This window comes from Pteropus medius, unplaced genomic scaffold, assembly GCF_902729225.1.
Source record: "Pteropus medius unplaced genomic scaffold, Ma_sr-lr_union100, whole genome shotgun sequence".
In the NCBI taxonomy this organism is placed as follows: Eukaryota; Metazoa; Chordata; class Mammalia; order Chiroptera; family Pteropodidae; genus Pteropus; species Pteropus medius.
The window spans coordinates 169960-277674 of record NW_024353789.1 but is presented as its reverse complement, the minus strand read 5'-3'; the positions used below and the strand labels follow the sequence as shown (position 1 = coordinate 277674).

Below are 107715 nucleotides of genomic sequence, written 5' to 3'. Positions count from 1 at the left end.
AAAAAAAAGGAAGAAAAAGAAAAAAGAAAGAAAGAAGCTGTTATACAAAGTGGCTGTACCATTTTGCATTCCCACCAATTGCTCTGCATCCTCTGCATCACTTGGTGTGGTCAGTTTTTTTGGTTTTGTTTTTCTTAATTTTTAGCTATTCTAATAGGTGCGTAGTAGTATCTCATTGTAGCTTTAATTTTCGTTTCCCTAATCACTCATGATGTTAAGCATCTTTTCATGTGCTTATTTGCCACTCAAATATCTTCACTGGTGATGTGTCTATTTAAATCTTGGGCTATTTTTATTAATGAGTTTTGAGAATTTTTACATATTCTGGCAACGAGTCTTTGTCACATAAGTATTTGCAAAAATTTTCTCTCAGTCTATTTTTTGTGTTTTATGTCTTAACAGTGTCTTTTGAGGAGCAAATGTTTTTAATTTTAATGAAGTCCAATTATCAGGAGTTTTTTTTATTGGTTTGTGTCTCTGTGTCCTACATAAGAAATCTTTGCCTTACCTGATGTCAAAAGGTTTTCTTTTATGTTTTCTTCTAGAAGATTTATGGTTTAAGCTTTTACATTTAGATCTCCAACTCATTTTGAATTTATTAAGTTTATGTATGGTATGAGGCAGGGATTAATTCATTTTTTTTCTATATAGATATCTAGTTGTTTCAGCACCATTTGTTGCAAGCACATGTAGAACATGATTCTCACAAGCCCCCAGTGAGACAGGCAAGTACTTCTAAATTCATCAAGAATTTTTTGGTCTCCCCAAAAAGACACTGATTCTCAGTTGAAAATAGTGGCCGTTGGATCAGCTTGGACATACATGAATGGATGTATCGCTCATTGATTGTTCTATGAAACTAAGTAAAGTTACGTTTCTCATTCAGAGGCTGTAACTGAAATATCCTGTGGGAGAACAAAAGGCAAATTTTGATAAATATGCTGGCCCTTTACAGTGTAGAGCTGATTCTGCCACATTCTACCAATGATCACACTCTTTACAGTATGCCAAGCACTGAGCCAAATCATGACAATAAAAAATGTTCACCTGTCTCTTAAGTACTTTGACTTAAAAAATGGAGTTTCAAAAAAAATAATAAAATATTTAAAAATTTTTTTAAAATGGAGTTTCAAATTGTCTTTTTGATTTCTGTGAAGATTTTAATGAGACTTCAGAGAAAATAAACAAAGGAATGTTGATGCCATCCTGTCCACATACAAAGGAGACTTTGCTTATCTGCTGCATATTTAGCAGACAGTGCAATGGGAAAGTTTTGCAGATTCCGTTCAGTCTATGAACTTTTACTGAAGAAAATGAAAAGATCTTGCCTACTAAATGTCCTGCACACCTTGTACACAGCATGGCTAACAGAGGGTGGTTTGCTTTCTGTAATACTGAGGCTTTCATAGCGAAATGTTTGGTTACTTCTCAGTTTCCTCTAAACATGCACTTAATGCCTTTAGAGTTATTTGACATTCTAGAAATGAAAGGAGATGGTCTCCTTTAGACATGTGCCTAGAAATGGCTGTCACTGTTGTCAGTCATAGAAGAGATGTTAAAAAGTTTGCCTGCTGTAAAGTCATATCTTCAAAGTGTGGGACAAGGAGAATGTCTTTCTCTAATTTGGAAATATACTGAGAATGAGAATGGAGAAAAGGATTGCAGTCAAACAAAAATTTTAAAAACTATTCCTTTAAAAGTGTTTGATGATTATAGAAGAGGCCATAAGGGGCCTAAAATAAGATGAACTGACTGCACTTGAGTTGTTCAATGTTATGTGTAGACAGTGACAAAAACTCATGTAATGAAAAATGACTCAGTTTGGAAACAAAATGGCACCAGAAAAGGACAAAGATTTTAAACAGGACTTTCTCATTTCTTTACTAAATCAGGAACTTATTTGTAATCCAAGTTCAATTTCACAAGTTCAAATAATTCTGTGCCTTAAAACCATTGAGAGAAAGAGAGAGAGGTTTAACTTACGACATCTGGTGTACTTCAAAATATTTAAGTAAGAAGAATGGACATTTTAGACACGGATATCCTGTATGATTAATTTATAGACACAAAGGAGCAGACTGACAAAGAGCTGGTCTACCAAAACCAGCCCATAGCTACAAAGTGGATGGACGTTTTTGGAGAGCTGGAAACTAATCCATACAAGTCTAAAAACCTGCTGTTGTTAGTAGGATCCTAAATATTCCATGCTCAAATGATTTTGTTAAGAGGACCTTCAGCTTGATGCCATCACATTGGACTGAAAACAAGAATCAGTGTAATGTGGGCTTAATAATAGCAAGGCTGCAATCGAAGAATTTTACTTTTGGCCACATTCAGTTAATCACTACATTAAAAAAAGGGTTTCTTAAAAGTTGTAGGCAGGGAAACTGAAAGGTAAAAATATCCTCTATATCATAGAATAGAAATGTCATTGTTACTTTTTATTAAATATTGTTTATATCTGTTTAATTAGTCTTATTGTATTTACAGTCTCCTTTTAAAAAGTCTTACATATACTGTATGTGTATTTAAAAAAAAAAGACTTTATTTTTGTAGAGCAGTTTTAGGTTCACAGCAAAATGAGAGGAAGATACTGAGATTGCACATATACCCCTTGCCCTCACACATGCATAGCTTCCCCCATCATCAGCATCCTCCAACAGAATGATACATTTGTTACAACTTATGAATCTATATTGACACATGAAAATCACCCAAAGTCCATAGTTTACATTATGTTCACTCTTGATGTTTTACATTCAATAGGTTTGGGAAAATGTATAATGACATGTATCCATCATTATAGTATCATATAGAGTATTTTTACTGTCCTAAGAATCCTCTGTGCTTCACTTACTCAAGCCCCCTGCCTCTAAGCTAACCCCTGGCAACTGCTGATCTTTTACTGTCTTCATAGTTCCATCTTTTCCAGAATGTCATACAGTTGGAATCATATAGCATGTAGCCTTTTTCATGTATGTATCTTAATACAAAATTTAAGTATCCAATAGAGTTGAAATAAATTGCTGTATTGGAGGACAGAAACATTATAAAACTATTTTTATATTTTTCTCATACATATTGTTTAGAGCTATTATTAATGCCCATCTTACTAATCCTATTGTTGTTTTGTTTAAATAATAACATTTATGTAACAAAAAAGTAAATAACAGACTATATAATTTAAAATAAACACCTGTTTTCATATATGTGTAATTCTAATATATGTCAATGTAAGAAATATCCAAATCTGTAGAGAATTTTAATGAGTTTATTGGAGCCAAACTGATGACAATTGCCAAGAAGCAAAATCTCAAAGGACTGAGAAAATGCTCCAGAGAATGACAGTTTTGCAGTTTATTATATACATGAGAATCAAAGGAGGAGGTGTAAGGAAGGTTATATGAAATTCATTGGTAGTAGATTAATTTAGCAGGAGAAAGCAAAGAGGGAAAATCCCTGGGACTGGATAAAAAGTAAAACGGAGGGACACACACTTCTTTTACATTGGTGGGTGCAGGAGAGTTAATAATTAACATTTACAGCACATAGAGATGGTATGCAGAGGACAAGATAACAATGAGGGGGTCGGTGGTCTCCTGCTCTGGTGCAGTGGGTTGAGCCTTGAAGGGATCTGGAAAAGAAGGGATTACTCTGACATTCCAAGGGTCTGTTACCTTAGATGCAAAAAGACAATAGACAGACTTACTTAAGGTAAAGATTGACCTTTGTCAAGAAAGCTACAGGCCCAGGGTATGACTACCCACCATTGCCTGCTTTCAGTTAGGAATTTTTATGTTCAGACCATACTACGTGGTTATTTTTGGTCTCTGAGTTTGTAGGGCCCCTGAGCTTGTCAGGTTTAGTAAGTGGCTCCTTTTTCATCCATGTTTCAAACTATTTTCTTTTTCATATTTCTGTGTTAAAGTAACATATATGCACCCGTATGTGTACAACTATTTTTTTATATATTATATAAAAAAATATTATGAGTTTTATATATTATATATTATGAGTTTTATATATTATATTACCGTACGCTTGTTTCCCAGATCGGATCTCTAAAGCTGGTCTCCCGAATACACTTCTCACCTGCCCCAGGGATGCAGAGTCCCTAAGACCCAGTCTGCCCTGGCTCAGTGCTGAGGACCGCAGACACTAAACAGGCCCACAGAGAGAAACAGAGCAGGGAGCCTGGGCAGAGCTTCCCCCAGACCCCCAACACTGAGGAAGCCCTCTGGGAAGGCTTCTCCCAGGAAGCAAGCCTCGGCCGGACCAACGGGGCAAAGGAGGAAGGGTGAAGAGCGGCAGAGGAATTGGAGCTCGGACAAGGGGGCGCATGGAGTAAGGCTGAGCCCGGCGCCCGGGCCCTCCTGGCAGGTGACTGGCCCAAATGCAGCTGTGCAGCCCAAGTCTCCCTCCCGAGCCCCGCGTCTTCTAGGCGCAGCCTCTAGCGAGGCGGCCCGGCCCGCAGCGCCGGCTTAACAGCTCTGCGGAAGTCGGCACCGCGCAGGTCTGCTCTGGTGGCCGGGTGGGGCCCGCTCCGCTCCGCCGCGAGCACGGCGGTGGCCACGGCCCTCCCTCCACGACCAGCCCTGGACTCCAGCCCGTCCGCCTCCGCCCCCTGGCAGCGCGCCCCTAGCTGAGTCAGCGGTGAGTCAGCGCTCAGACCAGGCGCCCCGCCCCGTCGTGGCTGGAGTTAGGGACCTGGGACGCGGCGTGGGAGGCGAAGAGGGAGGGAGGAGAGCAGCACTGAGAGGAAGGCTGAGGAAGAAGCGGAGGGAGGGCGACTGCAAAAGCTATGGCCTGCAGGCCAGATCTGGCAGTTTTAAAGTTTTTGTTCAGAGCTAAGGAGGGTTTTTCCATTTTTTAATTGTTGAAAAATACCAAGATGTGAGTATTTTGTAACAAATGAAAATTATATAAAATTCAAATTCCAGTATCCACGGAAAGTTTTATTGGAACGGCAACACTCATTTGTTACCTGTTTCAATGTCTGCTTCCCAGGACAACGGCAGAGACTGCATGGCCCCCAAAGCCTAAAATGTTTCCTATCTGTACCTTCACGGAAGCTTTACTGCCAGCATTCCAGAGGATGCTCAGGCCCCAGCTGTTCAGGAGACTCCACATCCTGGGAGTGGGGGACTGAAGCCTGAGGGGGCTCTTATCCTGGGGAGCCACATTCCAGCCCTGCTAAGCTCCTCAAGGTTTGTCAGCTGGAAACCGGTGTCCCTGGGACTGCTCACTTGGGGGGATGAACTTGCTGGTCTCTGTGGCGGCAGCATCCCGCTGCAGCCTGGGGACCCAGGTTTGCCCCACACCATCTCTGGGATCCCTAAACCGTGTGGTATGGCAGGGTACCCGTGGAGCCACATGCTCCCAGCTGAGTGGTGGTGTTCCTGGTTACCCATTAACTAACTCATCCTTTGACAAAGTTCAAGGGAAGTCAGGCCTGCACATTTATTGCCTGGTGGCTCCTAGGGACAGTGATGTGCCCCATCACCTGCAGCCTGGGGCAAACTCTCTTGGCATCCGTGTCCTGGCTTCATGCTAGTTGTGCCCTAACTCAGTGTTTTTCAAACTTAAAAAACAAAATAAAAACCAACCTCAACCCTCAGTAAGAAATACACTTTACATTGCAAGAAAGCACACAATGTACTCTTGCCATCATCTATTACGTTTCTTTAAAAAAAAAAATAATAATGATCACGAAACACTTTATTTTGTGGCCTACTAATAGGTTGCAACCTGCAGTATGAAAAATGTGTTTGATGGTATCCTGTCTTCTCTTTCAATACAAAGCACAGCAGCAGTAAAGGGCCTCCTTTACCTGTTGGCAGAGGCTTCCTTCCTGCCTCTCAGTGTCCATGATACCCCTTGACTTCCTTTCCCATAAGACAGAGTCCCCAGCTTCCATGAGCAAAAATACACGTATGTGTTTGGTTATACTTGATGTGCATTGAATCTCGGTAACTGAGATTGGTGGTAGTGGTGGTGTGGTGCGGAGCAGGGAGGTAGTTAGGACTTCCTTTTCACTATACTTTGGTGCTGTTTGAATTTTGTGGCATATATATTACATTAAAACTTTTATTTAAAAACATTTTGTCTATGGCCATGCCACCCTGAACCAGCCTGATCCCATCTGATCTTGGAAGCTAAGCAGGGTCAGGCCTGGTTAGTACTTGGATGGGAGACCACCTAGGAAGACCAGGTGCTGTAGGCGTAAATAAAATAAAAAATAAGGGATTGTAAGCTGACAAGGTCCTTGCAATCTGTGAGGTCAACCAAGGGTTGCCTCACCTAAAAAAAAAAAAAATTTCAAGCTCACAAAAAGGTGTCAGAAGCAAATATAACAGTCTCGTAGCCACCACCAAGTTCATGCACACTCTGCCTTCCTTCCATCCACCCTCCCCTCCCACTCCCCATAGACATTTCCAACCAGCCTCAGCACTTCCCCCTGGAAGTGGATGAAGCCTCTGAATTCTTAACATTCTGGGCAGCCCTGACAATTGATTATGTCAAAACATGAGTTGAAAGTTCTTTGCCCTTTGGTAGACTCCCCTTCTCACACTGTCTACCAGCACCCAGTCTTATTTTGAAAATTTAGACTTAAAAAAAAGTTGCCAGTCTAACACTCAACTCAAATTCCCCTAACGTTAACATTCATAACCACATGTGGATAAAAAAGGGATTCTATGGAAAGTAACCTCATAGGGTGATCTGATCATAAATTCCTAACTGGGCAAGTCATGGCAGGTAGTCATGTCTCAGACCTAAAACTTTAGTAAAAGGCTTATTTATGCCTTAAGCAAGCCCTGTCCATTGTTTCTGTGCATCTAGGTCAACACACTTTTGAAATACCCCCATTCAGCCTCCTCCTAATACCTGACCACCCTTTCAGACTCCTGCTTCTAAAGTGTGCAAGAGGTAAGCCGATTCCTGCCTTGCTTTCTCCTTCACGTAATCTTCCTTACTTTCCTTCTTTAATCTGAAATGCATAAAAGAAATGCAAACTGTTATTCTCAGAAGCATTTATCTCAGTCTGTTGAGATCTTGCTTCTAGCTGTACTCTCTTTTTGGCTCAAATTTTTCTGAAAATTCTCTACAGGTTTGGATATTCTTACATCAACACACAGTGTAAGGATCAAAGTCAGGGAATTAACAATGGTATAATACTATTAACTCAACTACTGATCTTATTTGAATTTTGCCAAATGTCTCATTAACGACCTGTTTCTGGTCCAGAATCCCTTTCAGTATCATATATGGCATTTAGTTGTTATGTCACCTTTAACTCCTTCAATCTGAGATGGCTCCTTAGTCTTTCCTTGTCACTGAGACACTGCCAGTTATTTTGTAGGACAAATCTCACTTTGGGTTGTTTTGATGTTTTCTCATTGTTAGATTGAGGCTATGAATTTTTGGCAAGAATCCCACAGAAGTGATGTGCCCGTCTCAAGACACCATATCAGATGTTGTTGATGTGTCTGTCTAATACTGGTCATGGTCACTTTTATCATTTGGTTAAAGCAGTGTCTCTCTGAGGTTTCTCCACTGTAAAGTTACTTTTTTACTTTTAAATTAATAAACAGCCTGTGAGGAGATGCTTTATGACTATGTCAATACCATTTCTCATATAATTTTCCCCACTAATTTTAGTATCTGTCGATGATTCTTGCTTGTAACAATTATTACTGTGGTTTTTACCAAATGGTGATTTTTCTATTTCCATTGTTCTTTCTATATTTATTAACTTAGGGCTTCTATTGTAAAAGAGAACTATCTCCTTCCCCATTTATTTATTCTATTAAATTCCATTTATATCTGTATGGACTCTTAGATATTTATTTCATTCTATGAGTTAAAATCCACCATTATTTATTTTTGCTCAAATTATACCAGATTTGGCTATTGAGAGCTCCTTTCACATGTGCCCTTTCACATGCCCCTATCATTCTTTGAGCACTTCCTCTCTGGCACAAGATGTTCCAGGCTCACTGGTACTTTCCCTGCCCCAGCCCTGGAATCAACCGTCCCTCTAGGAGCTTTGGTTTGTGTTATTGGAGAATGGTTTTTAGAAAGTAAGATCTAGGCACGAGTCAGATTTAACTTGGTTAAATGAAAATGCAGAACTTGCCTGGCCTTGGGGCAGCTTGGAAAGGAGAGGGGCAAACTGCAAGGTTGAGAGGAGGGGCAAGACAGATTCTGAGACTGAGAGAGAACCCCGAGCAAACCACAATAGGGAGGGCAGCTGGACCACTTATCCTTGGCTGAGACTACCTGTGGGAAGCATGTTCTTCATGCAAATTAAAGGATGGGTTCAGAGCAGCAGCACCCGTGGTCCATTGGGTGCCACACAGAACTTGCCTCTGGTGTGTGCACCTGGGGCCTGGAGTTGGGAGAGAGAGGACTATTATTTTCTCCCTCATGTCAGTACAGTATGATTTAAAAACAAAATAATAAAAAAAACATACTATTTATTAGTTTAAAAATACTGATAAGGTCTACTTTTCTATTTTTTCTTTAACAATGTCTATATTTATTGTTCCCTTTTCTCAAAGTGAAGAACAATAGAGATGTAGATGGATTGTTGTGGTGGGGCTCAACCACAGTCTTTGTACAGGGATCCAGCTGCACTCCAGATCCAAATGATGACATCCTTGGGGCTCAGAGGGAGAGGGGCTTTCAAACTCTCCTGATTGTCACCCACAGTATAAAATATATTTTACAACATGATCTACCATACACACATTCGATTTAAAATTTCACAACACAATTTTCACTCTTATGTGTGACATATTCTATTTTCTATTCAGTGGAGGTTTTTACCCACTAGTTTGACTTCACAACATACTAATAAATGGATCAGGACCTGCAGTTTGAAAAATATCCCTCTGGGCCAACCTCTTATTGTGTAAACAGGGAAACTGAGACCCTAAGAAGGGGAGTGAGTGCTCAAAATGTTGTGGCTTTTCAGGACACATCCATTGATGACCTTTGAAGCAGTGCTACATTTTTATAGCTATTGGGAAGAAATAGTTCTGAATAATAAACAGTAGATATTTTAAAAGTTTCAAGAGCTGGATGAAATTAGGCTAAGGGTCTTGAACCAGAGATATTCTGCCCTTATTCAGTAGTTCCAAATTCCTAATGTTAAAAGCCTACATAAAGTAAATGTTTTATCTTTTACCTGTCCATTCATCCACTTAGCAAATACTCTACATGGTACCAGGCAGAAACAGGCATGCTAGATGAAGGTGGAGGGCCTTGGCCTCATGTGCTTTCAGTCTCCTTTGGAGGCAGATATACAAGCATCTACAGAGGACCTTGCAGTAGCAGGCATATAGGGTGGGGGTGAGGGTACTGAGGAAAGCATGAGAGCTGTTGGTCTGGCAGGGTGGGAGTGTGACCCTACGAAAGCCATCTTCCTGACCCACAGTTTCTTCTCCTGTAAAATGGGGAAGATTAAGACCTGCCTCCTTGAGTCACAGCACTGGGTAGCACCCAGCGCAGCCAGGCAGAATGAGTAGATGGAGAGGAAAAGGCATTCTTCAGTGGACCTGTTGGCCTGAGAGGACCCAATGAGCTCCCCAGATGGGGCTGGATGAGGATTTGGGGCCTAGAGAGCAGCGGGTGATGAGAATGACAAAGAAGGGCTGGGGATGCAGAGGCCCCATGATGGAGGTCTTGTCGCCCTGCCACACACAGTTTTAACTTCACCTTAAGGGGACTGGGGGCCACTGAAGAGCTCTGACAAGGGGAGTGACATGGCCAGATTTGTATCCTTTAAACTGATTCAAACGAAGAATCCTGCAGTCATAAGGAAACTGGTAGCCCAAATCAGCGTTTGGAAGACACCCTGTGAGGTGACTCAGGTATAGAAAAGGGAAGCTAGAGTCTCCACTGAACAGATGACAGCATGAGCAGACAGGCTGTCCCCCAACTTCCGTGCAGGAATCATCAATCTTTTCTAACTGGAAGACACAGCCCTGACATCAGAGAGAATTATCCAACCCTCTGTCTTCTGCGGAACAGGCCCTGGAGAATCGCACCAGGCTGAGCTGAAGCCTCTGAACCTCTCAGGTGGGCAAGGCATTTGAGCACATGAGGTGGGGTATAAGATGAAAAGTCATACAGGACTCTGTACCACACAGGCCTGAGTTTGAATCCTGCCTCTTCTACTTATAAATTAGGTGACTTTAGGAAAGTTAACTCTGCCCTGGACTACAGTTTCATTGTCATGTGGGGAAGCATGTGTGTGAACGACTTATGCGTTTAAGGTCTATTGTAAGCCCCAGTAAGGAGTCACTCTTAATGTGATCTCATATTCTCCTTTTACAGACAAGGAGGCCAGGTCAGGGAGGTTGAGTTGCCCAAGGCTACATAGCTGGCAGACCAGGGAACCCAGTGGCGGTCTGACTGGGAAGCTAGTGCTGATCCATACTATGATTACACAGCAAGGAGAGCCCAGCTTCCTGCACCCAGCCTGAAACCACTGTGCCTGTTAGCCTAGTTCCAGGGGCTGGAGTGTGCAGCAATGAGTCACCCAATTCAATCCAACAAGGAGACCCCCTCCTCCCCAACTGAAGACAGGGTGAGACCTGGTTGCCAAGCAATAAGGCATAATATATATAAATACAATACAGTCTCTTGCTGTGACAGTGAGGCCTACTTCTTGCACTGCTGTCTCTTTCCTGCTTCTCCCCTCAGCCCTCAGCTTTCCATCTAGCTTCTGGGGCAGCAGGTTTACTCCTTCTTGGCTAAGAGCTTCTAGACCAGAATGAATGCAAACTGAGGAGCATAAACTCCTAGGGCTTCACGTGGAGCTCTGCCTGGACAATGTTTGGAATGAGGCTGCAGGGCAAAGTGGGAGGTGTGGAAGGAAGTGTGGATGTGGCAGACACGATGGACTTTTACTCTGCTGTCTGGGGAAGGGTGGTAGTGCCAGGGCAGGCCTTCCAGAGACAGAATCAGGAGGAGGCCCCTATGGATGGGAGTGCATATTCACTTCCCAAGGGCAGGAGGAACTTCTGCTACTCTGGCTGCTGAGTCTCCATGGCACCACTCCTCAGACCTGCACTTTTCTTACTATACCTCACATTACCCAGTTACTCAGTTTACCTGCAGAACATCTTGAGGTAGCTCCCGTGGGGGGACCTCTTGCTTGCATGAGCCCTGACCAAGTCATAGACTGTGTGCATTATAACAACTGTTATTTTAGTACTCTTCTGTGGTCAGGCACTGAACTTGAAGCTGCATTTATATCATCCCATTAATCCTCAAAATAACACTGTAATGTATTATTTTTTTATCTGCTTCATTAGATTTAATTTATATACAATAAAATTCACTAATTTTAGGTGTACAATTTGATGAGTTTTGACAAAAGTACAGTCTTACAATCACCACCACAATGTTCATGACAGAACATTCCCTTCCCCCAAGAAGTTCCCACCTGCTGCTCTGCAGACAATCCTCTGCTCTTGGCCCCTGGCAAGCACTGACCACTATAGCCTTACCTTTTTTAGAATTTCATATAAATAGAATCATATAATATGTAATCTTTTATCTGGCTTCTTTCACTTAGCATACTGCTTTTCAAATTCATTCCTGTTATCACTGGTTTGTTCTTTTCTTTGCTAACCAGTTGATGAATATTTGGGTTGTTTCTAGTTTGGGGCTGTTATAAACATGTATGTTTTTGTGTGGACATATGTTTTCATTTCTCTTGAGGAAATACCTACAAGTGGAATTGCTAGTTCATTAAATACATGTTTTCTCTATCTTATAGATGAAAAGACTGAAGTTTGAAGAAGCAGCTTGTCTGAGCTCCCATAGCTTGGCAGAAATTCAAAGCCAGATGTGACCTCTATGCCAGGTGGCCACTTATAGGAGATGGGTATAGTTTGAGTTGAAAGTACTTCTTTGGTGGGTAATTACTGCAATAATGTATACATGGGATGAATTCAGCCATATCCCAGTTGTAGCTTTTATAAGTAGACTGACACTGAGCACAAGGTGCTAAGCACAGCATGTATACAGGGGCATAGGTCACTCTGAGGGTAGTTCAGCAGGTGACTTCTGGAAGCCTAAGCAGCAGGGCAGTAGGGTTTTTGTTTCATTTTGTTAAGGTGGTGTTTGCCAGGTTTCTTCACTGTAAAGTTTCCATTTTCCCTTTGTAATTAGTAATTTGAGAGGAGAGACTTTAAAAGTAAGTATTCTGCTCCCTGCATCTAGCTTTTACCCACTGGTTTGACTATCCATTGTGAATTTCCTAACTCCACCATTCTTTTTACGTTTAATTGCTACTGTTTCCATTAGGGAGAGCTCTCTCCTCTTCCTCACTTATATCAGTATGCCTCATGGATTATTTTGAGATATCCATCACTATCGTTGTTTTAATATGTACTGTGTGTCATTTGGCTAGAAGCAGTCTCCTTAAGCTGACTCCTGTGTCCTTTTAACATGCTCCCATGATTTGGAGAGCACTTCAAACTCTGTAGTGTAAGATATTCTGGGCTCTTGTACTTCTGCAGCAGCCCTGGTCCCTTTTAGTGGAGAATCGCATTCAGAAATCAAGATTGGGGTACTAGATGTACTCCTCATTACTGAGATGTGTCCTGGCTTCTAGGCCCCATCAAGCTACAGGGTGTTAAGGCAGCATGTTAGGGGAAAGGCAGGGCCATGAGACAGGACTTGGGAGGGCTCACAAAATCCGGCTGACAACTATAGAGAACCTATAATAAGTGCTAGGTTCACTGGGTGGGGAGACTCAGGCCAGGCCAACTGAACAGTGCAGTTTCTCTGCTCAGAAACATCTCTACAAATTTCACAAATTCATATACCTTCTAGGAAAGTGATATCTTTCAGCTCTTCTTGCTTTGGTGTGAATTACTTCCAGGGCAGAGGACCTGAGAGGCTATTTCTCAAGGATGGTGATGGAGGGTCAAAGAGAGTAGGGGCAGGTGTGGCAGGGGAGTGTTGGTTTTAGGGGCTCCAGAGGGTAGATTATGTTTCCCATAGCAACAGAAAACTGCACGGATTTCTCCTGGCACAGATCCTGTGCTGTGTTCAAGGCTGATGGGTTGGCTGGCTCATGAGAGCCTGATCATCGAAGGGAACTCCAGGAATTAGAGATGGTGACTCATAATGTGGGGCCACAATCTCAGAGTTAGTCTCCCTGAAAATAACTGTGCCTTCCGGTTTTTATCTGCTTCATTAGATTTAATTTATATACAATAAATTAAATAAATGGGTGCCCTCCATTGTGAAGGGCCTGCTAGCTCTGCTGGGGCGGGGGCAGTGCTGAGTTTCCTGTGGGCAGCAGATGGGGACAAGTGTTATCTGCTTCCAATGGTTTCACATGGCTTGCCCTGCTGGTGTCCACAATAATCCTGGGGCAGCATGCCTTTTTCTGTCTTCCATACAAGGATGTTGAGGCGAGCTAGGCTGAGAAGAGCACGTACCAATCTCTGCCAACTCTAGTATTCTTGGTCCAGCCTGGCTAGAGCCACCTGTTTGAAGGCATGGGGAGTCCCATTCTCTGAGACTGGCCTGAGCAGTATGGAGGGGCTGAGGGGTCAGTAGCATTGCTCCTTCACAAGAGACTGAAGCATGTCCCACTCAGCTTCAACCAGGCTGGCCTATGATGAAAAAAAGACACCAACCCTTGAGACTTAACTTGTAAGAACCAGCTGTGGAAGGCACTACATCACACCAGGTTGAGTGATAGGATGAGCCATAAGGATGAAAATGATTTAACTCTTCACTCCTCCTTGCTGGTATCAGCCCCTTGATGGTGTACTGAGAGGGTTTTGGGTCCTGCAAACCAGTTCTAGAGGGGCCTGGGAGGGCTAGGAGTGAAGGAAGCCAGTGATGTCGAGAAAGGCAAGGGTGAACCTGGAGTGGAGAGCCCCAGGTCCTAGGAGGGGCAGCTGAAGGGGCAAGACAGGGAGTGGATCCCTGGGGCCTTAAGCAATAGAGGAGGGACCCTGAGACTTCAGGCACTACAGAGGGCCAGACAGATGGACTCCTTTCAGAGTTGCTCCACTAGGTGTCTCAGGGGCCTTTTGACAGACACCCAACCTTTCTCTGCCACTTCACTCATATGCAAATGAGAGTAATAATTCTGCTGACCTACTTCTCAGGATGTTTGTGAAAAATCATAAAACATGGTAAATTAAAGAGAGTGGAGAAGAGCAGAAAGAGAAGGAAAAAGAGAACAGGAAGAGATTAAGAAGATAATATAAACAGGAGAAAAAGAAGAAACAGATAATCCTCCTTTTGCTGTCAAGATACAGAAGTCAGAGGTGAGGAGCAGACCATCAAGGGAATGTTTCCATCAAGGGAGTGGTGAAAACAACCATGAGGCCTCAAGCAAACAGCCAATTTCTAAAAAAACAGGTTATTATTGTTAACAATTTGATGTTTTAAAAGCATATCTTTTACAAAAAGCCTTAGAATGCACTAACTTAGATAACTCATATGATTTAAGCACATTTCAATCCCTTTCCAAAATAGGAAGTTCTTCCCCAGTGGTGACCCATAATATTCCTTTTGCATTGTATAATGAAAGTGAGCAAAATTAGCTGAAGCTGGGACAAACGCTAAGGGAAGGGAAAAGGGACAGTCGTGCCCTGTATGAGTTTCACTTCTCAGATTTAAGTTAGCATTGCTATCTCACGTGGTCATTCTCATTTTCCCTCAAACACAAAGGGCAAAAAGAAATCTGTCTCTATTGCATTCCCCAGCAGCCAAGAAGCTGTCATTATATCTGTTTTATGAACATCTTTCATTAAAAAATTAGAACGAAATTAAAATTTTAAGTATACATACCAAATATTAAAATTTGTAAGTGAAAGGGAAAATAAAGTAAAACTACTTAATGCTGTGTAAGTGAAAAAGGTAGGACACAGAATTGTGTGTATAGCATGATCACAACTACCTAAAAATTCCCTGAAAATGTATCCAAAATAAAAACACCAGCACAACAGAGATTTATGCACACAGAAAAGACTGGGTGGAAAAAGAGAAGGGGTGGGAGGTTTTTTCCTTGTGTTTCCCACATTTTCTATTATTAAGATGTTTAATATAATGTAAAATATGTAACAAACATAAATATATTAGCTACTGATAAGAGAATTAGAGATGATCAAGATCATAGAAAATTCAAGATAATTCAAGAAATCTTGTCATTGGCCTCTTTCCACACTCAGAACACTTCTCAGACAATTCTAAACAGCAGAAATCCCAGAAATGACTTTTCTTTGGTTATGGAAACACTGTGGACTTTTTATCAGAAGATTTACCTTAGTATGTTTTGGTTTTTGAAACAGCAAAATAAGTTTCCACCCAACTGCCCTGGGGATGATGATAATGATGATGATGACGATGATAATAATAGACTTGCCAAAGATCATTTATATGGCACACTGTCTGCCTAAGTGTCTTGCTCTGGTTCTCTACTTCCTGACTCTCCATGTGCTTCTCAGGGTAGACACCATTGGCCACTATGCAACCATCCATCCCTTAGATCCCTTGTTACCTAACTTGTTTATGTCCAGACATGGTCTGACAATGTGCCCAGGGACGAATCTCATGTAGGCTCTACCCATTATGGGAATGCTGACTCCTTTGCAGGTACAGGCACATGCGCCAGCTCCAGCCAATGAGATGCTTTTAGGAGTAGGTTTAGCTACTGGTGACAGACATTTACTTCTCTCCCATGTGAAGTATGGAGCCCTGTGGTCCATACTGGGAAGGGGTTTCCGCTTCCAGCTCCACTATTCCTGTGTGTAGCCCATTGTCCTCACTCTCCAAAATAGCCTGTAGGTATTTCAGGATAGAGAAAGGGATGAAGACAGAGGGGTAAAAGAGTAGTCGCTTGAGGAAGGGTCTCTCAGGAAGATTCCTGAATGGATACTTCCATAGATTTCTCTTTTGCCAGGACTTAGTCACATGGCCATATTTAGTTGTAAGGGATGCTGGGAAATGAACTATATGGTATAAAAGGAGCTATGTGCTCAGCTAAAATTTGATTACTATAGAAAACATGAACTTGGGAGCACCATTAACAGACTTTGCTGCAAAAACAAAAGGGGCAGTCTGCTGGGGGGATGACATCAGATTGTTCTTTTAAAAAGAGAATCCGGAGCATATCTAACCTCAGATCTTGGTTTCTAATGTCATTCTCCAATAAAAGGGCTCTTTGGAGAAATGGCTGATTCTAGGACTGGGGCAGGAAATATTCGAGATGAGTCTAGCACATCTAGTAGTGCAAGAATGTCAGGAAGTGCTCAACAAAACAAAACAAAACACCCCACTATGATGGGGTATGCCAAAGGGTTTCAGGTACCAATAGAAAAATGTACCTATGGCCAAACCTGGAACAATTTGAGCAAAAGTATAAATAATGTAGTATTCGATTATAACCCAAAGTATAAAATAAATATCTGTGATTCCATATTAATTTAAATCAATGATTGCCTAATTTATGTGGACACTTTTCATTCTAGGAAGTGGCACATAATTCTCCACTCTTTAGGTGTGAACAAAGGGACTTTTTTGTAAAGAGAACAGTATGGGAAGCGGGGAAGAAGTGGAGAAACCTGAGAAATGATATCTCAAACAGGCAATCAGGGTCAATCTCTACAGTCCTAAATCATGTCGATGGACTGTACTGCTGAATGGTACTTAACCTCTATTATCTGCATCCCCTAAACCCATAACCCTAGTCTAATCATGTGAAAAACAGCACACAAACCACAACTGAAGCATATTCTACCACATACTTGACTGTACTCCTCAGAACTGTCAAGGTCATCCAAAACAAGGGATGTTATAGCCAGAGAAGCCTAAGGAGAAATGATGACTCAATGTAATATGGTATCATGGATGAGATTTTGAAACAGAAAATGGACGTTAGGTGAAAACTAAGGGAATCTGAATAAACGATGGACTTTAGTTAATGATAGTGTATCAGTATTGGTTCCCTGTGACAAATGTACCATACTAATATGTTAATAATAGGTGTGAGGTATATGGGAACTCTGTACTACTGTCTCAATTTTTCTGTAAATCTAGAATTATTCTAAAATTAAGTTTGAGAGTGAGTGAAACACACACACACAGAATATGAATGAGAATGAATGAACCCTTCCCCTCTTTTCTGTGTGGGATGCCATAGTGTTTGGAGCTGAGGCAGCCATCTTCTGCCTGCAGATATGATAATTCACAACCCTAATCAACTCTGGACCTATGTATGTGAGAAAATAAACATCACTGTTTAACTTGTTTGGGGCCAGGTATCTTGTTCCTTGGAGCTGAATGCATCCCAAACGACACTCCTTATTTCAGTTTCATGGCCACTACGGTGGTTTAGGCCTTCATCTCTTAACCAAGCTCTTTAGCCTGCTCCAATACCCTTCCTTCCTAATCTGGTTGCTTCTCTGGCTTTACTCCCTGTCTGTATCTCTCCTAACACTGAGGCCAGCAAGTCTTGCTATTCCCAGGACAGGGAATGTTCTCTCGCACTTCCAAGCTTGTGCACACTTAATTCCTCTGCCTGGAATGCCCACTCCTCCATCCTTATTATTCCAGCAAATAATTACCTCTGATTCAAGTTTCAGCTCACCACACGTGGTAGGCAGGATTCTCCTATGTCCCTGGATATCCTTGCCCACTAGTGGACACAGCCTGTGTAAATATAATGACTTGTACTCCTGTAATTACATTGTACAACACAGTTGACTTTTAAGACCAGATTATCTGGGTCTGAAATCACGAAAACTCTTTAAAAGCAGAGTTTTCTATGCTGGTAGCAAAAGAAAACTCTTTAAAAGCAGAGTTTTCTATGCTGGTAGGCCCGGCCAGTAGCTCCGTCGGTGGATATCGCTTCTCTGTCTGGGCCGAGGTCTCATCTGTTATCATGCAGAGTGGTGATGAAAACTAAGCAGAGAACCCCTGTACAACTTAGCAATATGTGAGGGGGATCTGATGTGCAAGAAATTCTGTTGCTGGTTTGAGGATGGTGGGCTGTAGAGGTCGACAGCAAGCCCTGGGGACAATGGAGACCTCAACCCTACAACCACAAGGGATGGAATTAGGCAACAAGAATAAGGCTGGAAGCAGATCCGTCCCAGGGCCTCCACCCGAGAACTTAGCCCAGCTGACATCCTGATTTCAGCCTTGTGGTACCGAATAGAGAACCCGGTCATGATGCCATGCAAACTTCTGATCTATAGAATGGCGAGCTAACAAATAAGTGTTTTTTTAAGCCACTAAGTCTGTGGTAGTTTGTTATGCAGCAACAGAAAACACAGCATGCCTCTCTGAAGTCTTCCCTTTTCCCAGATATACCTGTGACATCTTCCTCTCTGCTGCTGTGGTACTTCATACACATCCCTACAGGACAAGTCACTAGGTATTATAATAATTCATTTACCAGTCTGCTCTCTTCACAAGATTCTGAGTTCCTGGGACATAATGGGGACTACTACTTTATCACTGCAATCCCAGGCACAGAGCAGGAAGGCAAAAAATATTTGTTGAATGAAAGTTCCATCAAGAAAAAAAAAAAATCCCAAGATCATTAACTTGTAATCATGCATAAGAAACTAACCAATGATGCTGGAGTCTTAACGTCTAAACAAGAGGAAAGTCACCAATGTGAAAAGGGAATGAAGAGAAAAAAAAGAGAATAGTAATATACATGTAGGGTGTTTCTAAGGAACCAGTAGTAAATGAAGTCCCCAGGTGTGGTAGGTGAGGGAAGGAGTGAGAAGAGGCATGAGGAAAAATCCATCTTTAGATTACTTAGTAAACAAGTAATTATTGAATTCCTGCTATGTGAGTCAGGCCAGGAACTGTGGATAATGGAGTTAGAAGTCTGACATAAATCCTACCCTGAAAGTGGTTTTTAAAAATTTATTTAGTTTCAAGTATAGAGTACATTGGTTAGACATTTATATAGTTCATAAAACAATCCCAATTGCTCCCTCCCTCCCCTGGCCCTCCACCTAGCCATCATATTAATGCTAACTGCATTCCTTGTGCCGTGCTCCACATCCTTGGCAAAGTGATTTATTTAGCTCTGTTTCTGAGATCCTTCAATCTGCCCTTCTATGTGTTGGCTGCCTAATTCTCTGTAGAGCAGCTGAACCATTATTCATCAGCTCAGATAGTCATTTAGGCTTTCATTATGACACTTGTCAATGAATATCTGTTTCTGCGTCTTTCACACTTCTGCTAATGGGTCTGTAATAAAAATTACAGGATGGACGATCCAGTCTGACCTCGGCAGCTAAGCAGGGTTGGGCTTGGTTAGTACTTGATGGGAGACCACGGAGGAAGACCAGGTGCTGTAGGTGTAAAAAATAAAAAATAAGGGATTGCAAGCTGACAAGGTCCTTGCAATCTGTGAGGTCAGCCAAGGGTTGCCTTGCCTATAATTAATAATAATAAAAAAAAAAAAAAAACAGCTATTTTGACATTACATAGCACCCTCTCCCTCAGTCCCTGCCTTATAGACGCCAGCTCCAGCTCTTTGGACCCGCTCTGCCTGAGTTGTTGTAGCTGCTTACCACCCGGCACAGTGAGTGCCACTCCCATCGCTCTCATTTCAGCTGCTGGAGGGGAAATGTTGTCTGGAATAGGCAGGAAGGGGGTGGGATCCACAATGTATTGAGAAACCAAGTAGACGCTTAAGGAGAGAAAGAAGGCTACTGCAAGCTGTAAAGGGTATTTTAGGAAAGCAGATCTGGAGGAGGAAACGGTGCTTTTTGGATCAGAGAAGCATGCGGTGAAAATATGGAATGCAGCAGGTTAGTCGCATCACAGAGGGCTTACAACGCCAGGGCAATATTGGGGTTTTAGGCCTGGCCAGCAGCTCCGTCGGTGGATATCGCTTCTCTGTCTGGGCCGAGGTCTCATCTGTTATCATGCAGAGTGGTGATGAAAACTAAGCAGAGAACCCCTGTACAACTTAGAAAGTCGCTCTCCTGCGGGGTGGTTTACGGTTAGGTGACAAGCGGACAATAACTTTTAAAAGACTTTGAGATAAAATTCTGAAACGAGATGCCCAAAGTAAGGGGCAGATGGCTTTCGCCTGCGAACGACTTGCCCTGGACTAGAGTAGGTCGCAGCCTCTCGTTGCTCCACGGCTCCCCTCCAGACCCGCAGCCTACGCGCAGACGCTCTCGGGATTTGCTCCAAAGCCCGGGCACAGACAAATCCCGGGCACAGGCAAATCCCGCGGACGCTGTGAGACCAACGTGCGCAAACGTGCACGCCGCGCTCTGCAGCAGGAGAGGCTGCTGGGAGCTGGGGGCGAAGCCAGCCCGGGAATCCCGGCCCCGCCCCGCGGGCTGGGGAAAGGGGAGGGAGGGCTTAGCTGGGCACTGCGCAGGCGCAAGTACGCTACTGTTGGCCTCCGCTCGAGGTTCCGGGCAGAGCGCGCGCCCGCGGCGGGTTGCTTCGTCTGGAGGGCTGAACGGGTACGAGCGAACCGGCCGTGACGTACGCCGCGCTACGCCCGACGTCACGGGTCCCTGTGTAGTGGCGGCCGGACTGCCTCAGCGGCAGTGCCTGGTGAGGGTGGTGTGGTCGCTGGGTGCGGCATTCGGGGGTCGCGCGGCTCGCGCGGTGCCGGCGGCGGCGACGAGGACGACGACTCGGAGGCCCGGCATCCTCAGCCGAAGGATCGCCACTCCCACCTCTTCTCTGGCCTCTGGCGGCGCCTGGCCCGCGGCTTCCTACTTTCCTGCCCAGCTTCCCGCGGGCCTCGGGGCCGCGGCAGAGAGAAGCACCGACGGGCGGCGAGCTGCTCCAGCCTCCCGAGACGGCCCGCGCGCCCACCACCCGGCCTGGGCTCCATGTGAAGGAGGGACGGGCCTGGCATCCCGGCCTGTACCCAACTCTTTGCGCGCCCCTTCGGCCCCCGGGGGCCCTCGGCCTCCCCCAACTGGGGGGCGCGGTGACAGGCTGAGCGGGGCGGAGGGGCGGGCTAGGAGGCCGGCGGTGACCCCTCCTCAGGCCTGCGGCTCCCCACGTCCACGCGGAGAGGCCGGTAGGTGCGTGTGCGCGTGCGTGTGTGTGTGTGTGTGTGTGTGTGTGTGCGCGCGCGGGGCCGGAAGCGGGGAGGGGGCTGCAGCCGGCCTGTGCGCAGCTCCTGGAACAGGGATTTCGCTAGGTGGTCGCCCTGTTCCCGGTGACCGGATCTCGAACCTCTTTGCATTCTGTCTTGAATCCTACGTATGAGCGAAGTAGACTGCTGGGTTATGTAGCTGTCAGACACGTACTCTGCAGGGATTTTAAAAGGAAGATTGCAGCTGGTCCCTGGGAGAAGCAGGAATGTTACATGCAGTAAGCGAATAAATGCTTGTCTTTGCACTCTACATTATGGTAATCTATTAATCAGGGTTGATTCTCCTTTCTCTCTTTATAGAACCTTTAGCTGGCACTTAACCACTTAACTGTGTGCCAGGTAGTTGTCAGGCATTGTCTCACATAATCTCAGCCCAATGAGATGGGTCTGTGGTTCCCATTTTACAGATGAACAGATTGAGGTTCAGGTCAAGGGACTTGCCCAAGGTCATGCAGCTGATAATCTGAGAAGCCTTCATTCGAATATGATGTCTTTTCTTTAGTTCTGCGTCTTGCAAAAATAAATATATGAGGAAAATGAGAATAGCTACAGAGTTTCTTCCTGAGAGTACATTCTAAATATATAGGTAGGTATAGTTTAGTTGTCCCTAGCATAGGTTGTTTGATGTGTTTTGCTGTGGTCTAGCCAGATCATTTTCTTGGCTTAAAAAAAAAAATTATTACTTTTAAAAGATGGCTCTGGCACCTTTACCCTTTTTATAGTAGGACCGAACAGAAAACATTTCCCCTCTTACCAAAAAGAAGAAATATATTTGGTAAAACTGCATATTTTTGAAAAGTTACAAGTTTACTTGTGCAGTTTATTCTTGATGCATACAGGGAACTCGCAGTTGAGTTATTTGCTTGAGATTTCCTTATTGCAAAATTTGTTGCTAGATTATGTGGCAATGGCAACACAGTAATTTGTGCATTGTCTTATGCAATATTTCTGAGTTGAGTGTCAAAATCTAATGCGTAGAATATTGTAGAAAGTTATAGTTTAATGGTAATTTTTTTTCTTTCACTTGTGTGTTGCCACTAATCAGGGTTTATAAACTAACAGAAAATTATTTTAACATTGGCCTGTACTATATCTTTGATTATGGTTAGTGAAAAAGAGCCTTTACATTTCTCTTTACAGAAGACAATGTTGATAAATTTCTTTGAGTAATTGAAGCTTCATGCATATTTGCAAATGTTTAAGAAATCTATTAATGCACAATTATAGTATTCTAATTTTTTCTAGTATATTATCAGGTTTAAAAAAATTTGTAGTAGAATGTAATGTCTGTAGAGAAAATATCAAATTATAGTGTTAACAAGTGGATGGTTCACAGATTGATTTGTTGTTTGGTTAAAATATAAACACATTGAGCCTTGTTGAATTATGTTGAATATGATACCATTAAAGATTGGTTATCTAGTCATGCTCTCCATGTGTCTGTTTTGTGAGAACTAGCTATTAAAGGCTTATCTCAAATAATTGGCTTATATTATAGACTCAATGTTTTAAGCCTTTGTTTTCAGGTAGAGCTTTCATTCTTGGTTAACCTTATTTCTACCAAAGGGGTGACCTATATTTAATAGATGCTGTATTAAAATGAAGTCATGTTTGGTTCTTGATAGTTCCCACAGCTTTGGTTTCAGGTTGTATTTTTTCCTTGTGAAAATTGGAGATCGCTAGGCTCCCCTCCCCCCTTTTTATTATGAAACAATTTTAAACATACAGAAAATTGGTAATAGTGAACATCCATATGAGGACCCTCTAGATTCAACATTTGTTGATATCTTGCCATAGTTGCTTTATTTATAAATATGTGTATATGATTTTTGGTGGAACCATTTGAAATTAAGCTGTAGACATCATGGCGCTTTACACCTAAATATGTCAGTATGCATCTCCAAAAATAAGGACATTTTCTTACACAGCCAAAATACCGGTATTGTTAATTTTTTAGTTTATATTTTCTTATTGATAATTAGTTAATATTTTCTTATTGCTAATTCCTTAATATAACCTAATTTCCATCCATATTTAAATCTCCCCATTTGTACTGAAAGGTCTTTTATGGCTTTTTACACCCAACTCCACCAAACCAGGATCCCGTCAAATTTTATTCACTGCATTTGGTTGTTAAATTTATTTGAACTCTTCTAGAATAGCCTTACCTCCCCTTTTTAAAAAGACAATTTTTTCAAGTCGTTTTATAAAATGAGTCACACTCTTGATTTTTCTGATTTTTTTTTCATAGTATCATTTAGAGTGTTCTCCTGTTTCCTCTATATTAGCAAACTGTAAGCTAGGTTTAAAAGGTTGATTAGTTTCAAATTAAATATTTTTGGGCAAGAATAACTACTAAGTGATGCTGGTACTTCATATTGCTTCCCATCAGGAGACATATAGCGTCAAGTCCCATTATTTGTGATGCTGAGTTTGATTACTTGATTACAGAGGTTAAGGTAAGGTATAGTTTCCCCACTGCAGTTAGGATGTAATTTGTAGTCTGATAAATTAGCACTGTAGTGCTCGCCTGTTCTCCACTAACCTTTTACCTAATAGTTGTAGCATCAATTGCTGATCTTAGGCTGACTTTTGAATTTCAGTGTTAACAATCTTTTGTTGGTCTACAGATAGAAACAAAACCACAGGAGTTGTAAAATAACCTGTGCAGCTGTATGTATTAATCAGATTCTGATTTTGTGGATTCTTAAGATTTTTAATTATGAATTCAAGGTGTCTTCTGTTATGCATAAAAAGTAACCTGGTTTAACAAAAATGGAAAAAAGTCGATGCCTATTTTTTCTTGTACTCTAACTCAAGGATTGTGTTTCTTTTAAGTTTTTCTTTTTTTTTTAAGCCAATATTTGTTGCACAGGAATAGCCAGATACATAATAAAGGAAGGGTGGATTTACTAAAAAATATTTGGAGAAAACTATATTTTCCGGTGAAATAGCACTGGATTGAGAGTCAGAAGATCTAAATTGTTGTCCTAATTCTACCACTATGTGAAGTTCAAGAATTATGATTTTTTTAACTTCACTCTCTGTTCTCATCTCATAATAAGTTATTAAATATTATGAATTTCCGAGTTGTGTTGATTATATTAGAAGTGAACTTCATTTTAATCAAGCCAGATAGAAATATATTAAATATATGTGATATAAAGTTGAATTTATTTTCTAACTAACTGACATTTGGTAGGTGATTGTTTTAAAGAAGCGTTCATAATAGGATTTATTTATTTAGTTATTTATTTTATTATAGGCAAGGCAACCCTTGGTTGACCTCATAGATTGCAAGGACCTTGTCAGCCTACAATCTCTTATTTTTTTAATTTTTTATTTTTCACGCCTACAGCACTTGGTCTTTCTAGTTGGTCTCCCATTCAAGTACTAACCAGGCCCGACCCTGCTTAGCTTCCGAGATCAGATGAGGATTTATTTCATTCTTTCATTAATAATATGATTTAATTTATGAAACAGTTTATGTGAAGTTTTTCTACACATCTCTTTTGTAAATCAGGGTGAACTGTATATGTAGAAATAAAAAACCTTTTTCTTCATCCTCAAATGCTGTGTGTTATATGTCTATATCTGTAAAACACACAGTTTTAAGAAAACATGTCTATATAACTTTGTCTTTTGTTTTGGATATCCCTGGGGTTTGTTGGGAGCAATGGTTGACTTTGTTTCTTATGCTGGTTAATCAAATAATTGCTTTGTAACATCTCTTGTATTGTTGCCTTTATCGTTACTTAACTCTTGGATTGTTTCTTAATTTCTTTTCATACTGTACTTTGTCTTCCCAGTTAACAGGAGGATAGAAATAGAATCTTCTTTGGAGTCCTTCTTGTAATTAGCACACTGCTTTTCTTATAATAAGTACTCCATTGTTTTGTTTGAGATTTATGGTACCATAAATTTAAAAAATGCTGTGTGATTTATGAACTTTGAAAGTTTTTTTCTAAAGATATTTTTTTCTCCCTCTTGTGCAATTAGTCATTTAGTGTGGATTTTAATAATTAATCATGACAAATTAAAAGAATAGTTTAAGGTGTGATTTTTATCAGTATTCTTTTGATAATTCCCAAATTAGCACCCCTGTTCACCACTACCTCAGGCAGAATGCTCCTAGAGCACTTTAAATCTGGCTCTGCCATTGTACTTACACATTGCATTGTAATCAGCTCTGTGTCCTCCACTAGTAAGTTAGCTCTTCAAGGGCAGAGGCAGTGTTTTGTTGATTTTGCTGCCTCAGCACTTAGCACAGTGCTTGGAACCAAGTGTGTGTACAGAAGGGACCTCTCTTTACAGCATTCTAAGATTCTTAGAAGGCGATGCCTATCAAATCACTGATGACTTGCAAAAGTTTTGGATTTACCAGTTTTCTTTTGTTCTCTGTTGTGGTATTTATTTTATTTTATTAGCAAACTTAAAACTTTCTACTTTCTAGACACTGATTTAAATACTGCTTTAAAGATATTCATTTAATCCCTGTTAATCTTATGAATTAGTTACTATTTTTATTCTCATATTACAGATGAGGGAACTAAAGTATACAGACAGTAATTAACTTGCCCATGTTCACACTTGTTGTGTGTGATGGAGCTGGGACTTGATGCAGGCAGTCTGCTCCAGAATCTGTGCTCTGAACAATTGCACAATAATGTCTCTGCTTTATCAGAGCAACCAAAGGATTGGATTTACTTTACCAAAGTAATTTTATCATTCATGGAGTACCTACTCTGTACCAGGGTGGGGAGCATACTTCCAGAAAGCCTTGAAGATGAAGCAACAGTTGAACTAAATTAGGAAACCATATACATGAACTGATTGTGATTATAATGTTTATTGAAAAAATTTAAGTACAGAACAGATAAGGAAGAAAATAAAGGTAGTAAGTAGTTAAGAGTATGAACTTGGGAGACCATCTGGAATGTGACTTCCAGCTCTGTTGTTTAACCTCTTTTAGTCTCTCTTTCCTTATCTGTAGATTAGAGATAATAGTACCTAAGTCACAGGTTTGTTATGTGATTTAAATGTGATAGTGTGTTTAGTATGTGCCTAGCATATAATAAATGTTCAAAAACATTATCAGTTATTGTAGAAACCTATAGTTCACACAGGTGTTAACCAAAATTAATTTTAGACTGTAATAAAGAATAAAACATTTATTCGAACAAAGGGAGCTGCAGTGCAGGAGACACAGATTCAGGTAGCAACTTAAATTGTGTTCTACCAAGACAAAGGGGAGGCCCCTTTTATAATGAAAGTTCCTGCTCAGATTCCCAGTTAGGTCTGACTTATGTAAATGAGGTACCAAATTGTACAGTTCTGATTAGATGGGACAGGTCTCAGTCTGTTGGTAGAAAGGTAAAACCAGGGTTTCCCTGTAGTGGTTGATTCAAACAGGCTTATAAACAAGTGGGGGAAGCTGTGAGTTCAGTCTGAGCTTCTTCCTGGTATAGAGTATGTGAGATGCCACTGTCAGCAAATGATCACTAGGCTCTTACTATTCATAAAATGTGGGCCTCCGGTTGAAGATGGAGAGTCCAATCTCAGCAGATAAATCCCTTCTTGGGGCTCGCATCAAATGAATCTTCTCAGGGTCCACATTTCTTTCTATAGAAACCTTTCGGCAAACAGTGTTGATGATCAATCAGGTTTGTTTGTCTTAGGTGCATATTGTCCCATGTCGATGTCGGAGTGGTTTGGCTTCCTGTTCCAGGTCCACCTAGTCCTTCGGTTGTACTCCTATAGCCAGCTGAGCACCTAGAGCCATCTACCTTTAAAAGGTTCATGAGGTATCTGTTAAACCTGGAAGGTTTCTGAGGTAGATTTTGCCGTGAGGTGTTGAATTATTGAGGCTTTAGCAAGACCTTCCAGCATTGTCCTGTAAATCACTGGAATAAACAATATAAAAGGAGCTGAAAAGTAGATACAGGCATTAATTCTGCAAACATTGGGTAAATCAAGAGCAATTGGCAAAAGACAATCAGACTTATGAGTCTAGTTAGCCTATATCTTCTTGATCCAGATGTATGTTCAAGCAATTCATGTATAGTAGAAAAAGAGTTCAAATCATTCTAAATTAAAAGAGACAGTAAGTTGGTGTGTCATTTCTATTCATGCAATCATCACTTGAATCTTTATTTATAGGTTTTAGCCAGCTTATGTTACCGGAGAGCGGGAATCCTCTTCCGGTGCATTGTCCAGGTTCTTGAACAAAGAATTGAGCAAGATGCTGAAATACAGTAGAAAAGAAAAGTTTTATTAGAAGGGAAAGTACACTTCCAGACGTGGATGCGGGCCTGAGCAAGAGAAGCGTGGCTCAGAAGGCCTGGGTAACAAAGCCTTTGGGGTTTTTATTCCTTTTTGCTGTGGGTGGTTACTTTTCTTAGAGGAGTGGACATCCTTAATTGACAACTAAAATTGACAGGACTCAGTGATTTATCATTTTACTTTCTGTGCATGTTTGTTCCCAGAATTCAGTCTGTTATAATGATATTAATGAATTTCTAGGCATATGCATCATATTATAATAATGGTATAATGAGGCTCGGGTGAGTTGAAGGTCTTCGGCTTCTTCATTGCGCAGGTGCGAGTGACTGGCTTAAACTGGTACCTAATTCTCTGCCTCCTGGTTTCTTTGTGTGAGTTAAAACAGTGCCTTCTGGTTTGCTTAATTGTGGGCGGATTAGGGCGGACCCCTTTTAGGATAGGATGACCTCAGTGTCTTTGCAGGCAGACCCGAAATCCCCTAACTTTCCTGCCTACTTCTTTTCTAAGAGTCATGAACCCCCTTATTATTACTATGGATGTTGAGGGATGGGAGGTCTCTTCTTCTGTATCTGCTTCCTGTTGAGAATGGCCGTAGTCCTTGCCTATAGGGGGTTTCATGGAGCTCTTTCCCTTTCTTCCTTAGTCAGGATGGGGTCTTGGGTTTCCTGCTGAAGTGCCACCTCAGTCCCTAGACAAGGAAAAGAAGATAAAAACTTATTATTTTAAACCATATATCTATTAATTTCTATTATTGATTTGCCTATTAAGTGAGTAAAGGGAAGCAGGCTTGGTTAATATATTTCTTAAAGAGTGAAAAAAGACTTTTGGTCTAAAGTTCCCTCCCCTCTCAGACTCTTAGAGGCCTGCTGGCTTAATACTATTTCTGCTAACAATGGGCTGATGACCCTTATCAATAGCTAGAGGATATGAGTCACCAGTTTGGGGCAATTGTCAGGATTTGAGGGAGAGGGCCTTTTTTCCAAAGAAAGGAGGGAAGAAAACAACTAGGTTTACTAAAAAGATTAACTCTGAAAGAGATGTCCCATTTCATTTCCTGCTAAAAGATTAAGAATTTTACAAATGATGTCCTGTCTCAGTTATATATAACATCAGCAGCTTGATAATGAGGTATTAAACAAATTAGAACGATGATGAGTAGAACAATTTGCAGTCTAGACCTTAAAATGGCCCCTAGCCCAGTTGGGCGCCAGCTGAAAATATCAGAAAATTTAAGCTCTAACCAACTAGTGGTACTCGTGGCATAAGTGGGATGCCCCTTAAGAGATTCTGTGGGTTTAAGATGCTTGGTTGTTTTTAACTACCTGGAAAGAGTTATTTAAGCAGGTACAGCAAGAGGTATGTATTAGCTACAGCACAAACTCCTCCTTGGGCTGCAAGCAAATAATCTAAGGCAACTCTGTTGTGGAGAATGACTCGAGCCAGGGGGTCTAGAGATCTTTTTTGAGCTCTGATAGCTGAACTTAACTGTTCTGGTTAGGTTTTCACATCAGTATATCTAATTGAGCAGTGCCAAGGCCAGTACATGGGTCAACAGTTTTAAGGAATTGGTGGCTCCTGTAGTCTCAAAATTCTACCTCCTGTCATCTTGGAATGAACAAAATTCAGCTACAATTTGAGAAGAGTTAAAAGGAATGTGACTGAAGAGCTAAAAAATTAAGAGTTAAACAAAACAAAAAATGAAACAAACCAGTCTCACATGCTTTAAAAATTATACAACTGGATTTAAAAATTATACAACTGGATTTACTTGCTATATACATAAACTAGTATTGGAATTAAAAAGTACGTTCACAGAAGCGCTAGAATCACTCAAATTTACAAAGAGACAATAATTTGTTTATCATGTAACTAGCAGTGAAATTTATAATGGCTAATAGAACAAAATCCTTATGAACATAGCACTAATGTGTGGCAGGTTATACCAATTAAGGAAACAGCTCAAATTTACAAGGGTAAAGACCCCATACTTTTAGAGGTGGAAAGGGAACAATTAAATTTCTCTTTGATTTTTTTACCCATTCTCATGAATCTGATATTAGTTTCATTGCAGTGTTTAGGCTAAGGTAGGTTCTCTAAAGGATCCAATGAATTGTATTTTCTAGGTTCCAGAATGTTGCTGGTTTACATGATAATCCTGTATACCAGATGCCTTGTCTCTGGTTGAAACATTTTCTGGATTAATGATTGAGAAGATCAACTGCCAGTGAAGATACTTTTCCCTAATTGTCAGATAACAGTTTGATCTTTTCTATCAAGTTAAAATTTCTTAATAAATAGTACTAGGTCTCATTTCTTTCCTGTATCCTCTATAGTACCTACTAAAGTATAGGGACCTAAGTACCATTTGGTGGGTGACACCTGGAAAAAGATTTTTTCTTTCTACCTCAAAACACCAGTCCATCAATCACGCGCACACTTTAATTCCAATAATGTGATGTACAGGATCATTAACTTTTAAAATTACGTTAAATGTTATCTATACCAATAGGTTTTTTAAAATGTTAGACTTATTCTCTCTGATATCAATTAAACTGCATTTCATATTTAAACACTCATGACATAGAAGACAAGGAACTCACAAAGTAATCTTTAAAATACTGAACTCTATTCAACAGTTAGCCTCAAGAGTGAAGTAAGAAAAGTTACAGCCCTAAGCTGGCTGACTGACTACTGTTGAGATATTACTCCTATCTGAAGGAAATTTTCTTATATTTGAAATTACTCCTTTTCTTTTTAGTTTAAGATTTTGGAAAAAAGTACACATTCTAAAATTTTCATAAAGGTCACATACAACAGTTTTCCTTATCCATCAATTTTATCTTACCTTTTTGCTCTAAATCACTTTGAAATTCAGGTTCTTTCCACTTGAATAACTGATCAAATATCAGTGTAAGGGTTAAAATTCCTTCTAGGAAGATAAAAGGCAAGATTCACATTTAAAATGATTTACCTTTCATCAACTAACAGTGCTTCATTTTATCAGGACATAAAAATTTGGCTTCATTGATTGGTCAGAAACAAAAGAAAATGCATGTGGGTCCAAAACAGCTCCTAGTACAAGGGAAATTCGAGGATAAGTTCTTGACAGTAAGTCAGAGGGTCTCCGTTAAGGCAGGTTAATTCGTTCTCTGATTTAGTCTTATAGGTTTTCTGGTAATGATTTCAAAAGAAGACAATCAACATTTACCAAAGGGTGTAGATCTTAGGTTAAGCAATACAAGGGAAGGGCTTTGGCCAAAGCAGATTAAAAGATTCAGCAAGTTTTGCCAGTTGAGTTTTGATGGTCTCATTGGTTCTACAAAGCCCGAGGACTGGGGCTGATAAGTGCAATGGAAGTGCAATATCAGACAAATTTTGCATACTTGGTATAGAATTCGTCTTGTAAAGTGGATCCTCTGATTGCTTTGGGGCTCGTGTGGGGATTTTTTCAAGCAGAGAAACTCCTTTCTTGAGTTTCTGTAGCCTTTGGACATAGGAATGCTTTTACCCCAGTGATACCAATCATCATTGGTACATTTTTATCCTGAAAAGGGGGTGATTGGATTAAAATCCACTTTCTCAACCTCAAGTAAGGCTAATTAGTTTCATTTTCCCCTTTTGTAAAGAGAGATTCCTGTACTTATTTATCCGTTTAATTGTGGTAACCATTAAAGACTTTACAAGCAATTACAGAAATTTAAACAGAAGCAAAATTTAACTCTTAAAAATTAAGATTTGAGTCTACAGCCTTGCTACCCTGAACCAGCCTGATCCTGTCTGATCTCGGGAACTAAGCAGGGTCTGGCCTGGTTAGTACTTGGATGGGAGACCACCCAGGAAGACCAGGTGCTGTAGGCATAAAAAAATTAAAAAAAAACAAGGGATTGTGAGCTGACAAGGTCCTTGCAATCTGTGAGGTCAACCAAGGGTTGCCTCGCCTAAATAAATGGACAAATAAATAAATAAATAAATATTTGGTTTATCTAAGTAATTGAAGACCTGATGATGGAGAGCACAGGAAATAATTTTAATGAATCATAAAGTCTTCCATAATTTCTTATTAAGAGCATACCAATAGTACAGGAAAACTTTGTCCTTTTAACAGAGAGAAAGAACCAAACTAATTTTGCATCAGCTTGCTTTTGATTAAATTCATTTAATTAAATTTATGTTAATCATATTGAGCTTGACTACTCAGGATTTCTTTTTCACAAACCTACAGCTTTCCTTGTCTCTTCTTACTCATTCAGAAATAACCAATTTAATTTAGGACAAACCATTTTCTTTTAATTCCTTCAAAAATGCATTTCCATGCCTTATATCTTTTATTGAAAACATATTATTTCCTTCCCTGTTAATTAGAATTCCTCACCTTTAGAAACCTTAATTTCTAATGACAACTAAAAAGTAAGCAATTAAGTTTCATAATTTTTAGAAATGTATGCTTCCTCAAAAATGCACAAAACATTTTCATGAGCAGAGCCAAATCCAGATAATTTCACCTCATTATAATCGCTAAGTCAAAAAGTTTTGATAAATACTTGGGCAAATCTGTATGATTTCTTTATTTGTGTTATGTACACTTTTCAGTGAGGTGACAATAAACAGTACATTTTAAATGATACGGTAGGTGTGTTCACTTTTCTGGTACTAGGAGTGGTAGTATGGGAGAGTTTAACGTACTTCGTCAGAGAATTGACGAAACATTTCTTGAATAGAATGAGTGTTAGGAATTTTCCATGTGATTTTAAATCATTCCAAACAGACTTCGAGCAGTACCCCCCAAATCTCAGTGGCTTAAGACAACAAAGGTTGATTTTTTTTGTTGTTCATTGAAGGTCAGTTGGGGGACTTCTGCTCAGTATTGTCATTCTTACTTTGGGTCCTGCTTTGGAACCTCACTTGGGAGCAGCCATTATCTGGAACATTACTGGTTGCCAGGTGTAAAGAGAAAAACACTATACTTTCTTTTATATTGCACTCAGTACCTATCACACTTTGGGTCACTAAATACGTATGTGTGTGTGGTTTTCCACACACCAAGCAATTCTGTGATACTAGCTGGGTGTGCTGTGGTTTAACTTAATTCTGAAACCATCTACCTGGAGATAGTGTCAGATCCCACAGGTAAAGGGCTCACTTCTACAGGACTTCTGTCCCTTTCAGACCCAGTTGCCAGGCCAGGTAACTTACCTATGCATCTGACCGACTGGCGATAAATTGGAGGTTTCCATCACCCCCTTCTTGGATTTGATTAATTTGCTAGAACGGCTCATAGAATTCAGGAAACTTTACTTACTAGATTACCAGTTTATTATAGAAGGATATAACTCAGGAACAGCCAGATGGGAAGAGGTGCATAGGACTCGGTATGGGGAAGGTGGGGCTGAGGGTGGGGTTGAGGGTTGAGGGAGAGCTTTCATGCTCTCCTTGAGTGTGCACTTCCAGGTGTCTGCCAGCCCAGAAGGTCTCCTTTTGGGTTAAAAACTCCCGTTAAAATGGAAGATTTATTACCTAGGCACGATTGATTGAAATAATTGGCCATTGGCAGTTGAACTTAATTTCCTGCCTTTCTCTCCTTCCCATAGGCCAGGGTTCCAACCCCTGTTGGTTCCCCTGGCAACCAGCCTCTACCTTTAGGTGCTTTTCAAAAGTCATCTCATTAACAGAAACTCAGATGTGGCTTATTGGGATTTGTTTTGAATTTCAAAAGACACCTACGTGTGTTCTTATCACTTAGGAAATTCCAAAGGTTTTAGGAGCTCTGTTCCAGAAAAGGGGATGGAGACCAAATAAATATTTTTATAAATCACAATATCATACTAGGATAGAGGGAAAATATAGAATGTGTCAAAACATGCTGTGGCTTTTAAAGCTTTTAAGTGGAAGAAACTTTCACTACTTTCACCCACGTGTATTGGTCAAAAGAAGTCTAATAGTAGCTTTTTAAATAGTAATTGTAGTAATGAGGGAGGCTGAGAAGGGTGTATTTTGAAAGGGGAGGGGGGAAGTGGAGGGAAGAGAGAAGATGGATGGAGATGAGATAAAGTAGAACGTACACTTATATTTGAGAATGTTGTAGTCTATAGCTGTATAAAAGACGTAAACATATAGAGTAGTTAGGAAGCTATTGTATGAGGTAACATCTTTTAAGAAAGAAGACTCTTTGCCGTGATCAATGGTGAGACAGCAAGTGCTGTCATTCCAGTGTAGTTAAGGTTAGGTGGAAATATATATGAAATGCCTACCACACTGACAGTCTAGAGGAGATAATTACTTTCCACTTCTGTCATTTACAGAGGGAAAGATGACCAGGTGAGGGGGATAGGGAATGTTTAAGCTGGGCCATTAAAAGATGGTTTGGACAAGTAGGAAAAAGGGAGGAAGCATTTCAGACAGCAGAAATAAAAGATGGGTATCAACAAGGCATGTAGCCCTTCATTAGCACCGCTCAATACCTGTTGACTCCTACTTTTTGCTTTTGGTAATCTGTTTGTAATTTCTAGAGACTATCTATGTTTGCTCCTGCTTGCGTCAGTTGCCTACCTCTGGACCATCAGTCATTTATGGAAAAGGGTGTGGGATGACACTGTACTAATTTGGTGACACTTAGTAAATCACGTGGGAGGTAGTGGTGGTAGGAAGGACAAGTTTCCAGAATGCCACATGGGTGAATAACTTAAATCATTCCCTTTGTTATAGTTATTCAGTATTATAATTCTACCTTATTTTTTTCATTTCCCAAAGTAAGCATTTTTTCTTGTTTTATACAGTTAATACTTGCCTAGGTTTACCATGTTTACCAATTTCTTGCTAGCTTTTGTTTTCCTGGAAACACTTTCCTTCTTTTTGAAATATGTCTTTTAGAGGTTCCTCAACTAAGTGTCTATTCATGATAAATAATGATTTTTGTTTGTTAGAAATCTTTAGTTCTTATTCTTGAATATTTTAGTTATGTGTGAAGATCTAGATTGGTGGTTATTTTTCTCTCAGTGTTTTGAAGATATTATTCCATTCCGTTTTCTGCCATATAATCAGACATAAAAGGCTATATGAATATTTTATAAATGATATTTTTTTTATTGTGCAGTTTGAGAATATATAATTGGCTTTTGAGTGGAAGTTATTAGTTTTTTTTCTTACTATTTTAATTTTAAAATTCACTGAATAGTTATTGAAAATCTTAGGAATGTCAAAAGGAAGCAGTATTATAAGCTTTAAGAAATTCGTAATCTAGTTTTAGTTATTCGTGTGCAAATTGGGACATATGGTTTGCCCTACATATGTGCAAAATAATTATGTATCTTGAGTGAGATAATGACATAAATTGCACATTGAAAGTATGTTATTTGGTAAATTTTGACATGTATATACCTGTGAAATCATCACCTTTATCAAGATTGTAAACATGCCTCAAAAAGCTTCTTCATTCCCTTTTGTAATCCCATCACTATCTTGTCTCTAGTAACAAATGTGTCCATTTTCTCTAGGCAACCAATGATCTGCTTTTTGTTAGTATGAATTAACTTCACCTGTATAAACATTGAATTTCCAGTTTGAGGCCCTTACACAAAACTGCTATGAACATTTGTGTACAACTATTTGTATGGACATATGCATTTATTTTTCTTGAGTAAATACCTAGGAGTGAAATGGGTGGATCATGAGAAATTGCCAACTGTTTTCTAAAGTGGTTATACCATTTGACATTCTTAGCAGCAGTATGAATATTTTAGTTTTATAACATCCTTGCCAACATTCAGATGGCCATTTTTTGAATCTCATTGTGGGTGTTTGTTTTTTGTTCTTTCCGAAGGCAAAAAGTAGGGAATTTTACTTTATTTTTTTTTGAACAGTATTAGGTTTACAGAAACATTGAACGTATTCCATCCCCTCGTTTCTTCTGTTAACGCATCACATTAATGTGATACATTTGCTACAATCGATGAGCTTATATTGATATATAATTAGTAACTATAACTCAATTAACAGTTTACATTAGGATTCACTCTTTGTGTTATGGGTCTTGACAAATGTATAATGACAGGTATCTACCAGTATTATAGTATCATACAGACTAGTTTTATTGCCCTAAAAATCTCCTGTGGACCACCTATTAATCCCTCCCTCCCATGAATCCCAGGCAGCCACTGATGATTTTACTGCCTCCATAGTTTTGCCTTTTCCAGAGTGTCATATACTTGTAATTATACAGTATGTAGCCTTTTCAGATTGGCTTCTTTTACTTAGCAATATGTATTTAAGGTTCTCCCCTGTCATTTTTTTTTGGTGTCTTGATAGCTGATTATTTTTTATCACTGAGTGACATTCCATTGTCTAGATGTCCCACAGTTCGTTTACCCATTCACCTATTGAAAAGGACATCTTAGTTGCTTCCAAGTTGTGGCAATTATGAATAAAGCTGCTATAAACATATATGTACAGGTTTTTGTGTGAATGTAGTTTTCAACTCATGGTAACAAGTTAACATTTGGGTAAATGCCAAGGAACATGATAGCTGCTTTGGATGGTAAGAGTATGTTTAGTTTTCTAAGAAACTGCCAGAATGTTTTGTGAAGTGATTGTACCATTTGACATTCTCAACAGCAGTATGTGAGCATTTTAGTTACATCGCATCCTTTTTGACACTTAAGATGGCCAGTCTTTTGGAATCTCATTATGGTTTCGATTTGCATTTCCATAATGACTAATGATGTTGAGTATCTTTCATGTGTTCATTTACCATCTGTAAATCTTTTTTGGAGCGTGTTTGAATCTTCTGCCCTTTTCTTTCTTTCTTTATTTTTTTAATTATTATTGGGTTGTAACAGTATTTTACACATTCTAGGTACAAACCCTTTGTTGATCATATGTTATGTACCTATTTTCTCCTAGTCTGTGGCTTGCATTTTCATTTTCTTTATAATATGTTTTGAAGAACAGAAGTTACTAATTTTGTTGAAGTTGGATACTCTTTTTTCTTTTAAAGTTTGTACTGTCACTCTTCAAAAGACACTAAGAAAATGAAATCTTTGCCAAACTCAAGGTCACTAACTTTTTTTTACTAGTAATTTTATAGTTTTAATTCTTATATTTAGATCTATGATGCATTCTGAGTTAATTTTTGTATGTTACGAAGTAAGGTATCTAATTGTTTCTGCCACTATCTATAGGAAATATTTTTCTTTCCCCATAACTCTAGCACTTTGTCATTGAGCTGTAATTCACATACCATATAATTCATGCATTTGAAGTATACAATTCAGTGGTTTTTAGTAATATTTACAGTTATGTAACCATCATTGCAGTCAGTTTTAGAACATTTTTATTATGCCAAAAAGATACTTTGTACTCTGGCCATCACTCCGCAGTCCTTTCATCTCCTTCCCGATCCTCCCATCTTCCCACCATGGGCAACCTCTAGTTTACTTCCTGGCTCTGTAGATTTGCCTATTCTGGACATTTCATGTAAATGAAATCATATAATATGTGGTCTTTTATGACTGGTTTCTTTCACTTAGCATAATGTTTTCAAGGTTCATCCACGTTACTACATTTCTTTTTATGGCTGAATAATATTCCATTTGCTGGACATACCACATTCGTTCATTCATCAGTTGATGGACATTGGGTTATTTCCACTTTTGGCTATTATGAAAAATGCTGCTATGAACATTTGTGTACAAATTTTTGTGTGACATGATTTCATTTCTCTTGGGTAGTAGAATTGCTTCATCATATAGTAACTCTGTTTAACCTTGTGCAGAACAGCCAGACTGTTTTCCAAAGCTGACAACACCATTTTACATTACTGCCAGAAATGTGTAAAAGTTCTAATTTCTTCACATACTGTCAACACTTGTTTTTTATTATAACCATGCTAGTGTATGTGAAGTGGTATCATTGTGTTTTTAATTTACATTTCTCTGAAGACTGATGATGTCGAACATTTTTTCATGTACTTATTGGCTATATTTGTATCTTTTTTAGAGAAATACCTATTCATATCCTTGGCACGTTAAAAAAAATGGGTTGTCTTTTTATTATTGAGTTGTAGGAGTTCTGATGTATAGCTGATATACAGATCTGTATCTATATCCATATATGAATGTATACATACCACATTTGCTTTATCTGTTCATTCATTGTTGGGCACTTAGGTTGCTTCCATGTCTTGGCATTGGAAATAATGCTTCATTGAACAGGGAGGTGCGTATATCTTTTTGAGTTAGTGTTTTCATTTCCTTTTGGACTAATCCCTAGAAGTGGAATTGCTGGATCATATGATACTTCTATTTTTAATTTTTTAAGGAGCCCTCTCTACTGTTCAACATAGTGGCTACACCAGTTTGCATTGCCATCAGTGATGGGCAAGGGTTCTCTTTCTCTACATCCTTGCCAACACTTGTCATTTCTTGTCTTTTTTATAAGTCATTCTAACAGGGGTGAGGTGATATCTCATTGTAGTTTTTTCTATTTATTGATTCATCTATTTATAATGTCTCTGGACACATAGATTTCTTTTATATTCAGTGGGTTGTAATCTATTATTTTAATGTTCAACTTGTTCCATATTTGGCTAATGAGAGCTCTTTCACACTGGTTACTGTGTCCTTTTGACATGTCCCATGATTTCTTGTATACATTCTTTCTGGCACAGTAGGATGTTTCAGGCTCATCTTGCAAGTTGCCAGATTCATACTTGGAAATAACCCGTATTTTCAAGGAGTCCTGGTTCCTTTGAGTGGAAATTGGTATTTAGAAACCAACAATTTGCAGTTGTACTCATTGTGAGTAGGTTGTCACTGTTCCCAGGTCTCAGTAGCCAAAGCTATAAAACGTGTATAGGTACATATGTGTATGTGTACGTGTACATACAAACATATGCACATCTATATATCTTTTATCTGTACATATTAAAAAAACATGATTTCATAATACCTTCAATCCCAGTCCAACACCACAGGGGTTATTCTTGCTCTACCCCTTTTCTATATTTGTAAGAGCTCAAAAGGGCATTAGATGGGGCATATGTTGGGGGCGGTGGTACAACAGCAACCTAGCATGGTACTATAATTTTTCCTCTATCCACTCCTTTATCTTTGTTTTGCATAGTTGCGTTGGAGATTTTCCTGTTGCCTTTCTAATATTACTTTCTAGATTGCTTCTATTATGGTCAGAACATTTATATGATTTCAGTTCTTTTAGATGTGTTGAGATTTGGTTTGTGGCCTAGGATATGGCCCAGGTCAGTCCTGGTGAATGTTCCTTGGGTGCTTGAAAAGAATGTGTATTCTGCTGTTGTTACTGGGTGGAATGTTTTATGTGTATGAATGAGCTTTATACAGTATAATATACATGTGTTTTTCAAGGAGCTTAAGAGCAAAAAGAAAACATTTTAATGATGTTTTAAACTTGTTCTCATATTTACCATTTTCAGTGTTCTTCACTTTGTCTTTATTTACAATTGGATTTAATTTACTGTCTCTGATGTCAATTCTCAGTCCAAAGAACTCCCTTTAGTATTTCTTATAAGGCAGTTCTTGCAGCTAATTCTCTCAGCCTTTATCTAGGAATGTCTTTATTTTACTTCTATTTTGAATTATAGTCTTGCTGACTATATGATTCTTGCTTGACATTTTTGTTTTTGTTTTATTTTTTTCATTTAATGTCATTCCCCCTTGTTCTGCCTCTATTATTTGTGATAGTAGTTAAATATTAATTGTATTATTCCCCTCTGCAAGATGAGTCATTTTTCTCTTTCCGCTTTTAAGATTATCTTTGGCTTTCTGCAGTGTGACTATGATGTGCCTGGTGCAGATCTCAATGTTTATCGTGTTTAGGATTTATTGAACTTCTTGAATCTGTAGATTGATGTTTTCATGAAATTTGGAAAGTTTTCAGCCATTGTTTCTTCAAATATATTTTCTGCCCCCTTTTTTCTTCTCTTCTGGCCACATTAAAATATGTTGGCCTGTTTACTGTCTCACAGGCCTCTGAGACCTTGTTCATTTTCCTTCAGTCTTTTTTTCTCTATTCTTTCTCTATTCTTAAGATTGCATAATTTTTATTGATTTTTTTTTTTTAGTTTAATTATTTCTTCTGCCATCTCAAATTTACTGTTGAGTTCATCACAGCTTACATTTGGATATTGTACTTTTCAATGCTAGAATTTCCATTTTAGTTCTTTTTTTTATATAGGCATCCCTTGTTTTATTGCACTTCACTTTATTGCACTTCACAGGTGTTTTTTTTTTAATTTTTTTAATTTTTTTATTTTTACAAGTTGAAGGCAAGACCCTCCACCAGCAAAAAGATTACAACTAGCTTTATTGTGATACTGCAGTGATATGGAACCCAACCCGCAATATCTCCAAAGTATATCGGTAGTTTTTGTTTCTCGGTTGAGGTTTCCTATTTGTGGACTCATTTTCATCAGCTTTTTCTTTAATGCTTTTATAGATTTATAATAGCTGCTTTAAATCTTTGATAATTCCAACACCTGGTCCCAACCAGTTTTTATTGACTGCTTTCTTCTTTTTTTTAATCTTGAGTATGGGTCACACTTAACTCTTTCTTTGCATGGAATTTTTTTATTTCTTTTGAGAACTAGACAGCTAATTCTAGTTCTCAAAAAAAAAAAAATTAAAAAAAAAACAACTTCTACTTATTCTGTGGAATATATTATTCTCCATGTTTTTTGGCTGCTACTGTGCTTGCTTAGTTATTTTTGTTTGTTTCTGTTTGTATTTTTTTAGTCCAGTTTCCTAAGGGTTGCCCTGTGACCTCAGAACTTAGTGGTCAGTCAATGATTGGGAAGAGGTTATATGTACTCAGATACCTCAAGCCTCTAAGGGTTCGACTATCTTCTGGTGGATGTGTATGAATTAGCACAAATTCAAGGCAGTTTTTAAGTATGGTTCAATTTTTACTTTGTACCTGGGCCCTCATGGGTCTCTTCTTCACATGCCCATAGTTTCCTAGTGAGCCAGGGATTTGTAGTGTCCCTTTAGCACTTCTATGGCTCTCTCATTTTCAAGATTTCCCCATTAAATCTTTAGCTGGCCTGCCTCTCCCCCCAACTGAGACACCGTCCTTCTCCTAGTAGAGCTACTGGTTATCCTCATTCGTTTTTACCCTGTTATTTTCCTTTTATTAGTAGTGTCATTCAGTCTGGGTTTTCGTCTTTCACTCTAAATCAAGTCAGTCCATTTAGCAACTGGATTTCAAGGCCAGCTCTGCTTATACAGACCAAGCTGGGCTAGTGATGAGACCAACCCCAGCCAAGAATTCCACAGACTCCTACTGCCTTACCTGATGTTCTGGTAGTTTTCCATGAATAAATACTTGTCAACTTGTTGTTTATATTTTGGCAATTTCCAAATCCCTGAAATAGTTATTTATGATAATTTGTTCAGTTTTGTAGAGGAGAGGATTTGCTGACCTATTTATTCTACAATAGTAGAAGTCTATCCAGCAAGTTCTTTTTATTCTGTCTTCAAAATATACCTTGAATTCATCTTTTTTTCCATCTCCTCTGCTGCCACAATATTCCAAACACTTTAATACACCATTATTTCCTTTTGGACTTTAAGTAAACTTATAACTAGATTTTGCTTCTCCTATTACCCTCTTACAGTTCTTTTTTTTTCTTTAAATACATTTTGCTTAGAAAAGTTTTAGATTTAAAGAAAACTTACATAGTACAGGTAGTTCTCTGTACTCTGCTTTTTCTCTGTTATGAACATCTTACATTATAATGAGATGTGTGTCACAACTAGTGAATCAGTATTGATGCTTCATTATCACCTAAACTCTATATTTTACTTGGATTTCATTGTCCTTTTTCCTTTTCTGGATTCCATCCAGGAATCTACATTACATTTAATTTTCATATCCCTTTAATTCCTCTGGATTGTGGGAGTTTTGCAAACATTCCTCGTTTCTCATGACCTTGACAGTTTTGAGGAATACTGATCAAGTATTTAATAGGCTGTCTCTTAGATTTTATTTTGGCACATATTTTTCACATGTTACTTGGCTTATAAGTTTTTAGAGGAAGACCGCAAAGGTAAAGTGCCATTTGTCACATTTCATGAGATCATTTCAGGGGTTGAGTATTAACATGACTTATCATTGTTGCTGTTGACCTTGGTCACTTGGCTGAGGTGTGGTGTTTCTTATATTTCTTCACTGTAAGGTTACTCCTCCCCCCTTTTATAAATAAAAACACTGTAAGCATTCTTTTTTGTTCACCTGTTTTATTCAACATATACTTTTAACTTTAAGCATTCTTTGCTCAACATGAGTAAATTCGTGCTTTGTTACATAACTATAGTAATGCAGGTGATAACTAGATAACAATCAGTGTTTAAATTTGTAATGTATTCATCCCTTCTACAATTGGTACATAACCATTGTGTATCAATTTTTGGCTGTTATGTTCACAATTTATTATTTGATTTATTTAAAAACATATATCTATCTCTGCTTGAAATATCAGCTGGCTTTCCATATATATGAAATGCAAACTTCTTTAGGAATTTTCTTGATTGCATCCCCTGCGTACCTTTTCAGTTGACCTCTTGCCACTCTGCCTTCGCTTTGTAAAGTAGTAACCATACCGTCCTTCCTACAGTTCCTGGAACATGCTGAGGTTTTGGGGCATTTATATGTACTGGTCTTTAACTTTGAGAGTTTCCCTTCAACTCTTCTTATGGTTTGTACTTTCTTAGTTTTTAGAGAGCTTTCCAATTTACTCATTCACTGAGTTTGTTTTCTTTATTGATACTTTGTAGTTACTTTTATATCTTCTTCGTTAAAGTGTAAGCCCTAAGAATATAGGGGCTTTATTTTGTTTGCTACTATATGGCACACAGTAGGCAGACACTTAATAATTTTTTTTTTTTTAGAAGTTAGTGAATGGTAGCTCTTAAAGCTCATAAAATGGAGCTATTAACAACATAAGTAGATCATTTAAGATACCAAATGACATATTACATTTAAAAGTAAGTGGGCATCCATGTCTTGCTCCTAACCTGATAAGGAAAAGCTTTCAATCTTTCACCATTGATTATGATGTTGGGTGTAGGCGTTTTTAAAGGGCTGTAATATGTTTATGAAATTTCTTTCTATTAGTTTGTTGAGTGTTTTTATTATGAAAAGGTGTTGAATTAATCCTACTTGGTTGTGGTATATAGTCCTTTTTTAAAAGATTTTTTATTTTATATTAGTTTCAGTATACAGTTCAATGGTTAGACATTTATATAATTTACAAAGTGGTCCCCCCTAATTACTTCAGCATCCACCTCACACTACACACAGCCATTACAATATTATTGCCTATATTCTCTGTGGTGTTTTCTGCACTTTGTAACTACTAATTTGTACTTCTTCATCCCTTTACTTTTTCCATCCATTCCCCCCAACCCCCAACAATCGCTAGTTTGTTCTTTGTGAGTCTTGTTTTCATTTAGCTCATTTCTTTTGTTCTGCATATTTTTCTTTCTCTGTCTGACTTATTTCACTCATAATACCTTCTAGGTCCTCCCTGTCATTGTCTACATTTATTTCCTTTTAAATGTGGTGTTAGTTCTTTGGGGAGATGTAATCTAGGCTTGGTACTTTTCTTAAGGTAAGGCATTTGTGGTAGGCAGGGTTCTTAGCTGGTCCCCAATATCCCTTCTCCTCCTCATCCTCTTCATGCTGCTGCTCCTTGTGGGGCTGTGGCGATTATGGGACATTAATCCCAGGATCATGTTAGATAGTCCTTTTTTAATATGCTGCTTAGTTTGGTTTGCTAGTACTTTATTGAGGATTTTTGTATCAATATTGATAAAAGATCATTGGTCTGTAGTTTACTTGTAATGTCTTTGTCTGGCTTTGGTATCAGGGTAGTATTGGCCTCGTCTAATCAGTTAGGATATGTTCATTACTCTACAGTTTTTTGGAAGAGTTTCTTTAAAGATGTTTGATAGAATACACCAGTGAAACGATCTGGTCCTGGGCTTTTATTGTTGGAAAGTTTTTGATTATTGATTTAATATCCCTACTCATTATAGATATGTTGAGATTTTCTATTTCCTCATTATTTAGTCTTTGCAGGTTTTATGTTTCTAGATATGTGTCCATTTCATTTAGTTCAGACAGTTTGTTCACAGACAGTTGTTTACACTACTCTCATATGATTTTTTAAAAAATTTCTAACATGTTCTCTTTCATTTCTGATTTTAGTTATTTAAATCTTTCCTTTTTTCTTTGTCTAGGTAAAGGTTTGTCAATTTTGTTCTTTTTGAAGAACCAGCTCTTGGTTTTAATGGTTTTCTTTATTTTATCACTGCTCTAATCTTTATTATTTCATATTTTCTGCTAGCTCTGAGGTTAGTTTGTTCTTCTAGTTCCTTAAGTTGTAGAGTTAGGTTGATTTGAAATCTTTTTTCTTTACTATAAGCATTTACAGCTATAAATTTATCTCATTGCTTTTGCTGTATCTCATAAGTTTTGGTATGTTGTGTTTTCATTTTTATTTCAAGAATTTTCTAAGTTCCTTTGTAATTTCTTATTTGTCTCGTTGGTTAAGAATTTGCTGTTTAATTTCCACATATTTGTGAATTTTCTAGTTTTCCGTCTGCTATTGATTTCTAGTTTCGTTACATTGCAATTAGAAAAGATACTTGGCTGATTTCAACCTTATTGAGACCTTTTTTTTATGGCCTAACATATGGGCTATCCTGGAGAATGTTGCATTTGGACTTGAGAAGAATATGTATTCTGCCGGTTTTTGGGGCGTGGAGTGTTCTTATATGTCTTTTAGGTTCAATGGGTATATAGGGTTATTCACGTCTACTTCCTTTTCAATCTGTGTGGTTGTTCTGTCCATTATTGAAAGGGGGGAGGTATTGAGTCTCTTATTGTCATTATGTAGGTATGTTTATTTCTCTCTTTAATTTTGTTAGTGTTTGCTTCATAAATTTTGGAGCTTTGATGTTTGGTATATGTGTTTATAATTGTTATATCTTCGTCAGTTTATCTTTTGGTAATATTTAATATCCTTTGTCACTTGTAGCAGTTTTTGACTTACAGTCTATTTTTGCTGATGTTAGTATAGTGACTCCAGCTCTTCTCTGGTTGCTAGATATATGAAGTACCTTTTTCTGTCCTTTTACTTTCAACCTATTCTGTCCTTAGATCTAAAATATGTCTTGTTGACAGCAGATAGTAGGATCATGCTTTTTAAATCCCTTCTGCTAATCTGTGCCTGTTGATTGGAATGTTTAGTCCATTGACATTTAAAGTAATTACTGATTGAGAAGGACTTTTGCTATTTTATTTGTTTTCTGTATGTCTTATATTTTTTGTCTCTCTTTTTCTCCATTACTGCCTTTCTTTGTGTTCAGTTCATTTTTTGTAGTGACACAGTTTGATTTGTTTCTCATGTCCTTTTATGTATGTTCTATATTTTCTTTGTGGTTAACATTCTAAATTACAAGTTTGTTTTGAATTGAAACCAGTTTAACTTCAATCACATAAAAAAACACTGCTATACCAGTCTGTCCCCTCTGTTTGTTACCAGTGTCACAAATTACATTTTTATACATTGTGTATCCATTAATGTAGATTTATAATTATTTTTGTGCATTTTTCTTTCATATCCTATAGAGAATTAGTTACAAACCAGTATTACACTAATGCTGATTTTTATGTTTGCCCATGTATTTACCTTTCCTCGAGAGCTTTATATCTTCATATATCTTAGAATTTATATCTAATGTTCTTTCATTTCAATCTGAAGAACTCCCTTCAGCATTTCTTGTAGGGCATTTCTAATGTTAGTGAACTCGCTCAACTTTTGGGAGATATAGAATTCTTGGTTGGCAGATTTTTTCTTTTAGCACTTTTAATGTGTTATCTCAGTGCCTTGTTCCTCTAAGGTTTCTGCTGATAATCTTTTTGAGGATCTCCTATGTATAATGAGTCACTTTTCTCTGGCTGCTTTAAAAATTCTCTGTCTTTCAGCAGTTTGATTATATTGTATCTTGATGTGGCTCAGTTTGCGTTTGTCCTACTTGGAATTTATGGAAGTTTTTGGTCATTATTTATTTAGATAATCTCTCTGCCCCTTTTACTTTCTCTTCTCATTCTTGGACTCCTGTAATGCTTATATTGGTTTGTTTGATGGTGTCTGTAAGGTCCTTAGACTCTGTTCATTTCATTATGTTTTCTTTCTCTTCCTCATCCTTGATAATTTCAAATGTCTTACCTTCAAATTTGCTGATTTGTCTTTTTGTTCAAATCTGTTGTTGATCCCCTTTAGTGTGTTTTTTCAGCTCCAGAATTACTATTTTGGTTCCTTTTTAAAATGTCTTTTTGTCAGTAATCTCATTTTGTTTATGTATTGGTTTCCTTATTTGTTTTTTTCTTTGCCTTTGTTTTCTTTTAACTCGTTAAACATTTAGCACAGCTGTGAATGAAATGTTTTATATTGGATGGTCAGGGAAGTTTTGGAGATCTGGGTAGCCATTTAAAGACTTGGGGGAATATTGTTAGATGTAGAGAAAGCAAGTTGCAGAGGTCCTAGATGGGTATTGTGAATTGAACTAAATCAGATTGGTCATACATAATTAATGTGTTCTTTAGGTAGATAAAAGTAGCTACCAGTAGATAAAGTTAAGTGAAAATCAGCTGCTTTCTTGTAACCTATTAGTTTAATGAAAGTAAATCTTAGACCAAAGTCTGCCAAATACAGTAGACATTTATTTTGTCAACATTTATTAGCAAGCAAGTTCAAAAATAATAAGTGCCACTTGTTTTGTAAACATAACTACTCAGCTTTCTGTCCTTTTAAGTACTTCAACCATACTTTGCGTGAAAGGTTCACTTGATATATAGATGCAGCAAAGTCTAGAGGCAGGAGTTAGTTAATCTTATACGTGGCAGCAAATAATCAAAATCTTCAAAATTAGTGACTGGCTTCAGACACTGTCTTTAAGAATATAGGCCTTTATACCTTCTTTATGCAAGGTCAGAGGAGTGTTCCTCTGGTAGTTTAGACAGTCCATATATTTGAACCACACCAATATCATGAATGAAAATTCATTTCCAGTATCTTTTATGCCAGTTAATAACCTTGAAAACACACACTCACATTTTATCATTCATTATGCAAATAGCAAAGGCTCTTATGTTGAGATTAATGGGAATAAAGCTAGCAAAAACAGTAATAATTGGAATGTAGCCTTTCTGAATAAATAATAACTTCATATTCCAGTTTTATCAGTTGACATAATAATGACCATTGTAGCCTTGTTTCCATCTAGTACAAGATCCAGTCCAGGGTCAGGATCTATGTCTCTTTACTCTCCTTGAATCCGCAACATTTCCATAACCTTTCTTTGACTTTTAGCTCATTGACATTTTTGAAAATGCCATCTCCTTTTTTATTTTAAACATAATGGTTTAAAACTGTCTGAAGTTTTAAACTGTCTGACAGTTACAGTCATTCTATAACTGTCTGAAGTTCCTTTGTAATTATATTTATGTCATGCATTCTCAGAAAACTGCTTAATTGATATTGTGTCCTTTTCAGAATATCACACCTAGAGACACAGGATGTCCATCTGTCCTTTATATGTGGTATAAATTTTGGTCATTTCATTAAAGAGTGTCTAAATTCTTCTCTGTATACTTACTGCCTGCATTAAAATTTGAGTAAAAATACCATAAAGCATAGGGATGAGAAAGACCATAATGAATATATATACAACAAAGATTTTGTATCTGAAGTTTAAAAATGTGCAGAAGGCTTAAGCAATCACTTAACAAAAGAGGATATTAAAATGACTGGTAAACCAATGAAATAGCATTCATCATTATTAATCATCAGGGAAATGTAAATTAAAACTATAGTGAGATATATACAACCAACAGAATGACTGATAGGGTTGATGAGGATGTGGAAGAACTGGAACTCTGTTACATTGCTGGTGGGGGTATGTAAATTGACACAGCCACTTTGAAAAAATGTTTGGCCGTATCTGCTAAAGCTAGCTATGTGTATCTAGAGATCTAGCAATTTTTTCCTGGGTGCATATCCCAAAGAAATACGTGTTTATGATTACCAAAAGACATGTTGAAGGATGTTCATTAGAAACTTTATTTGTAATAGCCCATACTTGGAAACCAACTTTATGCCCATCAGTAGTAGAATGGGTAAATTAATTGAGGAATCGTCATACAGGCATACCTCAGAGTTTGGCACCTGAGCTCTTGAACATTTAGGTAATCTCTCTCATATCTTTCCCCAAAGGAAGATGGAAATAGGTATTTTAGTTCCCAAGGTTTCCCTGTATATGAATGCGTGCGTGCGCGCATGTGTGGTGAGTAGTAGTGGCTAGGTTCACGCTTCAAGGAAAAAAGCAGAGAGCTCCAGGTATCAATAAAGCAAGTCAGGACAGTGTATGTGCTCTCTGGTGAGTGGAATGCTGACAGAATAAGTAGATACTGGCAATAAATTTAAAAGTATGATTTACATGTGTAGCAGTTGGACTAGTTTACACATAGACAATGGACAAAAAGCATTATTTGTGGATAAGACCTTTCAGGTACAGATGTGATTCACCTTTGTTTAGTTTTTTTCCTATTTGTTGTGCACTTAACTTTATGATCGTTTTTCATGATTTGCCAATTTTAGCCTCATAATATTGGTAAAATTACCATGGCTATTTACATAAATGCAGTGTTGAACTGATTTCCATTAGATTCATGTTTCTTTGATTTAGCTGTTGTGGTTTGGGGAATTTATATCGCTTTTCCAGAAAGATATTATTGATTTGTTAAATTGGAAAATATTTTCGTTTTCACACTGCTTTATTTTGAGGTCAGTCAAGATTTTGTCTTAAACATATTAAGTTAAAAACGCTGAGAAATTCAACTTGAAACTTTAAATTTGTAGAAGGAGAATGTACTGAATAAAATCTCCTTAACCACTTAGTAACATTCTCTATGTGTGTGTGTATGTTAGGAGAATTTCTCATGCTACCCGTTTTCTCAAAAGCTGAGCTGGAGTGACATATACAGTATTTTAGAAAGTTAACTTGAGTGAGAAATAAGAAATGGGTATTCAGGTTCTAAATTTGCCCAGCTTTATGACCTTGAGTAAATTATATTATGTTTTTGGCCTTCAGAGTTCTTATTTTTAAAATAGGGTGCTTAGAGTAGGTCTTTGTTTTGCAACTGTTTAAAAATTAGCTCTGTACTTGCCTTGATTAAAAAGCCCTAAAAACTGAGGTAGCATAACACAGAGAGCATTTTCATGTTTTATGTTATATTCCATGTATTAATATATTTAAATTACTTTCTTTGATTATTATTATGAAATGTCAAATAACATTTGACATTTCATAATAATAATATGACTAAAAAGAAATTAAAACAGTTATGGTGAATTTGTTTTTTCAAACTATATTTTATGTCATCCCCCAGGTAAGAATTACTAGAATATGTAACATTTGACATTTCATAATAATAATATGACTAAAAAGAAATTAAAACAGTTATGGTGAATTTGTTTTTTCAAACTATATTTTATGTCATCCCCCAGGTAAGAATTACTAGAATATGTCAGTTGATTGCAAAGTGGCAGGATGAAAGAAGAATATACACTATGGTGTAAAAATTTGAATTAGTTGTTAATATTTGAAAGCGAGGAGGTCTCACATTAAAATTTGGAGCTTTTTGAAAAAATCAGCATATCTGATAATAACAGAGCCTGAATTCCCGTAGCAATTCCTGTTGCTCCTCTAGATGGCAATTGATCTCTAATTATTCACAGTATCTGTCACTTCTACTATCTCTTCCCTTCTTTCCTCCTTCCCTCCTCCCTCCCTCTCTTTTTTACTTCCGAGATGTAATTCATATACCATGAAATTCACCTTTTAAAGTATACAATTTAGTAGTTTAATATATTCGGAAAGTTATAGTACTGTTACCATTATCTAATTCCAGAACATTTCATCACCCCTTTTCGTACCTGTTTTCAGTCATTCCTTATTTCCCATACCATAGCCATAGTAAACCACTAATCTGCTCCCTCCCTGTCTGTATATTTGCCTATTCTAGATATTTCATATAAATGTAGTTGTACATTATGTGGCCTTTGTGTCTGGCTTACTTCACCTAGCATAATGTTTGCAAGATTTATCCATATTAGAGCATTCCTTTTAATGAGTGCTGTATTGTTTGGATATATATTACTTGTTGTTTATCCATTCACCAATTGATGGACATTTGAGTTTCTACTTTTTAGCTCTTACAGATAATGCTGCTTCCAATGTTGATGTACACATTTGTGTATGGTTATATGTTTTCAGTTATCTTGGGTATATACCTGGGAATGGAAGTAGTGATTCATATAGTTTCAGTTTCTCTACATCTTTGCCAACACTTGTCATTGTCATTTTGACTGTAACCATCCTAGTGGGTGTGAAGTGGTATATCCTTGTGGTTTTTGTTTTTCCCTGATAACTGATGATATTAAGCATCTTAACAAGTGCTTATTGTCCATTTTTATATCTTTAGAGAAATGCCTATTGAAATCTTTTGCCCATTTTATAATTAGGTTAGTTGTTATTGTTGGGTTGTAATATTTCTTCATGTATACTAGACCCTTATCAGATACATGATTTACAAATATTTTCTCCCATTCTGTAGGTTGCCTTTTCACTATCTATGTTTAATTCTAATGAAGCCCAGTTTATTTTTTCATTTGTTGTCTGTGCTTTTGGTGTCACATTTAAGAAATTATTGCCTAATCCAAGGTCACGAAGATTTATACCTCAGTTCTCTTCTAAGAGTTTTATAGATTGTTTTGCCATTTAGATCTGATCCATTTTAAAGTAGTTTTTGCATATTGTGTGAGGCAGGGGTCCAACTTCATACTTTGGCATATGGATATCCAGTTGTCCAGCACCGTTTATTGAAGACTTCTTTCCCCGTTGTCTTGGCACCCTTGTGAAAAATCATTTGACTATAGATGTTTGGGTTAATTTCTAGACTCTCATGTTATTCCACCAGTCTCCATCCTTATGTCAGTGTCCCCATTGTTTTGATTGCTGCAGCTTTGTAATAAGTTTTGAAATCAGGAAGTGTGAGTCCTCCAACTTTCCCCGCCCACCATATCATTTTAAGTATTTAGGACCCCTCGCAGGTCATTATGAACTAAGGATCAGCTTTTCCATTTCTGCAAAAAAAAAAAAAAGCATTGGAATTTTGATAAGATTATATTGAATCTATAGATCACTTTGAGAGTATTGCCATCTTCAAAATATTGTCTATCAGGGAAAGATAAATACCATATGATTTCACTTATTTGCAGAATCTAAGGAACAAAAAGAACAAACTAATCAAAAACAGATTCACAGATATAGTGGACAATTTGGTGATGGGCAGAGGGGAGGGGGTTTGGGGAGCTGGGAGAATGGGGTGAAGGGCTAAAGAAGTATGAATTAGTAGTTGATAGATGGTCATGGGGATGGGGAGCATGGCATAGAGAATGCAGTTAGCATTAATATGATGGCTAGGTGGAGGACCAGGGGAGAGAGGGAGCAATTGGGGGGATCATTTTATGAATTATATAGATGTTTAACCAATGTACTATACACTTAAAACTAATTAAAATAAGTAAATTAAAAAAATAAATAATATAGAAAACAGCTCAATGAAATTAAAATAAATATATATAAAATATATATATAATCTATCAATCCATGAAATGGGATGTCTTCCCATTTATTTAGGTCTGTTTCAAAATAGGAGTGGCAAGAGTGGCAGTCCTTTTCTTGTTCCTGATCTTAGGGGGCATGTATCCAGTCTTTCACCTTTATGTATGATGTTAGCTTATACAGTGGGTGGCTGTCCTTTATCAACTTGAGGAGATTCCCTTCTGTTCACAGTCTTTTGAGTATTATAGACAGTTGGATTATGGCACATGCATTTTTTGTGTCTTTCGAGATGATCACGTTTTTTGTGCTTTACCAGTGTAGTTTATTACACTGATTTTTGTATGCTGAACTTACTTTGCTTTTGTGGGATATACAATTCCCTTTTTATGTTTTGGATTAGATTTGCTAATATTTTATTGAAGATTTTTGTATCTTCACAAGGGTATCAAATGTAGTTTTTCTATTCTTACAATGTCTCTTTCAGTTATCAGAGTAGTACTGGCTTCAGTAGTCCCTCTTTTCAAAAAAGAATTGGTAGTGGTAGTTCTTAAATGTTTGAAACCATCTAGTTGGAGACTTATTTGTGGAAAAATTTTCATTTCTAATTTACTATCTTCATTTTTTATGGTTCCATTTAGAATTTTAAATTGTTCTTGAGTTAATTTTGGTAGTTTGTTTCTTTCTTGTAATTTGTCTATTTCATTTAGGTGATCTAATTTGTTGGCAGTTGACAGACATAGCATTGTTCATAGCATTCTCTTACATTATTTCTGTAAGATTGATAGTAATGCTCCTTCTTTCATTCCTGAGTTATTTGTGTCTTCCCTCGTTTTTTCTTAGCTAGTCTAGCTAAAAGTTTGTTGATTTTATTGATCTTTCCAAAGAATCAATTTTTTGTTTAATTAAAAAAAATTTTCTATTGTGTTTTTATTTTATGGTTTATTTATTTCCACTGTAATCGTTATTGTTTCTTTCCTTCAGTTTGCTTTAGGTTTGAGTTTAAAATGCTCTTCTTTTTCCAGTGTCTTAAGGTAGAGGTTAGGTTATTAATTTGAGATCTTTTTTGTTATTTAATATAAATATTTACAGTTATAAATTTCTCTGTAAGTTATACTTTAGATGCATCCACTAAGTTTCAGTATGTTTTGTTTTTATTTTTAATTATCTCCAAGTATTTTCTAATTTTCTTCATGACTTCTTTTTTGACCCACTGGTTATTTAGGAGTGTGTTTTTTAATTTTCATGTATTTGTGAACTCTTCAAATATCCTTCTGTTATTGTTTTCTGATTTTATTACATTGTTGTCAAGGAACATACTTCATATGACTTCAGTCCATTTATACCTAATGCGATTAGTTTTATTGCCTTAACATATATGGTCTGTCTTGGAATATTGTTTTACTTGCATTTGAGAAGAATGTGTCTTCTGTTTTGAGTTTGAGGGTTCTATAGTTGTTTATTAAGTTTAGTAGTTTTAATGTTAGTCAGATCTTCTGTTTTTCATTGATTTTTCTGTGACTTGTATTCATTATTGCAAATAGAGCATTGAAATCTTCAACCATTATTTTCGAATTGTATACTTCTTTTGTCATTTTTTTCATGTATTTTGAGAGTCTCGTTATGTGCATACATGTTTATAATTACTAAATCTTGTTGATGAGTTGGCATTTTTTTATTATAAATATCCTTTTTATACTATATTCTGTTTTGTCAACTATTAGTTTGGCCACTCCAGTTATCTTTTGGCTACTGTTTGCATGGTATATCTTTCCATCCTTTTACTTTCAACCTACTTTATCTTTGAATCTAAAGTGTACCTGTTATAGGTAGCATAAAGTTGGATTATGTTTTTTAATCTAGTTTGCTAATCTCTGCCTTTTAACTTGTTTGTTAATTTCACTTATAGTTAATATAATTACACATAAGATAGGGTTACATCTTCCAATTTATATATTTTTATGTGCGATTTTTTCCCCCCTTATTCCTTCATTACTGCTTTCTTTTGTGTTAAAGTGATATTTTCTAGTGTGCTATTTTAATTCTCTTGTTTGCTGTTTTTTTTGTTTTTGTTTTTGTTTTTTAATTTATTATTTAGTGGTTGACCTGGGGATTAAAATTAACATCTCAACTTAAAATAATGTAGTTTGGGCTAATACTAATTTAATTACAGTGGTATAAACATTTTTATATAATTCCATCTCTCCCCTTTGTCCTGTTATTGTTATACAAATTATATCTTTATATATTGTATGCCCAACAACACACTTAGAATTATTGCTTTATGCAGTTTTTTTAAAACTTGTGTATTAGTTTCTGGTTGCTACTTGTGTAGAGAAGAGTTAACCTAGCAGGCCTCACTGCTTATCCTTAGAATGAATTAATTATGAGGTCCACCCTTGGCTGGCATCTGAGAACTTGGATTCCAAGAGAATTCCCACCTGTCTAACTGATAACAATGGTTAACTATGCCTAAGATGCTTACAAACAATATAGTTTATGCTGAACATCTGTTTTTCTTCTGAGGATCTGGAATTTTGGTATGTACTAGGCAGAGGATGCCTGTATGATCAGCCCCTAATCAAAACCTTGGATACCGAGTCTTTAATGGTCTTTCCTGGTTGTTGACATGTCATGTTTGTTGTCATGGCTAACCTCTGAGGAAATTAAGTGTGTCATATGATTCTATTAAAAAGGGAGCCTTAGGAGTTTGCCTTGGCTACTTTTGGACTTCGCCCCACGTACCTTCTCTCTGTTGATTTTGCTTTGTATCCTTTTGTCATAATAAATAATAGCTGTTGGTTTGACTGAGTTACTGAGTCCTGTGAGTCCTCTAGCATGTCATTGAAATTTGGGTGGTCTTGAATACTCCCTACATACTGCTGTAACAGATTCCCACAAATTTGCTGGCTTAAAACAACATAAGTTTATTATCTTACCATTTTGGAAGTAAAGAGTCTAAAATGAGCCTCACTGGGCTAAAATCAAGGTGTCAGCATTGCTATGTTTCTTCTGGAGGTTCTAAGGGAGAATCCATTTTCTCGCCTTTTCCACTGTCTAGAAGCTTCCTGCATTCATTAACTCATGGTCACTCCTCCATTCCATCTGCAAAGCTAGCAATGTCTGATCAAACCTTTCTTATACAGCATCGTTCTGAAACTTTCCTGTTTGTACCTTTTATTTTTAAGGACCCTTCTGATCATGTGGGGTCCAAACAAATAAGCCATCTTAAATTTAACATCATATCTGCAAAATCCCTTTTGTCATGTGAAGTAATATATTTGCAGAGGTTCTAGGAATTGAGACATAGGCATCTTTGAGGTGACCATTTTTGTACCTACCACAGTCAGGAGAGATAAAGAGCTAGAAACAAAATATATCTATCCTGTCTTTTACCTTTACTTAAGTAATTATCCTTACTGGTGCTCTTTCTGTCTGTGGGTTGGATTTACTGTCTAATGTCCTTTCATTTCAGTCTGAACGACTCCTTTTATATATCATGTAGGACGGTTGTGATGAATTTTCTGTGCTTATTTAGGAATATCTTAATATTGTCTTCAGTTTTACTGGATGGTTTTGCTAGATATAGAATAATTGGTTGACAGTCTTTTTCTTGCAGCACTTTGAATATGTCATTCTCCTGCCTTCTGGTCCCCTAGGTTACCAATGATAAATCAGTTGAGCATCTCTTATACATGATAATTTCCTTCTCTCTTGCTGCTCTTAAGATTCTTTATCTTTCAACAGTTTGATTATGATGTATCTAGGTGTGGATCACTTTGATTTTATCCTGCTTGGAGTTGGTTGAGCTTCTGGGATATGCCTATTGTTTTTCATCAAATTCGGGAAGTTTTTGGCCATTTTTGTTTAATAATATTTTTTATTTTCAACTATGGTTGGTATACAGTAGTTTCAGGTGTACAACATGGTGATTAGACATCTGTATAACACAAAGTGATCACTCCAATAAATTTAGTGCCCCCCTCCCATCTGGTAACCTTCAAAATGTTCTCTGTATCTATGAGTTTGTTTCTGTTTTTTTGTTGTTGTTGTTTATTTTGTTCTTTAGATTCCACATATACTTGAAATTATATGGCATTTGTCTTTCTCTGTCTGATTTACTCCACTCAGCACAATACCATCTAGGTCAATCATTAAATATCTTTTTTCATTCCTTTACTTTCCATCTGTGTGTGTCTTTTAATCTGAAGTGAGCCTCTTATGGCAGCCTATGTAAGGGTCTTGTTTTCTTATCCATTCAGCCACCCTATCTTTTGATTGGAGCATTTCATTCTTTTTCATTTGAAGTACTTGTTGATAGATATGTAGTTACTGCCATTCTTTATTCATATTTTTGACATATATTTTTTTCTTCTTAAAGAAGTCCCTCCAACATTTCCTGTATGTTGGCTTAGCTTTTTTTTTGGCGGTGCGGGGGGAAGCTCTTTATCTATCCTTCGATTCTAAATGATAGCTTTGCTGGGTAGAGACCTTGGTTGTAGGTCCTAGGTTTTCGTCACTTTGAATATTTTGTGCCAAACCCTTCTGGTCATTATTTCTTAAACTGTTCTTTCCGCCCCCTTCTTTTTCTCCTTTCCTTCTGAGACTCCTCTTATATGTTTGTTGGTGTGCTCGATGGTTTGTTAATTGTACTTTCCAACTCCAAAATTTCTATCTGGTTCCTTTTTATAATTTTTGTTTCTTTACTGATGTTCTGTTTGGTGAGACATCATTCTTACACATTCTTTAGTTTCTTAGACATGGATGGCATCTTTAGTTCTTTGAACATACTTAAAATTGCTGATTTAATATCTTTGTTTAGTCCAACACTTGGGCTTTCTGAGAATCAGTTTCTTTTGATTTCTTTTTCCATATTGTCTTTGTATGTCTCATAATTTCTTCTTGAAAACTGGACATTTTAAATATTATAATGTTCCATTTTTGAGAATCAGATTTCCCTCTCTCCCCAGTGTTTTTGTTTATCGTTCTTATTTATTTAGTGACTTTTCAGAACTAATTTTTTAAAATCTGTATTCTTTGTTTTGTGTAGTCACTGAAGACTGCTCAGTTGTCAGCTAATGATTAGATAGAGATTTCCTTAGATGCCTGGAACTAATAAGTCTCACACTCTTTTTTGAGAGGTTCTCTCTGTGTGTATTGGCTCTGGCCTTGGACATTCTTCTAGGCATTTACAACTCTACCTTAGTCTTCACTTACTGCAGCACAGTGCCTCAAGGTTAGCCAAAGGTGAAAGCCTACGGGTTTCTTAGGCCTTTCTTGAATATTCAACAGCTCTGGATATTTTGTGACTTCTGGATTCTCAGGAATCTTTTGGAGTTTTTCAAAGGTTTCTATTGACATCTCATTCCTCAGCTTTTCTTTAAAAAAATTTTTTGTTAAACTATTGTTTTCTCTTCCTCAGACAGTTGAGATAATGCAATAATTGCCTGATTGGTTTCAGCAAAAATCCCAAGCTCTTTGCACTGGAAAAGCTTTGATCAGGTTAAAGACAACTTGTCAAGTGGGGTCTACCATCCAACCACTAGCTCAGACAAATAATGACAATTTTGGGAGAATTGGACTTTGAAGACATTCTAGCCTCATTCTGCCCTTTATGATGGGTTCTAGGTTATTCATTTTCATGGTGACTGTTGGCTGTTGATTTATATTGTTATTTTGGAGCTTGGAGTAAGGAGTAGGGAGATAGGAATAGAGAAGGTTGGAAAACCACAACACTCTCTCTTTTTATTGAGATTCTTAAATACTGCCCAGATTGCTTCAAGCCTTGGTTAATTGTGGAGTTCTGAAAAAGTTGATTCTGACTATTTTTTCTTTTATGGAAGGGAGAACTTTTGTTGGTCTTTACTGTTTTTTGTTGACATCCTCCCTTTTGTCTTTAAACATGACCCTTTTTATTCATCTTTATATCTGCCATTGCCCTGTAGGAATTTAAGTTTGTTAGATTATCTATCTGTTAAAGTTTTTGACTCTCAAAAATTGTTTTTTTTTTTTTCTAGCTTAGACAGGAGCCTGAAAAATATGGATTTAAATTTAGTATAAAATAATAATGATTTTTAGGTCATTCTCAGTAATCGAGTATCTGGGAGAAATAAAGCACCTCTTCCCAGCAAAATGTGTAAAGTATTAATATCATACATTTCTTAGTAGTGTTTTTAACTGATATTTTGTGTGTGTTTGTGTGTTGGGTGCCTCTTCTATTTCTTATTATTAATGCGTTTGTCTTTTTACCTCTTAGGGCAGTAAAGAATGCTGATGGGAGAACTATTTCCCTGATTTTCAGATTGTTGAGCTGGTTGCCATGATGGGTGAGTTCAAACTAAAGAAATTTTTAAATCTATAATTAAAGAATGAAATGACGGAGAAAATTTTTTCTCTGCATGTATGATAACCTTTTTTCATAAAGAAATTTTATGTTGTAGATTTAATGTAACTTTTTATATTTACTTAATACATTTTTAGATAAAGCCTTCTTGTATTCGTACAGTTTTGGAATGATCATTTTATGCAGGACATAGAAGGGCCATCCCAAATAAAATGTTAAGATGGATTGTGATTTTCTTACAGTCTAATGGCCAGAAGGAATACTTGATAAATGAACCTGACTTTTAAAGATTAAATAAATCCTTAGGAATTAATTGTTATAATTACCCAACAATGTAATAATATAGACAAAAGAAAATAGCAGCAAAAAATAGTATGTTGTAAAATGTTATAACAATAGAACAGCAAATCATTGGCACTCAGGGAGGATATGTTTTATAACTCTTGTGAATATCCTGTGGTAGGGAAAGGAAGACTAAAGGATGGAATTGGATCATAAGTGTTCAGTTTATGTATTGGGTTTTCTTTTTTATATCCTTTTTTCTGTTTTTTCTTTTCTCCTTGGGGTTGACAGTTCCAATTTGAGACAGTGATTGAACAGAGAAACACTAGAAAGAAATGGAGCAAACGGCCCACCCTATCCTAAATAGGGAAAAATGGACTGAGAAGTAGTTGGAAGCTAAGTTTTTAAACTTATACTGATAGTGGTATCTTAACTCTGATGTATACTTGCCCATGTTTGTCTTAGTCACACTTTCCCTACTCCTTCCTTAACAAATGTATTATCCACTCTTATATGTATATATATGACATTATAGGCCAAAGGACTTAAATCTGACCATGTTCTTTAGTGGAAGGGGTAGCACACTTTCAGTGTGTTTTACTTTGTGGCAAGTGTGTAGGCCAGAGCTCCACTTTCACTTTCTCTTTGTAACCATGAATGCAGTGCCATCATGTGGTCCAAATTCTCCACTCTTGTCAGCTTCACCTCCAGTAAATTGGATATCGTTTTATTGAACTTCTACCAACTTTTCATTTTGGTTGCTCTTACTTGCAATCTGGGCCATGTTTATTTCTACCGTACTTCTCAAATACTTCACTATAGTAAGCAACAACACAAAGAACGTCCATTGCTTAAAAACACATACAAAAGTAGTCACAGAAAACCATGAATATTTTAAAGTGTGAATCACAGATATTTGAATTTTTGCCTGAGGATGTCCTCCTGTAATTATTTTTCAAGTATAATGAATAAGCATATAAGATATCTAATTAAACATGCCTAATAAAGGATTTTATTTGAAATTATTTCCCAAACATTTTTCATTTTTGTATTCAACTAACTGTCCTTTCAGCATGTGTCAGAAACACACTGCTGCTTCTGTGTGACTGTTTGTCAGACTCTAGAATCCTTTGGGCATCCTTACTGCCTATTGGATCAACTCATCCTTATAACATTGATAACCTATCTAATCTACCTAGTACTTATGACCGCCACAGAGATTCATAATAGAGTAAAACGGTCCTAAGAATTGTTAGAGGTGGTGCTCATTGTGTAAATATCTCAGCTTGCCACTTGGCTTGATCTTTTGTGAGTTTGTTAGTTTATAACTTGTCAGTCTCCTCAAAGTATGTTTCCTAGTGGGTATCTACCATATGATTCTTCTTCAAACCAGAGGAAGAAGGAACTCAATTAGTTTGCCCTTTATTAGTATGTCATCTCTCTAAGAAGTTACTTATATTCCAGTGGCCCTCTTTACTTTTGTGTATCTACAATAGATAGAAAATGGTACTCATTTTTTTTAAACAATGAAATTAGTATATAAGTGTGATAAGAGATTTGAGCCAAAACCTTCTGGGCATTTTTTATTTATTTATTTTGGTATTGTGATATTAAATGTGTAAAAATGCCTCAATTCAAGTATTTAAATTTTTTCTAATTAAGAAAATAATTAAAACATAGATATGTTTAAGTGTTAGAGTTCCCCTTTCTCCAATTAAGGATCTTACCTTTCTCAGAAAGGTTTCATCAGGTAATTTTATTCCACTTTAGATGATTCTCAGCTTATTCTTTTCCTAAAGGAGATTTATTTTTATCAGTTAATGACATTGTCTGGCATGGACCCATGGACAGTACATATATTGTGATTATAATATACCCAGCTGGCTCAGTTACTGGCGAAGCTAATGTTATGATGAAATTTTTATTTTACAGAGGATACTTTGTGAAGGATTATACTTTTCCTCTTGTCAGTCCTTACCATCTATATGGATCACAGGACCCTCTTTCTTCTCCTGAGACTTTGTCCTTTCCTCTTCTGCTTGGTGGCCAAAATAGGTCTCATCTGCTTTGTGGTGCTCTGCTCTGGATGCTATGAGCATAATGCTGGCCAGGGAAGCAGAGGACATGAGGGACAGAAGCAGGCTCCTGGGGCTCAACTTTCTTCCTCTGCATCACCCTGGGCTTAGGGGGTTCTGGACAGCACCCCACCAGTGAGAGTTTGAGATACCTACAGAGCTGCAAGCCTCACCCCTTGGCCCCTAGGCCTTGCACGGTATCATCCTTGGTGCCATCTTTCCCAGCCATGCTGGCAGTCTGGGCCCACCCAATCCCTTTCAGGTTGAGGGTTGGGATCCCAAGCAACACAAACCACTCTTCCCACCACTCCTTGCCCCAAAGGGACTTGACTTTCTTTCTGGACTGTTTGTATTGAAACATAGTAGTATCAAATAAAGCCCCTACATGGCCCTGTTCCCCTGTTGGTCTGAGTGAAAATAATAATAATAATACATTAGAGAAGTCAGGTGTTTGTGTTTGAAAGACTGATGAAGCCATTGAATTGCCATATTCTTTTTAATGATTTTTTTCATACCAGATAAAGCATGGTTTAATTATTACTACTCTGGAACATAATTTATTACTCACCAAAATGGTTACATTTTAAAATATAAACTGTAAAGTCCCTCATTTCCTTTACTAATGTTGATTATTATTAGTGGAATTGATTTATTAGTGAAAATCAATTGTCCCTGAAGTTTTCCAGAGAGCATATAATTGGCATCACTAGGAGGCTCATGCTTATAGTCTTAGAAAGAAATCTTTGATAATATTTGGAAAGGATGAAAGCTTATGGTTAATGATTCCTTCACTCAGTTTATGAGTTCAGTATTTTTTTCTTAGGAATGAATTTTTCTTGTATTGTTAGCTTTTGAATAGTTGCTGTCCAAGATCATTAAATAGTCTTAAATGTTTGTAGTCCTGTTGAACATTATGGGGCAGAAGGTCAAGAAAAACAGTTCTAAAAACCAGTGGGCCATTATCCACAGATAAAGCTTTTTTGTTGTTTCTTTCTTGAAGTACTGATGAAAGAAGAACTCTAAAAGGAATTCTGTACTTTGAACATAAATGCTAAGTAATGATGGTATTTATAGAAAGTTATTTATCCCCCCTACTTTTTAAAAGATTTTAGGTATCTTGTTGATATTTTGCTTAGGAGTCATAGAAAAGAATTTGTCATAACAAGGCTGTTTTGACCCATATCCTAGGCTCTTACGTCATTAGAAGCAGAATGACTTTATCATGCCTGTAACTCTGTGTTGGACACCTAGTATGATGCTAATGCTTGAGTCTTGTGCTATTTTGTTATTTGTCTTCAGTTTTTAAATAATTAAAATTTTATTTCACCAAAATAACAAGTGTAGGCATTGAAAATGTTCTAGATGGATTTTGCATAAAATTTCATCATAAATTTTGTGTTTTATGTCTATAATAAATACATATTAAAATTATATTTCTATTTATATGTAATTTAAAACATATCTAGATGATCAACAAGCTTTGAACTCAATCATGCAAGATTTGGCTGTTCTTCATAAGGCCAGCCGACCAGCATTATCCTTACAGGAAACCAGAAAAACAAAATCTTTGTCACCAAAAAAGCAGGTATTTATTTTAGTGTTTTAATAAATACATATTGTTGTTCTATGATTTATTTTCCTTGAATATCCTGATCTTATTGAGAGTTTGTTTAAAGTACTTAGGGTTTACACTTTTGAATCAAATATTTTGTTTGTTATACATTTTTTCCGTAAGAGTCTGTTTTTTAAAAAAATAGTTGAGTTTCATTTGATACGGTAACTGCTAATATTTTATCCATTCTTAAAGTACTTAAAATAAGCACTTTTTTAATTTAAAATAATCTGTATATACACAAATGTGGATCATTTTGATTGTTATAGGTAAAATTAGTTTTGGATGTTCAACACAAAAGTGGAAATATAGTGTTTTATATTTCCCTCTAACACTATTAGCAAATGTGTCATACTCATGATGCTGTCGCTAATAGATCTTAGTGACCTTTCTTTCCTGTTGAGCCCAGATTCAGCAACATAATTCTCAACTCAGCTCTTTGGCAGATGCTATCGATTGAAGTTGATGCTGAGAATGAAACCTTTTTCTCTCTCTCTTCTATTATAAATGAATGACTAAGGAAAAATGATTTAAGAATTCTAGAAATTTTATCTGATCTCTGAATGATTTATCATTTCATTACAGAATGATGTACGAGTCAAATTTGAACACAGAGGAGAAAAAAGGTAAGGAAAAACACATTACACTTCAGTTTATTGATTTAATTAAATGTGTGTCCTACTTAAAGCTATGAGAGGTTCTTTCTATATTTTAATGAAGGTTCATGGCTTACCATTTGAGAATGTAATAGTCCTTGGTAATGTGTAATATGTATTTAGACTTAAGAGAATTTGTCAAAATTCAGGCTAAACATTAGAAATGATGAATATTTTTACATTGCAATATTAGGAAACAAATAAGATCATTTTATAATGCAGCCTTTAAATATTACCATTTCCTTTTATTTTACTCAGTGAAAATTAAATATAATTTTTCTTTTCATAATTATATCATTGTTTCACCTACTGTACAGAATTTATGTATGTGGATTTAACATTCACAATTTTGATTATTCTCAAGAGACTGCAATCATATGACACATATTAGTAACATTGAGGAAAGTGGGTTGGAATGGTGGCTGTAAATCGTTTAGCAGAGGTGTAAGCCTAACCTTCCACTGGATATCTGTATCTCAGTACAGTGCTGGAGGTGGGTGGTTGTGGTTAAAAATAGCATTGCTAACAAGGCCCAATAGAAGTTGGAGAACATGAGATTTCATTTCTGTTATTTGTGTTTCATTGAATTAATTTAATGAAATATGTCTATTTTAAGGACTTAAAAAGGCTCAGAAATCATATCACCTGAGATGTAAAAATGTTTTACCAGAGATGTTAAAAAAAAAAAGGGATATACCAGATATACAAGTGCTGTAAAATCTGCTTTTTACCTATTTTCAGTTCTTATATGGATATTCTCAGTTTTGTTTTTCATTCATGGAGTGCTGTTTATTGAGTTCTTACTGTCTTCTGGGCCATGAAGGGTTAGAGTGAGTGAAACAGCTTACAGTCCAGTAATAGGCTCCAAGCTTCAGTGCAAGCTCCCCAGGCAGCACAGGCCAATCTTTTGCAATATATGAATAAAATATGAGAATTAAAATGTTTTAATCATTCAAAACTATTTATGTTGGGGGTATGCTTACCTGTTACATATTAGCTCAGAAAATGTTGAGTTGATAGGGTACAGAAATCAAAATTTGAATACCCAAAGAATGACTTTATTCTTTTTAACAGTTTTGTTGCATTCCATTGTATGTATGTCTCATAGTTAAGTTTTATTACTTTCCTCAGTGAACATTTTACACTGCTTTTTAATGTTCACATAACAGTTTCATTGCAAATTATAAACTGCAGAACATTTTGAGAATTTCCTTTTTATAATTTTTACTAAGATAGAAGAAACTTTAGAGTTTTTGAACTTTGTGTTGAGAATTAGTACACTTGATCAAAAATGAGCCATTTTTGTGTAGTGTTCAAGTAAAGTCAAAGTTTACATTTTTATTTTTAATTTCTCACCCCAGAGATAACTGTTATAAGTATGTTATTTAATTATGCCCAAGAAAATAAAATATTTTAAAATTCTGTCTATATAGAATCCTTCAGTTCCCCAGACCAGTTAAACTGGAAGATCTGAGGTCTAAAGCTAAAACTGCCTTTGGACAATCTATGGATCTACATTATACCAACAATGAGGTAAATATGTTAAGTTTAACTTCAAGTAGTTCTTGTTTTGGAAAGTAGTATGTTCATTTCAGAGATTGTTTTAGGACTGTTGTGCTTTTATTTAGGAATTGATGAGGATTAAAGTACATTAGAGGGATAAAATAGCACAATTAAATTTGTGAATTTTAACTGACTGAAATGGAATTTTTCCATTGTTGAAAATATTAAAAGGTGCTACTGTGAGAATAATTGAATGAGAATCGATTAAAAAAGGAAATGTATGTATTACTTAAAAGTTTGCTGCTTATTTATGTTTTATTTTTACTCTGTGTACTTTACTGGTAAACTGTCTTTTCTCATGCTCTATATTTGGCTACAGAGACTGAGCTTTGGTAGCGAGACAGTTTAGTTTAAACGTATAGGATTATTTTCATGTTGGTTAAGACATGGTGAGATCATTATGTTTATGTTTGAGAGTCAGTACATGATCTTGAGGGTTCACTGTGGCATTGAGGAGCTCTGTGTCTGGGGAATCTCCTTTTGAACTTTGGTAAAATTTGCATTGGATTAGATGACCTCTGAGGTTTTCTTCATGTTCTATGAGATCTCAAGATCTTGAGATCTTAAAATTTTGAGGGACAATTTAGTTAACTGGTTAATTTGTTATTGTACCCCTCCCCAAAAAATACTTGTTGAATTTGCCAGGCATAATGCTATGATTTAGGAATTGCAGCCCCTCATGGAGTTATAGACTTGTAGTAGAAGCAGACAATTAATAAATGAATTGTTTAAATTTATGAAATTCTTTGAAGGAAATACATAAAGTATTACGATAAAAGAATAAAGGCAAGGTATCGTAGTTAAATGGTACTAAGAAAGAATTAACTGAGGTGCTAATATTTCATTATGGAGACTTGAAGTATGAAAAGCCAGCCTTGCAAAGAGTTTGAGGAGAAGAATGTTCCTGGTAGAGAAAGCAGCCTGAGAGCAGTGCAGAGGTCCTGAGATGGCTAAGACATATGTGTTTCAGGAATAGGAAAGAGCCACTGGGACTGGAGTGATGGTGGAAAGCTTAGTAAAAATTAATTTTAGAAAATGTGAAATTGCTTTGCAAATGTAAAAAAGCATTATGTGAATAAAAATATTTGAAAATATTATAATTTCAAATGAATAATTATTAAAGCAGAGGAATATGCTAATGTAGCTTTATCTAAAGAAAACCACTTAAAGCTGAAAACAAAATATTTTGACAAAAAAATCCACATCCAAACAACTAACATCCTCGAACAAAGTGATGAGTACTATCCTGTCGTAATACCTTAAAATTTTATTTTTCAAATACTTTTTGGCTTTTCAGTTAGCCATGAACACCTCTTGTGCCTGACCCTATCTTGACACTTATTTCTGTTGGTTCTGGCTTGATTTCCAACTGTTAGCCCCTGAAACTCTGATGGCTTTTCAGGGGGCATGGCTAGAAGATTGGCCTAGGCTGAAGTACATTTTGGGGTGTGGGGGTAAGATGTGAGATGAGGCTCAAGGATGGAGTGGGAAGTGGTGACGGATAGACTCCACTTGGCCACAGCAGTAACTTGTTGGATAATATACTCTTTATGGGCCTTCTTCTCTTCTCTGTCTTCCCCATCCCCCTACCAGTGTTTCCTAGTGTCTTTTTCCATATAAACAGGCTTGAATTTGAATCTTTATCTCATGTTACATTTCTAGGGGCACCCAGATACATCTTTGTTTTTGTTTGGTTTAAAATTGTATCACAGAAAACTTGTAAATGTCCAGATACAGTAAGACTATAATATTATCTTGATCTACCAGCCTAGTAGGTCTGTCAAGAAAAATGATGTTAGTTTGACATTATTTGTTTACAGTGTACCTGTTCTAGTGCCTAGAATTACTGTTTCTTTGCTGAGTTTGCCCAATTTGTTTTTATAATTTTCGTAGGGTTTTCTTGAGGACTGACATTAAGTTAATTGATCTATAGTTCTCATTTTTCTAAAAATAGGAAAATTTCTCCATTTTCTGCTTCTTTTTCTCATGCTTTCTGAAGAATTTCTGGGAGTGGTTCTGCCATTATATCTGGACGGCCTCTTGGCAGGAATGTGGTAGGGGAGGCATTAGGGTGAGATTAGGTTGTGTGAAGTTTCTTGCAACTCAGAGATTCTGTGAGTATCTGTGATTCTCTGAATTAACCATGTCCTTATTCACATTATGACCCACTTAGTGCATGCCCTTAAACATTGAGAGTATGAGCTACAAATTTATAAGGGGTATTAGTTTTTTGGACCTACGGACAAGCAAAAATCTCATTTATACTGCTTATTATTACAATTCTATAAATAGTTTCTAGTATAATATAAATTTCTCTTTTCTAAAAAAAAACAAAAAAACAAAAAAACATTATTCTGTAAACTTTAAGTTTTCCAGAACCCAAACAACCATGAAATTCACGCTGGGATTGGTTGGATTTATTGGTTGGGCTCCTGTTTCTCTAATAAAGTGTCAGGTGTGTATGTGTCTGTGTGTATGTTGCCATGGGGGATAGAAGTGGGGTTGTGCAAAGTAAGTGGATTTTTTATAATCTACCCATTTTAGATGATGGGTAGAGAAGGAAAACCTTTTTATGGACTATTTTCATGTTTCACTATGTAAAGTCAGGAAGATAATTCACTTCTTTCAAATTTAGGTTCTGTTTAGTAGGTTTTTAAACTAAAATTTTAATTTCCTTTTCAGAAAAGATTTATATTAACATTTAATGGATTTATCAATAAGCTAGAAGGAAATCAATTTCAGAAATGAGGCTAAAATGAATTCATCAAGTAGGAAAACATTGTATAATTTATTTAGTATAATTTAGACAAGCTGGGACTTATTGACTCGTAGTTCTCATTTTAAAATTTGTAATAGGTGACCTTAGAACATGTGAGGGATCGTATCAAAACCATAGGCAGTAGTCCAAGCTGTCACTCCAGATTTCATGTTAGCAAACTGAAGAAGAGCAAAATCATTTACATTAATACAGTGATTTAAACTAGTGTCTTTTCCTCCCAAAGCAACAGTACCTTGGAGCAGTAAACATTCCGATTATAAATATATATGTAATAAAAATAAATATTACGGTTTTCTCCTCGAAATATTAGTAAAACAATCCTCATCATTGCTTTAAAATGTTTTCTAGTGCTTAAAATATAATGAAAAAAAAATGTTAAAGATAGGAACAAGATGTACCAATATGGTTCATAATTGATAGGCTAATGAAAAGAGTTTAAGTAGATCAGGCTTGTTCCATGATACCAGTTAAAAATCTTTTTTTATTAGAAAAAATTCTCATAGAGAAAAATAAGGTCTGATTAGCTGATAAGTTGTATAGTATAAAATTAGTTACACAGAAATTGGAAATATAATTTCAGGTATAGAGTAAACATTAGTAGATTGTATGATGGAATTCACATTAGTCCTGCTTTATACATGAGTCCTCACTTAACATTGTCCACAAGTTCTGCAACTTTATAAGCAAAACAACTTACCGTGAAACCAATTTTACCATAGGCTGATATAGAGTTAAGTTACTACCTACCACATCAGAAACTGCTGTATTTGTGTCTGGCAGGCTTTCTTAAAACATTGAATTTTTTTCATAAAGAAATCTGCAGAGAATCAGTGCACACCATGTCAGCTGTGGGTTTGGGTACAAATGAAGTTTTCACTCTATGATAGTTATTAAACAATATTTGTCAAGTGTTTGCTCTTTGCTATTCTCCGTGTTAATTGTTGATGTGTGTGTGGAGGAGGTGGAGTTGGGGGAGTGGGTCCTTGATTTCAAGGAATTTATACTGTAGAAGACCCAAAACTAACTAGGCTTTTACATTTGAATGGCTTATACACTGTGTTGATTAGAGCAGGCTAACAAGTGTGGGATATGTTCACTTGTTTTTATTCTCTCCTTCTTTCAATGAAATCGAATGTGCTTTGAAGATTATTGACAGAGTCATCCTAAGCTACTAACCTTACACTTTTTACAAAAGAAAAAAGTATTTTGATACTGTTAAATTACATGAATCATGTTTGTTCTCGGGCCTGCCAGGTGCTTTTTTGTCCTTCATAATAGTGGTCCCCAACCTTTTTGGCACCAGGGACCGGTGCTCCTGTGAAATCTAATGCCTGATGATCTGAGGTGGAGCTGAGGCAGGCAGTGATGCTAGCTCTGGGGAGCAGCTGCAAATACAAATGAAGCTTTGCTCGCTTGCTGACCGCTCACCTCCTGCTATGTGGCCTGGTTCTTACAGGCCATGGACCTGTACCGGTCCGCGGCCCAGGTGTTGGGGATTCCTGCTTTATAATATCTGGTCTATGAGAGGACTAATGAAAGCAGATTTCCACATTCAGGATTCACTGTGGGATTGCTGACTCATTTAGCTTATTTGTGTTAGAGTGTAGTGGTCAAGTCACCAGGGTCAGGCATATGAGTTCCCCTCCATTGTAGCTGTCACAGATGCTCATTGTATTTGGCATGTTGATAAGCACACCTCATGAGAATGCAAATCAAGTCAGTGGTTACTATTGAAGAAAACACTAAAAGTTTCATTAATTCAGATGAAAGATAGTACCTTTTATTTTTCTATAGTTTTTGTGTGTACTTAATGTTATTTGGAGGTGAATACTATAAATTAAGTTTAGCAATATTATGGAAATATCCTAGAAAATTAATCTCTAAATGTGTTTTCTAGAAGAATTTAATGATTAATAAAGCAAAAAAAACCTGTTCACATTTATTCTATGATTTTAGTGATGGTAGGATAGGAAGTGCAAAACAGTCTAGATACATATATATGCATTCAGAATTTCATTATGCTGATCAATCAAAGAGCAAAGTATTTTGAGATTTATAATTCCATAGTAATGGAGATGCTCCCTGAAGGACTTGACCTGGCGAGATGGCTGCATGACTCTTATGTTCCTTTTCGTTTAGTTGGTAATTCCATTAACTACCCAGGATGACTTGGACAAAGCTGTGGAACTGCTGGATCGTAGTATTCATATGAAGAGCCTCAAGATATTACTTGTAATAAATGGAAGTATACAGGTATGTTGTGGGATTTTTTTTTCCGAACAAGAATTATAGGATTTATGCCTGTAAAAGTCAATATATGAAAGTAAGTTTAATATTCTGTACATATGAAACTAATAGAAACTTGGGAAGAATTATGTTAAAATAAAATTTCAAAGAGCAGACTTGATAAGACCCACAAACAATATAGATTATCTAGATTGTTTTTGGTAGGGGAGAGGATTCTGTTTAAAGCCTTGAAGGGGAAGAATAGCATTAATCATCCTTTTTCCTTTGTAGGCTACTAATTTAGAACCATTGCCATCACTAGAAGATTTAGATAACACAGTATTTGGAGCAGAGAGGAAAAAACGGCTCTCTATAATAGGTAAGAAAGCTAGTGTCTGAATCATGAAATGGGTGATTTCTCAGTTTCTTCTCCATCCTTTTATGTAACACCTAAACATAACCCTGATGAATAGCACCCTGTCTCCTTACTCTAATTTATCTCATGTCCTAGTATTTGTCTTTGAAAAATTATGTCAGGTATTACAGGATTAGCAGTCTCCAACTTAAATATTTTATTTCTTTATATACCCCCAAGGTATTTTAATGTTTAACAAATTTAAATTACTCAAATTTTAACTGTACAAATAAACTGGAGGGAAAAATTAAAAGAAATATTTTAATATATTAAAATTAATGGATGGACTAAGTTCAGAAACCTTTCTCTAAATTTTTGTTAATGCCAAGACTGCTATCAAAATAAAGATTGCTTAAAGTTTCCAGATAATGCTTTATTATTATTTTGTTAGTATCCAATTTTTATTTGCCATTAATAATGTGTTGTTACAAGTAAGCTTTTGGTGTAAAGAGAAATGCATCCTGTATGCTGTTTTTTTTTTAAAGGAGGCTTAGAGGGGCATGAAGTGGGCAGAGGTGCTCTAACTCCCCAGTTTTGTGTATCTTTTTCAATTTGTATAAAACAGTGATAATGTGCATTTTTATATAAGAGCATTGCATTGCTCAAAAACCACTGGCATAAATGTTTTTACAAATAGGACAGTGAATGTGGTCAGTAAAGATAGCATGAAAACATACTTGAGTGATGGATTCAAAGGGGAAAAGTAGAAGAGGACACAAAACATGAAAAGGGAGGAAGCAGGAGAATGGGACAAAATAAGAGATGTAATTGGGAATCTAAGATGTAAACAGAAGAGGATTGTTAATAATGAAATAAACTAGAAGGTTTGCTTTTCAAACTAGAAGGCATGACTATTATTAATTATACATTTCTTTTTTACCTTTTCTTATCACATTGTAGTACATAGTACCTTTAACATAAAAAAATTGCCAATTCATTGTAGTTACATTGTGCAGAACAAGCTAAATACACTAGTTAAACTGACTATTTTAAATTCATTTCGAATTAAAATTGTACTGAATGCCTCACTCTTGTTCTGCTGATAAATATTCTTGTTGTTTGACTTCACTGCTGGCATAAGAAGAAACTGGAAATTATAAAATATAAAATTACTGGTCTTTTTTTGTCACCTCTTTAAACTTGGAATGGTTTTGATAGATATAACCGTTATCTTTTTTCCTTATTTACTGACAGTTATTCCCTTTGGTGATTTTCATAAAAGATAGCTAGAGGAAAAACTGCTTTGGGATGGAAGTGTATACTGGTGTGGAGGTCTTAACCAAGAGTGCTCTGGCATACCCGTTACTAACAAAGGTTAAGAAAAATGAGTTATCAACAAGAAGATGAAGAGATTTTCATAGCTATTTTAATTCCCTATCTCCTTCCACTAATGAGTATATTGGTCGTTTTTTGTTGTTGTTGTTTTTTTTTTTTTTTATAAACAAGGGTATATGGAAGGAATCAAAATATGATCATAGTTGTGAGCATATGATCACAAGATCACAAAAATATGACAAAAAATGTACTCATAGGTGTTACAAAGCCTAAGTCAATTTCTGGCTGAAAGTTGAGCCCCCTAATCATTTTAGAGTCAAGTGTAGGAAATTACCTCTTTTATGCACATCTGTTGGTAATCCCTTTGTATCTCATTATTAACAAATGCTGGCTTATACTTAAAATGACTCCTTAACATAAGGCAAAAACCTTTTTTGCTTTAAATCTGACTGGAACTTTTAATGCTCACATAACTTCCCTCTATCTTTTTTTATATAATTTCAAAAAATTAGTAGAAAAGGGGAGAAACTATGTTAATAAGCATAGTGTTATTTCTGTAGAACCAGGTAAAAATAAGTGGATTATTGTCTAATAAGAAATGTAGTGATTAATTAGATGAACTATATTAGATTCTCTGATTTTCTAAACATGGCTTGCCACACAAAAGTCTAATTTTAAGTACCCGAGAATAAAATCTGGGCCTCCAAGTGGAAAACACACTAATATGGACTAAATGATTAAGAAGTCATCTCACTTAGGTTTCTAAAGATTAAAGAGCAGGAATGGAAAGAACATAGAGCCAAATGTAGATAGCATATGTTTATTATGAATAATTTTAGTATCACAATACCCTTGCAAAGGAAGGATTTAGTACCGTATTTATAGGTGTGGAAACAGGTTCATGGAGATTGGATAACTTTCCCAAAGACATACAGCTGATAAATAACTGCAACTGGGATTCAAACTTACGTCTAACTCTGAAGCCTATATTCTTTACACTACATCATGATGCCTTCCATAAATTATGTTAAGAGGTAACATATCTGGGTACACGTGACCTCTGGAAGTTCAGAAGCAGTGGCATTTATCTTAAAATCTTTATTGTATTATCAACCCTATAATGCAGTCAGAAGACTATACTACCTAATAAGTTACAAATGAATATTACACTGAAGTTAATAATTATAGAAAGTTATAAAAACATTTGAAGCTTTGTAGACTTGAATGTTCTGACAAGTTTTAATAAAAACTGAGTTTCAGTTGCTAAAATTTTTGTACTATAGTCCAGAAATTCTGTGTGTATATTTAATTAAAACAAAAATTGGTTCTTGCTGATATTTATAAAATCATATATTTTCTCTTTTGAGGTCCCACTGGTAGAGATCGAAGCTCCCCTCCCCCAGGATACATTCCAGATGAATTACACCAGGTTGCCCGGAATGGGTCATTCACCAGTATCAATAGTGAAGGAGAGTTCATTCCAGAGAGCATGGACCAAGTAAGCAAAAGTTGGATATGGTTTTTTATTTCATTAAACGGAATGTTGTCAAGGTCAGTGTGGTTTGGCAGGGGTGTGTGTGTGTGTGTTACCTCTTCTCTGCCTCTGTACCTTCCGTCTTAAGTGAACAAAATAGTAAAAAATGCAGGAAATTACCCACTAATTTACATGTTCTTGTGTTTATTCATGTATATAGAAAACTAGAAAGCTGGAAAGCCGAAAAGACTGATTTTCTTATATTGCTCATCCATAAATGAATAAATGCATGTGTTTGTAATCCCGGGATTAATATTCAGATCCTAAAATTAACATTTGAAAGATACATTAAAACTACAAATATTTAACTTCGTGAAGGCGAGGTTTGTCAGCTTTCTAAAACATTTTAAAAGGTTTTTAAAAGTTTTTTAGTATTGAAGTTTTTCCATGAAGTTGCTGCTGTTTCCTTAACATTGCATTGGCTGCTTATATTATTGCAATTTTCATTTCTAATAATGTAGCAGTCACAGCATCATGAGTCTCAATTTAGGTGGGTCCTTTGTTCGGTTTTCAGTGAGTAAAATTATGTGAAATCATTTAGCTGATAGTCCATAGAGAAAGTCTATTTTTCTCTCAAGAAATTTTGAAATCATAGCCCACCTATAAGGGACAACTACATTTTAAACATTTAAAAATGAGTAACTGGGTAGTGACTGCTTTTGAATATGGGGTTTCTTTTTTAGGTCCTGAAAGTGTTCTGAGATTGTGGTGAGAGTTGCACAACTCTCAGTATACTAAAAACCATTGAATTTTACACTTTAAATGGGTGAATTTTATGTTACATGAATTCTATCAATAAAGCTGTTAAAAAAAACTAACTTCTGGTTATATCACATCAAATCATAGTGGAACTCTATATTTTTCTAGATGCTGGACCCGTTATCTTTAAGTAGCCCTGAAAATTCTGGCTCAGGAAGTTGTCCATCACTCGATAGTCCTTTGGATGGGTAATGTTGATTTTAGTTTTGTTTTTTAATATATTTGTGGGTAAATATGCATATATATATGTATGATAGTATGTTATCAACTCCTTTGTGCTACGTTCAGAGAATGTAATTGATACTTGTCTATACTTAACAGCAAATGAATTTTCTTAGTTTGGATAAACCCCTTAACCTCATGGGGCTCAATATCATTATTAAAGCGATATCTGATTATAATTGCCAAAATTTTGTACTTAAAGCTAAATGCAAACTGAGAATTTACGTAAGTTTACTTTTAAAACTGTGTGTGCAAAACTGCTATCAAATTTTTTATTAATATGTTTGGTTTTGGAGATTTCTTGAGTTATTTTACCTGTTCAGGATTATGTACATTTGGCACCCATTTATAAATAACTTACATTTTTGGTAATTGTGGCCCAGTATGTTGGTTGTGATTTAAAATTTAAGTACTTTTGTTTTGTGAAATAGCTGTTTAGGAATATAAGGCAGGTCAGATTGCAACTGTGAATATTTTGTTATAGGTGTTCCCTCTCTCCTGGTCTCAGTTGGGACAGTAGCACACAAAGTCACCCTGTTGCACAGAGTCAATGTCTTTATTAAAGTCTTTATCTGCTTATTCTCCTTTAGGATTGCTTTATGAAAGCAAATTGTGAAAATATAACTAATACTGCATGGGAATATACATTTAATTTTCTGTTACCCGTGTAACAGAAAACCTTTGTCTTTGCCCATGTCTACCTCAAGACAGACATTTAAAACATTTAATAAATTCAAGGAAATAGAAATGTGAATGAAATCTATATACTTGATGAGTTGGAAATTGTCTGTTTTTTTTTTTTTTAGGCAAGGCACCCCTTGGTTGACCTCACAGATTGCAAGGATCTTGTCAGCTTACAATCTCTTATTTTTTATGCCTACAGCACCTGGTCTTCCTAGGTGGTCTCTCATCCAAGTAATAACCATGCCTGACCCTGCTTAGCTTCCAAGATCAGATGGGATCAGGCTGGTTCAGGGTGGCATGGTCGTAGACGGAAATTATCTCCTTTCTGTAGATGTCGAAACAGTCTTAGAAAGGTGATTTGCCAAGGTTGCAACAGCCAGTTAAGTGGCAGGGCTAGGATTGAAGCACAAGGATTTCCAAACATCCCTAATTTCCAAGTGTGTCATTCTTACCACTGTTCTCTGTGGGCCAATTTTAATATTGCATAAAGATTTATTAATGTCTTATTTACAAATGTCTTAATTTAATGTGACATTTTCTGCTTTTAGAGAAAGCTATCCAAAATCACGAATGCCTAGGGCACAGAGCTACCCAGATAATCATCAGGAATTTTCAGGTTAGATTTATCTACATTCTAAATGTTTAAATATTTATGCTATTGAATAATGTTTTAGATGGTAAGGAGAGGGGAATTATTTTTTAATCAAATAAAAATGTGTAAATGTGTTTCTCATCATTAGAAATATTTGACTTATTAACATACAAATTTCTTATGTGTATTAATAGACTGTGATAACCCTATCTTTGAGAAATTTGGAAAAGGAGGAACATATCCAAGAAGGTATCATGTTTCATATCATCATCAAGAGTATAATGATGGTAAGTTGCTGGAAATTAGATCACAAAACAGTTCGTGGAAATTCTCAAAAATAATCAATAAAAATAATATTTCCTTATTTAAATAATACTATTAAAAATAAATTTGTTCCCAAATCACTTAGTTTTCTGCCTAAAAATTTTTTTAAACAAATTTAATTATAACTAAAACTCTAATATCTTAACTTTATGCCAATTTACCTCATAGTATTTATCTTTCCCTGAGAAGAAAAGGAGTCATTAATAAATTATATTAATTAGAAAGTTACTCTTTAATGAAATTCATACTTGTATTTTCTTTTTAAGGAAAAACATTGCAACCTATAAACTTTACAATTTTTGTTTTATATTTTAAATTATTATTGGAAGTGAGAATAAAATCTTTTTTTTTCTTTTTTCATCCAAAAGTAAAGGAGTTCTATTCTATGATTTTATGAATGTGTGTGCATATGTTTTAACATGAGATTATTTGAATTTGTATTCAGATGCTGTTCATTTTTTCCCTACTTTCATATTTGCTTTTACCTTTTGTCTTCCTTGTATTTTCATTCATGATTCACTTTCACAAGGATATTTTTTTGAACTCTTCAAAGAAAACCACTACTCCTAGGTTTAAAACATATAATGAAATAATCATTGATATTTTGGTTTCTTAGCCTAGTCACAGGAGAAATTTCTGTTCCTTACATTACAAATTTTAAATACATTCAATTATAACATATTAAAAGTTTTGAGGTAATTATATTTTCGTTTTGTAGGTCGTAAAACTTTTCCAAGAGCTAGAAGGACCCAGGGGACCAGCTTCCGGTCTCCTGTGAGTTTTAGTCCTACTGATCACTCCTTAAGCACTAGTAGTGGAAGCAGTATCTTTACCCCAGAGTATGATGATAGTCGAATAAGAAGAAGGGGAAGTGACATAGACAATCCTACTTTGACTGTAATGGACATCAGCCCACCCAGCCGCTGTAAGTAATAAAAATTGGCATAGCGAAACGTATAACAGAAACTCTACAGAATTTTATAGTATTAAAAGGAATAAATGCTAAGCCAGTCCTCAGAGTGAGACCAGCTTCTCAAAAGAGGTAAAAATGATATTTCTAAAGGTGGTTGGAATATCAGGTATAAGCGTGGTATTACTGCTAATTGCATTTGATGATTCTGTCCTTTCCTTTTATTAGGAAAATTGTTACCAATTAGTCATCCATTAATTCATTTCACATGTCCTTGTTGAGTTCCTGCACTGAGATTTCAAATGCAACCTGAGATGTAATCTAATAGGGAGAATGATGTGTGGAGGAATAATTATAGTATAGCATTTAATCTAGATCTTAAATGTGAGTAGGAATTTACCAATTCAGGAGGTGGCATGTGCTAGAGGCCATGGCATGTTCTTAAAGTGGAGAATAGTTCTTTTTGGGCTGAAGTGGAGGATATCTTACTTGAAAGAGTGGGAATAGGTCTAGAATGGTAACTGAGGCTTGATTGTGAAATATTTGGACTTTGTCATGTAAGCAGTGCATACAAAGATTCATGCTCAAAGATGGCAGCAGTATTTGCATACTCCAAATTCCTCTCTTGTGCTAGTGTTGTCATATTTTACTTTAATATCTATTGCTGCTATTTTCACTTTAGACAGGTATCTTTTAAAGTGATTAAAAAATAAGAGAAGGATGTCTTTTATATGTACCTTTAGTTTACTTCTGTAGATCTTTATGTAGATCCAAGAATCTGTCAGGTATCAAATTCCTTCTGCCTGATTAATTACTTTAACCTTTCTTGTACTACAACTCTACTTGCAATAAATTCCTTCAGCTTTTGTTTGAAAAAGGTCTTTATTTTTTATTTTTGAAAGATTTTTTTTCTGGGTGTAGAATTCAGGGCAGTTTTTTTTTCTTTCAGCACTTTAAATCTATTTTTCCATTGTCTACTGGCTTATATACTTTCTGAGAAGTGTGCTATAATTCTTATCTTTGTTCTTGTCTGTAGTTTGATTTTTCCCCTCTGTGGCTGCTTTCAAGATTTTCTTGTGTTAGAATGAGAGTGAGGCTCTTTCCAACTTCCTACATCATAGGCAGATGGAAATCTAATTATATATGTGACTGCAATAAAGATTACAAATAGTGCATCTTATATCAATGGCATCAAATTGAGTAAAAGATAGTATTACATTCATAACTTCGGAAAACAGTAATTTCACTGGAAAAAAAATGAGTTATGGGATTATGAACCTTGTTTGGGTTTAGAATTCTTAGAAAATTGACAGAAAAATTTTCAAAGATGATCATTATGAACTTGGAGGATCATGAGTTTTCCTTATATCCAGGCATATGCAATCACTAATGCAGTATACTCGTTTATTCCTTAACCATTTTTGTGCCACCTGGCTATTCCTTTTTAAGAAAATGTTCTTTTTTAGCACCTCGTGCTCCAACCAACTGGAGATTGGGCAAACTGCTAGGCCAGGGAGCCTTTGGCAGAGTCTACCTCTGTTATGATGTCGATACAGGAAGAGAGCTGGCTGTTAAGCAAGTTCAGTTTGACCCTGATAGCCCTGAGACCAGTAAGGTAAGAATTACTGCACAAACAGTGCATAATCACTGCACACAAAAAAAGCTTGTTTACCAAAATAAAATACACAATAGAATTTTTATTTTTCCTTACTATAAATTTTTCGCAAAACAAATAGATGAGACATGTTTATATACTTCGTACTGTGGATTTTTCTCTTCTAATACCCAGTTATTTTCCTAATCTGATTTAGTGTTGTTTTAGCTACCTTCCAGGACTGTTATAAAAGTTATTGTTTAAAGACTTTAAAACGTTTATTCCTTAGGAAGTAAAAATTTTGTAATGATATCACCTCGATAGTCTATGAAGCTTGAATTTTTTTGCTTTTACTAACAGTGCTTTTGTATTTGGACAAAAGATTTAACAGTGAATTCTGTCTTTTAGGAAGTAAATGCACTTGAGTGTGAAATTCAGTTGTTGAAAAACTTGCTGCATGAACGAATTGTTCAATATTATGGCTGTTTGAGGGATTCCCAGGAAAAAACACTTTCTATATTTATGGAATATATGCCAGGGGTAAGTTAGTACATCCTTTGTAAATAGACTTACTCTATTTAAAGTCTTAGTTGAGGAAAGAAAAACAATAAAACTGATCATAAAATGTAACACCTAGTTAAGGACTTTTTGGAAGAGTTTTAAATTAGAGCTTAATATAATTTTATTTTCTGTTTTCATCTATCTTTGTATTTTTTAATTCATTTTTTAAAAAAATGCTAAAATATACTAAAATAGGTTATAGACCTCATAGCAGTCCATACTCAGATTTCCCTAAATGCCTTGAATATATCCGTAATAGTTGGTTTATCCAAACCAGGATCCAGTCTAGGACCACACATTACATTCACCTGTCTAGGACAATTTTTACATTTCACAAATAGACCAGGCTAGTTGTTCTGTTGACAGTTTGAGTTCATAGATTTCTCTAATTGTATCCTCATGATGTTATATAATTTGTTCTTTTATCTCCTTATTTCCTGTAAAATCCAGGTTAAATCTAAAGTCTAAATTAGACTCAAATTCAACATTTTTTATTAGAATACATCTTAGATGATGCTGTGTACTTCATGTTGTATCCCATTAGGAGATATACAATTTCTGGTTGTTACATTGTTAGTGATGCTCAGATGACTGCCAGAGTAAGGTATTTGACGTCTTGATTCCTCCATTGTAAAGTTTTGTTTTTTCCTGAAGACCAAAAAATAATATGAACTGTAGCAGTGGCATATAGGAATATCCAGTTCCTTTTCAACCATTCACATTATGTTTTTAACACAGATCGATAATCATTGCCTGAATCAGTAATTTCATTAGAAGGTGCAAACTCTGTCATTCCTTCTATGTTATGTTTAGTATCTGTAGAGTGCGTTCTAATACTAATGATTTTCAAGATGGTATATTTACTTATTTAAAAATACATGCATTCCCATAATTTAATATTCCCATAATTTAATTTAATGTTAGAAAAAAGGTTTTTGATTTATGGCTTTTTAAGGGAGTTGTTTATCAGATTTATATGTAGAATGTACAAGGTTCCAGTTTAAGCTTATGGATCGGTAAAACTGTGGATGAGCATCTAATAGTAATGGTCTTAACTATCCTGTCTCACAGTAAACTTTGTTTCTCTTCCTCTGGAATTATTAACTGTTTATAGTGACAATTCTTACTCATATTGCTACATTTTATTTTCAAAGATTCTATTGGCATTGTAAATTAGTTTTTTAGAAAATCCCCTTTTGAAAACACATTGGTGAGATGTAGTAAAGGCTATAAAAATATTGAAGCCTTTTGGACTGGTAATCTCACAGAAATTTATTCTGCAGAAGTACTCCTAAAGAAGGAAAAAGCTGCATACATTATTTTAGTATTATCTGTGATGTGAAAAAAAGGAAATTAATTGCACACAGAAGTAAATTGTGATATTGTCTAAGAGAATATATGTTAAAAATTAAAATTGTGAAGGCTTCGTTAGAGGAAGTACTTATAAGAGAAAATAATATAAAATACTTTTAAATAATTATTTTGATGTTTAATAAGTGTTTGTATTTGGACAAGGACTGAAGACACTTAGAAAATGAAAATGTGTTTTGTTGGGATTTGATTGATTTTTCTCTTATTCAGATTTCCATTACTGTTTATGCAATAAATATTTAAATTAAAATAGAAAATAATTATACATAAGTGTGAATAGAAACTCAGATTGTTGAAGATAAGATTAAAATGGTTAATTGGTTACAACTGGTTTATATCACAAATGAAGATGGGTGTAATCTTTACACATTTAGCAATCTTAAGACTAAACCAGGACTATTCAGGAAGAAGTGTTATGTCTGTGTTTCTCATTAACTACACTTGGTTTTGTAAGGGCAGCTATCACTTCAAAGTATAAATTGTCATTCCTTGAATTTGAAAATCAAGTTACCTAATTAATAATAGTTCATTGACAATATAGTGAAGTGTACATATGGTAATAAGCACATGGCATATGTGGGCTGGATATATATGTTCCTAGACTTTCCTGAATCTCCAAGTTTGTTAATGATGCTATATAATTTCTCTCATTAAATTTAGTACAGTAGACCCCTTTGTACCCTAGATTCAGGCTTCATCAAAATTTTCATTCTTTTCTTCAGTCTTCTCATATATAGCATTCCATTCCTTAGTTTATCTGGAACGACTTTCAGACTAGAACCATAACTTTATTTTATTTTGGACTAGCAGTTGATTTCTTTGTTAGGTTTACACACACACATGCACACACACTATTTTTAGGTGCACAATGCTTTCCAACCCATTTCAGTCGTTCACACCAAAGAAGATAACATTTTATGGTACATAGAGATGAACAGACTATACCAATGGATCTGTTAGTGCGATAGGCTACTGGCTCAGCTGCCTGAGAGCTTAGAGGATCCATAAATCCACCGCTCATTTGCAGCCTATAAGTATTTGGGGCATATTGTTTGGAAAGCTCATTTCTAGCTCTGTTATTTTGTGTATAAGTAGAGGCACAATAAGTAGACTGAACAAACAAGCCACATTGAATAATAGGTGAGGGTGGTTGGCTGGATTCATTCATTGCCTAAGGCTTGCCACCTGTGTTTGCAAGTTTGGGCCAGCAGAATTGCATCTTGCTATCCCTTCAGTGATTGTTCATGAATAGTGGAAACAGCAAATGGTTAAACCCATGAGATCCAAGGATCTACTTTTATGTGACAAAGTACATAATTTACTAAAATTCAAGGAAAGGCAGAAACATTTGAATATATTCTCTGTTTTAAAAAAAGATTTTGTTCCTCAGGAAGCATTTATTTCCATCTTTCAGAGTGATTGATTATTCATATTTGCACACTGGAATCAATAGGGAAGCTTTTGCAAAATTCAGGCGCCTATGCCTCACCTCAGACTGATTCAGCATTCTCAGAGCTGGCACCTCATCCTGCCTTAAAAACACTTAAGAAAATTTGAAATTCCCTCTTTATGTATTTTTGTCTTTTGACCTAGAACGTTTAGTATATAAAGGAAAAAATTTTAAATCTCATGTATATTCTCATTTTCTAATCATACCCATCCTTCCTCTTGAGAAGTAAATTAATTAGCAGATGTAAATAAAACACTATTCTAAAAACAAGAAGAAAAAAATAAATAAAACTAAAGTAGGACATATGTGAAAGAGCAAGTAGGAAAAACAAAGATATATTCAGGGCAAAATAAAGGGATATAAAAGTACTGGAGAATTTTTAAAAACACAGTCACAAGAAATAGGTGATAGAATCAACATAGTTATAGAAACAGGAGTATTGGTCAAAAAACAGTTTTAAAGGCTTCCTCCAGCTGTGACTCTACTCTTACACACTTCTAGTCAGGGAATATAGTAGAGATGGCATATAATGTCCTTACTAAGAATTCCTGTGCTCTCCCAACTAAAGTGTCCCACTCTTGAACTAGGGTTCTTTTAAAAATAAAAGTTTAATAGTGGTTTTTATTTTAAATCGTACCATAGTTTTCTTTTGTTTACTTTTAGGGCTCAATTAAGGACCAATTAAAAGCATATGGAGCTCTTACTGAGAATGTGACTAGGAAATACACTCGTCAGATTCTAGAGGGTGTCCATTATTTGCACAGTAATATGATTGTTCATAGAGATATCAAAGGTAAGTAATGAGATGTTTTTTAAGTACACAGTTCTTTTTTTATGAATATGAATGAAATAAGTGATATGGTTAAGGAATTTAACATTTAAATTACATCTGTCTTTAAAATACCATAGAAAAACAATCTTGCTTTCTCACCGACTCAGTGTTCCAAGTAGTCCTGATGCTCAGGTCTCTACCACTGTGGAGTTCCCCTGTGGGTGTTCACAGAAGCAATGAAGTTCAAGTGAGACCATGTTTTCATACATAGAGCATAGGCATTAGAATATAGTGGTTAAGAAAAGGGGCTCTAACACCAGATTTCCTGATTCAAATTTGGGCTTTATCCATCACTAACAGTGTTACTTTGGACAAGACACATTATCTCTCTATGCCTCAGTTCATCATATTTAAGGAGAGTGAAAGGAGTACCTAACTCATAAGATTCTTGTAAGGATTAAATGAGTTAATGCTAAAACAGTTCCTTGTACCTAGAAAGCATTCAAAAGTTAGCTGTGATGATGACATACTTTACGTTGAGATCATATTCAATTAAAGCCATTGGAATGGATGTCATTACCTAGGGAGAGAATAAGAAGTCTCTCAAAGAAGAGAGCCTTAACACTGAACTTTGATGAACTTTAACTCAGTTAAGCTCACTTTTTAAAACTCGTCTGTTTTCAGGGGTCAGGTAGGGTAAAGTAAATGCGTGAAGTGAGACAAAAGCAAGTGGTGGAGGTGTGTAAATTTGGAGAGTATTTAAAACTTTGTATTGTAGAATATACCTGGAGATTTGATTCTATAAAAACTGAAGTTTGGTTCTGTAAATACTGGGTTGTGATCCCCAGAGTCATTCCAATCAATCGATAAGAATGATAAATATACAGATATATATCTATATCTATATATATATAGATAGATAGATATATATAGATATATATAGATATATATAGATATATATATATAATTAAAAGTTTATTTTTGATTGGTCTTTCTGGGGACTCTTAAGAGCTGTCAGGTGTTAACTTCCTTCCTATGGTGAGCCACACCCCGAATATGGCCATATTCTGGTTAAAGAGAACATTCCTAACCAGTTTCTGGTGATAGTAGAATCTGCTCCAGAATACCTGAGCCAGATCACATGTACTATAATGGGGTTTGCTAGTGAGTCTGAGAGAATGAGGACATGGCTCATGATCTAAAAGAAATAGGAGCCTCTCATTTCAAGATCTACCCAGCTTAGGCAGATCTTAATGGTCAAGTACAAAAGATGATAGTTTAAAGAACCATGTAGGGAAAATATTTAAATGTGAATTACTCTGTTAGGAATGATCTCTTTTCAAACCAGTTTCTGGTTAGCACTCATAATGAGACAAGGTAAAGGAACTGAATGGAGCTACTCCCCAAGTATACCCTCTTCTAACCTTGTCAGGAAGAGTGATGGGCCATACAGTAAAATGAGGAGGTTGGAAATGAGCTGCATTAATATTAAAGTATGACCTAGAAGAAACATATGATTAACAGTGGTTATTTCCAAATGTCAGAATGAGTGGTAATCATTTAGCATATTTTTTATTTTTTCTATATTTCCCAAATTTTTATAATGAGCAAGTTTTAAATTGAGAAGGAAAAAGAGAGATAGTTGATTACTTTTAAGTTTAAAATCCATGAGTTCATCATGAAAACTTAGGATAAAAACTAATTGATCATTGTAGCTTGGGAACCAACTCCTTATTTCATAATAGAGTTCCTTTATTCTGTTTTTTAATGAACTATAGCATTGAGGACCTAATAGTGGATGAAAGGAAACTTATCTTTATAGAAGTATTTTGGCTAACAAATGAAGAAGGAATGATAGAAGAGTACTACTTTGTAACCCTTAATGAATTAATAGGTATAAGTTAACAGCTGCCGACATCACTAAAACAGAGACTGTCTAGCATTGCATACTTCCTTCCTATCCTTAAAATATATCGTCAGGTATGAAATGGTTTTGTTAAACAAACAAACAACCTGAGTCTGATCGAGCTTCTAGATTCAGGTACCAAATTTTAGAATTATAGAACATATATCAGACAGATAAATATGACCTCTAGGGATGGAATCAGCATAGATCATAGATCTAGATCATAAGATAGCTACAAGCAAATAACTTAGATTCTTCATAAATTGTAAAGGAAGAAGATTAGAGAGAACTTTGTTTAGGAAAGACTTAAAAGATACATTGAGTCTCAGTGTATGGACCTTATTTCGATTCTGATTTTTTTTTTAAAACTAAAAAACACTGAGTATATATTAACATTATTAAGGAATTGTTGTCCATCCTCTTAGGTGTAAAAAGGTTCCTTATCTTTTAAAGAACTATCGATCATGATGTTTTGAATTTGCTTCAGATAATATGAGAAGGGAAGAGAGAGTAGCTGGCAGTATGGTTGGGGAAATATTACCCAGATGGTTGTTGGGGTTGGGTGATGGGTACGTATACTATTCTACCTGCTTTTGTGTATGTTTGAAAAATATTCTTAATTAGCTTACTTTTAAGCTATCCAAAATAAGTTAAAAAATTTGAAAACTATATTGGGAACCTGGCTACACATTTTCTCAGCCCTTTGTATGGATGGGCATTGGTTCAGCATTGGTGATTACTCCCTAGAGGTAACTTTCCCTGTCTGTGACCTGCCTGGACCGTTCCTTCCCAGTTTGTAGCCAGTAAAATCTGGCTTGTTTGTTGTCTTTTCCCTGGTTGAATGTTTTAGAGATAGTGGCATTTTTTTTGACAGAGTCCTTCTTAAGTATTGGATGTGGGAGATGTTAAATGGTGTAAGGGTAGATAGTGCTGTTTTACAGGATCACTGGTACTGTGTCTCACTTAGGCTTATGGCATGCAGAGAATGGACCTTGTGTCCTCCCCTGGAGAAAGGCTTTGGAGAGCCATCATTGACTAGGCTGGGGAGTTTGCTGGGACAACAGAAAGACAAGTACTGAAGCTTAAGGGTGGGGATGGACAGTCTACATTCTCTCCACTTTATAATGTAGCTTTTCTCCACTATTCACTCTCTTTCTTAGAGGCCTTTGAAAAGGATAGGGGTTGGGAGGTAAAGGGGCAATGGATAAGAGGACAAATAGGATTTTTAGAAAATATAACATATGGTTAAGGTTACAGAAGACTTAAATATAAGAACTGAAGTAAAGTTTAAAAATTAAAATTTAAGTTAAAATAAATTGCTTATTTAAAAACAGGTATTTTATATGAGAGACCAGAAATAATTTATATGAGACAGAAACAAGACTTATGATCCCAGAAAAAACAATTGAGTTTAAAAAATGATAATGTGGAAAATAGAGAATAAAAAAAATGAACCTCGTATCTAGATCTAGGTTTCTGATATCATTCTCTATTAAAATGAACTTTGGAGTTCCTTTTAGGGCTCCTTGGAGAAGTGGCTGATTTTAAGGACCGGTGCAGGAAATATACAGGTTGAGCATCTATCTAATAGTGTCTGAAAGTAAGAAAACGCTAAAAACAAAACCCTAAATCAACATCAAACAAGAACACAATAATCTGGGATCACAAAGGGACACAGGAGCCCATAGAAAGAGTTCCTAATGGCCAAAGCTGGACCAACTTGTGCAAGAAAAAAAAAAAGTCATATTGGTTTATAACCCAAGGTATAAAATAAATATCCATGTATTCATGCTGATATAAATGAATGATCTAACAAGTAAGTGAGAGAGACAAATCTACCATGCAGCATAATTCCAAATAATTTTTGTGTCTGCTCAGCATGGACTGCACATAGTGACCTTCTCCCAAAGAGTGCAATATGCAAAGGGGAGAAAGAGTAACTTCACAGTAGAGAATTCAACAGCCCTTAAGCCAGGCAATCAAGGTTGGTTTATAATAAATAAAATTAAAAGTTTATTATAAAAGTAAATGAAATTTTGAAACAGAAAGCTCAAACTTGCTTAGAAGAGATTTAAAATGTATAGCAACTGAGAAGTAGAATTACTATAAAGCAAACCGCAGTGTTGAGAAAAACTAAAATGACTGGTGCCCCTTTTTCAAAGGTAATTAAGCTCAAATTGCAAAAAAGATTTAGCCACACATCTCAAGGGAACTGGTAATAAGATATGCAACCATTATCCCCACACAGTTGGTTTGAGTGTCTTGAGCTGATAGTAGATAAAAGCAGCAAGTGTATGCCAATGGATTGAGGGTTTTTGCAAGCCAGATTCACGATTGATTCCCTCTCTGTTTTACATTTCACTTGTGAACTGGTTTCTAACTTAACTATTTGAAGAACAGAATCATTAAATGCCTTACTTTTATTATTTGATGTCCTTTAAATAAAAGTTTATCTTTACTATCAACCTTTAGAATAATCAGAATTATGATCCCAAATGGCTTTACACACCAATGACACATTCAAGGACACATAAATAATTATTGACTAAATCAGTACTTAACCTAAATGATAAAAAAACAGTGCTTTTCTTAGCTACTTTATATGGTCGATCATGGAGTGTGAGAGCTTTTCTGGAAAAAATTCCAATGCTAATCTTTATTTTCTCAGCTGGAACATTGTAAAGAAAAGGAATGGGGTGCAATGAAAGGGAACTTATATTATTATATTAAGTAGTGCCTTCCATACAGTAAGCATTTAGTAAAACTTCTTAATAAGATTTCCTTTTATTCTCATAACCTCTAATAAAACCTCTGTTATTATTTTCATTTTATAAATGGTTGCAGTTCAAAGTAGTGGACATGTACTACTCTGTTTACTAATAAAAATTTTTTTAATATTAAAATTTGTTTAAATTATTCAATTACAGTTGACATTCAATATTATAGTAGTTTCAGGTGTACAATGTAGTGGTTATACATTTATATAACTTACAAAGTGATCCCCCCGATAGGTCTAGTACCCACCTGGCACCATACATAGTTATTACAGTATTACTGATATATTCCCTATACTGTACTTTATATCCTCATGACCATTTTGTAACTACCAATTTGTACTTCTTAATCCCTTCCCCTTTTTCACTCAGCCTCCAAATTCTCCTCCCATCTGGCAACCATCAGTTTGTTCTCTGTATCTATGAGTTTGTTTCTGTTTTGTTTGTTCATTTATTTTGTTTTTTAGATTCCACTTATAAGTGATATCATATGGTATTTGTCTTTCTCTGTTTGACCTTTTTCACTTAGCATAATACTCTCTAGGTCCATCCATGTTGTTGCAGATGGTAAGATTTTGTTCTATTTTATGGCCAAGTAATATTCCATTGTATATTTGTACCACATCTCTATCCAATCACTTAGATTGCTTCCATATCTTGGTTATTGTCAATAATACTACAGTGAACACAGGGATGCAAATATCTTTTTGAATTAGTGTTTTGGATTTTTTTGGATAAATACCTACAAGTGGAATTGCTGGGTCATAAGGTAGCTCTATTTTTAATTTTTTGAGGAACCTCCATATTGTTTTCCATAGTGACTACACCAGTTTGCAATTCCACCAACAAGAGTGAACAAGGATTCCTTTTCTCCACATTCTCGCCAACATGTTTTGTTTTTTGATTTATTGATGATAGCCATTCTAACAGATATGAGGTGATACCACATTGTGGTTTTAATTTTCATTGCTCCGATAATTAGTGATGTTGAGCATCTTTTCATATGTCTATTAGCCTTCTGTATATATTCTTTGGAGAAATGTCTGTTCAGGTCCTCTGCCCACTTTTTAATCAGATTGTTTGGTTTTTTGGTGTTAAGTTGTTGAGTTTTTAATAAATTTTAGATACTAACTTTTATCGGATTTATCATTGGCAAATATGTTCTCCCATTCAGTAGTTTGTCATTGTTTTGCTGATGGTTTCCTTTGCTGTGCAAAAGTTTTTAGTATGATGCAGTCCCATTTTATTTTTGTTTGTTTCTCTGCCCAAGGAAATATATCCAAAAAAATATTACTAAGTGGAAGTTTTGATTATGAGGTTCCCTCAGGAAGTTCCATCTCAGAGAAATAAGCTTCAGCCATGAGCTTCTTGCTTTTTGAAAGAGAACCTGGGCCTGAGAGCCTACTGACGTTCTCCATCTTTCTCTGGGCTTCACATTCTTGGCTCTTTTCCTTTACACTTCCTTTTTACACTCACCTCCCATTACACCAGTCCTTTTCAGTGGGAGAACTGTCTTAGGTTCTAATGCACATACCTGACTCTAAAAATTCAGTTCGTGTAAATCCTTAATGAGCACTGACTGTGTGTGTGACTGGCAGTATGACTGGTACTATTCAGAAGATGAAAATCAGCCTAGGTTAGTCTACTAAGTTTAATTCTCTGCCATAAGTTTTTTATATTCAAAACCGCCAATAAAAATAATTAAATAAGGTTATTTCTTATTTTTAGGGGCAAATATTCTGCGAGATTCAACAGGCAATGTCAAATTAGGAGATTTTGGGGCCAGCAAACGGCTTCAAACCATCTGTCTTTCGGGTACAGGAATGAAGTCTGTCACAGGCACACCATACTGGATGAGCCCTGAAGTGATTAGTGGAGAAGGCTATGGCAGAAAAGCAGATATCTGGTAGGTTTTGATGCCGGGTTTGCCTGAAAACACCTGCCTTCTTATTTCTACCCAGGATGGAAATTACTGAGCCAGATATTAATTCTCTTTTGTAGTTTTGAAATAGGACGTTAGGATTACAAGGATTAATATCATTTTAATTATGCTCTTTGACACTTAATCATTGATTAAGTAGAGTTCTTGAACCTGTCTTCCATTGTGTAGGAAGCATTTCATCCTAAGCAAACTTTAGCATTAGAAAACTATCTTCATTTGCTTTAAAAGTAATTAATTTTGATCACTAGTCTCTTATAATTCAGTTAACCTGTAATTGCTTAATAATTTTAAGTTAGAACATAAAATGACTATTTCTTACTTCCCACCAGAAAAGTTTTTAATGGATATTCATTTTAGGCACCTAAAGGCAAAGAATTTCTAAATTACATTTAATGTCAAGTTAGAGAATTACGTAAAGCAAAAATTATAAAATGAATAATGTGCTTTGCCTAACTCTTTGAGTCAGTCCTTAAACTGCAGTTTATTTTCATGCTTAAATTGTGGTTTATTTTCCTGTTTAAATTATGGTTTTATGTAATTACAACCTTTTAATGAAACTAAATTTGAAATCAAGTCATATTTAAATGTATGTGGATTTCACTCCTGTTTCTTATTTTGTAGTTAACTGGCTTTCTTTCATGATGGTATTGTTTATGTAATGCATTTTTTAAATTTCTTTTTAGGAGTGTGGGCTGTACTGTGGTAGAAATGTTAACCGAAAAGCCTCCTTGGGCGGAATTTGAAGCAATGGCTGCCATCTTTAAAATCGCCACTCAGCCAACCAATCCAAAGCTGCCACCTCATGTCTCAGACTATACTCGAGATTTCCTCAAACGGATCTTTGTAGAGGTCAAACTGAGACCTTCAGCTGATGAACTCTTAAGGCACATGTTTGTGCACTATCACTAGCAGCCAGTAACCTCTCCTGTGCCTCTACCTAGCTCCCACCTATTCATTCACCTTCTCTCTGACTGCACTTTCTTTTGTATAAAAAAGAGAGATGGGGGAGAAAAAAAGACAAGAGGGAAAGAGTTTCTCTTGATTCTTGGTTAAATTTGCCTAATAATAATAGTAACCTAAATTTTTTATATTTAATCTTTTTTTTTCCTTACAAGAACTTGAAACTTTTTTTTAAAATTTTTATAATGTACTGATGTGGTTCAGAGAGATAAAGCACTTTAGTACATAGTCACTCTTTTTAGTACAAACAAATCATTTGGAATACCTAAAGATTGTAGTCTCCCTGTGTCACTGACAGATTGGTGGTGATGGGGAGACATGGAAAACAAGGAGAAAATTATGTATAATTTGTAGTTTTTAGTGATAGTATTTAAAATAGATCCTCATTTGTGGGGTTGAGCCCTAAACTTCAGTTTAGGGTAGGTACTCAACTTAAAGAATATAGATTCCTTCCTTTATCTGTATTCTTTAGAATCCAAACCTCTGTTTACCAAGCTTTTTGCTCAGTAGGAATCTTGATAGAAAATATGAATCTCTAAGAGGTATGTTTATTTGTTAATCCTAACCAGTATAATAAGCAAATACACTATAAAAGATCCATGTTACTGGAATCTGTAAACCTTGAGGGATAGCTTTCTGTTTTTTGTTTTGTTTTGTTTTGTTTTTGTTTTTTAAGGATACTATTTTATTTTAAAACAGATATGGAAAGACAGTGAGCAAGTCCAAATTAAAAGACAAAAGGAGGTTGCTCTAATATATGAAAGAAGAGACCACATTTGCCAGTCAATAGAAATAATGCAAAGAACTAAGTACTATTTAGTATATTTTAAACTATATTCTTTACCTGAGGGAGACAGTCCCAAAATTAAGGGAAAGGAGAAGTAATCAGAATAATGCTATATCTTCCTATTTCTGGATCCCGATTCTCATAGATAACATTTTTTTAGGAACTAAGAGTTGAACCTAGAGTATCCATAAAACTAGTGTCATGAGATAAAACCCTTGTTCTTGGGATCACAAAATACTAAAGTCCCTCAAAAAATAGCTGTCATGAAAAACAGTGGTTCTCAAGAGGGGGACTGATTTCTCTTGTCATTTGGCAATTACCAGAGACATTTTTGGCTGTCACAATTGCGAGGATGCTAGTGGTATCTAGTGAGTAGAAGCCAGGGATGCTGCTAAACAAACTACAGTATACAAGGACAGCACCTCCTACCCCCAACAAAGAATTATCCTGTCCCAAATGTCAAAAATGCCAAAGCTGAGAAACCCTGTTGTAAAACTAGCCCGTTATAAGCTGATAACTTGCAAAAAGTAAATTTCAGAGAGAAAGTGATATAATGCATAATGAGGGTTTTACAAGAGCAGATACCACTACTTCAAGTCAAGTAAATGATCTCAACAGCAAATAGCAATCTGATCCTTATCAGCTGCATGTTGCACCCAAACCAGTAAATTCCATTTTAGAAAGAAAATGAATTTAAACATGGAGCTTATTGAACTCGGCCATTTGTATATATTCTTACCTCAAAAGTCAATTTATAATTGCAGGAAAAGAAAAGCATATCAAAACAAAGTATTAAGTACTTTATTAGAAGGTTAAAAACTGCCAGGTATTTCTAGTGTATTGTATCCACTAAGAGCAAGGACATTAAATGGAAGAGACAGCTAGTTGAATTCCACTGTCTCTAATGGACTTGTGCTACTGAAAAACATGAATGATATCGGTAATTTGGCCACTTGCATTTTTTTTTTTTAAGTATATTAAAGCAAGTGCTAAGTAATTTATTTTAAGATCTAAAAAATAGTAATATTCCTGGAGGCCCTAAGTGTGATGCCTTTCATGGAATTCATAGGGGGCTCAGGTATTTTCTTTTCTGCCAAACAGTATACTCCTTAGGGACTCTTTTAAAACACTGTTTCTGATGTTAGGTAGGTCTTGGTTCACAGTGCCAAGGTCCTATCTGGCATTCCTTGTAGGAAATATGAAATTCCACCATCTGGCCTGAGAAATCAAAGCCCAGATATACTTGTCAAGGCTTCTCCCATACCCTTATAATCAAAGGAAGCAATTCACCAGGAAGAATAGGAATTAGTGGCCCCCTCCCCCAGGAAAATCAACTGTCAAATCTTGTGCTGTATACATAGTCCCCAAGGATATGGATCTATTATAATTTGTTTCTTATGAGTGAAAGCATCTCTTCTACTTGAGCAAGATTATAGTATCTGGACCAGTGGGCTTTTCATTTGTTTCTTTGTCTTGTGCAGTTATGATTTCCTTTTGGCCTATTTTTAGTCTGTCAGGGTAACCAGCAGTGCACAATATGAGACAGATGCTCGTTAGAGGGAAATCTTGGGAGACTATGAAACCCAAAGCAAAATTGTTTGCTTTTTTTTTTAGTCTCTCTTCTTTTTAAATGCTATGGAAAATAAAATCATCTGAAAAGAAACTACTACTTTAACACTGCTGCAGAAGACCTTTGTTTTATAAGAAATATTATTAGCTATGGGAAAATATTGTTCTTTATGTAAAGACTTAAAAATAGACTAATAGTTTACAGAGTTACTATATAAAATGTGATGTGAATTTATTTCAGACAAGTTGTAATGGTACCAAAAACCACAATAAAAGTTAATATATATAAAAGCTACTAGAACAAAAAAGCTTGAAGTGGGGGAGGTATGGAAGACCAAAAGTAAATTTAAAAAATAAAATTCTGAAAGAAAACACCTCTATCAGGGGAAGTTAGATATAACACTCCAGTTTTTTCTTTCTAATAATGATATGGATCAACAAATGAAATTTGAACTTTTTAAGATGACTCTAAATGTGTTTTATTTTTTAAATGCACAACTGATTCTTCTATACTGTAATGTTTCTTTGCTGAGGCTGGAAAATGGCCAGACTGCTGACTTTGTGCCTTTAAAATGCATTCTGCTTTGATTGTGGCAGACTTTTTGGTGCTGGAGAAGATTCACTAGCAGTCTTACATGTGCTTTTCAGGAAATCTCTTTCTACTTAGGCCTTGAGAGATTCAAAATGGTATGATTTAAGTTGGGCCAAATATAAGATCTTTTACATTGCGAACAAAGTGTATTGAATAAAAGGGTTGAAAAATATAATGACTAATGGAAAATTTGATGGTTGATAATTATTTAAAATGTATTTAAAATATACAGACTTTGAAATTTTCAATGTGAATATTTTCAAAATTTTTCAGTTTTCCTCATTTACAAAAGCATGTTTCTGACTTGAAAAATGTTAAAGACTGTTGCCTTAGAAAGTTTTCAAAGGCATAGTCAACCTTACATATTTATACAAGATATTGAAATTCACAGGCTGAACTATAAAAAAAATTTAAACTTATTTTAGAGTAAATTGAATTGGCTTTCACTTGAGAGTCTTTATCTTATTCTCAATAGAAACTACATTAGAAAGGTGAAATTATTTATTTAGAGTAGCTTTCTGATGCTTCACTTCTTACATATGTCAGGTCTTGTCTGTAGTATTTCTGAGATGGAGTTGTTAAAACATACGTGAAGTCATTAAGAAAATAAAATTTGAATAGTTTATAGGGATGATCAAGCTTGAGCGCAAAAGCTAAGATGTTTGCCAGATACAAACCCCTTGGCCTATGGCAGAGTTCTGTGCCAATTATTTTATTTGGGTTCTCAGGACCAGTAGCTTGATATAAAATCACCTGGTGTCAATCAAGTATAGTAATATATCAATTTTTAAAAAATAGATGAATCTTTTTCATTTGCTTATTCAATCATTGTGGCTTATTGTGTCAGGTACTAAAGGGAGGTCACAGTCTAGGAGGAAACATGGGCATACCCTAACTCTGAAAGTAAAGCAATGATGTTTTAAAATATTATTTTTATAATGTAAGGGGAACGCAGTTTGGGGGTAATCATTGGCTGTTTTAAACTAAAATGTCATTAACAACAGAGATTAAAAGTATCCCCAAATTAGAGGGACCTCCATAGATCAGGCAGCCTCTCTCTCTCAGGACTCCCTCTTACAAAATCAAGCCTCTGCTCAAACAGTTTCAGTGTTTTTTTCCTGCTGTTTCTTTTAAAGGAAAAAATATTTTCTTTAGGTCTAAATTGTTAAACTACCCAAACCACTTGATAGAAATTGAATTCTGTCGGTAGTGTTAGATCAGTACAATTTCTTGAGACCAGACTGTTTTATATTGTTTGACCTTTGTTACAAATATAATTAATGTTCATATTTATTTGAATTTTAAGGTTGGTTAAATGTTAACGAAAATCAATTTAATGATTAATTTTTGGTAGTGCCTTTTTCTCTCTATGCCTTAATTTTATTTTATATCAATAATAATTCAAGTTACCCACCGAAATGAAGGGTTTTTTCCAAAATCAGTAGCTTCAAGAGTTGATTTGGCCTTAGGCAGTGTATTGGCCCTTAAACATTTCTTAATGCCTGCTTCTTCCTCCTACCCTTTTCTACCTCTATTTTCTTTATGTTAGAAAACAGATGTTAGCATTAGTCTGATATAGACACACTGCAGTATAGATGTGAACTCCTAAGATAAGGATGGAAAGAGGTATTCTAATTCAAAAGAGACATAATAAATTGTTTTCCAGGTTGATTACTTGATTTTCAATCATATTGACACTGTCTAGATCCTTTGTGTATCATGGTTCAGTTATGATTTTCATAACAGAGCTAGAATGGTTGATTTTGCCCTAAAGAAGTCATGTAAATGGTTTACAAATGTTAAGGCAATGAGATTTAGGGCAATGAGCAAGAAATCCAGGGATAGCAAATTCTAACCTAACATTTTGACTAAAACTCTAGTTTTTCTGTGAAGAGTGTGTGTGTGTGTGTGTGTGTGTGTATTTGGGGCAGGGCTGGAAAGAAAGGAAAGGTATGAATGTTGAGTTAGATTAGTCTCTGTTCTTGGAAGAACAACTCAAATGTGTATGACCTACTGATGACGGATGAGGGTAATCATCCTCGGGTAGGAACGCCAGCACATTTTCCACAAGTAACTAGGACAAATGATTGTTTGATAAAGTTATTTATTGTAAATTGTCAAGCTCTTGGTTGCTGAAAGTAGATTAAAATTGAATTTGTATGTGTGTATAATAGCTTATATGTAGTCCTTACATAGAAAGTAATTTTTCTTCATGAACTCTAGAATAGAAATTCTGCCAGATGTTATCAAAACAAGCTTCCTTAGCTTACTGAGTATCCAGAAGGAACTTGTGTTGTACCTCCTTTTGGTTGGCTAGAGAAGGCACGCTGCAAAGCTGCTGTTCCTTCTTCACAGCTCTCCTTAGCTTTGCTTGGACTTCTGCCACAGAATGCCACAGTTGGTGTGGGAAGTGCCAGAGTCAGCCATTTCCTCATACTCACCTTTCAGAGCTGCAGATGGTAGTGAGCTCTCAGGGGAGTGTAGAGAATCTTCTCAGTGATAGAGCAGATGTGGTTTAGTTCCAGAAAGTTGAGGAAGGGGTCATAGCTATAGTAAAGAAAAGAATAAATTTTATCCATTGTCTGCATACAGTCTTTTATGTGATTCTTCATATTTTTCATAATTCTGCATTTTAATTGACAGTAATATGGTATCCTTGTTAATAATAGCAGACATTAAATCAGTGAGCACTATTCCCTACACCTGATTACTTCTTGTTTGTATTCACAATCTGTATTATCAGAATCACTTTAAACCAAAGCTTTTATATTCCCTGCACACATAGCCAAAATGATTAGCATTGTACTTCTGCCCACCTGTAAGCTAATAGTGTAAAAATGATAAAACAAGTATTAGTAAAATTTGTATCTCAGTCTTTCCTTCAAGCGAAAGGACAGGTGCTCAGTATTTGTATGTACACATGTAGGATTTACTTCAACTATTGCGGAACTATATAGACATTACAGACTTGAGCTTATACATGTGCCAATCTTAACATCAGTTGATCATTGATGCGTGCGCGCGCGTGTGTGTGTGTGTGTGTGTGTGTGTGTGTATACAGACACATTGACATATGATGCCTCAGGTTTGTGGCGTACTTTCTAATGTCTTAACATTTATGAACTTGTTTTTGACCTGAGGGGCATTTCAGGAAAGCTGTGAAGAAAAGTAAATTATAGACCGACGTCTTCTTTGTGCCATAGACATTTTGGAACATAAGCAAGAGTCTGTTCTCCAGTATACATGCAGAATTTGTCCCCAAATAAGGATCTCTGAGTCTCTTAATGCCAGTTGAGAACAGCAAAATTTGTGACTATACTGAAAAGCACTTTTATGTTCATTTATTTATTTTTTTTTTAGAAGTTATTTTTTAAAAACATGTAACTAGTGGTGAATTTAGCATTAGCATTACTTGGAGGGGAGAGAAAAGTAACAAAATTACATCTTAAATTCTGTTAGATCCTTAGGCTCCAAAATGGATTTGACGTATTCTCATTTTTCCAAAGATTTTTTTCCCACCTGGAATAAGAGAGGACTGGTGGAAACATTTGAGCTGAAAAGGCTTTTGGGCAAAAGAAAGTGGGCCAAACCCTTGCAATATACCCTGTACAAGTGAAAGTACAGGGTCTAAGGATAAGAATACTTCTTTAAAACAAGTGATTGTTTTTAGATACAATCTTAATTAGTAAAAGGTTTACATTTTTTCTATTGCTGTTTTAAAATTTGCTACCCTGCATTCTGAAATATTATAAAGTTAATACCAAAAATACTTTTAATGTCTGACATCTCAACATTTCACATGGTTCTTTTTATTCAAATATCATTGTAAATAATAAGTAAACTTGGATAAATTTGGGAATAAACTTTAATTGTTACAAACTATGATTATCAATTTGTAAATTTACCCTTTGGCCTAATGTACATTTTTTTAAAGTAGCCATTAAATTCTTTATATTTAAACTATTAGTTTCTCTCTGTAAACGTTTTTAATCTTAGTTGAATGATGGGCTGTTTATAATTATGTGTAAAGGTGTTTTTTTTTCCTATCAAGGTTGACTTTTTTGCACATTTTGGAAATGTTTAATTTGTACACTGATTTACTACTCTGACCAATTATCGTTGATGGATGTATGAGCATCATGAATGCGTGCATTGAACTACTGTCTGTGTCTCTACGTTTTAACTTCTTTCGAGATGTAGCCATCAGTAACTGCACTGCTATTACACTTAAATGGACCTTCTTGCTTTTACAAAGTATACTTACCTATGGTTCTATCTTTGTTGAGGAACTCAGGAGTTGAACTCAACATCACTTTCTGATTTTATATATATTCTAAAATCCATGACTGAGTTGAAAGTATGCTTGTAACTGCGTATCAGGGGATGTGTGTTGTGTATCGGGATGTGTTATGTGTAGATGTCTTGTTATGTCTGTAGGCACATGTATATATCCCAGTAATTTCTTATTTTCATTTCATTTCTACATTTTTATGAATTTATTTTGTAAGAGTACTGTTTAGTTAGAATAATTAAATATATATGAAAAAGCTTTCTGAGAGATTTATTTACTACATGAATATATTTTCAGCTGGCTGATCAAAACTTTAAAAAAAAATTTTTAACCATTTAAAATATGTTCGTATTTCCAGAATTTGGATGCAAATTTACTTAGCTATCAGTTAACATATTCTTGCAAGGAAGAGCATTGAATTCTCTTTTGAGAATTCTCTGAAATGCTGATTAAGAGGAAAAAATAAGTTTTAAGCAGTAGCAAAAACACACTGTCCACTAAATGGCCTTTGAATTCTCAGAGCTATGAAAAAAATGTGAGAAACTAAATTATCTTGAAGAGATGTCCAGATTTTTATATCTTCAGATGATGTTGGCCAGTCTTACTGTTGTTTTTGAATGTTTATTCTACCCCAAAGATTTCAACTTTAAGTTTTTTCCTTACTGGGCAAGGTCTGACCTCATTTATAAAACAATACATTCATATATTGTGATTCTCTATAATGGACTATAAATTCGTTTAGAAATGGCCAAACATACATTGTGTGTCCTTATAATGTACTGTGTATGTTAAGTAACTGATAGAAAAATAATTGGAAATTAAATTTCCAATCTGACAATGTTATTGTACTTAAGGAAAACCTTGTTTTTAATATGCGGTACCATGTAAAATTACTTGTGTTAGAAATAAAGTCCACTGTTGAAATGAATGTCACTAAGCTTATGTTACAAGGAGTTGATATGATTAGAAAAACCTACCAGAAGCCAGATGCAGTGTGATATGTGCCACATTTCATGCATATTTTGACTTTGTGTTGTTCATTCATAATTGTGCTTGTAAAAATGTATAAAATTTCTGAGTTTTACAGTTTTTATGTACTTGTTTTTTCTTGCTGGTAAATAGCTTTTTAAAAACTAATGTGAAAGAAACCATGTTTATATTTTGTTAGTGATCAATGACTTTGTTTATATGGAAATTTGTATATTGTTGGCATACATCTTTGTTTAGATTTATCATGCATGAAGGCCTGCAATAATTAGCACAATGAAAATTGCTTTTTCTTACATGTTCATTTTTTGAAAGATTGTGGTGCAAAGGGTTACTCTAAGTAACCTTCTGGACTATGGAATGAAATTAAATGAATGGCACTTTGAGTGTTAATAAAGCTGATATTTATTTCCACTGTGATTGTCTTGTCCAGACCTGTTCCTGGACACAGTGTCTTTATAGTTGACCCTCCTTTGCCTGACTTGATCACTTTCTAGGAGACCAAGCTAGAAACCTAGAAACATTGCAGCTAAACCTTTTCAGGAGGTAAGTCTATACTGTCCTACCCAACATGCCTGACATATCTTCTTTTGGTTTGATTACCCAAATCAGAAATTAACTGATTAAAAACAGGCAAAACAAAACCTACTGTCAAAGTGTAAGGAATGAAGTTCCTACAGTATTGGAGATCATTTAAATTAATACTTTCATATATATAGAGGCCAACTTAGCAATGCAAGTTAAAAGCCTCAGAATCTTATATATTTTCTGACCCAGCAATTCTATAACAAGGAATTAATTCTGTGGAAATGACTGCAGTTGTGCTAAGACATAGCTATAAAAGCCCAAAATTGAGGTTCTATATGTCCAACAGTAGGGGCTATTGTAACAAAGTACCATGAACATGGTGGCTTATAACAACAGGAATTTATTGTCAGCTCTGGAGACTACAAGACCGAAATCAAGGTGTCAGCACAGCCATGCTTCCTCTGAATTATTTGCTTTTTCTCTAACTTCTGGTGTCCCCAGGTGTACCTTTGCTCATGGCAAAATAACTCCAATTTCTGCCTCCTATCTTCACATGGTCTTCTACCTGTGTAGGTTTCCCGTTTTTATAAGGGCACCAGTCACATTGGATTAGGGCCCATTCTAATAACCATTTTAAGTGGACTACCTCAGTAAGGACCCTATGTCCAAACAAGGTCACATTCTGAAGTCTTGGTGGCTACGACTTCAACATAGCTTTTTTGGGGGAATGCAAACCCATTACACAGTCTGTCCTATGGCCCCTAAAAATTTGTATCTTTCCCATGTTTAAAATACATTCACCCCATCCTACCATACCCTAATCTTAAACATTCTAGCATCAACTCAAAGTACAACATTTTGTCTAAATATTAACTCAAATCTCCATCTAAATCATTTAAATCATTATGGGTAAGACTTGGGGTATGATTAATGCTGAAGCAAAATTTCTTTACATCTGTCAATTTGTCAAACCAGACTAGTTATCTGCTTTCAGGTGGAACAGGTGGAGGATAAACATTTTCATTTTAAAAGGGAGACATCAGAAGGAAAACTTGGGCCTGGGTCCCAAGCAAGTCTAAAACCTAACGGCAGATTCCACATGATTTTAAGACTTGAGGAAAATCTTCGTTGGCTCCATGCTCTGTCCTGAGAAGTCCACTGAGGTCGTGGCACTGCCCCACTCTGAACCAAGGAGGTGGCCCAAAAAGTTAGCAGACTGACACTGAGCCTGACCCTTTGGACCGTGATAGTAGCAGCAGCCCTGCTGGCCCCTTAACTGCCCTCAAGCCAGTCTTCCATTTTCTTAAAGGATTAACATGTTTGGAGCTGGATAGCTCTGTCAGTCCCTTTCCTTCCTGTAGAATTCCAGAAGTCTGACAGCCTTCCTTCATTTAGTCTCATCTTCCCCGTCCAAACTGTCAGCGTTTCTGCTGAGATAGTTGATTGCATCCATAAATCACAAGCCTAATCTTTTTAGCAAATAGCCGTACAGCCACACCCTCACTGTTTTCTCCAGAGCATTCTTTCTCTTTATTTGCAGTATGGCTAGACTGAGAATTTTCCAAATCTTCATATTCTGGTTCCTTTTTGTGTAACAATTTCTTTTTCAGTTTATCTATTTCCTCTCACATTTGACTATTAGTAGCAAGGAGAAATCAAGCTGAACGAACCTTCAACCTTTGTTCAGAAATCTTCCCAGCTAAATCTCCAATTTCATCACTTAGAAGTTCTTTCCACCCAATGGGACACAATTCAGCCAAGTTCTTTGCCACTTAACAACAAGGATCACCTTTCCTCCAGCTTTCAATAGTATATTTCTCATTTCCATCTGAGCACTCAGTGGAATCACCTTTAATAGCTATGTTTCTAGCAACAGTCTAAGGCAATCTAGGCCTTTTCTATCATGTACCTCAAAATTCTTCCATCTTCTACTCATTACCCAATTCCAAAGCCAGTTCCACATTTTTAGGTGTTTGTTATAGCAGCAGCCCACTTTCCTTTAATAGAATCTGTATTAGTGTTCTCCAGAGAGGCAGAGCTTTAATGTTGCAGTCTGGAGGCAGAATTTTTGTTTTTATTGGGAAACCTGTCATTCCTCTTAAGGCCTTCAACTGATTGGATGAGGCCCACTGACATTAGTGAGGGTATTCTGCTTTACTTAAAGTCTGCTGATTGTAAATGTTAATTATATCTAAAAATTATCTTAACAGTAACATGATTGGTGTTTGACCAAACAACTGGACACCATAGCCTAGCCAAGTTGACACATATTAACCATCACAGGACTAAGCAAATAAATTTTAGGAGATCCATACAATGGAACTCTTGTATTATTAAATGAAAGAGAGCAAGTTACATGAGATGTATGGTATGATCCCACTTTTTGTTAAAAAATAGTTAGGAAAAAATATTGGGAGAAGATAACTGTCACTCAAGTGGTCGATGGAGTTATGAGTGATTATTGTTTTTGTTTATCTGTACTTTTTAAACTTTTATGATAAATGTGGGGGTTTTTTTGCCTAGTACAAAATATTTTTTCCCTCAGCTTTATTGAGATATAATTGACATATAACATTAGTTCAAGGTGTACAACGTGTTGATGTGATACACACATATTGCAGTATGACTAACACCACAGCATTATCCATCATGTTACATAATTACCATTTCTTTTTTGTGTGTGTAGTGAGAACCTTAAGATCTACTCTCTTAGCAACTTTCAAGTATAATACTGTATTAACTATTTTCACACTTTATCCATTCATCCATTGACAGACACTTAGGTTGTTTTCACATCTTGGCTGTTGTGAATAATACTGCAATAAACGTGGGAGTGCAGATATATCTTCAAGACCTTGTTTTCATTTCCTTTGGATGTAAACCCAGAAGTGGAATTGCTGTTTCATGTGCTGGTTCTATTAATTTTTTGAGGACCTCAATACTGTTTTCCAAGTAGTTTAGCCAATTTACATTCCTACTAACAGTGCATGAGGGGTCCCTTTTCCCCACATCCTTGCTAACATTTGTTATCTCTTGGTTTTTTTGTTTGTTTGTTTGTTTTGTTTTTTGTTTGTTTTTTAATGATAGCCATTCTAATACATGTGAAGTAATATCTCATTGTGGATTCGATTAGTGATGTTGAACATATTTTCATGTACCTGCTGGCTATTTGCATATCCTCTTTGGAAAAAATGTCTATTCAGTTCCTCAGCTCATTTTTCAGTTGGATGTTTTTGTATTGAGTTGTATGAGTTCCTCATATATTTTAGATATTAACCCCTTACCAGAAAAATGGTTTGTAGATATTTTTTCCCATTCTATCAGTTGCCTTTTCGTTTTGTTGACCGTTTCTTTTGTTGTGCAGAAGCCTTTTTTTCCCCCTGGCTTTATTAAAATATAATAGAAAATTAGTTGCTTGATTTGCATTGTACAATTCAATGAGTTTTTAAAAATTATAGTTGGCATACAATAATATTCCTGTTTCAGTTGTACAGCATAGTGATTAGAGATCTATATAACTCACAAAGCGATCATCTCACTAAATCTAGTATCCTTCTTCCTCTTACATGTTTATTACAACATTATTAACTATTTTTCTTATGCTACACTTTATATCTCCATGTCTATTTTGAACTATCCATTTGTACTTCTTAATCCCTTTGCCCTTTTTCACCATTCCCCCCACCATCTCCCACTTAGTAGCCCTCAAAAGATTCTCTGTATCTATAAGTTTGTTTCCGTTTTTGTTGTTGTTTATTTTGTTCTTTAGATTCCACATGTATGTGAAATCATGTGCTATTTGTCTTTATCTGACTTATTTCATTCAGTGCAATACCCTTCAGGTCCATCAAAGCAATATCTTTTTCCATCTCCATCCTTTTAGTCTCTGTATGTCTTTTAATCTGAAATGAGTCTCTTGTAGGCAGCATATGTAGAGGTCTTGTTTTCTTATCCATTCAGCCACCCTACTTTTTAGTTGGAACACTTAATTCTTTTCCATTTGAGGTACTCGTTGATAAGAATGTAGTTATTACCATTCTTTATTCATGTTTTTGATATATGTTTCTTCTTCTTAAAGAAAAAAACATTTCCTATAATAGTGGCTTGGTGTTGATGAATTCCTTTAGCTTATTTTTGTCTGGAAAGCTCTTTATCTGTCCTTTGACTCTAAATGATAACTTTGCTGGATAAAATATTATTGGTTATAGATCCTGGGTTTTCATCACTTTGAATATTTCCTGCCAATCCCTTCTGTCCTGCAAAGTTTCTTTTGAAATATCAGCTGCCAGTCTTATGGATGTTCCCTTGTAAGTAACTAATTGCTTTTCTCTTGCTGCTTTTAAGATTCTTTGTATTTAACCTTTGGCATTTTGATCATGATGTGTCTTGGTATAGGCCTTTTTGGGTTCTTCTTGGGACTCTCTGAGCTTCCTGGGGTTGTATGTCTATTTTCTTCACCAAGTGAGGGAAGTTTTCCATCATTATTTCTTCAAATAGCTCTTCAACTGCTTGTTCCCCTTCAAGTACCCCTATGATATGGATGTTTTACCTTTAATTGTGTCCCATAGGCTCCTTAAATTATTAATATAGTCTTGGTTTCTTTTTTCTTGCCATTCTGATTGAGTGTCCTTGACTTCCCCATCCTCTATATTAGTGGCTTGATCCTCTTTATCCACTCTGTTGATTCCTTCTAATATACTCTTCATCTCAGATCATGTGTTCTCCATTTCTGACTAGTTCCCTTTTATAATTTCCATTTCCATTTTTATGTTTTGTCTTTTTTTAAATATCTTTGTTAAAGTTCTCACTGAGTTCATCTACACTTCCCCTAAGTTCATTGGGCATCCTTATAACCAGTGTTTTAAATTCTGCATCTGTTAGATTGCTTGACTCCATTATTCCTGGATCTTTGTTCTGTTCTATCATATGGTTTCTGCTTCTTGGTCTTCCCATTTTGGCTACCTTTCCATGTCTGTTTCTGTGTACTAAGCAAAGCTCCTAAGTCTCCTGGTCTTATTAGTGTGGATTTGTGTAGTAGGTGTCCAGTGGCACAGTCCTGATAAGGGTTCAGCTGCAGGCCAAATTTAGCCCCAGCCTGTGTCCATCCAGGGCCACCTGTTAAGCTTCAGCAAGCAATCCCCAGACTGTGCTTATAGTTGCCTCAAGAGGTCTCGCCAGAAGCCAAGGTCAGCTGCCTCCAGTGTGAGTCTAGGTGCTGCTCAGCAAAGAGCACCGAACTTTTCAAGGACACAACTGGATGTGGCTTAGGTGGGGCTGTGAGTTGGGGGAGGCAGCATTTCAGGGAATCCTCTAACAGAGTGACCTCTGTAATCCAGTTTGAAGACATCTCAGCTATGGCGGTGCTGTGTCTGCACACTGGGTAGGGCTCAACAGAGCAATGGATACTACTGACACTTCTGTCTGGTAGAGAGCCTCACCTCTGACCCTCACTCCAGCAACTCAGTGTCCCCCTGTAAGTCTCTGGTGTCCCCTATGGAGCCAGTGTCTTCAGAGTGAGCAAGTCCATCATCACAAAAGTGACGCCCCTTTAAGAGGCGTCTGCAGCTGCTGCAGCCTCTATCCCACTTGGCTGCCCCGTCCTACCTTCTATCATTGCAGGTTGATTAATAATTTTCTCCCTGGTTTGTTAATTATTTCACTCCCTAGTTGTGGTACTCTTGTTCGTCTAGATCCCAGGTGACTTTGCATGCTGTTGACTCTGTGTTTCTGTCATAACTTTGATGTGGTCGCAACAGGGATGAACAAAGCTTCTATCTTCTATGCTATTTTTTTTTCCTGGGGTGTTGTGCAGAAGCTTTTAATTTTCATAGTCCCACTAATTTATTTTTGCTTTTGTGCCTTGTGCTTTTATTATCATATTTTAAAAAATTGTTGCAAAGACCAATGTCAAGTAGCATTTTCTCTATATTTTTTTCTAGAAGTGATATAGTTTCAGGTCTTATATTTAAGTCTTTAATCTATTTTGATTTTTTTTTGAGTTGTGTAAGGTAGAGGTCTAATTTCATTCTTCTGGATGTGGTTATCCAGTTTTTCCAACCTATTTACTAAAGAGACCATCTTTTCCCTATTGAATATTCTTGTCAAATATCAGTTCACAAAATATTTTCTTAATAATGAAAATGTTAGATTAGCCATTTTTCTTCATCAGAACCTTCAGTAAAACTAATCAGGTTTGGCAGTAACAGCCAAAAGGACTGTTACAAAAGGACTTACATTTGACCAGCATTTCTATTTCTCAGAATTTACCTTAAGAAAACCACCCAAGATGCAGTTAAAGATTTATATCCAATGATATTCATCACAGAGCTATTTATGATAAGATAAATTGAAAAGATCCCAATGCTCCGAAATCAGGGTTTGGGTAAATAAACTATGATATCGACATACAATGGAAAATTAGTTATTAAATATTCATTTTTTAAAAAATTAAGTTTATTGGGGTAACATTGGTTAATTATATAATTTTCAGATGTACATTATAATTTGACATCTGTATATTCTATTGTGTGTTTACCACCCAAAGTTCAGTTTCCTTTAACCACCATATATTTGATCCCTTTATTCACTTCACCCTCCCCTGCCCTTTATTTGACCCCCTTTACTCCGTCTACCTCCCTCCTCCCCACCCTCTACCCTCTGGTAATCACTAGTCTATAGTCCATGTCCATGTCCATGAGTCTCTGTTTCTTTGTCCTGTTCATTTGTTGCTTTTAGGTTTATATCCCACATACAAGTGATATCATGTGATTTTTGACTTTTTCTGTCTGGCTTATTTTGCTTAGCATGGTTTTCTCAATGTTGTCGCAAATGGCAGTATTTCATCTCTTCTTATGGCTGAGTAATATTCCATTTTATATATGTACCACAACTTCTTTAGCCAATCATCTATTGTAGGACACTCGTTTGCTTCCATCTCCTGGCCACTGCGAATAGTGCTGCTATGAACATCGGTGTGCAAATATCATTTCGGATATGGGTTTTCAAGTCTTTGGGGTAAATACCCAGTAGAGGGATTACTGGATCATATGGTAGATCAATTCTTAGTTTTTTGAGGAACCTCCATACTGTTTTCCATAGTGGCTGTACCAATTTGCAGTCCCACCAGCAATGTATGAGGGTTTCTTTTTCTTCGTATCCTCTCGCATACTTGTTATTACTTGTCCTGTTGATTATAGCTATTCTAACATGTGTGAGACGTTATCTCCTTGTGTTTTTGATTTGCATTCCCCTAATAGCTAGCGATGTTGAGCATCTTTTCATATATTTGTTGGACATTTGTATGTCCTCTAAGGAGAAGTATCTGTTCAGGTCTTCTGCTCATTTTTTGATTGGATCATGTGTTTTTTTGGTTGTCATTGATCTAATATTCCCAATAAGTCTTGCACCCACCTGACAACATATATAGTTATTACATTTTATTGATCATATTCCCTAAGCTGTACTTAACATCCCTGTGGCTATAACTACCAATTTTTACTTCCTGATCCCTTCACCTTTTCCACTCAGCCCCCCATCCCCTTTCCCATCTGGCAACCATCAATTTGTTCTCTGTATCTATGAGTTTATTTCTGTTTTATTTGTTTGTTTTTTAGATTCCACATATAAGTGAAATCATATGATATTTGTCTTTCTCTGTTTGACTTCTTTCACTTAGCATAATACCTTAGGTTCATCCTTGTAGTTGCAAAAGGTAAGATTCCATTCTTTTTATGGCTGAATAATATTCCATTGTATATATGTACCACATCTTCTTTTGCCATTCAACTTTTGATTGGAGCATTTAATCCAATTACATTTAAAGTAATCATAGCTAGGTATGTAGTTGTTGCTATTTTAAAATTGTTTTCAGATTATTTTTGTAGTTCTTTGTTCCTTTCTCATTCTCTTGCTCTCTTGTATGTAATGTGTTTGGATTCTTTTCTGTAAAGTTGTGTTTGGATTCTTTTCTCTTTATTTTTTGTATATCTCATAGAATTTTGGCTTGTGGTTAGCATGCGCTTCATATATACCGAGCTATATTTATAACGTTCTATTTTAAGTTGATGGTTGCTTAAGTTAAGCACATTCTAAAATCACTCTCATTTTTACTTACCCCTTTCCTATTATTTTGCCATTATTTTTTACTTTTGTGTGTGTTTGTGTGTACTCTTTTACTGTTGTAATTACGCATGATTTTCTTTTTCCTTTTAACCTTTGTATTTGTTGATCCTCTGCTTTTATTACGTTTCCCTTTTTTCAGTAAGAATTTTTTTCTTTGTGATATTTTCTTATTCATATTTTTATTTATTTTTTCTTCTTAAAGACATCCTTTAACATTGCTGTAATACCAGTTTGGTGGTGATGAACTCCTTCACATTTTTCTTGTCTAGGAAGCTCTTATCCCTCCCTTGATTCTAAATGATAGGCTTGCTGAGTTCCCTTGGTTGTAGGTCCTTGCTTTTCATCACTTTGAATATTTTGTGCCAATCCTTTCTGGCCTGCAAAGTTTCTGTTGAAGGTAACCAATTGCTTTTTCTCTTGCTGCTTTTAAGATTTTCTCTTTGTCTTAAAACCTTTGACGTTTTAATTATTACCTGTATTGGTGTGGGCATCTTTGGGTTTATAAGCCAGCAATTTCTCTGCTGGAGTGCTGCAGTAGCTGCCCTCCTCTTTGTAAAGTCTATGTTCAAAACTCAGTTAGTGTAGAGTGATGTTTTTAATGGTAAATCAGGTTGTCATTTCTCTACTCAAAACTCTCCAATAATTTCCTATTTCATAACAAAATTCAAAGTTTTTGAAATGATCTACAAGGCTCTATGTCAGAGGTTCTCAAACTTGAGCAACAGAATATTCTGGAGGTCAAGACTGTTGGGCCCACCTGAAGAATTTTATCATTCAATAGGTCTGGGTGGTGCTGGATATAATGATTTTGTGCCTTTCTAATTCATTTTAACCAGTTTCCACATGATGTTGATGCAGCTAGGGGACCCTTTTTTGAGAACCACTACTCTACACATAGTGTACTGTGTCCTCTCCCCCACTTTTCTCAGCTTCGCTGCTCCCTCTCAGCTTCCTCTTGCTGATGTTAAGAAATGTCCAAACCCATAGATAAATTTTTATAAGTTCATTCAAGGTTCTTTGAGCCAAACGGACTACATGCCTGAAAACAGGTTCTCAACAGACTGAGATAAATGCTTCCCAGAATGATAACTTGCAGTTTCCTTGATGCGTTTTGAGATTAAGAAGAGAATGTGAGGAAGATCACATCATGGTGGGAGAAAGCAAGGCAAGGATTGGATTAGAGGATAGTTATCAAAATTATGTGCTCTGAAGGTTGGTTATTCCCCTGAGTGGTCTGAAATACAGGCATTTCAAATGTGTTAAACTAGATATACAAGAACAAAGGGCAGGGCTTGCTTAAGGCAAAGATAAGCCTTTTACTAAGGAAATTATATGCCTGGGGCATGACTACCCATCATGGAGCGAGATTAGCCAGCGAGCTACTGAACAATGGTAGCTGCTGTGCTGAATTCTTCTCTTTGTGTTTGTTCCTTACAAGTAACTTCTTTATCAAAGTACAGGAGGTGCAGATCCACTAGAAACACTCCATCTCTAACGGCAATGGAACAGTGTCCGAAAGGCCCGTGTTCTCTTCGCAGGCGTCCAAGGAAGGATTGTTGGTAAAATAGAAACAGGCTGTTGTCTGCCCGCTCACGGGGAGTGCTATAGAGAAAGTTACTGTGGTTGAACGCAGGAATTTAAGGTATTCATACGGCGGGAAGCAGGCGCTTTTCTCCAGTGTCTTCGTCCGTGGGGCATTCGCTAGCCGTTCTTTCACCAATGTCACTCTGCGGATGATGTGAGCTGCTTGCGGTCCAGGAGAAGGTTTTCCAAACGCTCTCCAGAGAGCCAAGATGTCTGATCTTACACTCTGTCCTGGTTGGTGTGTGGGGAAGGGAATAAAGGATCTGCGATCCCCAGTCATTTCAAACTGTTATTCGAAGGATTCTGGCCCAGGCCTCCCGTGTCGAGGAGCGATGAGAACACAGTACCTTGCTTTGATTCTGATTTGGAACCGTGACGGGAATTCGCTCTCTTGTTTCTCGCTTGCAGCCTCGCTCTACGGCCTTGGCAATGAAACAGCCGTAGGCGTGAGTGGGAATTCAAATGGGAGTTGCGCGATTGCTCTCTATCACGTTTCACTCTAGGGACTCACACATGGTGGAGCCTGAAATTGAGTCC

At 36.1% G+C, this 107715-nt stretch overlaps 2 protein-coding genes and 3 pseudogenes across 3 annotated transcripts; 3 read left to right on the top strand and 2 right to left on the bottom strand.

Moving 5' to 3' along the window:
* Nucleotides 1-6104: 6104 nt before the first annotated feature.
* LOC120593457 (uncharacterized) lies at nucleotides 6105-6223 on the top strand (annotated as a pseudogene).
* An 11753-nt stretch (nucleotides 6224-17976) lies between these two features.
* On the bottom strand, nucleotides 17977-20896 carry LOC120593434 (uncharacterized). The gene is made up of 4 exons (XM_039851261.1): nucleotides 20712-20896; nucleotides 20120-20565; nucleotides 19520-19643; nucleotides 17977-19358 (listed from the first exon to the last, which is right to left on the bottom strand). The coding sequence occupies exons 1-4, from the start codon at nucleotides 20894-20896 to the stop codon at nucleotides 19301-19303; spliced, it is 813 nt and encodes a 270-aa protein (XP_039707195.1). The 3' UTR covers nucleotides 17977-19300.
* MAP3K2 (mitogen-activated protein kinase kinase kinase 2) lies at nucleotides 19642-93011 on the top strand. 2 transcript variants are annotated; one of them, XM_039851252.1, is made up of 17 exons: nucleotides 19642-19820; nucleotides 57395-57464; nucleotides 61305-61423; nucleotides 62036-62076; nucleotides 63540-63639; nucleotides 68588-68701; nucleotides 68966-69053; nucleotides 71732-71862; nucleotides 72766-72845; nucleotides 74112-74179; nucleotides 74350-74442; nucleotides 75198-75404; nucleotides 76856-77004; nucleotides 77392-77523; nucleotides 81029-81158; nucleotides 87546-87723; nucleotides 88443-92292. In XM_039851252.1, exons 2-17 carry the CDS (start codon nucleotides 57458-57460, stop codon nucleotides 88666-88668), a joined length of 1863 nt encoding a protein of 620 aa, XP_039707186.1. In that variant the 5' UTR covers nucleotides 19642-19820; nucleotides 57395-57457; the 3' UTR covers nucleotides 88669-92292. The 2 variants fall into 2 exon arrangements, with proteins under 2 accessions (XP_039707186.1, XP_039707185.1); XM_039851251.1 differs by lacking the exon at nucleotides 19642-19820 and adding an exon at nucleotides 20992-21064 and having other exon boundaries at nucleotides 88443-93011.
* Nucleotides 31164-31282, top strand: LOC120593459 (uncharacterized; annotated as a pseudogene).
* Nucleotides 73754-73872, bottom strand: LOC120593453 (uncharacterized; annotated as a pseudogene).
* Nucleotides 93012-107715: the final 14704 nt, after the last annotated feature.

Excerpts from the sequence above, each read along its gene's own strand:
- LOC120593434 (XM_039851261.1), bottom strand. The coding sequence starts at position 20,896 with ATGCCAGGCCCGTCCCTCCTTCACATGGAGCCCAGGCCGGGTGGTGGG. Across the intron at positions 20,566-20,711 it reads CGCCAGAGGCCAGAGAAGAG|TCCGGCCGCCACTACACAGG; the intron begins GTGGGAGTGGCG and ends CCGCTGAGGCAG. Across the intron at positions 19,644-20,119 it reads GCGACCTACTCTAGTCCAGG|ACAACATTTCCCCTCCAGCA; the intron begins GCAAGTCGTTCG and ends TGCCTATTCCAG.
- MAP3K2 (XM_039851251.1), top strand. Across the intron at positions 62,077-63,539 it reads GAACACAGAGGAGAAAAAAG|AATCCTTCAGTTCCCCAGAC; the intron begins GTAAGGAAAAAC and ends CTGTCTATATAG. Across the intron at positions 77,524-81,028 it reads TTATGGAATATATGCCAGGG|GGCTCAATTAAGGACCAATT; the intron begins GTAAGTTAGTAC and ends GTTTACTTTTAG.